This window comes from Peromyscus maniculatus, chromosome 22, assembly GCF_049852395.1.
Source record: "Peromyscus maniculatus bairdii isolate BWxNUB_F1_BW_parent chromosome 22, HU_Pman_BW_mat_3.1, whole genome shotgun sequence".
Classification (NCBI taxonomy): domain Eukaryota; kingdom Metazoa; phylum Chordata; class Mammalia; order Rodentia; family Cricetidae; genus Peromyscus; species Peromyscus maniculatus.
The window spans coordinates 23,037,212-23,171,664 of NC_134873.1; the positions used below are offsets into that span (position 1 = coordinate 23,037,212).

Here is a 134,453-nt window from a genome sequence, read left to right on the forward strand (position 1 = left end):
CTCTTGGCGGGAACGCCAGGGTCCCCACTCCTCTCCTTTTTTCTACCTTCTTTCTTCCAAGGGCTCCAGTCCCGAAGCCACCCTAGACTCTTCCCCAAAGAAGCAGATCTTGAACTCCTCTCGCCTGCTTGAGGGAGACCTGACAGCCTACACTTCCACAGAGGGACCTCCAACCCCTCGGCCCTCAGAAACCAAACCGACTGGCGCCACAGTCCAGGCTTAGCAAGTTCGGATGCGCTGACATCGGAGACGAAGTTTCTAACACCTGAAATGGGGTTCATGGGACCTTGGCTCACAACCCAATGGAGCAGAAGCTTGCCTCCCCCAGCTCATCTCAGAGCAGGAGCAGACAGGATGTGCTGGCATAGAAGATACGTAAAGTACCTTGAGTCGCTTGGTCAATGAAGCCAGTGATCGTGTCCGCGCGGCCGTGCCCCGAGGCTGCCGTGGCCGGAGCCCTCCCAGCCAGGCTCCTGTAAAGCGACATCATGAAGTGGTGTGGCACCACCGAGCCGTTCCTGAAGCCAGAGCCCGCAGCGCGGCGCAGAGCGCGGGGCCCGGGAACTGCGGTGGCCTGGAGAGCTGAAGGGCCCGGAGCCGGGACGAGGGTCCGCCCGCCGCCGCCGCCCCCGGGGCTCCAGGCTGGTCCTGCCCCCGCCGCTCGGAGCACCGCGGCAGCTTCCAGCCCGTCGCGGGGACGGCAGGCGCTCAGCAGCCAGAGACACAGCGCGGCGGCGGCGCTCAGGTCCATGGGCTCCGTGGGCCGTTCCGTCGCGCGACACGGGCTCCGTGGCTCCGGGAAGTCCCCCGACGCCTTTTGAACATAGTGTTTAATAATGGGGGAAGTGTGCGCAGCAAGCCGCTGCCCCCCTCCTCTCCCACCCCACCCCCGCCCAGCGCCCGGAGCAGCGCCCCCTGCTGAACGCTCGACCCGCAGCTCTGAGCCCCCCAACTCAGGCCTATCGCGGAATGCAGGGCAGGAGTCGCCTCCCCTCGCTGCAGCACGGTGTCCCGGTCCTTGCCAAGTGAGGGCCACCCGCCGGAGGCTCCCGCCACAGCTCTGTGCCCCGCCTCCCCACCCTAAGGCACTGCAACCCCCACTCCCCGCCCCAAGACCTGAGCGCTCCCCTTGGCTGGAGGATGGGGCGTCGCGCATACCCGCCCAGCTTCCTCCGCACTTCTCAACGGAGAAACACCGCCCTCCCCACTACTTTGCAAGTGCTAGGGTTGCCAGACCCAGGCCGAGGCAAGACTGGGTCCCTCCCACCCAACTTTCTCGCCTTGCGCCCCCTTGGTGGACGCTCACCAGGAAGCCACAAGGACCAGCTACATGGGGATGTTTACTGTGCACATTTGGTTGGTAGCGTCTCCAAACCGTTGCCCTTTGAGAATCACAGTGGGAGGCCAGAGCAAAGGAGAGGATCTGTGGCGAAGGACGAAGGACGAGTAGCTGTAGGGACAGGGAGGAAAGAGACAGATGGATTAGGGCCGACTGTCGGAAAGGAAAAGATCTGGGCGGGGATCTTGCGCCAAAGCAGAAGCCGAACTCTTAAAGGGCTTGATGAATTAGGAAGGCAGCTGGGCTTAGAGAGTAGCCAACTCCCACGCAGAGTAAGGGCTCAGTGTTCAAATGTGCAACCGTCGTGGTGACCTTCTCTCAACCGTCTGAGTAATGGGCGATCACATTTCTTCAAGGTCGGGAGGGCAAAAGGCAGCAGGCTGCTGGTATATTCGCATGTAGCTACAAGCCCGGAGGGTGAGCATCAGACCCCTGGGGTAGCGCTCTGGTGCCACTGTGGTTATAGCACCCTTCCAGCGCGGTGGAAAAGGCGTCCACCTCCGCACTGTCCGTAGGGGACTCCTGAGCTTGCAGACCCTGGGGCTCTTATTTGGCTAGCCCTGATTCTAAAGAGGGGACTGCCCTGAGGAGGGAGGTCGCCAGCCTGTGGCGATTCAGTTCAGAGAAAGCCCAGAGAGAGACTGTCCAGAAAATAGATGAGCAACTGTCATCAGGCTTTGTGAGCCTGGGCCACACCCCTCCACTTTCCTTTTTAAAAATTGCATTGGATACCAAACTGAACAACTAAATGGGGCCTGTGAGTCTGCAGGTCCAGGCGCTCTCTAAAAGCCGCTTCCAGATCAACTGTGGCCCAGGTGTGCTCCCATCCTGCCCCTGGATGGACTGGGACACACACACACACACACACACACACACACACACACACACACACACACACAGCTGCTTCTTCCCCATCCAGACCACCTGGGAGACAGGGGCAGAGCTTGGTCTGGGTTCTGGGGATGTTTGGGAGCTGGAAGGAAAGCCCTGACCAGGGTCAATACCTGCAGAGTTACATGGGAGGTGAATGAAGCCTGAGCTCAGCCCATAGCTGGCACCTGGACCATGGCTTGGGCTGCCTGCCTACTCAGGGCCTTCCTGCTTTTTCCCTGGGTGCCAGACAGCTGGGTTGACAACATGCCTTTGGTGCCTAGGTTGGAGAGCAGAGGAAAAAGCCATAATTACGGGCTTCCTTCTTTGGGTGCCCGGAGGAAGTAGCTCTGGTAGGACCGAGGGTTCCTACAGTAAATTCCTTCCCACCCTTGGACACAGTGGCCAGCCAGGGGACTCTCTGCTCAGAGGGACACTGGCTCCTGGTGCCTCGCTGCCCTTCTTTCCACAGTAGGCTCTCAGGTCCAGACTGCGTGTTTCACAAGTCAGTTCCATGTTGGAAAAACACTTAGAACTCTGGGCTGTCAGCGTCCTGGTTCCAGATCTGGCTTTGCCCATTATCCATCTTGGCAAGTCCCTCACTTGACTTGGCTTCAGTGTCTTCGATTGTATATAGAGGAAGGGATCTGGCACTATCTTGGCACAACATGACACCTCTGACCATAGGCCAACTTAGGCCTCTGGAAGCTGGGATAGATTGGTGATACTTCCTGCAGTGGGTTTGGGTAAGCCACAGCGATTCTTTGAGACTGGATGCCCTAGTCTCTGAATCTGTGACAGAGGTGGCTTGATCACTTTGTCCCCTTTCCCCCAAGATATTCTGACTGCTAACCGTGAATCTCAAAGAGAAGTAGGTTCTGTGAGCTCCCGTGAAGGCTTCGAAAGAGAATGGAAGGCATGGGAGGCTTAGCACACCCTACCAGCTGTAAGCAAAGCAGGGTATAACCTCTTCACTTGTACTTCTTGGTCCAGACCCGTTCATCCACCCATCTCTCGGCTCATTCCTTCTTGCAGCAACTTCTTATTGCTAGGCACCCTTCCGTGTGTTATGAATTCATCAACACTGCAAGACAGACTCATGGAGAGCCATGGTGGTCAGAAGACACAATGAACAGTATCACACCAGTGTCTAACATACATACTGTCAAGGATGCTCTGAGAACCGTGATGATGGGAGAGGTCTTTTTGATCAGCAGAGGACACACCAATGCAGAGCCCCAAAGGGGGAAAGCATGGGGGTGTTGGGAGCCTGCCTGGCTCCTTTCCTTTACTTCTGCTCTTAAATGATGCTAACGAGTTATCACCTATCTGTTGCTTTATATGCCCCATGCCATTTCCTCCCTACAGCTGCTCTATCCGGTAATAGGGATTAGTATATCACTTTCTAGAATGTTGAGTCACAAAAAAAAAAAAAAAAAAAAAAATGGTAACAATTTGCCCAGAGTCAGGTGGGAAGTAACAAAGTCTGGAGCTGTTCTACTGCCCTAAAGAGACGAGACTGTGAGGGGCTTGGGTCTGCTAACTCCCTCCATGACCTTCTCTGGCCGACTAGAAGCTTCTCAGCAGAGAAAGTGACTCTAAAGTCTAAAGATTATGAGAGAATCCCCCAGCGGACTCTCCTCTCAGCCTTGAGCTGGGAACTCACTGTGCTGAGAAACAGCCTGTAGAAGCAACAGCAGGGATCACCCCCCCTCCCCAACCCTGCTCTTTTGCCCAGGGCTTCCAAGGCCCGTGAATAAATTCCTATCTACAGTGAAAATGCAGAAGACAGAGAAAAAGGAGGTCAAGAAATTCTCCAGCCATTCAACCTTCGCTGTGTGTAGCTCAAGTACTGATATTGAGTAGATGGTGCCTCTTGGATGGTGCCCACAATCCCAAACCTAGCTCAGGCGTGCTTGTGGGGTTCACCTTGTGTGCAGGGAGTCTTTGGCAACTGTCTGGGCAGTAGTGAGCCAGAGATCCCAGCCAGAAGATGTTGGAGCTGCTCACTGCTGGCTAAGCACCCTGGAAGGAAATGCCTGTCCAGGGCTTTGCCACAGGACTCACAGGAAAGCGGCTGTAACATCCCAGTGGCAGACGGCAGAGTTCAGGGATGGCGGGGAGCAAACCAGACAGGAAGCCATCACTTTTGTTCCCTGTCTCTGTAGTGATTAGCCCTCAGCACAGTCAGGAGGGGTGGAGAGTCTGTGATATCACCCCCAAGTCCTCTCCCTGGGGATGGATTGCCGGTCTATCACCCTGGCAGAAAGGATTGGCTCACTCTGGGCCCCTGCCTCAGTCACAGGTCTTCACAGTAATGTAGACCACCTTTCCATGCCGGGCCTCAGTCTTAATAAATTGCTGCCCAAGCTGCATTGGCGGATCCCAGGCAGTCTTCTCAGAGCTGGGTGGAAAGCAGCTTTATAGACTGCACCCCTGAGGACCATGACTTTCAAAGTCACTTTTCCTGTAGAGAGTTTGCTAGGACCTGGGATCATGGTCTTTGAAATCTGGTCTTAGATCCTATCCCAAGAGCTGTTGTGGTGGCTTCTGGGTACTGGAACTTAAAGAAGCCCCAGCTGCAGGCAACAGGCATGGCCTTGACGGCCCTCCTGCCACACCCAGATGTCTAGTCCTCCTGTGTGCTGACAAAGGAACTAGGGTCCCTTAGGAGTGACCTGCTGTGCAGCCCACATTATCCACTAGAGGAAGCCAAGTCTGAAGCCAAGAGAGGTGACGCACAGCCTGTCACGTGGCGTCACAGCCATCTGGACCCACAAGCCCTTTCTGAGTCTAGCTGAACCTTTGCTCTTCACTGCAGCCGGAGACTCTCGTTTCTGCTCTGCTCAGGGCACCAGTGAATGACGTGAGACCTGAGATGAAGGCCCCTGTCCTGGCCACTGTAGGGGACTCTGGGTCCCTGCAGCCACCCAAACTTAAAGCACTCAATGTGTCCTCTGGAAAGCCCTGAATTCAAGCTCCCTCTTTGGCCTCTGACTCAAGTCCCTCACCCTTCCTGGCTTTGCCTCCGGCCAGCTACAGTGAGACTGACGATCCCATGTCAACCAAGAGACAGTGAAAGGTGGCAGAACCACAACAATGGGGTCAGGAGTGTGTCCTCTGTGCGGGCCTACCATGGCCTCTGACCTCTGATCCAGAGCAGAGAGAGGGAGTGTGTGTGTGTGTGTGTGTGTGTGTGTGTGTGTGTGTGTGTGTGTGTGGTGGGGGGTGGGTACTGGCTCAGGTCTCCCTCAGGGGAGATGGAGGGAGAGAATTGACGTCAATCTGCACAGGCATCTACTTGCCTCTTCCTCCTCTTCTGATGACATTGGCTCCTCTACTCAGCCCCCTCCAAGAAAGACCTGCTACAGCAGAAGTAAAGATTCCAGCAGGTTCAGGAGCAGCACCAGTGGATGCCCACAGCCTGGCTTCCTCAAACTGCAGGAATTTTCCATACTTAACCTATAACTAGGCTGCCCAGGTTGCCCCAAGCAACAGCTCAGGCATTCACATCAGGGTCCTCAAAGCCCTGGCCTCGGGCCTCTGGGCGTGGCCTGCTCCGTGGCCCAGACCACCAGACCACCCTATTGGGGGAGGGGAAGGGAGGGGAGATCATGGGAGAAGGTGGCTTCTTTCCCAGAGGCCTTTCCCAGGGGTGCATTTCAGGGCCTCCTATTTGGGACAAACTGCAGAGGACTGGTGGAGAGTGCCATCTGCTGGCAAGAGTATGTAAGAGTGCCTGGCTAGTCAAGCCAGAGGTTGTTAAGCTTCCCTTTTGAGAGGTGTCCTGGGAGAAGAGATGACCACATCCAGTGAGGCCAAGAGAAACAGTGCAGTGTGGGAGAGGACCTGGCCTTCAAACCACCATTACTGTGGACCTCCTCTGTGACCTTGTTAGAGTTGACCTCTATCCATAATCCAGGAGGCAAAGTGATTTTGACTTTCCAACCAGCCTGGGCTGCATAATGAGACACTCTCTCTCCAAACATGCAAAAACATCCTCTGCCTCTTTGAATGGCAATAGGGTGTGGCCTTGTTGCAGGAGGTGTGTCATGGAGGGTGGACTTTGAGGTTTCAAAAGCCCATGCCAGGCCCTGTCTCTCCCTCATCCTCTCCCTGTCGCCTGCAGATCAGGATGTGAAGCTCTCAGCTACTGCTCCAGCACCGGGCCTGTCTGCTTCCTGCCATGATGGCAATGAATGGACCCTCTAAAACTGTAAGTGAGCTCCCAGTTAAATGCGTTCTGCCATGAGTCACCTTTGTCACGGTGTCTCTCCACAGCAATAGAACGGTGACTAAGACAGCATCCGAAAATGAAACATCAACAAGGACTTTCGGAACCACAGCTGCCATTGTGTCATTATTTGGAAGGTCCATCCCTTCAACCTTGGTCAAAGAACCCAGGGTTTCTGTTCTAGATACACAAAGATGAAGGGAGCAGTGTGGTCAGTGTCTGTCAACTTGACGCAAACTGTAGTCACCTGGGAAGGGGGACCTCACCTGAGGAACTGCCTCCATAAACTTGGCTGGTAAGCATCTGAAGGATATTTTCTTCATTAATGATTGATATGGGGGGGGCAGCCTACTGTGGGCAGTGCTACCCCTGGAGAGGTGGACCTGAGTTATATAAGAAAGCAAGCTGGGCAATGCATGGGAAGCAAGCCAGTAAGCAGTGTTCGTCCATCATCTGCTTCAGTTCCTACCCCCAGGTTCCTACCTTGAGTTCCCTCGGCTTCCCTTGATGGTGGACTGTAACCTGTAAGGTAGAATCAGCCCTCTCCTCCCCAGTCGCTTTTAGTCTTGGTGCTTATCATAGCCACAGAGAAGCAAACTAATACAGGGACAAAGTTAATTGTGTCCTGGGAAGGTGGGGCTGGAAGACCCAGAGCAGGAATAGAGATACCAGAAAGTGGGATCCTAGTCTCAGAGGAAAACAGTCTCCTGATTCCTCCAACAGATCCATTAGATAGGCAAGCTGATTCGGGTAGCAAAGACCTCTGAGAAATCTGTCTGCAGAAGGCACTCCCTGAGTCTGCCCCACAGAGAATGATGTGCCTACAAAACTCATTTCTTATGATAGAAGCCCACATTTTTTTTTCTTCAGGAAAATCAAATGGCTATAGAAAATGTGAATAAATAAGCATATGTAAATAAGTAAATGACCATATTTAGAGGGAATGCCTGCATATGGACTTAACTTGGGTAGGAAATTCTTTTCAAAGTACAAATACATTGTTAAAGCCACCAAGAGTCATATTCACAACTGGAGTTTCATAAACCATCTTGAAACATGAACATAACATATTCTAAACACAGAATTGACTTTAACCAAATAGTCAAACTCAACATTGCCAGTCTCAGATGCCGCTTCCCATTGATCCATGGGCTGTCAGCTGATCTCACTGGCAATGGTGCTGATGGACATCTGTCCACCTCTCTGCTTCGATGTGGGAGTTCATAATCATTTCCTGAGTCATTTGACTAGCTCCGTGGTGTTTTCCTTCAATGGGATGTGCAGATACACCACTAAACAAAACCATATTTTAAAGCAGCTCTCAAAAGAGAGAGCTTGGTTCATTTTTTCTTTTCCCTTCAGGGTCATGGCCATAACTCAGACTCCAATGTGTCCAAAATTAATCAAGGTGTACATTAATCTCCAAATATACAATTCCAGCTTTGTGTTTCTTTCACATGATCAGCCAAAGCCAAGACATTGGAGTTTAGTCCTCAATTCTGTCTCATTGGTTCCCAAAGTATAGTTAGTTCATGGAGACTTGGGAGTTCCCAAATCCCTTTAAAGGACTGTTTCCATGACAATACCAAGATACCAGTTGTCTTTTTCTGTGGTGACATTTGTATTGATTGTAGAATAGATAGTATGTATCTTTAACTGAAAAACTAAAATCTGGAAAATGTGTGTCTGCCACTGTGAGCTTGGAAGGGCAGGCAGTAGTTATTAGCAGATGTGGCTGTATCTCATATTGTTAAACGAAATATTCTAATCTATATTTGGAATATCTAAATAACCCAGCGGACGAATGCTTTCAAAGAGACCAATGTATCATGTCACAAAATCATATGGGTAAAATATCTATGAACAAGACATTAAAGGACAATGGGTTTTCATGTAACAGCACAAAACAGTTTGCTAGTAAGTTGCCAGATCCCACACTGTAACTAACTCTTGGATATTGGCTGTAGAAGGGTTGCCATGAACCTCCGATTTACAATTAAAGTCACTACAGAGTTGGTTAATGTAGCTTCTCTTGGTCTCACAAATATCAACAATACATCCTGGCCTGTACATTTTCTGAAAGAAGGGGGAAATGACTCTAAGATATGTATCTCTAAGTATTAAATAAATGTCATGTATGCTCTTTATCATAATCATTGACACTATGGTGGTTTGAAGGAAAATGGCCTCCAAAGGGAGTGTCACTATTGGGAAGTGTGGCCTTGTTAGAATAGGTGTGGTCTTGTCAGAGGAAGTGCATCACTGTGGAGTCAGCTTTGAGGTCTCATTTATGCTTAAGATAATGCCCAGTGTCTTAGATCACCTCCAGTTGCCTGAAAGATGTAGGATTCTCAGCTACTTCTCTGGCACCGTGTCTGCCTGCAAACTGGCATGTCCCATCATGATGATAAAGAACTGGACCTCTGAACTATAAGTGAGAAACTACAATTAGACATTTTCCTTCTAAGAGTTGCTGTGGTCATGTTGTCTCTTCACAGCAATAGAAACCCTAAGACTAAAGTTGGTACCAGGGACTGGGGTATTGCTGTGATAGACTGAACCCTGTTTTGATTGGAGTAATAATGGACTTTGGGAGTTTAGGTTAGGAAAGAGGTGGAATGCTTTAAGTGCTGCTTAATGGGCCATATTAGAAAAAGAATGCAAGACAGTGGTGTTAAGAGTTATTTGAACTGTGGAGGTCTGGCTCAAGACATTTCAGAGCAGAATATTAATATGTGGTCTACAGATCATTTTTGTGATATTTTGGGGAAGAATGTGGCTGCTTTTTGCCCTTGTCCAGAAAGTCTGCCTGAGGCTAAAGTGAGGAGTTTTTGATTAATTCCCATGGCAGAGGAGATCTCAAAACAGCTTGGCACGAACTTTGTTGTGTGGTTATTAGTGATAACTCTGATAAAGATTTATAATGAAAAGAACAAACTAAACAAATAAAAAATGTACAGATAGAGAAAAGGGGCACTAGGAAGTGGAATAAAGCTAAGTCCTGTGTTGGAGGAAATAAACACATTAAGAATTGGAATAGCCAGAGTGGTGGCACATGCCTTTAATCCCAGCACTTGGAAGGCAGAGCCAGGCAGATCTCTGTGAGTTTGAGGCCAGCCTGGGCTACCAGGTGAGTTCCAGGAAAGGCGCAAAGCTACACAGAGAAACCCTGTCTCGAAAAACAAAACAAAAACAAAAAAGAACTAGAATAAAGGAAGTGGTAACTTCAGGGCAAGAAAGATCCCACCCAGCTAAGTTCCAACTTGTGAAAAGGAGTTAAAACATTAGAGCCAGGTGTGGTAGTATACACCTTTAATCCCAGCACTAGGGAGGCAAAGGCAGGCATATCTTACCCAGCTAAGTTTCTAGCTTGTGAAGGGAAATTAAAAGAAAAGCTTAGAGCTCGGTGTGGTGGGGCCCACCATTAATTCCAGCACTTGGAAGGCAGAGGCTTCTGGATATGTGAGCTTGAGGCCACACTGGTCTACAGAGCAAATTCCACAACAGCAAAGCGTGGGCAGTGAAGGACAGAAAGTATGTGAAAATGTAATTGAATGAGGGAACCATGTTCCAGCCCCAGCAAGCAGTAGAACTCGGTGGTTTCAGCCATGTGATTCTGCCTTTAGAGTCAAGGATAGAAGAAAGGCATTGTAGAGCTTCCCCAGAGACTAATAGAAGTTGCTGAGTCCAGGCATGTGTCAGGATGTCCCTAAATGGAGGATCAGAGAGGCCACTGTATGAAGCTGTGAAGTTGATGGTTGGATTTCCTTGGAGACTCCAAGATGTAGGAGATGCCAGAGTCAAGGGATACTTGCCAAGGAGGGCTGCTAATGGAGAGGAACCAACCCAAGAGAGAGAAGTGTATTGCAGTCAACAGAGCTGAAAGGAGTAGGAGATCTGAAGGATGTTTTGATGTCAGACATGAAGATGCAGAGTTTGGGAGTTTGCCCAGCTGGTTTTCAGTCTTGTTTTGGTCCAGCATTTCCTCACTATGCTCCCTTCCCTGTTTCGGAATGGTAGTGTATATCCTGTGCCATTGTAGGTTGGAAGTATGGGATCTGCATTTTCGTTTTGCAGGAGATTACAGTTAAGAGATTGCATGAATCTCAGAAGACTTTGAACTTTAGACTTTTAAATAATAATTTTTGAGATTGTTAGAGACTCTGGGGACTTTTGAAGTTGGACTGAACGCACTTTTGCATTATGATATGGTTACAAGCCTTTAGAGGCCAGGGAGTTGAATGTGGTGGTTTGAAAGAAAATGGCCCCCAAAGGAAGTGCCACTATTAGGAAGTATGGCCTTGTTGGAATAGGTGTGGTCTTGTTGGAGGAAATGTGTCACTGTGGGGGTGGCTTTGAGGTCTCATACATGCTCAAGATAATACCCAGTGTCTCAGACCACATCGTGTTGCCTGAAAGATGTAGGACTCGCAGCTGCTTCTCCAGCATGTCTTCCTGCACACTGCCACATCCCGCCACGATGGTAATGAACTGAATCTCTGGCCTGCTAGAGAGCCACCGCAATTAAATGTTTTCTTTGAAAGAATTGCCATGGTCTTGGTGTCTTTTCATAGCAATAGAAGCCCTAACACAATATGTAACAATATTTAACAGTATAGCACAGGCATTCTCCTATGGTTAGTATAATTACTGAAGTCAGAAAAGAAAATGAACACTACCATCTTTAACACCATCCAAACTGTCCCCCACATTTGTTTTATAATAAAAACATTCAATCCAGAGTCAGGGGTTGTGTTATTTTGTTATGCTCCTTTAGTCAGAATTGTCACAGCTTTAATATAAGTGTGAGGGAAATCAAAACAGAGGACGTGCCCGGCTGTCCAAGGCTTCAGTGGTTGAGTGCAGCGAACAGGGAAAGGCCCCAGACATGAGCTAACTTGAGCTGCCTCTGGAGCTTCTTTCATGGCTCAAGGGGTCACCATGGGCCTGGATCAAGAGTTCCAGTAATGCTTGTCACACAGCATCAGACAGCTTTATAAGAGGCACTAGGAAGACCACAGTGGCCATCACGTGGCTAACTGGAACACACAGGCAGAACCACTGAGAAACAGATCTCACCCACTAGTGACCAATTTTTGTCTCCAGTGCTTTCCTCCTCATCTTCCTCCTTCTACGTTGGAGACAAGGTCTTGCCACGTAGTTCAAGATGGTCTCAAAGTACCCAAATGGTACCCAGGGAGGCCAGAAGAAGGTGTCAGATCCTCTTCATGACAGACTGTCATGAGCTGACATGTGGGTGGTGGGGATTGGTTGTGAGTCCCTGGTCCTAGGAAGAGCAGCTAGTGCTCTTAACCACTGGGCCATCTTTCCAGCCTCTGTAATTCTTAAGGATTCAGTCTCCTGAAACCGTATTCTTTCTTCTTTCTAAAGTGCAATGACAAAGTACTGTTTCCCCTTAATAGTGAGTCTAGCTTAGGCCAACTGCTCACATTGTATCCTTGCCCACAGCACACAGACATGAGACCAGACACAGTAGGAACTGCAGGTAAAACATTTATTATAAATATCATTAGGTGATTAGATGGGGAACAGGAATGAGGCACCAGGGTCTTTTAAGTAGAGTTTGGAAGACACAGAGTAGTAATTTCTGGAAGCAATCAATGAATGCGGTTTTGTTCTGGTAGGTCTGATTTAACAGCACTTGTTTCTGTTCACTGATTTTCCACCACGGATTGGACCTGTCCTCTAACCAAGGTCCTCAGAGCACAAATCCTGGCTTCCCAGTCAGCTCACTAGAAGGCCTCAGTGTGCACACGCCAGTGAGGACTTGTGTGTAGCACCAACCCTTACTATGTAGCTAACGGTCTTCTCCATGGTCTAAAAGCCCTCCTTGTCCGGAGTTTGGCTTTTCCCCTCTGAGAAGTTAGAGCTCTGATGCAGAAGCCATACAAAGGACTAGAACTTTCTTCACGTACCACTGAGCGGGTGGCACATAACAACCAAATCTTCCATCAGCATCTTAGGTTTGTGAGAGGAAGGACCATCTCACTGCCCCTGAGGAATGATAGAGCTATGGGAGTTTTTCTCTAGAAGAAAATGGAATGTTTCCAACGTGAATCAGCTGTCACTACAGACAGTGGGGTTTACTGGACTCTGGGATCTTAGGATTGAGTCAATTAAGGGAAAGCAGCCTAGCTGGTCCTCCACTTCTCAGTCAAGAATACATTTTCAGAGGTGAAGTAATACAAAATTCAATGGATTACTTCTGTTCGTTTGCAAAAAAAATATTTTTTTCCAATTAATAAAGCTTAGGCAAATGGGGAACAAATTTATACTAATGTTTTACTCAACAATTTAAAAATCTTTCCAAAAAGTATGTTCTAGATTTTTCACAAGGGGAGAATCGTAGGGTAGCAAACGGCACTATGAAAGGCATCAGTTCACAGCTTCCTGTCCATGGAGCTTCACTGGAGGAATCACAGCGATGAGCCACTCCACGGCCATACACACCAGATGTGGACAGTCCATCCCTCCCTTCTTGTTCTAGAGGAGCCTGCAGGGACCTGGCATTTTAGGGCTCAGGTGGAGCCTGCTGGCCATCTGGCCATCCTGTGGCAGGTCAGAGTCAGGATCCTTCAGCAACTCTGTCTAGTTAGTTGATAATGTCGGGCAACCTTGATTCTTGGTTTACTGCAGCAGGAGCAGGAAGACATGCTGATGACCTCAGCCAAGACCCGTACAACGTCTGACTTGATTTCCCCCGTCCCTGAAGGGAAACCAAGCTCACTGTCAGCATCCCTGCTCATTCCTCCCTACAGCTGGAAGAGCAGGGGTACTCTTCTCAGTCTTACACATTTTAGACACCTGACTGCACACTTCACACTCATGGGTGGGTTTTCATTTTCTAGTCAGTGTTTCATAATTTCATCTAGGACAATCTATTCTAAAGTAAGGATTCACTTGAATCACCTATATTTAGGTTGTCTTGGGCTTGTCAGGATCCTTTGGGTAAACTGCACTGTACAGCTCTGTCAGGCTTCTTGTAAAAAGAAGAATCTTTGTGGAGATCACTGTGGAGATCCTGAGTCAGGGAATATGTGGAATGAGTCATCAACTGTGTTCACTTTAGTCTTAGCACAGGGAGCTGGTAGTCTGTAAGCAACAGGGTCTCATGTTTCCTTTTCAAGCGTTAAGATTAAACATTCACCAGTAATCAGAACACACCTACAGCTCCCACGTATCAGCTGTGGGTACGTCTTCCCAGGGCCAGTTTTTATATTTTGGGCAGTTTATGGTTCATCCAATCAGCAACTATGGCAGCCACCTCCTGGCTGAAACCAAGGACAAAAGCATGGGATATTCCTTTCTCACAGAGTCGGATGTCACCTTCTGGAAAATCTTTCTTCATGTCTTCATAGTACTTTACTGGACACCAGCCATCTGTCTTACCATAGTAAAACGTCAGCTGAAAGACAAGAAACAGCGTTTTATTGTCCCCTCCCAATGTCACCTGACCCCTGTGGACTGCAGTGCTTAGAAGGAGCACCTGTGCCCGACTCCACCCACTGGTCCTAAGGACCCTTCCAGAGCCCTTAGAGACCATGGGATTCATTAAGGGCTTGTGAGGGGAAGACACCCACCAGGAAACTCTGTGGGGCAGACTCCTCTAACCCACAGAGAGAAGGTCTGACAAGGTCATGTGCACTGAGGCTGGAGAGGACATGGGAGAGCAGAGGGGAGGGGAGGGGACAGTTAAGATGATACAGTCAGTGGCAGAGTGGTGGCCACACACGGACTGTTTTCACACAGCCCTCTGGTAGGCCCAGGTCTGTTCCCAGAGGCAGCGCGCACCTCTGGCCAAGGCAGGCTAAGCAGAAGTTGGGGCCAGAGCTAGGGTGGAAAGCTCCTTCCCAGAGAGCACCCCGCCCCCTTTGTAAGCCCCATAGTAGCCCGGCCCGAGGCAGAGGCAACACCACCTTGCCGCGCCACAGCTGCCCACCTTCTTCCAAAGGCTGCAGCCCACGTGCTCTGTTTGTGAACAACTGCAGGCCCCTGTGGACCCAGAGCGATATTCAGATTCTATCCGGAAGCAGCACATAACAGCTGTTTCCAAAAGCCTGGGCCAGAGATGGTCACGGCAGTTTAGAATTTCCCTCCAAAGTGAGTTTTCAATGAAAATGTCAAGTTTAGAACCAAACACTCATTCACTTATGTATGAGGAGACATGTATCTCCTGATGGTTTAGAACAAGGACAGAATAGGGGAACGCGGACCTTCTCATTATTCAGATACACCAGGTACGGAATGCGGACCTTCTCATTATTCAGATACACCAGGTACCTGGTCAGGCACAGCAGACCCCGCAGGGCGCCCACACAAATCTGGAGCAGCCACATGTACGGTTGACTTTCTTCCCTTGGCTTCCTCTAGTCCAGAGCTCACCTAACGCCCCTCCCTGCCTCTGTTCCCATTATATTCAACGGCTCCTCTATCTCCAACCTTTAACTTGAAATGGCCAAGTATCCAACTTCAGACGGCTTCTTCCTTTATATTACAGACTTCCGTAGGTGGCCACCATGCATGCTCACAGCTCCAACTCTAGGCCTGCCATGCCCAAACCAAAACTGAGCCCAGACTCCTCTTTTTAAGTTTCATAGCATACATCTGGGCATGTATTTGCTTGGATATTCCACATGTGTCTTACACACAAGTACCAACCACCTCCCACAACCTGGGGCTCTTCCCATCCTCCCTCACCACCAAATCTAGACCCAGGGCAACAGTCTCAGATTCCTTCACTCCATCTGCTAATACCCCACCTGCACTAAGGGCCACTGAGTCTTCCTCCTGAATCATTTCATCCCCAACCTCACTGCATTCATTGTTCTAAAACCTACAAACAGACATGCCACCTAAAATGTAACTGTTTCCCAATTTTCTTCCAACACTTCCCTGAAATTATCCCTCAAGTGGGGTGATCTCACCATATTTGTTAGGATAACTGATACATACAGGAATATCTGAATGGGCTGTTGGCGGCTGGTTCTCATTGGGCAGTGGCTATATCATGTCATCAAATATTTGTAATATCCTCTAGTTGAGTGTTTCACAGCCTAATGCAGTGACCTTTTAATACAGTCCCTCATGTGATGATGCCAACCATAAAATTATTTTCATTGCTACCATGGAACTGTAACTCCGCTACTTTTAAGAATCTTAATGTAAATGTCTGTGTTTTCCATTGGTCCTAGGCTACCCCTGTGCAAGGGTGGTTTCTGCCCCAAATGTGTTGTGACCCACAGGTAGAGAATGGCTGCTCCTGATGCTGTCCCTTGTTCATGACGTGATCAGTGCCTAAAACCACACATCATGTACCCAGCTACTTTCCCAAATGGGGCTTTTAACTTGGAGTCTACAGACCCACATTGATCCAGTGTTTGGGAGTATAAACTGGTCATTTACCCCTAATGATAATGTAATATTTCTTTCAATTATAAATACAGAAAATAAGCCACTATACTATTAATACATATTTGTTCAAATCATAGTAAACTCACTGTAGATGAGTAAAAACAGACTGACACTCATTACTGCAAACTCACAGTAGTAACTCTGTTATTATATCATTAATTATATTTACTTTTTAATTATATGTGTGTGCATGTGTCTGTCCGTGTGTCTATACACATAAGTGGAATTGCACATAGAAGCTTGAGGTATCAGAACCCCTGGACCTGGAGATACAGCGGTTGTGGGTTGCCTGATGTGGATGCATGAACTGAACCTGGGTCCTCTGCAAGAAAAGTACCCACTGCTAACCACTGAGCCATCTCTCCAGCACCTGTTATTACCTCTTCTTCTTCAATGTGTTAATAAAGGTGCCCGTGCACTGGATCACAAATTAATTTTAGAGTATGTTGTTGACTGTATTTCAATATAATCCATATCCTATAAAAGCTTCCTGACTGATCTGTCTTTCCACCCACCCAGCTAGCACCCATTCACTGATGGTTCACCAGAGACTCTGAATTGCGCTGGACCCTCAGATGAAAATAAGTCCTCTTCCGTGGGTGGGGCGAGAGGAAGGCTGTGCATTCACACTGTGTGTGACAAATGTGATATTCTAACTGTGAACAGGGAGCCACGGGAGCCACGGGATGCTGCAGCTGGGGAAACTTCCTGGAGATGACAGTGAGAGCCGGGTTCCAGGAAAAGTGGGAGTTAGCCCGGGGAAGGGACAGTGCAGCCTCTGATGTCAGCATCGCGCCACACTCCGTTGGAAGCAACTATGATGCGGTATTTTCATCGGAAAGGGAAGCAACTCTTTACTGTCGGAGACTGAAAACCAACACAGCTGTCCAGGACTGGGAATCCATTCTGAAGCTCCTGCAAGGAAGACAGCTGGCCTCGACTTTTCAGAGTTCAATTGGTCAATTTCCCTAAATATATTAAAACCTCTCTTTGTGTGAGCAATGGGAATCAACAGAAGAAAATCTAATTGTGACGTTAAAGCCGAAGCCAGCCGATCAAGTTAGAAGAAGGGTCCGGGAAGCTTTCCGCATGATGTGGTAGACACCGTTTTTTAGACTAGTTTTCACATGGATTCTTGGCTAGATGGTACAAAATACTCTTTATGTAGTGGTTTGAGTTGAATAGTAGAAAGTTTTTGCATCAATGATGGTTCAGAAACTTCACGCTGGGCAGCAGGAATAGGCACAAAGGTTCTGAGTACCTCTGGCTCGGCGGAAATGGGAGAGGGCATCCTTGAACACAGCATCCAAGGCAGAGCCATTTGCAGTCTCAGCAACTGGCTTTTGGCTTTGACTAAAACAGCAGTTCTCAACCTGGGGGTTGGGACACCTTTGGAGTCAAAGGACCCTTTCACAGAGGTCACCTAAGACCATCAGAAAACACAGATATTTATATAACACCTCATAACAGTGGCAGAATTACAGTCATGAAGTAGCAATGAAAATAATTTTGTGGTTGGGGTCCCCACAACATGAGGAACTTCACTAAAGGGTCACAGTGTTAGGGAGGCTGAGAGCCACTGGAAGAAACGATCTCTGGAATCAGGGAGACAATGCCCACCTTCCTAGAACAGTGAGTCCAGTTAACTCCCCTTATGTTCCTAAGCTGACGGGACATACTATGTTGAGTCACCTTTATCAAAATTAAGTTGTACCACGTTTCCTCCCGTTTTCATTTCATAACAGGAAGTTGCCATCCATTTCCTGTCTGTATTTGCTCAGGAATGCTGGGGTCCAGGGACCACCCTAGCTGAGTGGAGAGCTGCTCTTTGGCTGGTGAAGGCATTTCTTGACCTCACGGTAAGGGAGCTGCAGTGAGACAGTTATGGACCTGCACACCAGCAGGACCAGCGACACCGGACCAGACTTCTATTCTACCATGCACTTGATGTTGTTGCCTTAGAAACACACTTATTCCCTGGAGCCTGAGAACTTCTTCCTGAGCCTGTGTTAACGTCAGCCTTGAAATGTTGACCACCAGCACACTCCCAGGTTTCTCCCGAGAAAGTGTCAGGAAACATCCAGCCCTGGCAGTTGCCATGAGCAGACCTCTACCTGGGAATGGTTCACACGTGCATAAGGATTTAACTTAGCACAGGATAAGTTAGCCGCCTCTCTGACCTCTTTCTGAGCACAGTGGACATACAGGATCCAGAATGAGAATTATTTTACAGCAGCTGGCTTCCCCAGGTGGCAGGACCGCCTCTAACGTGACAGCCCACTCACTCCCCAAGTGTGAAGTTTGGAAGTGAGTGTCTGCCAATCTTACTGTAAAGCAGGAGGTGAATTGTTTTTACAAACTTCCAACCTGGAGAACTTAAATGCATTCTGGAAACAGACTCATTTATAATTTAACTACAAAATAAAATGCTATTTTCTGGTAATTTCATACCCTCAATGCTGGAAGTATTTCAGAGCCCTGGAGAGTAAGTAGGTCTTCCTTGTCCAACCTTATCCAATCAGCTAGGAACAGCTTCCTCTTGAGTCAACATTTCTATCTCTAGACAACTACTGCTTAGGAAATATGAAGACCACTAATATGATGATCATATGATGATGTAAATATGATGACATAAACCAACAGATAATAGCATTTTCCCAGGTACTGCTGGAGTGAATATTTTGAATACAATGAAATCTTTTCTAAGCAACAGATAAAATGCTTGCTTTCAGAAAACTGTGTTGGGGGTTAGAGAACTATGAATCACTACTGTGGACAGGCTTCAGTCTAATGTCTCACAGTTAAGAAGAGATCTTCACTGCAGTGCGCTACCTAGGATCTGACGTGCAGGCCCTATCAGAGTGAGTCATCCATCAGGGATTGCTGTGGATATCACTCTATATAAATAAAACTCTGATGGCCAGTGACCAGGCAGGAAGTATAGGCGGGACAAAGAGAGAGGAGAATTGGGGAAACAGGAAGAAGGAGGAGAGACACTGCAGCCACCGCCAGGAGAAGCAGCTTGTGAAGACGCTGGGAAGCCACCAGCCACGTGGCAAGGTATAGATTTATAAAAGTGGGTTAATTTAAGATAAAAGAACAGTTAGCAAGAAGCCTGCCACGGCCATACAGTTTATAAGTGATATAAGCGTCTGAGTGATTATTTTATATGTGGATTGTGGGACTGCGGGGCTTGGGGAACCTGGAGAGAAGCCCTCCGGCAACAAGGGATCATTCTACTGTCCCCAGCAGATGTCAGTGTTCCACACGAGCTGTAAAGTTCTAGGTCAATGTCGTCTCCAGAGGCATACAGCAAGGCACAGATGCACTTCAAGAAACTTCTAGTAACGGTGTTAAAGAGTCTGAAGGATTGAGTAAAATTACTGTAGATGTATTTTAAACATATTTACTACAATACATCTAAACTATTTCAACATGTAATCAATATATTAATGACATAATGTTTCTCTGCCTATGTTGAGGTTGAACTCGGTCCTGGACAATACCACTCAAATACCACTCAAACTCTCTACCACTATTCTGCATCCTGAGCACCAGGTACTAATGTCCTGAAAGTCAATGTGCACTTAACTTATGAAACATCTCAATTCACACTAACCACACATAGTACTTCTGGTGTGTGGGTGTGGGAGGTTAACAGTGCAGTTCTGGGCTGGGGTGAAGTTCAGCGCAGGTCATGTGCCTTCAGCATGTGCAAGGGCGCACGTCTGATGGAACTGAAGCAACTGAACAAAAACAGTGCAGACCTGGACTGGAGAGTTGGCTCAGATGTTTAGAGCACTGGCTGCACTTCCAGAGGTCACGGGTTCAATTCCCAGCACACACACAGCAGCTCACAACTATCTGTTACTCCATTTCCAGGGTATCTGCAACTCTCTCTACAGACATATGTGCAGGCAAAACACCAATGCACATAAAATAAGTAAATATCTAAAACGAACAAACAAAAACCAGCGCTGATCTACCCGCTGCAGGATGACACAGATAGATGAAGTCCCAGAAGTGCCACTGCTATCTACGTATTAGGACCTTAGGGCATATTCTAAATCATGGTGGCTTTACAGCTTCAGATAGTGGCACTTCCAAATGTAGTGTGAGTGAGTCTAGCATTTGCAGGTATCACACATGTCCTGATAGCTCAGAAAGCTGCTTTTTATGTGAGAACAAGACAGTCCTGTGTGTTGGAGAATGAGAAAGCCAGGTTTCCTGTTCATTAGGTCACATGCGAGGTTAGCTCCTCTCCACTGTTTGAATTGTTACACTTCAATAGAACTCATTTATTCTACAGTGCTATTGAGACTTCTCAGCTTAATACATTGTTAAAAGCATGGATTTTTTAAAATCAATTTAACAAAACAAGTGGCAAAATAAACGTCTGTAGCTGTCATCAGCTTTACTTTCTCCATGTAACTTTCAAGGGTAAGGGAACCTCGTCTAAATCCACAAAGGCTCAACGCCTTCAGTTCTTAGCCAGTTCTAGCCTCGTGCCCTCAGTCAGTGTTTCTACCCATCAATTGATGTGCCTGCAGCCTCAAAGTGCTTACCTTAGGTAAATGTTCCTTTATGATTTCATCATCTCTCTTCCGCACTTGTATCATTTCTTGGCTCCCGAGGTAGGCAGCATTAGCTTCATTAAAAAACAAAGAAACAAACAGTTAAACACTTAGAATATACAGAAGAAACACAAATATCAAATTAATTTCAACCAATTCATGCTTCCTTCCTCTAGAGGCCAAGTGCTATGTGATGTTAGGAATGGGGGTCTAAAAGATGTACATGAGCTCTCTGGCAGGCTGGCCAAGGCAAGGTGTGTTTACAGAGGACCTATCTCCAAGGTTTAGCTGATCCTGGGAGGGGCAGCCGACCCTGGCCAGCAAGGCCCCACGATGCCAATGCATCACAGGTCACAAGAGCATGACCAACACCCTTCGGGCAAGTGAGAAGAGCCCTTCCTGTATTCTCCCCCCACCCCATGACAGCCTGGGAACATCAAACGATAAAAGCAGAGAATTGTAAAATTCACTTCACTGGTTTCCCTTTTCTCAGAACCTCTGCTTTTCGCTGTCCAGCACCCAGTGTCTTAACAACTTCTGCTTTCACATTTCGTTTGTTTGTTTTTTTTTTCAGTTGTTTTAGGCCAGAGGGCAAATGAAGTCCATCTTACCCATCTCAGGAGTGGAGGAGCTAGGTGAGGTTATTGCCATTGGAAATGAAAATCCACTTGAGATTTTCCCAATGGAGGGGTTTGGAAACAAGCAATTGAAACACGTTGGCTGCCACTTTTACAACTCAGAAGGCTTCATTAAGAGATTACACTTTCTGTCCCTGGAAACATCTAGAAACATGATACCCCTCAGATTTCATAAGGAAGACTTTGTAACTCCGTATACAGATTAAATTCAGAAATCATTTTGACTAACACTGGCTAAAGTTTAGATACTTCTTGGCTACAAGATTTTATCAAAATACCAACTACAAGGCACCGAGTCACAATTTGGTGCTACAGAGAAGTAGAAATCAAGTCACACTTGTGAGACCTGGGAGGCCCCTCCTTGGCTGCCATGTAGTGGTTAGGCCCTCTTACAGCCCACATGAGAGCTTTATCAGTAAGCACCCAACATTTCCAGGTGGCCTTTCTACTGTACTCCCAGGCTGGAGTGTTATCCAATGGAGGGTATGGAATCAAAGCTCCTATTCCCAGAAATCCATACTCTGTAGGTCAGGGACAGACTCTTCAGTGAACAACACACCATTCCTCTGCAAGCCACCCCAACAAAGTCTCAAATCCCAGGTGTTTACTGTCTGGAAACTCCGACAGAGCATCCCAGCATCATCCCCTTCCTCCTCTTGACATCACCCAGGGCTATTAGGTACCAGACAAGAGACCACCCAGAGACTTCAGATATTATAATACGCAATCCTAGCTCTCCCCAGCCAGGTGCCCAGCCCGCCTCATCCCATCCTCCATGGAATCCACAACACAGGCTCTGGGTCATCTGTCCCTTCTGCCTCCTGACCTAAAAGGGTGCCTCCTTGTGTGGACCTGTCTGGTGTGGCATGTCCCCACCACTGGGAGCTGTAGGCAATCCCTTCTCCTCTCAAAGGCAGCTGTCTGCATGTCCATCCTCCTCCATATCTGATTGACACAACTCTAAAAGCATTCTGCATCAAGGAGGAGGAGACAGAGCCTCCGGGAAGGTGAGCGCAGGGGCTTTGGCAGAGCAGAGCAGTGGAGAGGAGAGAACTCCCAGGACTGAAAGCTCCAGAGACCGACAAGGGTCACCCTTGAGTTCTAGCTGAGCACTGACCAGCAGCACAGTCATGTGACAGACAGTCAGAATTCAGGGAATGAAACTTCAGAAGGGATTGCAGGAACAATCCTTGACCTGGATACTGTTTCTGCCAGAGCAGGGGAAAAACTCTTAATGAACAACACAGGACCTAGAGGACTCAGGGTGGCCTTTGGAAATGTCTAGTACAAGGACAGTGGAAATGAGAGCATTAAGGATGACACAGGAAAACATTGGTTTACTTAGGCTTTATTAAGGCCTAAATATAGGTGCACAAAGGTTCACAAGGAGAGCAATGCTCTATTTTCTTTGTTATGACCTCCTTCAGAAATGTCTTATCTTCAAGTGTCCAGGAGAAAGGCTGAAGGGTTCAGGGCAGCTGAGAGAGGGCGGATGGCCCAGGACCAATAGGGCACTGACATCATAGCACAGTGTCACTGGGTTTCCCAAGTGCTCAAAGCCTGCAACAAAGGCTGCATTCTGTACAAATGTGGCCTGTTCTGATGCCGTCCACATGGCCAGGCTCAGTCACCTCTGTTCTGTAACTCTGTGGCCTGTTCTGATGCCATCCACACACCAGGCTCAGTCACCTCTGTTCTCTACTTCCTGTTACCTGTTCCAATGCCATGCACACACCAGGCTCAGTCGCCTCTGTTCTGTAACTGACCTAGGTCTGACTTCCTCTAAGTATCACTCACGTCCTGTTCTTCTGACAGCAGACACTGGGACACACTCACACGGCCCCCACTGCCTCTCCGCTCCACTAGTAACTTACGGGCAGGGGCTGTGCCTCATCCATTACTCTATCCAGTGCTTTGCTTGCAGCAGGTATAAGAAAAGAGTTAAGTGACATAAATGGGAAGAGACTGAGGGAGATGGTGCTTGGCTAGGTGCTTTTGGAGGGGTGCGGAGGAGAAGCCTGCCTCTTTATCTAAAGTGGTCCCTGATCTGCCATCACGGTGGAGGCCAAGGATGGAGGCCGATGCACCCAGAGAAGCTAAGCAGGTCCACAGTGGGTGAAGAAGCACAGGTAAGAGGGGTCTAGGTGTTTCTGTGGACATCAGTATGAACTTGTAACTCCCAGGGATGAGGCAAAAGAAGAAAGACCACAATAAACTAATAATGCAAGGTTCTAAAGAGATCCACCAAAACCTTCTGAGCAGAATGTGGGGATGGACATCAGCTGTGCAGCTCTTTGCAGATGTGTGATCTGGTGCCACCAGTAGGGTTTACAATAATGTGTCCTGAAATTGTTTGGTTTTGCAATCACTCTGGAGGATAAAGATGGTTGGTTGGTCCTGAAGTGAAAGGAATTACTGAAAATGGACTTAGTTTAATCAGGGCAGGGGAACTGTGGAGGTAGAACATTTACTGTGTGTGGGCATATGCACTGTTCTGCCCAATGTGATCGTTCCAGCCCAGTGCAGTGGTACACAACTGCAATTCCAGTATATAGGAGGCTGGGGTAGAAGACTGAGAGTCTGGGGCTAGCCTCAAACACTTGATAGTCCCTGTTTCCCGAAACAGAACACACAAAGCCACTGCCAATCATTACCATCACCAACACTGTGACTGTTCTTCGTGGTCTCTTGTGACTGAGGTACTACTCTAGTTACCCCAAGCATCTTTTAAAAGGGCGAATAGATCCTTTATGTTCACATCACTCATGTCTACAGGAGGGAATTTCTGGTGTTTCTCACAAGACTCATTTGGGCAGAAGAGTTCCTATGCTAACCTCCTCGTTAGGAGAAGGGTTACTGTGGAGTTGTGAGCATTAATAGAAATCAAAGGGTAAAAACTTACATTTTAAACTCTCTTCACAATGTAAACCATCATCATCATGGGGACAGAGGGGCTCTGCTACAGACAGGTGCACTGTGGTAAGTTATCAAGAGGGCTAGCCTGATCAAACAGGTGTTCTTAGTCTGAGGCTATCACACTAGGACGGATCAGCCGTGGTCAAGGGGAGTGTTGTGAACTGGCTGAGTGAGGCATTAGGAAGGAGGTTAGCTCCATGAACTTCCGGTCTCAGGATCAGCCCTGGGTGGGGATGTGGCAGGTGCGATGTAATCATCCTGAACCCAACGGGAATGTACCCATTCCCTTTAATTCTTCTCCTGAAACTCAAAGTCAAAATCAATGACTTCAACTTCCTTACACGGAGGGATGCAGCTTCTAATCTACAGGAAGAGGACTGTGGGAGGCACCTTTCTTTCTAGGCAGGAGTCAGTCTTTTTTCCCGTTCTTGCCCTTCTCTCTGTCAGTGCTGGAGAGGAGGGTGTAGGAGCTGTCACGTGACCATGGGATTCTGACCCGGAGAAAAGCCCGCTGAGGACAGCAGAATGAGAACGCTGGAGTGTCCACATGCCTGACAGCGTGGGGATGGGGTGCTGCTTATTTCCACACGGTGGGTGCAGCTCTCTCTTGGTGCATGGGACAAACAGCTTCCTATCTGCTGTGGCCACGGGGATTGAACTTTCTGTTAACAGTAGTCCATCTCACTCCAACCTGTAAAAAACAAAGCTGGGACAAAGCTCTGAATTCCCTGGGTATTTTTGGTCAGAGCAAAGGGGATGTGGTGCTTAACTCTAGCAGGGGAGAAAGGACGCGCATTCTTCATCTAGATGCGCAGGAGGTTTCCCTGAATCAGGCACAAGCGCCATGGACTACAAAGAGCTCTTGTAGCTTTGATCAGAAAACCTAATTTAGCTGTCTTACTGGGAAGACCATGTCTCATGAAACGGAAGCCCATCCACTCCAGGGAAAATATGTAGTACCAAACATTCCAGAGTTGAAATTAATGGAGGAAATCCATGTATAGTCTTTAAGAACAACATCTGAGACAATCTAGTTACAATCTAATTGCCCCATGGATGCAGAGGTAATGCTTACACTGTATGCTAATTGAGTCAGGGCCGCTCTCTAGCTGGGAAGGGACATTTCTCTCCCTCCCACTGGAGAAGAACTCTAACGCCACAGAACTCGGCCTGCGAGAGGAAGGGTGGGGACGTGATGGAGCAGAGGTGCCGTCTTTGCCAACGGGTGGCAGCACCTGAAATGACTGAGTATTGGGTTCATGAAGTTTCTGAGCCTAAAACAACAAAATCGTGAGCATAAACTGAAGGGCACGGAAGGATGCCCTATCTGGACAGGGCAGGATTTACAGTCTCCCACTTGGACTAGCCAACTTCCTGCATTTGTCTCCATGAGATGTCTCCTGGAGCACAGACATTACATAATACACACACACACACACACACACACACACACACACACACACACACACACACCAGGGCGGCCTGCAGTCCAAGTGGCAAGTTAAAGGTCGTCCTCTGAAGGGCAACTGGACCATGGAGCAGGTCCACAGACGGAGGATGTAGCTGGACCAAAAGGAGCACTGGGAATGATTTCTGACTTGATCTTCTGTTAATTCTTCTTAACTACACCACTGAGGTGGCCCCTGGGAATACTGGTTACCAATATTCCAGGGCATGAGATGTGGCTGGACCCCCTAACCACCATTAGGCTGAGGACATCTCTTGAGAGCATCACCCTTTTAGGAAGTTGCCAAAGGTGTGGCCAGACAGGGGCAGCTTCTGTGATGATTGTTGCAAGATGAGGCAGTGGGTCTGGAGAGCCAGAGGAGAAAATACATGTGCTGCTTGCAATATCTGAGACATTGGTCAATGTTACTAGATTGAACTAAATAAATATCCAGGCAGAGATGAGCCAAGGACCAGAAAGGATGAGAAGCAGTTCTTGCTTCCTCTCCCTGTAACCAGTTACACAGACTGGGAAAACTGAGACCACTGAAGGACTCATTCCTTGATATTGTTAGTCCAGATCCAGAGCCAAGGAATCGGAAGACCAGATGAAGCAGGCAGGTCAGCAGCACGAGGGCCGTGTACACAAATACATCTGTCTGCGCGTTGGTCCTCTGAAGAGATGACGAATGTTCACTCTGGTTTTAAGGTCTATTTTGAAAATGGTGAGTCTACTATGGCTGTGGAGGAAAGCCTGCAACAATGTGCGTGGAAGGCTCTGGTTGGCCGTGTCAAGAACGGGAATGCGTACTGGGGTTAAACGGTCTTGCAGCTGAGGCTGCTGGAGGATGTGGCTAGCGGCCAATTTCTACAACTGCAATGGAGGTTCCTTCCTTACTGGTGACTGCAGGGCGGATGTTTCTCTAGGAAGGTATTTATAACTCACATGTAGAAAAGACTAAAAAGCATCTTTACATAAGCACTTGCTTAAACAAAAAATAAGTGATTGTATATGTATTGTCTATTCACTTGACATACAGCTATCATTTCATTATTATACTTAAAGATTAGATACATAATTGAAAAACAAAATGTCTTATGTTCCATATCCTGATCTGATGCCCTCTTCTGGTCAGCATGGTGCACAGACGTACGTGCAAGCAAAACACCCATACATATAAAAAAATAAATGAATAAAAACTTAAGTAATTTATAAATACTAACAAGTCATTATTATCCAAAAGTACAGATTAGAAAATCTAATCGCCGGCATATTCTCAAAGTATATACAGCAAAGATTACAGTACTAAAATATATTAGCATGATGATATTTCCTCTCTCATAACTTAAACTCTTCTAAATTGACTTAAAGATAAGCATCAAGATGTAACCTGTGCACTCTGTGGGGCCATTGTGACAGACACTGAACTACTGGCCACCTCTGGATGCCTGGGAGGACCCCACACATGCTGTGCACTATGCTTGGCACAGCTCACCATGCTGTAGCCACAGTGCAGAACCAGGAGCTGAAGGGAACATTAAAGCTGCATGAGGCAGTGCTGGGAAGATGGCTCAGAGGTTAAGAGCACTGGCTGTTGTTCTTCCAGAGGTCCTGAGTTCAATTCCCAGCAACCACATGGTGGCTCACAACCATCTACAATGAGATCTGATGCCCTCTTCTGGCCTGCAGGCCAAACACTCACTGTATACATAATAAATAAATAAATGTTTAAAAACAAAACAACAAAAAGCTCCCTGAGGCTTTTCTATCCGTATTTCACACAAACTCCCTTCACTCAGTCTCAAGTTCTATTCTTAGATTTGTTTGGGGTAGAAAAAGTCAAATAGATAACTGTCTGATATTTATCAACATTCCAAGATTATTCTGTCAACAGTCCCTTAGAGGAGAACAGACACACACCTTTGAAAAACATGCTTACAAGTCGGGTGGTGGTGGCACTCGCCTTTAATCCCAGCACTCGGGAGGCAGAGCCAGGCGGATCTCCATGAATTTGAGGCCAGCCTGGGCTACAGAGTTAGCTCCAGGAAAGGTACCAAAGCTACACAGAGAAACCCTGTCTCAACAAACAAACAAAAACCGCAAAACAAACAAACAAACAAACAAACAAACAAACAAAAACCATGCTTACCCAGGCAGAATGGCTGAAGAAGGTTCTTCAAAGGAATTTCGCCAGTAAAGCTCAGTCTTTCAAGGGCTTTTCTGGTTATGAAGGACCTTATTATTTCAGGACACGGTTTAAGTACTAAGTAGCTGGTAGCATAGAGCGCATACCGAAACCAGCACAAAAGCGGAGTGGCAATCCGGCCATTGGGTGTCTCCGCCATGCGCTCAATCGTGGGAAACAGCAGGAAGGTGTGGATGACCTACAAGAAAGAAACACACTTGGATGAGAGGTTTCTTACGGACTAGCCCACACATTGGCTGTTCTTCCTATACTCTTCTGGCAGTGAGCAGGCCTAGGACACCACTAGAGATGTGGCCAGACCCAACTAAAGCCAACTGTATTCTCACACCTTGACCAGTTTGGAGAGGACCTAAGCTCATTCCTGGAGGCACTGGGGCTAAGTGCCAGAAGGAGGAGGAATGACGGACACTTCCTAGATCATGATGGTAATTCACCATTCCCTTGAAGGATTACTGGAAGTAGGAACGAGACACTGACTTGACTTTGATGGTACCCAAGACAGCAGGGCCACCTGAAAGGCTCCATTGCTATCGGCATTTCTTTTATTGATTAGACTTGGAGATAGCTCCCTTTTGGAAAGCTCTTCAATTCCTAGTCCTAACAGCCAAGAATATTCATCAACAGAACCACGTATGTTCCCAACAATGGATTGGACCAGAAAAGTGGGTTTCTCTTAACTTCAATCTAACTTTATCTCAAGGAAAAAAAAAAACATCAAAACAGCTCAATCAGAAAAACAGGCAATATTACGAAATAGTTCTGTGCATGAAAATTAGTATCCCTAATACCATTTTAATGCAAACAGTGTTTACCACATGGTTATTATTGAAATATATGAAAATGATCTCTATATAAGATCAGAAAAGTCAAAATACTAATGATACTTATGCACAATCTATTAACATGAATAAAAATGAGGTACTTCAATAATATTAAAGGATCACAGAACAGGAAAATAGAACAGAAGCTATTGATTTAAGTTTTTGCACCAGTATTCTTATTTTATATGTATGCATATTTTGCTTCCATGTAGGTCTGGGCACCATGTGTACTCAGAAGCAAGAAGAGGATGTTGGATCCCCTGGGACTAGAATTACGGACAGTTGTGAGCTATTATGTGGGTGCTAGGGGAGAACTCAGCTCTCCTAAAGAGCAGGTAGTGTTCTTAACCACTGTGCAAGTCTCCAGCTCCATCCATTAATTCTTTAATAGATTTGAAATTTTAATTAGTGTGTGTGTGTGTGTGTGTGTGTGTGTGTGTGTGTGTGTGTGTGTGTATACACACATGCCATGGTGTACATCTGGGAATTAGAGACAATTTGTGAGAATCAGTTCACTCCTTCCACTGTGACCTCAGGATGTCCAGCTTGGCACCAGTCCTGGCCTTATGTGGAAACACTTTAAGGTAAATATAACACATGCACAGGGAGGCACGTCAGATATAAACGTGCAGCACAGCTGGTCACTGTAAAGCAAATAGGGAGGCTGGAAAGATGCAGAGAGCCCAGCCTGCCGTGGGTCTCCAGTCACAAGTCAACATCCGTCACCTCCCAATGGCAGCTCTTCCTCTGCCTCCCATCAGCGCTCACGATCCCTTCACAACCAAGATCCTCTGCATAATGAAGTGTGTGGTCCACAGCACACTCAAGTGTTCCTTCTTATTCAAGCTCACGTTTACAAACCATCCTTGCTGACCTCAGCTTCGCTAACGTTCCACCGCATGAACGTACACACGTCCTTCATCTTACCGATAGTTGTCTGAGTAGTGTGTGATCTTTGTTCAGATCTTACTTTCTGATCTGGTGTATTCTGACTGAAGAACACAACACCGTTCTTGCAAGGGCAGGTCCTGACGACTCTCCTCAGCTGTTTTTGTCTGAGAGTGGTTACTTTTCCTTAACCTTGGAAGGGTAATCTCACACGGTAGGGAATTACAGATTGGTGTTTTTATTTTTTCTTTCTTTTTTCCTCCTCGACACTAAATATGTCATGTCTTCTCTCTTCCTGTCTGTGTGGGTTCCATGAAGTTGGAAGAGATTCCTGCCTTCACTTCTCTGTAAGTAACACGACTGTTTTTTCTCCTTGTCTCTCTGGATTTCAGTATTTTGACTTTCTGTAGTTTGGAAACGCATGCCTAACTAGCGTGTTCAAGGGAGGTGTAAATCCAGTGTGGTGTCTTCTGAGGTCCCTGCCTCCCTTGTGGGGTGTCTGACATGAATTTAGTCGTTATCTTTTACAGTTACTTTCTGTTTCTTTCTCCCCAAGGTATTCCTGTTACTCTTGTTACATCTTTTGTAGAGTCCCAGTCTTCCCAAACTAACTTTTCCTGGTTCTCTTTGCATTGTGACTTAAAAGGTTTCTACTGAGATATCCTCAAGCTCAGAAATTCTTACTGTGCTCAAGTTACTCACAAACCTAACGAAGGCCATCTTCAACTCCGTTACAGTAGTTTTGATGGGCAGTATCCCCACAGCTCAAAGGAGTCCCCTCTCTGCTCATGTTGGCCACTTGTTCTATTTGAACTTTTAATGTGTTCGTCACAGCTGCTCAAAATTCCTGACCTGAAAATCCTCACATCCCTGCATACATGGGTCTATTGCTTACTCCATTTCTCAAGTTGTGCCTTTTTTACTCAGCATGTCTTGTAATATTTTTTTTTTTCTTGTTAGCTAGACACCCGGGGGAAATTAGCTGCTGCAGTGATGGTGTTAGAAACTCAGTATTCTTGTGTAGTTCACATGGAGCTTTGTCTCTCTATGTGTCAGAAGTACAAGCGGATAATTCTACAACATCTTCTGTGAGAGCCTGGTTGAGCCCTTGGGTGACAAATCTCAAAATTATATGGCTCCCACATGTCTGAGACCCCTTGGATATTTTAAACTTCACAGTGTTCTACTCCGAGCCTTCAGGAATTAGTCAAGCACTGTGCAGCTTTCCTACCACGGCACTGGCTCCCACCAGGGGGTCAACTTGTGACTCTCCACTCTGCTAAGCTGTCACACCTTGTACACCCCCATCTTTCCCTCTGATCTTTGGTGGCCCTCAGGCCTGCCTGGCTCTACAAGGGATCTGGGCATCTGAACTCGGCCCTCACGCACGCATGGCAAGGGCTCTGCCTGATGATTCATCTCCCCAGATCCCTCTCGATTTTTAGATAGCGGTTGTGTGAAATTGTTCCTGAAGAAAGAGAAACAGCATCTTCTCACCCATACAGGGTATCAAGTACAGAAACAAAGAAATGATCCACCCAAAGGGTTTACCTGCAGTTACTTTCAGGACTAGCAGCAACTTATGAGTGGCTACACTGTTATAAAAGCAAAAAACAAAAAAACAAGAAAAACCTCTCTTTCCCAGCAACTGTTAATTGTTACTCCCTGGGGAGGGGGTGGGGCTTTGTGAGCCCCTCCCCTGCCCAATGATGGAAAGTTAATGAGCTCAATTCTTTACAAATATCCTTCCAGTAATTACAGCTGCATACTGTTCAACAGGGCAATGGCCACATGGTGTCTACAGGACTGTGTGCCACAATAGTTATCTTGACACATCCTCAGTGACACAACTTTGTGGCTTTGAGGTGTAGGTCCCTGGTGATTAGTGATGCTGAACGCATTTTCAGAGATGTATTGCCAATGGTATTTCTCTTTTGAAGACATATCTAATCAGGTTTTTGATCTTTCCTAATTGAGTTTGGTTTTCTCTTTTCAAAAATTTTTTATATATTAACCTTTGTTTATCGTGTTTGTGGGGGGGGCATGCACACACAAAGTGCACACATGTACATTACAGCATCTGGGAGGGGGCTGGTTCTTTCCTTCCACCATGTGGGACTCAGGGATCCACCTCAGACTGTCAGGCTTGTGAGCCCATGCCGTTACCCAAGAAGCCACCGTGCCCACCTGGTCTCTTCTTTTCCAGTGACTGTTCTCTCACTGTGTGTGTGTGTGTGTGTGTGTGTGTGTGTGTGTGTGTGTGTGTGTGTGTGTGTGTTTAAGAAATTCATCTCTAACTCGAATTCAAGAATTTGTTTTTTCATTCAAACTGTTTCTTTATAATGAATTAGACATGCTGCTCCTTATCTTCTCTACAGTGTAGTCCCAAGCCTTTGGCTGTCTTACAGCAGTTGTGAGTCTGTTCTCTGATTTCAGATATCAATGAATGTTTGACCATTTCCTTCATGCATTTATGTCTCTTTCTGTGTGAAATCAACACAATTTCTCCTGTGTGTGTGGGGGTGAGTTTCCTGAGAGGTGGGTTTCTGTCTCTTTTAAATCTTCTGCTGTGGCCAGTTCCTTTCTCATGGTAACCTGTTGGATGACATTGCCCAACTGCCAAATTTGGTCAGGTGTGCCCTGGAATTCTCCCTTTGTGTCTCTCGCTAATATGGAACAGAGATATGAGAGTGAAAACTGAGGAAGTTTTTTCTTTCTAGTCATATCTTGTTTTTTCTTGCTCCTATCTCTCAGCTAAATATTCAGCTATTTCCTGTAGACGTTTTCTTCCACCACAATAGTTGAGATATTTTGTTTCATTTTGGTCACAACAAATGAACTTCTCTGGCTTTCCTCCTCTGTCCAGTATAAATGTATTGTTCCTAGAGTTCCTGTATGGTCTGGATGATGAGGAAAAATGCTTTGGGCGGAGGTGGGAGACAAGAGCTTTTTCAGACAACTTGAAATGCTGCTTTGGTAGCAATACATTGCAAATGCTTCCAAATGCTTCTTAAGCAAAATGCAGCATTTCAGCCACGATATAATCAGAGATTCTGAAACTCACAGAGACACTCCATTTTGTAAAATTTCTCATGTTATAATGCAAGGTTTTGCCATGTTACTTCAACACCAAGCAGCATGCTTTAGGAGTCTGAGGGGTGAAACTAATGAAAAATCTTTCAGGAATCGGAACGGTGTTATATTAACCAATGACTTTCCACCTCCCAATTCAGAGTTCCATTTTTTAGGTAATTCTAATGTCACGAGTCCTTTGATCCTGAAAGTGATAGAGATGCTGTGTTAGACTTAGGGAGACTTAACAGATTTCAAATGGGCGGCGGGTCTATGCAAAGCAGTCCCTCATAGTGGGACAGGAAGGGCTTCTCCTCTGTCCTGTGCAGGTTTCCCAGGTGGGGAGCTACTTCCCCTTCACATCCTGCAAGAAGAGCTCACCTCCAGGCCAAGGAGCAAGGTGCTTGGTAGCAGCTGAGGCAGGAACAGAGAGACGGAGAAACTGAAATCTCAGTTGCTAGGTCCTGGGGTGACAATCTGGTAAGGAAGCCAGGCTGGCCACAGCTATGGCCACACAGGCTCTTCTTGGACAGTCAGTGTTCTTCATAATCCTTGGGTGGACTTCTGTGAGCGGGTAAGGAAGGCTGGGCTGTCACTTTCTTTTCTCATCTGTGTCTAAGTTCCTTTGTATAAAAAGACTTTGCTGAGCTGCAAAGCATGGGCCCTTCCCCACTATCGAGAAGGGTTAGTAAAATAACATAATTGTGTATTCTCTGAATAGTCATTAGATCTCATCAGTGAAGTTAACTGGATCTTAATTTTTATTTTCTAGAAAATATGGACTATTGATTTATTCAATTTATTTAATAGTTCAAGTTTACTTCTTTATCCAAGATATTTCTTCTCGAATTTGCTTTCATATATTTCCCCCTGAGCTTGAGTCCATTTTATTTGAATCTCCAAATTCACTCGCATAAGGTTATTTATAACATCCTGCTTTATACTTCAATCTCTGCACTACTAGCAATGATGTCACTATTCCATTTCCTATATTGCCTATAGTGCCTGAAGGAGCACACTTTTGTAACTATAAAGCAAGTCACTTCATTTTTAGTTAACTTTTTCTCTTGGGGCTTATTTTGTATAGTATTACCCAGCTAAAACAGCTTTCTCTTGGCAAATATTTCAAGATAAGGCTTTTCCTATTCTTTTATTTTCTACAGTTCTATACAGGACATGGCTGGAATTTTCCTCTATTGAATCTCACAATTTAGTGAGAATACATTTTCATCTAAAGTTACTGTTAATATTTTATGTATGAACCCAAGGTACACAGATCCCTTCTTCCAGCCCACTTTTAGGCTATCTCCATTTCTTTATCTTTCTTATCACATTTTAATAGATAAAGGTAATATAAATCTATAAACACACCAGGCCACACCTAAAGAATGGAAAACAAAAACTACACAATCAGCCAACCATGCAGACAAATCATCTGAGAGAAATATAACATCCTTTCGTGATAAAATTTCACAGTGAGTTAGGTGCAGAAGGAATGTGTCTCACAACAATGGCCATACATGATATCCCTGGGGCTAACATCCTACTCCATGGCAGGGAGTTGGAAGCTTTCCCCACACGGAACAAGACAACACTACTGGAGATCCTTCCTAAGGCAATTAGGTTCAAGAAATAGAAGGTCTGTAAACAAGAAAGAAAGGAGTGAAACCACTGTGGACAGTAAGATGCATATGGAAAATCCTAAGGGCACACTGAAAATCTGTTTGAACGAAAAAATTAGTTTAGTAAAGTTGCAGGATAAGGACAAGAAAATGACACTTAAAATTGGCAATGTTTCCATATGGCAGCAACAAACTTCTCCCTAAAAGGTATCAGGAAAGCAATTCCATTTTTTAATTTAAGAATGAGTTTAGTCAGTAGGCCTGGAGACATGGCTCAGCAGTTTAAAGTATCTACTGCTCATCCAGAGGACCAGAGTTCAGATCCCAGCATCCATGTCAGGTGGCTCACATCCAACTTCAACTCCACCCTCCAGAGATCTGACACCCTCTTCTGGCCACTGCTGGTACTGCAATCATGTGTACTTCCTCTCCTATCCCCCATCACATAAACATAATCAAAAATAAAAATCTGTAAAAAGAATTAATATAACCAAAGATCTGTATACTCAGATGTATAAAATACTGAAGAAATTGAATATATGAATAATGAAATTGATCCCATGTTCATGAATTAGAAGTCTTCTATGTCCATACTACTTAGCATAATCTACAGATCAATGCAATTTCCACCGAAGTTACAAAGGTATTTTTCACAGTTATAAAACCTGAACTGTGCACAGATCTACAGAAGACTCCAAATATCCAAACCAATCTTTAAGAAAAAGAACAAAGCTGGAGGCATCACATCAACTGATATCAACATACACTACAAAGCTATAGTCATCTAACAGGATGGTAATGGCATAGAAGTTAATCAGGGCAATTAAACACAGTACGGCCAATAGACAATACACACTTGTATGAAAATGTCCTTATGCAATACAACATCACGTACAATGAACATATACAATGAAACTTAAAAACAAGGACCCTTTCTCACACTTGATTTTAAAAGACAGATGTCAAGAACACACACTTGTATGAAAATGGTTACAAATCATGCTTCTAACAAGGGATAAATATCCAAAGCAGATGAGGAATTCAACACCTCAATAACCAGAAAACAAGTAACTTGATTAAAAATTGAAAAAAGCAGGAGAGAGATTGTTTGGCAGTGAAAAAAATCCCTGCTGCTGTCCCAGAAGACCCGAGATTAACTTCCAGCACCCACATCAAGAAGCTCACAACTCCTGCAATTCCAGCTCCAGAGGATCTGACGCCCTCTCTGACCTCAGCAGGCACCTGTACTGACATTCACATAAGCACCAGACACATACACAGATAATTAAAACTACAACAAATCTTTAAAAAGTAAGGATGCAGAGGACCATCTCCCTGCATTCACACCTCCCTGCATACACACCATTGCTTTCTTTAGGAGAGAAAACCAAACCCTACCCCTCTTTATTCTGAACACGAACATAAGTAAATATGATAGCACACATCATAAACATTTCAAATGGTGTCATTGGAAATGAATATTTTTAGATCTCCTGATAAGTGTATAAGTAACCAGTGCAATCAATTAATGAAAACAACCTGTCTTCCTGAAAATCAGATAATTGAGTCTTGTTTGGAAACTCACTGTTCACTTTTGTTTCAAGTTCATTCATTTCAAAATCAGACGCCTATGTTTACCATGTTGTCCTCAGAGATGTAGAGACTATAAATGGTTAATTCAGTTTCTACCAAACTGAAAGTATCACCCAGATTCCACACTAGTTGTGTAATCCACAGTCCTTAAGGGACTTGGGGCTGATCAAATCAGCTGGCAGAAACAGGAAGCAATCATTATTTTTACAAATGATCCTTTACTGTGACCCACGTGAAAACAAAACTGCGTGCAAGGAAAGCCAAACACACACGAGCAACCACGGGCTGTATCTGGTTGATCTCTATCGAAACAAATTGAGAATAAAGTGCACTCTGAAATCATGGGAACGGACCACAACAATAAGGAAGTTCCGACATTTGTTCTGAACGCCTCATTGCCTCACAAGAACACAAGAAGACCAGAGACTGTTTGTCACAACCAACGCTCAGTGGATGGGACAGGCTCCTCTCCTGCCTGCGGAGAACAATTAACCACTGCTCAACTGAAATACACTCTCGCCAGACATCGTAAGATAATTTCAGTGAAATTCATAGTTGAAGTTTGGTAGGAAATATACCGTCGAGATATCTTTTATTCTTCATATAGAAACCTACTTACAAAAGAAATAATGCCCCAGGCCAAGGAAGTGGACCCAATTCTCTAACACAGCTGTGCTGAGCAGCTTTCCAGCTCTCTGATATGACCAGCCATCTTCTTACGTTTCTGCCTCCTTACAGAAAGCACGGCCACGCTGCCCAGCTCGTCTGCTCTACGAGAACGGTTTCACCTGAAACCTAGCAGAGTCAGCTTCAAGACTATTGTTTGCACATTTAATTGTGGTGTGTGTGTGTGTGTGTGTGTGTGTGTGTGTGTATTCACAGGTTTATGCGCATGTGCACACATGTGCAGGTCAGAGAACAATTCCTGGTAGTGCATTCTCTCCTACCACGTAGGTTCTGGGACTCAAACGTGGGTCATCCACGAGGCTTGGTGGCAAGTGCCTGTACCCACCAAGCCATCTCACTGGCCCAGAGATTTTTAAAATATATTTTTTTAATGTTGCACAGGGTTTCTCTATATAGCCCTGGATGGCCTGGAACTATGGAGCAGGCTGGCCTCTGACTCACAGCGATCACCCGGCCTCTGCCTCCCAGTGGTACAATTAAAGCATGTACCACCATGCCTACCTCTGAGTCAAGTTTTGATAATTAAGGCAAAATCAGGCTTTCTTAGACATTAGAAAAAAGTAAATATGCACATTAGGACTCTGCATACTGGCTACATTTGGGGGTTAGTGGCAGTATTTGGTGTTTATTTTTCTTGAATTTCCATTATTAGTCATTCTTCAGAAAAGATGTCAGGAAACATCAGAGCTGTGGCTAGGGGAAAGAGCATGATGCTCAGGGGCGGCTTTTGTGCAGCATTTCAGTAAGGATCATTTAGTTATTTTTCACAGTATCTGGAAATCAGACAGGAAATGGATGTAACATAGAAGTAGAGCAAATCTTAAAAGCCCTCCATACATTTCACCCTTTGGTTAGCTTATTACAGAGGCCTCCAGTGTCCCTGAAGAGCAACAGTGATGCTGTCATGTGGTGACGAAGGGAAACCATGACAGTAACACTTTGACACTGTCCGGAGGACACACCACACCCTTGCTACTTGTCCATCAGGTGGCCCGCGTGGCACGATAAGGGTGCGCGCTGTCCTGCTCCACGACGTGAACTGGGCAAACAACACACAGAGCCTTTCTTCCCCTGACTGCCCCCAGTTCTTTACAAACATGCAATACAAACCTTCCTTCCAAAGTCAAGCTGGGAACAGGCAAAGTGAAGATCTAGAAATCATCTAGTTCTGTTTGTTTCCTTCCCCATAACGTCATGTTTTCCTCTCCTCAGTGTCCTTTCAGAAACACAAGCATATTAGCTTTCTTGGTTTCCATACAGTTTACAAACTGCAGATGTCACTTTATTTCAATCAGAGAGCTTGCTTTTGAGACATCGTTGTCATTAAAATTTTATGTATCAGAAAGTCGGAAATACGGTACGTTAGGCAAGCACTTGGCCTAGGAGTGGGATCACCTGCCATTTTCTAGGCATTACAGAAGTGCGCTTCCTGAGCATTTTCTCATTTAATACACAAAACAGCCTTGTGAAGTAGGTGCCTTCATTTTCATAGACGAGAAGAACTGAGGTTTAGCTACAAAGTGATAAAGACGGTGCATAAACCCAAGCAGGCTGATTTGGGTGCTACCCACTAAAAATCACATCTACAAAAAATGTTTTGTAATAATTATTGTTTGGAAACATCAGTTTCCTCACGATGAAACAATTAGCACCATTATTCCCAGGCAATCTATACAAATCTTGAAGTCATTTAGCGTGAGAAAAAATTAACTCCACATCCTAAGGAGCCTGAGATCCTTCACCTCATGCTTTTTCTAATCTTTAATTATCCCAATGTAAAGGGAAAACAGGTCACTCCATGTGTTTAATCTACAGGCCAGAGTGGCTAATTTACAGGGAACACATGATACTCACAGAGAATCTGTGCGACTTATTACACAGACATTTGAATTGTGTTTCCTGATCACCCCGTCCTCCTACTGGTGAAGCTTTTATCTTTACAGCTCACATTTCTGTTCCTTGGGATGCAGGGTGCTCTTGGAAGGAATCCTCCTGATGCTTCCACTAAGAATCCCTGAGAAGATGGAACACCCCAGGCTCACTGCAGATCACACTTCCAGGCTGCTCTAAGCACGGAATCTATTAGGATGCACCTGCTGCTCTGAAGAGTGCTCTCCAGGCGGATCGGAATAGTGAGCGGTGACCACCATAACTCACCCTCATGTCCACAGCTACAAAATTCTCACTTTGACAACTATGGCCTCTGGCATGGTGAGCCTTTACATCCAGTGTTTGCTACAGGTCGTTAAGTCAGGACACCTCAACCACTGGGCAAAGAAACTGAGGCTGGCCTAAATTAGACTCCAGTCTTCAACAGGGAAGGTTTGGAATGAGAAGAGCCATGCATTGGGTCTACTGGCTGTTCATGGTTTCTTCCTTCATTCATAGAAAATGTATTGAGTATCCTTAATATGTTAGATGCTGTGCCAAGTGACATAGACAAGATTGACAAACAATATAGTCTCTGACTTCAGAGAAGTGCTGTGTGTGTGTGTGTGTGTGTGTGTGTGTGTGTGTGTGTGTCTGTGTCTGTGTCTGTGTCTGTGTGTGTGTCTGTGTGCATGATATTGTGCAACAGGTGTCTGCATTCTGGAAATAAAGAGCAGGACAAATCTGGGCCCCCAGAGTCTTGTCTACTGTGCCCCAATCCTTGTAAAAGGCCTCACAGAGAATTTTGAAAGCACTCACTGGACATCTCCATGAGCAATGCACTGAGAGCAGAGCAAAGGGTCACTCAAGAAACTCACTGCAGATTATTTCCCATTTAACTGTGAGAGACATCCAAAAACATTTCTGTACCGTACACAAAAATGCCATTTTAATGCCTGCACTGAGGTGAGGTAAAGGAATCCTTCACATCCTTTTGGCCAAATTAAAGAGACATGGAAGAGACCCACACAGAGGCAGGACCTCAGCACACAGTACAGGCAGCAAACTATTCTGCCATAAAAACTGTGCATGACTCCCAGCTCCCCAGAAGCCAAATGGAGGGGCATAGATCTTGTCTTTCCAGTTCCATTTCAACCAAGAGCAAACCAATCAGTCAGGGCAGCTACGACCCCACAAGATAGAGACTGCAACCTGGGAATAGAAGAGTTATCTCACAGGCTAAAGCTCATGCAGGAGTGACTGAGGGAGTGTCTATGCTCACACTAGTTGTGATGATGAAGCAAGAGATCTATCCTGTTCAGCTCAGGGGAAACTAAAGGCCCATCAGAGAGCCATTCTGTAATACCTTCTTCCTCACAGGTCTCTCTGAGGGAGATGTTTCCTTTCCTCACTGGCTCCCACACACCAGCTTCATGAGGCAGCTCTTACACCAGGGGTGCCTCATCTCCCAGGCCCACACCATAGAGGTTAGTTCCTTCCATGGCATCTGACCTTCTGAGTTCTTCGTCTCCGCATAGCTCACAGAAAGGACATCTGACTCCAGGAAGGTCCTCACGCCCCTGAAAGGACCACACAGCATCCCTGGTGGCCTGGGGGTGTCTACTTCTTAGTGCAAGAATGCTTGGTTTACAGAGACATGTCATCAGTTTACCGGTCAAAGGTGCCCATGGAATCAAAAACACTGTATGGGGGAACTGTACATGGTTACCAATCCAACTTTCCTCTAGGAACTGTGAAATTAAGACAATTCAGAGGCCCCAGAAAGCTGTTCAGGAAACATGGTTAATATTTCTAATTGAATTAATTCTCATGTTAAGTGAATACAAAGTTGTCCTTATTAAACACATTTTGCCACAGTTATCACAGCCAACTCCTTTTAGTGTGATTCTAAAAAACTCTTATGATATTCTCAGTTAAGCTCATCTATCTTTTTGAAGATACAAAGCACCTCCTTTGTCTTCAACACCACACAAGTTCTAGAAAACCTTCTTTGGATTGCAGTTTCCATGGGTAGAAAACAGTTACTACATGAAAAGTGCATTTGTTAAAGAAAAAAAAAAAAAGTACCCAGAGATCAAATGCCACTATTAAGTAGTGGTTTCCAGATTTTATTCTGAGGTAAAAATATTTCCTCTCCTCCTTTGAAAACTCCCTGTGTAACAATAATGAGACCATGGAACAAACAATTACAATCCAATGAATCAAAGACACATCTGTAACAATAAGCCATGACACATTTGTTCAGTCTCATGAGGGTAAATGCATCTGACATGCTCTCTCATACAGCATATTGTAATGTCTTTAAAAATTACCATTCATTAATGTACTTAAATTGGTGTGTGTAGTGGAAACTGTACACAATTAAATTCCAAATCACACCAAAGCAGAGACAACTACTTAAGAAACTAACAATCCGCATGGTTGGATTACAGACTTTGTGAATGTCTTATAGGTATGTGTGTATATGTGTGTTTGTGTGTGTGTCTGTGTGTGTGTGTATGTTCATGTGTGTGCACCATAAAGAACAATAACTTAGCATGCAAGAATTCACTCTGTTGCAATCAAGATGTCAGCTGGGACAGGGACCTCACATGAGGCTTGATGGGGAAAGGGTCAAGGATCACTAAAGCTGTCAACAGGAGTCAGTTCCTTGCAATGTAGGACCCATGGCTCTGGTTTCTCTTGGCTGTTGGCTCCAGGCTGCATTTAGCTTCTAGAAGCTGACGAACTCCCTTACACATGAGCAGGACAGCCTTAGCATGGCAGTTTGCTTTTCAAGGTAGCAAGAGGGACAGGCTTCAGCAAGACAGGCTAACACCTTAGGTATGGAAATCACACAACTCCTCCCACCTTTACTGTGCTTTCTTGGTAGGAGTTGTAAGCATGGAGACTACGTATGAACATGGGCATGAGAAGTGGACACATGATTACAGGAGGACACTCAGGGTCGGCCCACCACACGCATGCTCACTTTCTTCTTCCGTGTCACAGGATTTTGTACAAAAGTTTGTGCTGTGCAAATTAAAACTTTAGCGAGTCTGAGGCCACATTAATACTCAGTTCAGTCTTGTAGAAATTAAACTAGATTTGACACTTTACATATGGTGGTGGTTTGAAAGAAAATGGCCCCCAGAGGCCCACAGGGAGTGGCATTATTAGGAGGTGTGGCCTTGTTGGAGGAAGTGGGACACTGGGGTGGGCTTTGAGGTCTTAGATGCTCAAGCCACACCCAGCATGGCTCTCTCTTCCTGTTGCTTGAGGATCCAGATGAAGAACTATCAGCTATCTCTCCAGCACCACGTCTGCCTGCATGCTGCCATGCCTCCCACCAGGATGACAATGAACTAAACTTCTGAACTTGAAGCCAGCCCCAATTAAATGTTTTCCTTTATAAGAGTTGCCATGGTCACGGTGTCTCTTCATAGCAATAGAAAGCCTGACTAGGACACATATCCTCTGCTGATCTCCTCCTGACAACAGGGCCAATGTTTTCTTAGTCAGTGCAGGCGTCAGAGTCCTTACATGAAGAGAAGAAATCAGTTGTCCTCACAAACCACTGACAAAGTTAGCCAGCAGGAGCTGCTGACATAACTGTCACATGTGTACTTAAATTTAATTCAATTAATTTAATTTGATTTAATTTCTTGGGGGATATATGGAGATGTAAGGCCCTACCTTCCAACTTGTAGGTTCAGCTTCTGTTCTTGGGCCTGTGACAAAATTAGACCCGAGCTCTAAGCCCAACAGAAGAGCTAGTAGAGAACATATGTTTCCGGTTTTCTTATCATGGATGATATGTTTGCACTTGAGTATTTCCTGTATCTCTTGAAAATAGTTTCTTACACAGATTCCAAAGAAATGGATTAATAAATTAAAGGCTATGAGCATCCTTTACAGAAACTTTTCCCCCTAATAATATGAGATCATCACAGAAAAAAAGTGAAAACAAGGTAGTCGTCACTCCAGGGATAACAGCCATAGCCACCTGAGGTCTCTCTGTTCAGACTGTCAGAACTCTGTGCAGAAGACACATGTCCTGAACTCCGTAGCATGGCTGTCCATGTGATGACTGCACAGCTCATTCACCAGACACCGTGAGCACCGTCATTCTGTAGACACTAACTGGGTAAGCACCACGTCACACACTGCGGCAGGAATGTATCTTCATAGTCGTTAGAGTTCTCAGGTCCGTTATCCACTGCTATCCTTTGCAACTTTATCTGAGAGCTGGCTATTCTTTTCATGGATTTCTAGAAACCCTTTATAATATGTAGTGGGTATCTGTTCTATGACCCTGAAGCAATACCCTAAAGACATAGTAGGTAACTGCTCTACCTGCCTATGATCTTGAAGTCCATGTCCCTGGGGCATGGTCTCTCAGCTACCCTTAAGACTAGAGATGCACATACATAGCTTCTCTTCTCTCCCTCCTGGGCTTGGATTCAGGACTGATTCAGATGGCCAGAACCTTGTGAGACTTGGGCCCCAGCATTCCAGAACCTGTGACAATTCTGTTCTGTACAGTGAGTTTTTCTCCCCTAATAAATTCCTTTGCCCTCTAAGAAGAATCCGTGAATTTCTCGCTTTAATAATACCAGGTTAGTTACTAAGCTTGTTGGGTAAGAACGTGGTGGGTTCAAATCCCAGCACTGCTCCTCATTGGCTGCCTGGACCTGATTAATTATCAAGGTCCTTGCAAGTCTCCATTTCCTCCAGTGTGAACAGGATAATAAAAGCCTCTTCAGGTTGTTGAAAGGATTAAAGAGCCATCCTGATTATGATATAATGACCAATGAGACTTACTAAGCTTACTGTAAATAACCACAAGGGAATTGCATACCTGAAACAAAATTTTGTATTCTAAAGGTAAGAATGTTACAAGAGCTCAAATTTCTTTTATTTCTCCATGAATGAAAAACAAAAGAGGGTACTACATTATTTTCTCTGTGCTGAGATAAGGAATATGCTAGCCTGAGAGTAATTATTTGTGTGTGTATGTGTGCCCGCATGTGAGTGCACATGTATGTGTGCATGTACGCCACTGAGCTCGTGTGGAGGTCGGGGCACAACTTGTGGGAATCCTCTCCGTCTGTCACGTGGTTCCAGAGAGGAGGCTAAGATTGTCAGGCCTGGCAGCTTTTAGCCCCTGAGCCATCTCGCTGCCCAAGTCAGGTATCTTTAAAGTAACAAGCGAATTAGTAACTACGGCCGCCATCTCCAGGTAAAACACAGGCAGTTCTAACTGCATTTGCCCCTGGTGTTCCCACGTTGTTTAGGAAGCCACTTGAGGGGGTAGAAACACAGCCAGCTGTACACAGCCTGTGATGACCCTCGGGACGCTTCTTTACCTTTGCTTTTTAAATGTTTTTCCTGTCTTCCTGAAATTTGAAAATACCTTAACTTTTATAATTAGAAAATAAATTCCTTAAAGAAGGAATATGGTAAAAAGAAATTCTGGGTGAAATGAAAATCAACCCATAGACTATATCCATTTCTTAATACACATAAAGAAATAAATATAAGGATGAACCACCACGAAGACTGACATTTATTCAAGATACTCATGAAAACAATGATATCAAAATAACTACATATTAGTACCTACACTACTACAGATGTTGGATTTTCATAGATTCATTATGTAATTATTTTATTTCTGAAAATTTTAAGCATCTTAATTTTATAATAAGGATTTTTAAAAATTTGAAACAAATTCATAATAAAAATGTAAAATTATCAATGAAGAAAAGTTTTTCATTTCTTCATTGCCCTATGTAAAAGCATATACTGCTATTAGATAAGATGGTTTGCTGCTGAATATAACAGTTCTTTTTTAAATTTATTTTTTATTTTGTTTTGAAGCAGGGTCTCAATCTATAACTCAGGCTGCCTGGAACTCACTATGTAGCCACAAACTACAGTCATCCTCCGGCCTCAGTATACTAACATTCTCAAGCGTGGTAATGGAAGTCATCCATCTGTCATTTGTAAGACAATCACTGTTGTGTAAGGAAGGAAATTAGACATTGGCTAAGGGAATTTAAGGGCCTTACAGGAATATTCAGAACCAGATTTCCTGGACCACATCTGTAATCTCAGTATTCCAGGTGCTGAGGCAGGAGGATTGTTGTGAGTCTAAGGATAAGCTCAGGTACAAAGTGAGTTCTAAGCAGCCTGGACTTTAGATTAAGTCTCTGTCTTAAAACAAAAACAAGAACAAAAACATAAAAAAAACCATGCATATTCAGGAGAAAATCATCTCTGTGAAAGATATACAAAAGTAACATACAGGGAAAGGGAAATATAAACTTCTTTTGATAATTGCTAATTTTACCTTTTTTTTTTTTTTTTTTTTTTTTTTAGTTTTTTTGAGACAGGGTTTCTCTGTGTAGCTCCGGCTATCCTGCAACTCGTTCTGTAGGCCAGGCTAGGCTCGACCTCACAGTGATCCACCTGCCTCTGCCTCCTGAGTGATGCGGTTAACATTGTGGGCCACCATTGCCCAGTGCTAATTTTCCATTTTTCTTATGAAACATTTGAAAAATCTTAACAATAAATTTAAGGTATCTGATCTTTTCAGAAATTAAAAAAAAATAATAATAATTCCTCCTGGACCAGAAAGTGGCATCACAAAAAGTTAATGAAGACAAGATGTGCTCAGCCAGCAGCCACTTCACCTGTCTTATCCGTCCGTTCAAGCACACCTCACCGAGGGCTGGCAGGATGTGGGAGGCTCTCTACCCCTGACAGTGTAGACATGGATCTGCGAAGCTCAGGAAGCCCCAGGTGAAGAATATTCGATAAAGCACCGAGTGCTGACATGCATGAAGACCGTTCTATTATAACCGGTTTTCACTTCCTTTCAGCTTTCCAAAAAATTAGCCTTTTGTGGTGAAATTTTCCATGCTTAGTTTCAGCCCAAAGGTGATTATTTTGCAAAGTTTGAGAAAAATATATTAAATAGTTTTGAGTTATGAAAAGATGAAAAAAAGACCACATAAATTTTCCACTTTGAAAGCAGTTTCAGGATTTGCAAAAATATTCAGATAGCTAACAATGGCTGAAGTTGAAAAGTTGAAATCTTCCATGTGTCCAGTTTTCAACAAAGCAGTCTGAGTGATTCAGGGAAGACAGCATGTGCGTACACACATAAATGAACACATTCTGGATCGGACAGGATGGCTCATGAGAAAAGGCACCTGCTGCCAAGCTTGATGACCCCAGTTCTATCCTTGTGACCCACACAGTGTAAGAGTGTGCTGACCCCTACAAGCTGACCTCTGACCTACACACGTGTGTAGTGTTGGCATGTACAACCACACACATCTGCACACCCAGAAAAACACAGAATACATTAAAATGTAAAGAACATTTAAGAGACAAATATATACTAAGTCAGAGTCTAAGAAGTCGCTGGAACTTCCACAGAATAGATTCACCGTTCTCTAACATGGAAGTCTTTCACAAGTCCGAGTCGTCATGGCTGACTATCTGATCACTGTGTTTTCTCACCCCAGGGCAATAGTGGGTCCCAGGGACACAAGAGTCCAATGACTGCACTGCTCCTGTGGAATCCAGATCCTTCACTGTACTGACCCATAGGCCCCCATCTCAGCTCTACAAGTCTGATCCTGTTTGTAGTTCAATTTCTGCCCTTAGCCACATCTCAAGCCAACTTCTTTTACCTTCTGCCTCGACAACATCCACGCATGCTCTGATCCCTCCAAATTCTCCCCAAACTCCCTGCAGAGCAAACATTCACCCGCTTCCCATCACAACTCCCCTTACGCCCTTGAAGAACTCAAGTATTGAAGAAACAACAGCAAACATCTTTAATGAAGTAAAAGGAGCTGGAGAGATGGCTCAGTGGTTAGGAGTGCTAGCTGCTCCTGCAGAGGACCTGGACTGGATTTCCAGCAGGCAGGGCAGCTCACAAAGGACTGTAACTGGAGTCCCAGCAGAAACGGCGCCCTCCTCTGGTCTCCCCTGGCAATACATGCATGTGGTACACAGATGCACATGCAGGCAAAGCACCCGTGTGCATAAAGATAAAAATGGGAAAATTAAAAATAAATATATGTTTCCTCAACAAGTTCTTTATGTCCTGTATTGAATTTTTCTTCTCACTGGTTGGCTTCTAGGTGAATATCTATCACTCAACATTCTGCAGCTTCCTTCTCTTATTTCACTAACGATGCACTCTGCAGGGTAACCTCCAATGTTAACTCCAGCAATGTGACACTTTCCACCTCCTTATCTCCTTAAGCAGCCGTCAGTTTCCTTCAGCTACCCATTATTGTAGAGTGCCGCTCTGTCTCAGGACTCTGCAGGTGAGGAATTCCAACAGGGCTCAGCTGGATGGCTGTGCGGCTCCCGGATCAGCTGGGCCACTGATGCAGCAGCACTCAGTGCTCTGAAGGGCTGCTTTGCCAAGTGCCTGGGGACCCTCCCATGCGGCCAGCCAGGCAATGCCAGAGTAGCTAGACCTTGACTATGGCAGCTGCCCACTGAGATGGAGGAAACAGAAGGTCCCAGACCTCTGAGGTCTGGACTTGGAAGTACCGGAACCTCACACCCGAGTACTGCAGTGACTTGTGGTCAGATGCCCAGCCTCAATGCAAAGGGGAGGAAACGAACTCCATGTCTTGAGGGTGACTGACAGGGAGCCAGGGCTCTCCAGTCCTCCACATACTGCACCTTTGCTGACCTCCTTTCCCTTCTCACAGCTTCTGTGCTATACCAGTCTGGATGAATGATTCTCAAAACCTCTCCTTAACTCACAATTAGATATACATTCCAGACTGTAACCTGAGATAGCAGCACACACTTGTAAAATGAGAAACAAATGTCTCACGATAAATACCTACATTACAATAGAAATACACACTGTTCTAGTTTTTTCTAAGTGCTGTTTTGTCAGTCACAAATGATTTCTTCTTTCTGGAGAGCATTAGACATCCCAGACCATGGGCCAAACACTGGTCATGTGACTTGCCCTGGACTGTGAGGAGTAGGGTTACCTTCAGGAGTCTTTAAAATGCAGCTCACCCCTTTCTATCCTCTCCAGGAAGCCAGAATACGTCAGACAGGGTTACACGATGAGCTTGGATTCTGGAGGAAGACTGTCCAGAGAGAACTACACAGGGAGAGCCTATCCTCAGAGGAAATGCATTACAGGCAAGAAACAAGCCTTTTTCCTCAGGCTTGTGCCCTGTGCCTGGGCAGGTGTGGCACAGCCTGGAGTCTCACCCATCCACGCTGGCCACCTGCTGCAACATCACAGGTGCACCTGTGGACTGTGGGGATAGTCTGGGGCACAATTGTATTTTCTGCATCTTTCACTCTCTCTTCCTTCACACCAAATGAATCAATTCCTCCAGTATACATACATCTATGGACCCTTTATTGTAATCTCCACTGGGAATTATACCATGTGTACTGCATTTCGTGGTGCTCACTTGGACCATTTATTACCTGATTGTTTGCTTTTTAGTATACTTTGCTTTTTGTCATTTTCTTCACTGAGAAATGAGTTTACTGCATGTCTGACATGATCCATGATCCTTCAGTGGTTTCTAGCCAAGCTATATTTGTCTGCCTCCAACTATTAGCCCAGGATCTGACGGCTGACAATCTCTTTAGATTTATCACACGGCAACCCCAATGAACATGGTACCTGCTATTACTGTCTTCAGGGGCCCAGCGACAAAAGCCAATTCTTTCTTTTCCACGGTGCTTCACTCTATAGAATGCACAGTGACTCCCACTTCCTATCTACAGGAACATGTACTTCTAGAAGCCTGTGCAAATACCCCGGCTGTGAAGAAGTGCTCTGTTCAGAACCTCGGGCCAATGAAGCTGGTTTTGATCTTCTGAGCTGGAAGAAGGGTCTGCTCTCAACACATCCAGAACCTCTGGTTCTTCCCTACTTTACTTCTGCTTCTTAGCACTAGATGTGGGGACAGGGCTCTGGCCACAGCTGCTACGACAGGAGTCATCTCGTCTTCCCTCCCTGAGGCTATCATAACTCCTGAACAGACCGCAGCAGAGCTACAGGAGGTTCTCACCGCATGGCTGACTTATCGGGGCCGGGAAGGCACCGTATAGTACAGATCATCACAGGCTGTCTGGAGAGCTTCACAGCTGGCAGAATATCTGAGTTTATTTTCTTCTGTTATGAAGGAGATGCACTCCTGAATCGACAAGTTCAATCTTAACTAGTATCCTGTCTGCGAATGTTTTCAAGCTACTCAGTTGCAGACATACATTTTAAGTCTAAAATTCAGACTGTGTGATACACTCAAAGAAAGAAACAGGAGCCCAGTGTGGTGGCTCACCCTGTAATCACCCCTGGAGAGGATCAAGCAGGAGGACTGCCTGGGTTACCTAAGCCCAAGGCTAGCAAGCTAGACCCTGTCAGAACAAAAATCAAAATACCCTGAAAAGAAAGACAAACAGAAACAGAAAGAAAGAGGAGGAGGAGAAGGAGGAGGAGGAGGAGAAGGGGAAGGAGGAGGAGAAGGGGAAGGAGAAAAGGAGAAGGAGGAGGAGGAGGAGGAGGAGGAGGAGGAGGAGGAGGAGGAGGAGGAGGAGGAGGAGGAGGAGGAGGAGGAGAAGAAGAAGAAGAAGAAGAAGAAGAAGAAGAAGAAGAAGAAGAAGAAGAAGAAGAAGAAGAAGAAGAAGAAGAAGAAGAAGAAGAAGAAAGGCTGGGCTCTCACAGCACCCATACACTTCCTTTGGTCAGTTTTACTCCGGTGTCTTTAGGGAGACACTGTTTGTCTTTACACATGGCATAACATGGCTGTCAGTTTCTTCTGCCCACAGTAGAGAGCAGGAGCAATGGGTTTAGGGACAGAAACGGCTCCTAACTCTGGGGGGGGAGATGGAAAAACTATAACATAGACAGACAGGACACATTTCTAAAAACAATGAAAAATGTTCCTTAAACATGTTCAGGGTACAAGCAAAATCTCTGGACTACATTGTATCCCAGCAAAGCACCACCAGGATGACAGTTACTACTCCTGCTCTGAATCTACAAGGAAAAGTCGTCTCTGGTCCACAGACCCTGCTAAAGAAAACGAAGTAACCAACACATATGGACAAGGCTTTGCTGGGCCTGGACAAGCCTGCTCCGCACTACCAAGCTTAAGCTATCTGGAGGTAAAGGAAGACACTTATGTTCAGAAAAAGCAAGCTCTCTACTACTGTGCACCTTCCCTAGGGAATGCCAATACCACAAGACAAATCTGTGAAGGTCTGCTACCTCCCAGAGATGTTTTCACCAAATGTGAAGTTACTGAAATCACCTCACAATTCAGTCCACAGCCAGGTAGGTCCTCATCTTGACTTCCTGGAGATGGCCAGTGGGAAGGCACCTTCCTGACATGCAGAGGGCTGATGCTGAGAAAGCAGGTTCTGGATAACGGGGGAAAGACTGCTACTCCTCACTGCTAGAGCACCTGCAGGTCTGCACCCCCTTCAGCTGACATAAATGCAGGCATGCGCACTGTAGGCACACACCACAGTCTATCACCCAAAGGACCATCAGACACCTTCCCGGACCCTCCTTATAAACACAGCTAACACAGGTGCATCCCACTTCAAGATTCAGCTCCAGATGAGACAGAATCCTGATGAGGACCCTTTCTCTTCCTTCTGAATAGAAAACAAAGATGACTGTTAATTTAACTCAGCTCAGCTCAAAGACACTATGCGTCTAAAAACAATTTTGTTTATCATTCTAAGTCAGGGCAGCCACTACTTACCAGTCTTCCAATTAACTTGTTTAGAGAAAAAAAGATCCCTGTTCTGGATACTACTTTCCAAATATCCGACAAACTTCTATTTCTATATTTTTATACGTCAAACTTGATTGTAGAGAGAAACAAATAACAAATTTTAATGTCAGATTTTAAAAGGGGCAATTATGTTGTACTGAACAAAACTACAGGTCAGACAATATGTCTGCCATTATGCAATAAGTCTCTTCAAATGATTTAAGAACAAAGCTGTCAATAATTACACAAAGATACTGCAAAGGGCTGAGCCAAAGGAGACCAAACCCACCAGCCAGTAAACTGCAAATGTGCTCTCAAAATCTTATGGAAGTCAAAAATTCCAGTAAAAATAACAGAAGAGATGGAAACACAAGTTTCTTATTATCACACTTCATATGTTATAAAACAGAACAGCTAACTTAGTTTTGGCAAAGTGATTAGGGATTGCAACACTCTGGCTTCCACAGACTCCCTTGATTGTCAAATGCATCTCCAATGGAGCATGTCATGTTAACTCCGGGCATGCAGGCACTGTGCTGTCTTAGAGACACTGAAATTTCAACACTTCAGCATGGATCACACCACCAGATTAACAGGCCCAGGTGTTTAATGGTTGAGAGGCGGGATGCAGGGGTGGAGAATTTCAACAATGCAGATAATTGAAACCAGATAAACCTTTTAAGATTTACTTATTTGTATGAGTGTTTTGCCTGCATGTACATCCGTACACCAGGCACATGACTGGTGCCTGCAAAGGTCAGAAGAAGGTGTCAGATCCCCTGAATTTAGAGTTACAGATGGTTTGGAGCTATCATGTGGATTCTGGGAATTTGAACCCAAATCCTCTGCAAGAGCTACAAACATTCTTAACCGCTGAGCTTTCTCTCTAGCCTCAGATAAAGTAATTGAAATTGTACAGGTGACTTCTTTACCTCCCCAAATGTGCCTTGTATACAGAGTCACACATATTATTTTCTAGTATAGACACTCGTGTCCGTGTGTGCCTCCTTCTGCATGTATGTGGTATAGGTATGTGTTTCTATGGGCATGTATGTGTGTGCATGTGTAAGCATGTACATGAGGAGGGCAGAGGTTAATGCTGGTGTCTTTCTCAACTCTGCTCCATCTCAGGTTCGGAGACACTGTCACTGAGTTGGAGATCACTGATATGTTGAGGTTGGCAGACTAGCAAACTCCCGAGATCTACCTCCTCTGCTCCCATGGAACTGGGGTTCACACCTGGCTTTTATGCAGGTCCTGGATATTCAAACTCAGGTCCTCATGCCTTGGGTCAGGCACTTGACTCACAGGGCCAGCTCTCCAGCCCCATTAAAGAGGAGGAAATACAGTTTCTCAGCTCTCTGAAACTCTAATCATCATCTATCTTTACACGTGGATTATGTGATGCTCCTGTTTCTCCCCTTCCCCTCCGTCCATCCTTTCCCATCCCCCATCTTAATCCAAGTGTTCACAGGAGACTGCAGCCCTGGGAAAAAACATGACTAGTTCCTTGTGAAAAGCTCTGCAGTCTGGGACCTAGTGAAGCTGTGATCAGATATCTGACCAGAAACAGAGATACTAAATGTGCACCACTTTACACTACTAGTCTGGGGCAACTAGAAACTGAGATACTAAATGCACATCACTTTACACTACTAGTCTGGGGCAATTTCATACACAGCAGTAGGTAACCAATACAGTAGTTAGCCTAAAGATTGGGAGGAGTCTAGTGCTATTTCCATAACAACAATAATAGGTAGTACTTGCTTAGAACTATAAAATCCCAGGCAAGCTCTTAATATTTTGCATAATCCCTCACAAAATCCTTGAAGAACACATAATTCCTTTCAATTTATTGATGGGAAAACTGAGGCCAAAGACTCAATGACTTGCCCAAGTTCACACAAAAATATTTGAGGCTAAGGAACCATGGAGAGCCAGCGCTCACAGGGACCGTGTGGAAAGAAGCACTCACGTGTCCAATGAGCATTAGCAGATGGCAGCCGCATATAGTGTGAACAGAATTTCAAGGATAGGGAAGGGATTGTAAGTCACACCAAGGCTGACATCAAAAGTAAAGCTACTTTCTGAATAAAATGCCTTATCTAGGGAAAAAAATACAACTGAGGAAAAGTAAGAATTCAATAGAGTATAATCTTCAATTTATTAAGTCCACACTTAGACATAAAAATGTATTTTCTTATATCCAAAGGAGAAAATGAAAATCCACTTGGTACTAAAAACCGGAGACTACAGCTGCACTCTCTCCAAGTGCTGCTTTGAGCGCTGAATGAAGCAAGCTGGCAGGGAAGGAGGCAAATTCCTAGTGGGATCCAAGACCCCGCTGGAGATATTTTCTCACATGGGGTGAAAAAATGCAGGGACAGGGCCGCTGAGAAGGCATCCCTTCCTCTGGCTTAGCTGTCCCATCCCTGAGACTCCAGGCTCTGAGCTCAGAAACATGCCTTTCCCCTGGGGTGTCCTCAAGATGGCACAAAAATATCTTTATACCCATGCGTGCCAGATGAAGACATCATCATCTAGTAAACTGTACCCACTTGATGGGTCATTTCATGATCTGTGAGTTAAAGCGCACTTCTAAGGCTCTTAAAGAGTTCACTCCCTTTTGGGGCACTTTAAGTTGACCTCTGTGACTTCAGTGCCTCAATATATAGTATACGGTTGCACTTAAGAACCAGCTGTCTGAGGCTGTGGGTGTAGCTCAGTGGAAGAGGCTTGCCCATCATGCACTGGGCCCTGAATCCATCCCCAGCATCATAACAACAAGCATAAAGACAGACAAATAAACAAAGTATGTAGGTAGAGTTTTCCTGCCTTGCCCACAGTCAGAACAAATCTCTCTCACCTGCCAGTCCCACAGCTGCTCAGACCCAACCAAGTAAACACAGAGACTTATATTGCTTACAAACTGTATGGCTGTGGCAGGCTTCTTGCTAACTGTTCTTATAGCTTAAATTAATCCATTTCCATAAATCTATACCTTTCCACGTAGCTCATGGCTTACCGGCATCTTCACATTCTGCTTGTCCTGGAGGCGGCTGTCTCTCCTTCTGCCTTCCTGTTCTTTCTTTTCTCCTCTCTGTTAATCCCACCTATACTTCCTGCCTAGCCACAGGCCAATCAGTGTTTTATTTATTGACCAATCAGAGCAACACATTTGCCATACAGAACATCCCACAGCAAAAATATTTGTGACTGAAAGGATGCACACGTGTCTCAAAAGGACTAGCAAACTACAGAACAGAAAAGAATCTGAACTTACGATCACATCGCATGTTCCACAAAGATAGGCATTTGCCTGTCAATGATGATGAAGATAGCACATCATTTTGCTTCTTAAAAGAGATAGGAATAGTTTCTTACTTCAGTTTTTGGGACCATCTGCATGCAGTGCCTGTGGAGGCCGGAGAGGGCATAGGATCCCTGGAACTGTAGTTACAGACTGTTGAGAGCCACCATGTGGGTGCTGGGCATCACACTTGGATCCTCTAGAAGAGCAGTCAGTGGTCTTAACCACTGAGCCATCTCTCCAGCCCATGGATATTTTCAAAACTCTCTTTCAATAAAGACGGAGTCCTTTCCATGCCACTGTTAGTAACTGTTCTTAAATATTGTTTCATAAAAGAGAGCAAGTCAAACATAACACTACAACTCCAGAGAACCCTAGATTCAAAGACACTCATTTGGAAAAATCTCTATCTTTTCCACCATTTTTCACTGGGACATTATGGGAATTTCTTAAGCACAGGTCTTTGGAAATAGAGACAAAGATAAAGGCAGCCACCATGCATCCCTCCCTCTGCTCTATAAAAAAGCTAAGGGAATATGAGGGTTTGGCCAGTGCACAATCAGGCACCCACAGCCATCATCTAAGGCATACTTACAGGCAGCTCAGGAGCATGCTTCATGACCCGAAGAGAAATGTAGCTGCCTATGGAATGGCCAATGAGTATAATCTTCACATCCTTTGGCACATGAGCTCTCAGAAAGGCTATTTTGTGTTCTATTTGACCATTCAGACCATAGATGTCCTCAATTTCTTGAGCATTTGGCTCTAAAAGGGAAAGCATGAACATATTTTAATTAATAAGTAAACAACCTTATTAAAGTAGAAAAAGTATCTACAAAAACACCCTGACTCGAAGAAGTAACTTAGAGTTGAGCACTTACCATTTGTCCTAAGCCTGTAATACACTAGCTGCAGTATTAGACACTTAAATTACAGAAATCAGCCCTTACCGCACAACTGGAGAAGAAGCATTATCTGAAACATCACAACTCACAGACATTATGTAAAGACATGCTGTAGACCCATGAAGTAGGGGAACTGAGATCCAAATGCAGGTCTGTTCTCAAAGCCCAAGAACTTTCAACTATTCCATGAACCACTGTTAGTTTAGGCCAGCAGTTCTCAAGCTTGATCATGTCAGGAATACTCGAGAAGGTCTGGAAAAGATGGCTGGGCCCTGACACCAGAGTTTCTGACATAGTAAGTCTGGGCAGGGGTCCAAGAGTTTTCCTTTCTAAGTTTCCAGGAGATGCAGACATGCTGAGTCTGGGATTACACACTGGAACCCTGGGTTAAGCTGACTCATATTAGTGAACTAAGAGAATACATGCTACTGCTTGACTATGTTGAATAATCTGTGTGTATTTAAAGAACTGAAAGACTTAAGTAGAAACCTCAGTGTCAACTCATACAGTCATGACCTGAAATGGCCTTTTCTGTCCCAACTCTTTTTCTAGAGTCTTCAAGGCCTAACTAAAAACTGCACTTAGTTAAGCTCACGGACCCTGAAAGAGAAACATGGTACGTATTCACTTATAAGAGGACATTAGCTTTAAGTAAAGGACAATCATGCTACAATCCACAGACCCATAGAAGCTAAGTAACAAGGAGGGCTCTGGGGGGGGGGCGGCACATGGATCTCCCTGGGAAGGGGAAATAGAATAGATTTTGTGGGTGGACTTAGGGTGAGTGAGGATAAGAACAGAAGGGATCAGGTAAAGGGATGGAAGGAGAGAGTACTGGGAGAGGGACCTAGAATGGGGGGGGGGGGGGGGTGCAATTCAGGGGCAAGGTAGAAACCTAGTGCAATGGAAACTCCCAAAAATCTATTAGGATGACCCTGGCTAAGGCTCCTGGTAATGATCATGGTAGAAAGGCCGTGATTCTCTGCACTCAGAGAAGTACTGGACCTCTCTCCAACTTACCCAAGAGAAACGCTACAAGAACACTAGAAATACTACCTGAACACTGCTATAGATGTGTATGTTTAATGACATATTTGAATGTGGGCATACCAGTCTATATACACTTCTCTCTAGGTCCATATATGTCTGTTTAGCTACAGATCTAATATTAAATGTGTAAACTTAACTATGTATTTTCATTCGAACGGTATGTATAAAACTCCAATGACCATGAGACTAGAGGTAGAACCAGAGAGTTGTACTGTGTGCTGGGATGAGTGTGCAATGGTGACCCCTCACATCTCACACAGAATTTTCACATCTGCACAGTTCTTCCATCTTGCCTCACTGTTACTCCAAAATGACATCCTCATAACTTCAATCAAACACCTTACATGTAGAAGTAAAGAGGCTGAAATCAGAGCTTCATATTTGAAATCCCTTGAGCAAGGTGAGTATACCATATATTCCACAGGTGGACTTTAAAAAAAAAACTATGTTCATGTGACACATATATTATAATCAAAAAAATCTAAAAAGCCCTGAAAATTTTCCTCTAAATTCAAAGTAGAACCAGAGATGAAATACAAAAAAAATTGTATGTATTTTTTCATTTATAATATTTAAATGAGCCTGGCAATGCTAGCCATCATATAATAATAGAATTTGCACTATTAAATAAGTATGAATATTGAATTTTGTTTGACATGCAGTCCTCAGGTATCTTCATCTATTTTACTGGGGGAAAGTCACTTCTCTGTCACTCAAATGGGACAGAGAAAGCCCAGAGGTCTTTGTAAGTTCATGCTAACGATCTGAGAGGCAACTCGGTGAGAACTGTGGCCCCTAACTCTTTCTGTTTCCTTTCTTCAGAGATTCAAATGCCATTTCTTCCACAATTCTCCCTGGGTTTGCTATCTGAGATGAAGGGTCACTCTCAGAGTTCGGGACCATCTGCTCCCAGCTCTCTCAGTATTCTGTAAGCTCCTTGGATGGGAATACTGTTGAGATTCTGCCAGCTCTGAAAGAGTTTGACACACTGAAGAATGATAGACCAGCATCTATAACCATTAACAAACACTACTTTACTTAAAAGTAAATAAAAGCCTATGACTCCCAAGAATGTCTTATACAATAATTTAAATTGCCAGGTGGTGGTGATGCACGCCTTTAATCCCAGCACTCGGGAGGCAGAGCCAGGAGGATCCCTGTGAGTTCAAGGCCAGCCTGGTCTACAGAGCAAGATCCAGGATAGGCACCAAAACTACACAGAGAAACGTTCGGGGAAAAAAATTAATTATTATTCTCCAAACAGATGGTATAATCAAAAGTCATCAAATTATACTTTCCATTTAATGGGCATGAATTACCTGCTAAGGATTTCAACAGGATACATAGGGGGACAGGAGGGAAATTCAAGAATACCACAAAAGGCTGTAAATAGTAAACAAAAGGAAGAGGCATGAAGTGCAGTATTTGGAAACAGTAAAGAGTTTGAAGGCCATTACCAGCTACAGGGAGAAATGGAACAAAGTGGTTGGAAAAGTAAGTTGTCACGAATCGAGTAGGACATGGGGCATTACCCAGGGAACGCCGCCTGCACAGACAGAAGCTTATTGCTTGGCTGTGGGTCAGTGAAGGGAGCTGCCATGCCCACAGCCCCTAGCCATCAGGCTACTAAATGCACTTGGAAAGGAGCTGGGGCTTTCCGACATACCATCCAGATGCTAATGAACATGTGCGTCATCCTGAGCGCCTCTTATCTGAAATGCTTGTCACCAGAATCGTCTAGATTTCCGGTTCCTGTTTCTTTCAGATTTAGGGATCATTCATTGAGTTTACTGGCTGAGCCTCTGTCATTCAGAAATGTAAAATCTGAATGAGGCTCTCCAGTCCTCTTATCCGCCTTCGGACTGCAACAATGCGCTCAATTCCCAGATCCTTCTCCAGTTCTGCACTTCAACCTGGACACCCGCTCGCATTCCTAGTGGCTGTGAGCAGCAGCCTGACTGTCCCCATGTTTGGGCCAGTCTTCTCTCAGTTGTCTTCTGCCAGTCACTGTCCTGGAACGAGGGAACTCCTCCAGGCAGTCTCTATATATATGGTGGACTGCTGGGCGTGGCTTTCTCTCTTTACAACTGTATGGACTAAATTTATCACTAATTGAAAGACTATAAAAATCTTATGGTAATGTTTTCACCTGCTAAAGCTAAACCACTATAATTTCTAGCTTGTGTTTCACGTTTTGAACAAACGACTTGAAGTAGCTGATAATAAATTTGCCATCGAGTAAGCTGACTCTAGTAAGTCAAAGCCAGAAAACAATTTAAACTTCCAATCTGCTAAAATGTCTTTTCATTTGTCTTAACTCCTCCCTTTATGGTATCAGAGAACATCTGTTCTGTCATTATATCCACTTTACAATTCTGTCAATGTGCTATAGCAAAAATATCATTTCCAACCCTTCATAATTTTAATATATGCTAATATGAAGTAAAGCCTACTGCCAACCTTGGCTGGGCTGCTAGAGCTTTCTCTCAGTCATTATGTAGTTTTCAAACCACACTTTGCACGTCAGGCAACCTGTACTTAGAGTGATAATCTTGGATAGGGACGATGTACCTGTCCTGCCTGCACTAACACATCTTATGGCACACACTCATAAACATAACCTCTACTAGGTAATGTAGGTTGGTAAGGCCCATAGCTACACTCGGCCTCATGGAACTTTTGGTATACCTAGGGTACAGATGGAAATAGTCATCTCAGAAGGCGGAAATGGGCATCTCTATTTAATTCTCCTGCAGTACTACATATCATTGCCTAGTTTATCTATAAATCCTGGGTGATGATAAACCGCCCTTTTATCCCTCTACTCAGAGTCTGTTGGCCCTCTGGGCTAACCCTAGATGGCACTGTTCTCATTAGGTAGCAAAGAGCTCAGTTTAATTGCTATGTTATTAACAGATTAGTAAGTATAGAAGCAATCCAAACAATAAGCACTCAAGTCAAGTTATAAATAAGCAAATATCAATTTAAAACACAAATTACATACATTTCCTAGAAATTCTGATTCACAACATACACCTTTCACTGGTTTGGGGCCCTAGTGAGTGGTAGGGAAAAATCCATGGCCAGGCCCTGGAAGATGGGTTCCTAGGACCAGCATCATGAGCATGGCTAGAAACTCATTAGAAATACAGATTCTCAGGTGGTGTCCCACACCTACTGAGTCAGGGACTCGGGCAGCCACTTATTTTAATAAACCCCTTTGGTAATTTTGATGCATGCCAAGGTTTGAGAACCGAGGCCTTGGGTGATCCTTCACATCTGTTTTCAATTTCAAAGCTGCTGCTCACATTCTGTTTATTTGTTTCTGGTTTTAGTACAACTTTGGATGGCTACTGTGACAGTTACTGTTGCTATTAAGTAAGAATTCTCTCTATACCATATGCCTTTCTCTCCAAGATAAGGATGTAGGAATAAGACATGATAGCTGCGGATCACTCAGGCTGAACAAAGAAAAATGGATAATAATAATCTTCTTTAGGGATCCATTAGTCTCTTATATTTAAAGAGTTTCTTGAAGACAGCAGATAGTTGCACCTTGTTTTTATCTACTCTGAGAGACTATCTTTTAAAGTACTCCTATTCAAATTGATTACTAATACAAAAAAATGATATTATATTACTTTACAAGTACTTTTTAAATTAATTATGTATACATGTGAATGTCTATGTGTAGGTATGTGCATGTGAGTGCAGGTGTCTGGGGAGTCCAGAAAGGTGTATTGGGTTCCCTGGAGCTGGAGTTACAAGTGATTGTGAGCTGCCCAACTTGGGTCCTAATAAGAGCAGTAAGTGCTCTTATTTGTGGAGCCCCCTCTTCAGCTCCTCCAAGTGCTTTCTATTTGATACATTCCCCTTCCCCCTTCTTACTTCTACGTTTTCTAGTCTTAATTGAGGATATTCAATTGTCCTATTTTCTCTCTTTTTTCATTGTAGCTATATTTCTTTAAATTATTTTTTTGGTGGTTGCCCTAGAATTTGCAGTACTTAATCTAAGCCCAGTTTAGGGAACAGTGTTTCACTTTCCCTTTAGTTCAGGGATGTTACATCACAGTGTTCTCAACTGTTCTCCTTCAGCCCCTATGACACTGCCAACACTCATTCCACTTACACATTATCACCACTAATTAATGGGAGCAGTCATTAGGTCAATTTAGAATAAGAAACTTTTAAAACCCTTTACTTATTTCTTCTTCCTTGCTTTTCTTTTTTATATTTTTATTAATCTGTATGTGTGTATGTGCATGTGTATGTGTGTGTGTGCATGTATGTACCTGTGTATATGTGTTCATTTATGTGTGGTGTGTGTGTGTGTGTGTGTATATATATATATATATATGTATATATATATATATATATATATATATATATATATATGGGTGTGCATGGTGTGCATGAGTGTGTGTATGCATGTGTGTGCATGTGTATGTGTACATGCACGCATACAAGCACAGGTGCCCACAGAGACCAGAGAAGGTGTTGGATGCTGGGAAGTAGATGGTTGTGACCTACTGATTACGGGTGTTAGGAACTAAACTCTGGTCCTCTGAAGAGGAGCAAGTCCTCTTAACTGGTCAGCCATGTCTTTAACAAGGCCTTTCCTTTCTTGTTACAGATGTGAGTTTCTATCTTCACTGTCCTTCCCTTGGGAGGCAGAGCTAAAGCCTTGTATAGAAAGTCTTTACTTGTACTTTACTTTCCAAAGGTAATTGTATTAGACACAGAACTCTAGGTTGGTGATATTTGGTTTTAGTTTTGTTGTTGTTGTTGTTGTTGTTTTTTTTTTTTTTTTTTTTTTTTTTTTTTTTGGATTTTTCGAGACAGGGTTTCTCTGTGTAGCTTTGCGCCTTTCCTGGAGCTCACTTGGTAGCCCAGGCTGGCCTCGAACTCACAAAGATCCGCCTGGCTCTGCCTCCCGAGTGCTGGGATTAAAGGCGTGCGCCACCACGCCCGGCTTTGTTGTTGTTGTTGTTTTTGTTTTTTGAGACAGGGTTTGTCTGTGTAGTTTTGGTGCCTGTCCTGGATCTCGGTCTGTAGACCAGGCTGGCCTTGAACTCACAGAGATCCACCTGACTCTGTCTTTTAAAAAGAAGTATTTTACTTTATTCTTGTCTTCACATATGATAAGAAGGCTCTCAGAAATCTCATCGTTGTCTTGTTTCACGGGTTCTATTTGCCATTGGTTTCCTGTAATTTCAACATGTGATTTTGAGCACTGATCCTGCTCAGTGTCTCCCAGCTTCCTGAATCCAAGTTTGTCATGTGACGTAAGGACTTCCATTATTTTGGCTCTATTCTCTCCATCTCAGGTACTGTAATTATGCAGCTGTCACACCTTGGAAACTGCCATAGTCCTCGGACAGTCTCTTCTTTTTCCTCCTTGCGTTTCAGTTTGGAGAGTTTCGACTGACCTATTTCCAATCTCACAGACCCTTCCTCAGCTGCACGAGGTCGAACCGCAGGCCCAGTGGGTCACTCTTCACTCTGTTGCAGGATTTTCTGGTTTTTCCTCTTGATTCCTTCTGTAGAAGTCTCCATCGGCCACTGGGTTCCTACTCTTCTGCAATATGTTACAGTTTTCACCAGAGTTCACTATGTTGATTGTCATGTTTACTTTAAATGCTCTGATAGTCTGAAAACCAGCAAGAGGCACATCTGAGTTTGGTCATGATTCACTATTTGTTTAGTCTTATTGATTTTTTCTTGCCTTTTACAAAGCCTTGTAACTTTTTTGGCTAAAGTTGGGCATGATGTACCAGTTCTAGGGACGCAAGTATTGGATCCTTGCATGAAGCTTTGTATCACAGTGGCCAGGCCTGAGCTACAGCTAATATCTGTTAGAGGTTTTGATTTCCTCCAGGTCTTTGTTTCTTCCCCTTCTTGCCACTGGTTTGCCCTAACACCTCCTTAATAGGTCCTGTGTCTTGCAGTGCACACACCTTTGTTATATTCGAAGCCTCCTGAGATAGTGGTGAAATAGGAGAGGAAAGCATTCTACAACCTTATACTTAATATCAGTCTGGAGGGAGTGGGGCTTAGAGTCTGTGCCGTGATCATAAAAAAAAAAAAATACTTTTCAAATTACCTTCTTCTCTATTGAGGCAGGAAGACCAGGAAGCCCTCCCCTTGGGTTAGACAAGGTCTGGCAGTGTCTAGTCCCTTGGAGAGTGGGCCTTTGCTATTGAGACTTCTTTGGGAAGGCTGTAAAATGATTTCTTCTCTTCCCCCTCAGGAAGAGACTGGGGGATGTCCTCAGATACTCGCAGTGTTGGTTTTACTGCCAGGACAAAGCTCTCACAGACAATAACTCGTGTTTTCGGAGGTTTCCACCACAGCTGTCTAGCCCCATTGTTTTGGGGATTGGGGGAAAAGACCATCAAGGCAAGGGATGGCAAAGCAAGGTTTTCTGGCAACCAGGAAGTAAAAAGAGAGAACAGGACAGGGGAAAAAAAATATCCTCCAGCTTATGACCCCAATGACCAACTTACTCCAAAACGGTTTGCCATCTCCCAAGATCCCATTACTTTATGAATCCCTAAATGGAGTAATTCACTCATGAGGTCAGAGCCCTCCTGACATAATCACCTCCACAGGCCCTACCCTAACCTCTGAGAACTGTTGCACTGGAGACCAATCCCTCAGCAGAACATTCTGGGGACATTTAAAATCTAAACTAGAATTGGGCATGGTGGTACACTCCCACCACCCCACCACTAGAGAGGTAGAGGCAGAGGATTGGAAGTTTGAAGACAGCTTGAGCGATTTAGTGAGACCCTGTCTTAAAACATTAACAAAGAGAGCTGGAGAGATGGCTCAGAGGTTAAGAACACTTGTTGCTCTTGCAGAGGACCTGGGTTCAATTCCCCCAGTATCCACATGGTGGCTCACAACTACCTGTGACTCCAATTCCACCTCTTCTGACCTCCTCAGAGGCGTGTGTGTGCAGACATACACGCAGCCATTACTCACACACACAACATAAAACAAGTCTAAAAAAAACAAAAACAAACAAACAACAAAACCACAGTCACAGCCACAACACTGACAAAGAACAGAAATGGGAGTTCCTGGAGGTAAAGCTCAAGAGAGTGTGGGAAGCCCCTACCAGTTTCCATTTCACTCTCAAAACAGTCGGCATTTCCGCCTGTGGTCCGTAATTCATCGCCAACACCATCTGTGTTCTACTGCCTTAAGGCTTCCTAAAGTTCTCTCAAAGGAGCTGTTCTTTTTTTTTTTTTTTTTTTTTTTTTTTTTTTGGTTTTTTGAGACAGGGTTTCTCTGTGAAGCTTTGCGCCTTTCCTGGAGCTCACTTGGTAGCCCAGGCTGGCCTGGAACTCACAGAGATCCGCCTGGCTCTGCCTCCCGAGTGCTGGGATTAAAGGCGTGCGCCACTACCGCCCAAGGGAGCTGTTCTTTTACAGTGGTGCGCACATGGCATGGGTCCTGTTGTCCTGAGTGTCTGACTTGTCTAAGAAAAATCACTGGTTTTCAGTTTGTCCAGCATGTTTCCTGTTGTGAGGAGAGGAGCGGTAGACTCCGAGCCCTACTCCTCAGAGTTAAAACTGGAAGTCTACTACTTATTTTGGAAGAATTCTACAGTGGACCTTTTTCTTGGTGCATAATATTTGCCAACTACAATTTCTGAGCAGTAAGAAGCAGTACATAAACATGGAAAAGCACCTTCATGAAAAAAGTAAAATATACGGTTTTACAAAGGGCAAAAAATAAATAATAATAATAACAGGAACTCACTGAAGATACACCCACCAACTGACAGTTCTCACAGTTCTGCTGTGGGGAGACAGGAGCCTTATTGCCTGTTTCACTCCTGGTTCCTACAGGCCTCTCTCTCTGTTTTAAAGATACAGTAGCATTTACCTTTGTTTTCTTTATGATTGTATAGTCCCGATTCTTTTAGATATTAATATACAGGCTTAATTCAGTCTCGCCAAACTCCTGGGCTACTGTATTCATCATTAAAGTACTAGAGAATTGATTCTTTCAGTGATAATGTACCAATATTTACTTGTTTTGAAGAACAATTTTTGATCATAATTAAAAAAGCATCATAGGTTATAATATTCTTTTCCAATTTTAAATTATAAAACAGAAATTTTTAAACATTTTACTAAGCTTCTGTATTGTCTAAATTCTACCTAAGAGGCACATACAATTAATTTGAAAAATACAAAAATTGTTTTAAAGATGAATAAAATCATGTATTAGTCACTGGAATTAAGTGATAATGATCTATAAAATGTACAGTTATGAACAAGATAAATTGACATTATTTATTTACCTACAACACTTACCAAAAGCTGGATGAATGTACTAATCTTCAGAGAGTATGAAGAAGAGTTCACATACATAATCATAACCCCAATCATTTTAAAACAGACAACTACTATAGCTGATAAAATGGAGGTGGCCAGAGTACACAGTTAACAAGAAATATCATCAAAACCAGCCTTGACTATCATGTAGATCATTCACGGCATACAGGTTTGTATATTGAAATCTGTATACTAATATCTAAAAGAATCGGGACTATACAACCATAATGAAAACAAAGGCAAATGCTACTGTATCTTTAAAACAGACAGAGAGGCCTATAAGAACCAGGAATGACACAAGCAATAAGGCTCCTGTCCCCCCACAGCAGGAGACTTGAACTTGACATCTGTAGGGAATTTAAATTATGGACTTCCTCTCACTTATAAAAGCTTTAGGTAAGTAAACATGCTAGAATCCTTATGGGTAGAAAGCAGGTAGCTTGCAATGCTACAGTAACATTTCTTTCCCTCATAAACCATCTAGCACATTACCACACAGAAGCCCAGCTCTCCTTTCTCAAGCTAGCTCCACACAGCAGCAACAAACCTCCTGACCTCGCTTCCTTCTGTGCTACTCTGTCAGTTACATGTCTACACTCATGTTCCCCCCAACCCCCCACCCCAGACCCATCCATGCATCAAAACCTCCTTCTATGATCTAATGATCATACACCCCCTTTACCTACAGATATATTAGAGTGAATCCTTTGTGGGGGAGCACTCTTACAGGGCTACTGCCCTTAAGGGGATCTCAAGAGCTTGGTTCTCTTCCCACTATGATGAGGTGCATAGAGAATGCCTCCATGGAGCAGGCAGTGGAATCTCCTTCCCAGGTATCCATTACCTAGTGTCTTCACCTTGGACTAAGCTGCCTTGAGAAATTCCGACACATGGGCTGGGGATGTGGCTGGCAGTGGAGTATTTTCCCAGCACCACACAATTTCAGGTGTAATTCACAAGCCTATACCCTCCCCACCCAAAAGCAGAAAATTGTGAGAAATAAATTTATTTGTAAGTTATCTATTCAATGGTATTGTGCCACAGCAGCTCAAACTATGACATCCATTACTCCATCATGTCTCCTTTGACCTCTACTGTGGGTTTCATGTAACCAGCAGGGCATTCCGTCATGTCGTCATTCTTTGAACAAGAGGGAGAATGTACCTCTAAAGATCTTAGACTCTAAATGTCTTATACTTTTCCTCCAGCATTTCTTCTAGTAGCCTTTGGAAGTATGTTATCAATAAATATATGGCTTGTCACTAGTTAAGAAGTAAAGGTGATTCATACTTAAATTGTTGATCTGCTCAAATTCTTAAGAATATTATCTGTAAAACACAAACTATCGCTAAAATTATTAAAATGTGGCACCTGGGGTCTAAAAACCACAAACAGAGGTGATTGATCACTTGTGAAATGTGAATGCAAACAGGCTTTCTGGAAACAAGAAGACCCATTCACTGTCAATCAAAAAGGTGTTAAAAAGGACATACCATCTGGTGCTGTAAGAATCTTCTTATCTTTGGGAACCAAGGTAAATCCAGCATGAGAGATCATCCACACCGGAAAGCTGCCTTTCGTCAAAGAGTATAAGTTCTTTGCAAATGGCAAGTAAAAGGGAGAAAAGCCTGGGTTACCTAAGAAAAGAAAAGACTTTGGATTAGAAAGACAATGGGCCCATGAAAGATGATGTACAGGCTGAAAGAGATGGATGGCTCTGGGTTTTCTCACATCATTTTCTACAAATCCAGTAATATTCACACTTATGCTTAGGTATCATAAGAAATATCTTCAAACCACAAACCGAAGTATAGAAGTACTTTTTTAAATCATCCTTATATGTCTTCCCACTATTAACAGAATATAGTCCTAAACCACTAAGACTGTCTCTATGGCATTTCAAGATTTGACCACCTCAGTTATTAAGCTGTACAAAAACTAAAACTAAAACAAAACAAACAACAACAACAAATAAAACAACCAGGCCAATCAATGTTAGAATCTTAGAAAACTTTAAATGTTATCTTGCCATTTCAAGTATTTGTTGTATGTGTGTATGCATGTATGTGTGTGTATATGTACATGTATGTGTATGTGTGGGTATGTGTGGGTATGTATGTTGTATATGTGTGTATATGTGTGTATGTGTGTGTATGTGTATGTATGTATGTGTGTATATGTGTGTATGTGTGTGTATGAGTGTGTATATGTGTGTATGTGTGTGTGTATATGTGTGTGTGTGTATGTGTGTGTGTGTATGTGTGTGTGCGTGTCTGTGTGATCAACCATTGATGGACATATACACTACACATGATTTTTCTTGTGTGTATAAGATGGTATTTTTGACATGGATTTGGCATAGAGAAGCAGAATATTCAATACATACACCTACAGAGTAAAAAACAATGAAGTAGGGGGCTTTAGCTTGAATGTGGTCCCTCGTCAAATGCACCTCCAACTGGGCTACAAGCTTTATTTAGGTTTTGCTTTCATGGACTTGAGAAGTGGGCAGAGTCAGCCGCTAAGCAGCAGTGGAGGTCCCAGCTGTGCTGCTTAGCAGTCTTTTGCTCATGCAGACAAAAGACTAGAGATAAGCAATAAAGACAGATCCCAGATAGGAAAAAAAAACTCTAAACAGGTTACAGTGCGCTAAACAATATGCGTAGGCTTAAAAAAAGAGAAAGATATAGACAATTATAGAAAAAAAAAAGTTTAAAAATAATAAAATAAAAGTTTTTAAAGAGAGAAGTAAAGTAATATTAAAAAAAAGAATAAGCCACACAGAGATGGGAAATACACAGGGAGTCTGGATCCTGTATCTTGCTGTATCGACCTTGAAGTTTTTGATTGCTGATAAGCAAACAACAGCTGCTAAGAGACATGGGATTGAAAGAGGGACTGATGAAATAAATTAGCCTAGATATTTTAAGAATGACTTAACTTTAAAATGGAAGTAAAAAAATGTCTCGCTTTGGAGAAGTTTTGCTTTTGTTTTCACAGGAAATGAGAGGCTGTGGATTCCTTCAGGATGGATATGGATCAGGTTTGATCAGGGAAGAGCTCCTGAAATTTGACAGGTCATTCTATCAACAAAGGTTACTGCTGGTCTTCCCAGGACTTGGCCATTTTTTCAATTTTCTCAGGGACCCCTAAAGATGCCTTTGCCCACAGACAACAGGAAGCAGTCTAGAGAACAACGCCCACATTCCCAAGTGGTGGGGTGTGGATGGATGGTGGTTATTTGGTGGGTTATGAATGTTTGTTATCACTAAGGGGAACATAATTATACAGGACATAATTAAAAAGACAACTATTAATCTCAGATAGTTTGCTTTTGCATGGATTTTTGTACATCGATACAAATTTAAAGTTATTTTTGTTACAATGTATGTATGTTTCTACTCTTGTTTCGGGTAGTGTGCTTATGCAGTTCATTTAAAAATGTAATGTATAAATAAGAAATGAGGTTAGTAGTTAATCTATAATAATAAAACTTAATAAGTCACATTAGTTATGTTTTCAAGGTGAAACAGGTATGTTTTAGATAGATGATTTTCAAACACTTCAAAGACCTACAGAATACAGCATTTAAGATGTTTAATAACCTAAGGTCTTTTTCATGACAATCAGACACATCTGCTCCTGGAAGCACCAATTTATTTCATAAAAGGATAATGGGCATCAAAGAAACTCCATATGGAGTTTGCTTTCAATATGGCAAGGCTGGCCATTTAGGAAAAAAAACTGCTCTTGCCTTAACTGCTGACAATATGCTGTATAGACTGGACAAGCAGGGACATATGAAAAAGACTGTTGAACTTTGCCAAAACAAGGCAGGACAGTCCTTCGAGATTCCTGCTTCACAGAAGAGTCTGCCAGACATTCTGCAGGACACAGAGGTAAATGACTGATGAATTTTGCCAATACAAGGTAGGTCAGTCCTTCAAATTTCCTACTTCCCTGAAAAGTCTACCAGATAGTCTAGGCCTGAAGGCTGAAGATGGATGCCCCAACGTCGCACAGGAACTTTGAGTGACTGTCCAGGTAGCCAGATGTCTCTATTGTTAGGTAATATTACATCTTTCTGGGGTCTTTGATGGAGTTAAAAACTAAATAGAGTTCTTGTTTTCCTTAGTTATGATAGAAAGTAAATTAGTTATAAAACTTTGGAATCACTAAGATAGATAATGGAGTATTTTCTCTGAACTTGCTAAATACAAATGGACTAAATATTGTAAATGCAATTCTTTTTTTTTTGTTTTGTTTTGTTTTGTTTTGTTTTTGTTTTTGTTTTTCGAGACAGGGTTTCTCTGTGTAGCTTTGCGCCTTTTCCTGGAACTCACTTGGTAGTCCAGGTTGGCCTCAAACTCACAGAGATCCGCCTGGCTCTGCCTCCCGAGTGCTGGGATTAAAGGCGTGCGCCACCACCCCCAGCCTGTAAATGCAATTCTTACTTGATAACTGTTTTGTTATTGTTGTTGTATATAGTTTTATATGTATATAGTTTTAACTATGTTAAAGTTGAAACCTTTCATTTTTACTTAGACAAAAAGGGGGAAATGTTGTGGAATATTATTTTAAGATGTGTTACATTCATTTACGCTGTGGAATATTTGTTTAATAATGCAAAGATGTGTTGCATTCTTTTATGTTGCATTTGTTTAACTCTATAAAGCTGTGTTACTTTTCCTGTCTAAAACACCTGGTCTGATAAAGAGCTGAACAGCCAATAGCTAGGGAGGAGAGAGAAACAGGCAGAGCTGGCAGGCAGAGAGAATAAATGAGAGAGAACAGAGAAGAAGGTAAGAGGACACCAGGGGCCAGCCACCCAGCCACACAACCAGTCACACAGTAAGAAGGAAAGAAAGGAATAGAGAATAGAGAAAGAACAAATCCCAGAGGCAAAAGGTAGACAGGATAATTTAAGTTAATAAAAGCTGGCTAGAAACAAGCCAAGCTAAGGCTGGGCATTCACAAGTAACAATAAGTCTCCATGTATTTATTTAGGATTTGGGTGGTGGCCCTCAAAGAGCAAAGAGGAAAAAAAAAAAAAACTAGATTTCAATCGTTATTTTCTACATTAAAAGAATAATTAGAAAACATTATGACTTGGGTAATTACACAAAATAGGCAACTTTCTATGGAGATAGAAAATATCGCTGCTTTTTCCAGAAGAATTAGGTAATCTCAGTAGGCCTACTGTGAACTAAGAAGGTCAAGCTTAAAGACTGGAGAGCTCACAAACAAATCCAGACCTACGTGGCTTCACTGGTAAATCCTGCCAAACACTCAAGGGAAAAAAACACTATCAGTTTATACGTGTTTTCAAGAAAACATGCAAAGAAGAAATAGTTACCAAGCCACTCTGTGAGGTCCACATTACCCTCATACCAAAGCCAGATGCTACTTCTAGAAAAGCAAAACTATATGTCAGTATCACTGTGAACGTACATGAAAAAATGTGAACTAAAAGGTTGGCAAATTAAATCTATCAAAATGTTTTAAAAAATGTACATTGTGACTGAGTAGAGTTGACCAAAGGTTGACAGGATTTAACATTTTAAAATTGATTTTATCTGTCATATTTATAAACTGAAATGTTCACACACTCATCTTGATACAGAAAAAGTGGAACTTACCTCTTGTCTGAAATATATTTAGTAATATAGATATAATTTTAAACATACATTCACACAAAATACTGAATCAGAATTCCTAAATTCTATATATAGTCTTTGTACCTAGTAAAGCTAGTCTCTTTCCATTCATGTCTTTTTTTTTTTTTTTTTTTTTGAGACAGGGTTTCTCTGTGTAGTTTTGGTGCCCGTCCTGGATCTCGCTCTGTAGACCAGGCTGGCCTCGAACTCACAGAGATCCGTCCGCCTGGCTCTGCCTCCCGAGTGCTGGGATTAAAGGTGTGTGTCGCCGCCACCTGGCTAATGTCTATTTTTCTGTGTGCATATTGTCTTTTCCCCTTTGAGATAGAGTCTCTCATACTCTAGCACATCCTGGCCTGTACTATGGAACCTGGGATGTCCTCAACTCAAAGCAACCCTTGTCCCTCAGCTGCCAAATGGTGGGAGTCCAGTCACATGCCACCATGTCCAGACTATTTCTCCAACTAATCTCTCTATTTCCACATGCAGTAAGGTTTTCCCCATCTTAGCTGATGTGGTTCTGGAGTACAGTGCCATCCTCTTCACACTGCTCCCTATGTTGGAGGACTGGGCTGGTCTGACTTCTTTACCCATTTTATTAGCAATCAGGTCTTGACAATGAAGGCTCCATCCAACCCCAAATGGACAGGTTTGGAGAGCAATCAGACAGTGTAACCCACAGAGGCTGCTGAAAGTGGCATGCCTGGAGAAAACACAAACTCTGGATGCCTTCATCCCTAAGTGTGCGCTCTAATTTTCCTGACAGTTTGTATAGATGACGCCCCAAATAAAGGGTACCAGAACCCTACCAACTAACAAGCAGAACCAGCCTGGGCCTCTCGGGAAACTGAGGAAAACGGTGGGGGCCGCAGAGCAACAGAGCAAGCATAAAGGACACATCTGGAAGTCTCAAGGTGCCCCAAGAAAAGAGCTCACAGAACAAGGAATGGGTTGCACCTCCCTCCATCTGTAGCAACCCTACTAACTGCTCCCCCCACCTCCTCACCACACAGGAGACCCTGGGGTTCTCCGCCTTTCAAACCTCTTCAGTAGAGGCCTCACTCCTGATTCTCTAACATTTCACACACCTCATTGGTGGCAAAATATTTTTTCAGCATACTCGGAAGAAATGAATGAATAAAGTGAATAGTGGCGGGTGAGGGGTTCAGTGGGCTGTCTTCCTTCATCAACTGTTCACATTACTCACTCCGCCCACTCCGCCCTATCAACTTCTCAGTCACTCACATATCCCCTGACAAACTGGATCCTTAGCTGACAGTCCTCTTGTTATGCACATCTTAAGAGATTTCAAAACCCAGCTGAATTGCGTCACCACCTCTGCCCCACAATTCAGCACAGTTATCAAATCCAAAGAACTTATCTACATTACGTTTAAGCAACAAATGCCCATAACACGACCTGGCGTGCAGGCCATGGTTGCCCGGAGGGCCTTTTCTGGTGACTGTGCCACCGCCAGATTTTCTGGATCAGAAGTCGGTGATTGGACAGAGGAACACTGTGTTCTCAGGCGCTATCCCTCATGGAGACAGTAAGTGTAAGAACTTCAAGCTTAGGTCCTTTCACCAGTCAGAAACAACTAACACCCAGAGCACCCCAACTCTGAGGACCCTTCTCCAGATGAATCTTGGGTCCTTGTACACCTCACTTACAATAATACATCTGCTAGTCTATCATGAAGCTGCTGACGAATTCGTAAACTTCTTCTTGGAAGCTCATTCCTTTCATTCAGCAGACCTGCTCTTCTATCTACTGTCCCCTCACCCTCTACGAACATCACTCTCAGAAAACGACTTTGACCCCTAACAGCAGACGGCCATGGGGGTGGGGCAGAGATTATTTCACTCTCCTCTTAAATCCTTTCATACCTGTCCACTTTAGTTGCCAAACTTACTTACTTACTTCTTCCTTCCTTCCTTCCTTCCTTCCTTCCTTCCTTCCTTCCTTCCTTCCTTCCTTCCTCCCTTCCTTCCTTCCTGTTGCAGGACTACACCTTGCCTCCAGTCCAGGATTACTAGTCTAGTTATTTTCTATACCCCATCACCACCAAATCTCAGCTACACAGAGTAGCACCCACTCTGCCTACAACTTCAAAGTCTCATTCAACTACCAGCAGAGTATGTCTATTTTTTCATTTTAACACACGCTCCCAGACCAATTTTCAAGAAGAATGTTAAAGCCCAGAAGATTATAAATTTGTTTCCGGAGAAGGTTAAGCCAAAGAGAGATACCAGCTGAGCGTGAAGTCCCGAACAGAAGAGTACGCCCAGCTGAGCGTGAAGTCCACACTGAGTAGAGGAAGTCCAGCTGAACACTGGATTTCTCAGGTCCTTTCCCTGCTGAGCTCTGAACATCAGCAGACAGGCTCCTACTCTTTACAGGGGAACATGGAAGAAGATTCCTTCCCAGAAAACAGAATAATTGAAGGAAGAGCTACAGATCCTGAAAACCACAGACTCTTAATGAAATGCTCGGTTATACTCAATACCCCACAGTGAGGCTTGCCCAGGGAGCCCAATCATTCTTCTTAGCCCAGGTCTGTTGTGAGCTAAGCATAGGTTGTCATGGATATTGGAAATCACTACATTTCCTAGTCCTAGGAAAACGGCAGTAGCTGATCAATCTAGGCATATGGACAAACCCTACCTCTGTGTGTAATAGTGCCAATCAGTTTTCCCCATCTTCATCTTGAAAATGGGTGGGGAGTAAAATCTTGGAGGGGAAAAAAAAAATCTACCAGCGAAAACAAGCAGAAAAAGGAATAGAGTGAAAACCTAACAAATGCAAAAAGCCAAAGGAAACGATACTGTCCCCATGAACCAGGAGACCATATGAAGAGGAGGAAAGGAGCTTAGAATCCATGTCTATGAAGCTAGGCGTGGAGCTAGATGTGTAGCACTCGGGAGGATTGTGAGTTTGAAGCCATCATAAGTTACACACCAAACCAAAGGCTTTTAGTGGTAGTGCTTGACAATCATACAAGGTCTTAGGCATAAGAGTTTTTGTATTAAAAGGGCCCCCTAAAACCAAAATGCAATGTACGAAATGCCAGCCATACTTCACTGGAAAATTCCAAACTCTCAGAACAAAATGAAAAAGTCTCAAAGATGTGAACTGCGAGGAAACCTCACATATTAAAGATAAGAGATCAGAATGACACCAGAATTTCTTATAAGCAACTCCAAACCCCGGTGGGGGGTGGAGGGAGGACGGTGGTGGAACACACCTTTAATCCCAGCACTTGGTAGGCAGAAGCAGGAGGATCCCTGTGAGTTCTGGGACAGCCAGGGCTACACAGTGAAATCCCATCTCGAAAAACCAAAATTAATTAATTAATAATTTTTAAAAAAGGGCGGGTAGGGGATTATTGGCTCTGAATTCCAGGGAAAAATTATTTCCAAGCTGCAAGTCTAAAAGGGTGTCTCTTTTTCTTCCGTTTTCAGTGGTGGGATCAAACCCAAGAACTTGCACATACTCAGCACACCAGGCCACACCCCCAGTCTTACAAAACCTTCTGATAGGCTGCATTATTTACAAGGTCGCTCCTCCTGCACTTGTCATGGGATCTAGGAAACAGGATCTAAGCTGGCAGATAGGAAGAGGAATTCGAAGGAGCGCAGTCGAGGAGGAGGAGCCTGGAGCACAGACAGTGCAGACCGGACGCGAAGGACCGCACACTCGGGACCACAGCCCCTAGAGCAAGAAACCATCCCTCCAATGTGGCCCAGGGACTGCTTTTCACTTGTAGAGACGTGTTAGGTTAAATAAGTGACTGTGGCAGAGAGAAACTAAGAGGAAGGACAGACAGACATGACCTCAGTGAAAGGAAGCAATGATGAAAAGGGAGGGAAATGCAGTCGAAATACACTGCAGGCTGCAAAGATACAATACAGTGACTACGCAGTACTACTTCATGCCATCGCAAACGCACTAAACACAGATCTGATTAAAAACTGAAAAATACAACGGGTCGGGAAGGAGGGATGTCTGACTGTGTACAGAAGAGGGAAAATGTACTCTTTATCTGGGTGGAAGTGAGCAGATGACATCTAATAGAACAATAAATAGAAATTAAGTATTTAATTTAGAAATGTGGGCCAACACCTAGCACAAGTTGGCTACCACAAATTGGACTCCGTTATTAAAAAAGGGGAAGGGGGACCTGAAGTTAGGAGGGCATGGGGAGGTGAGAAATAGTTCTGGGAGCTGTTGGAGGAGGATATGATCAAAATGCATTGTATAAAATTCTCAAAGAATTAATAAAAATATTATGTTTTTTAAAAGTAATGTGGGGTCAGTGAGATGTCTCAGTGGGTAGAATTGCTTGCATTAAGCCTGACAACCTGAGTTTAATTCCTGGGACCCATGTAATAGAAGGAAAGAGATGACTCTTCCAAGCTGTCCTCTGACCTCCACATGTGTGATATTAGTACTGAAGTCCACCCCACCCTGTTGCAGGATCTGTGTACACTATGTGAAGGTGTGTTGCTGTGATTGGTGTAATAAAAAGCTGAATGGCCAATAGCTAGGCAGGAGGTATAGGTGGGATTTCCAGGGAGAAAAAGGAAGAGGAGGAGGAATCTAGGTGTACAGGAGACTCCAGGAGACACGGAGAGGACACAGGAGGTGCAAGATGGAAGGGAGGTAATGCCATGTGATGGAACACAGATTACTATAAATTACTGTAAGTTAGAAGAGCTAGTTAGGAACAAGCCTAAGCTAAGCCTGGGCTTTCATAATTAATAAGAAGTCTCCGGGTCATTATTTGGGAGCTGGCTGGCAGGACAGAAAAAGACTCGTTATACCTGCCCCCCCTACCCCCCAAAATGTAACACAAGAACAAAAGGAAATGTGAACTAAATGCCAAGAGCACACCAATGTTAGAAGAGTTACTGGGGAATTGTTAGAGCTAAAATAGCTAATTTTAAAGATCAGTTAAATGAGGTTTCTTTTCTCTCTTAATAAATAACAAAATAAGCCGGGCGGTGGTGGCGCATGCCTTTAATTCCAGCACTCAGGAGGCAGAGGCAGGCAGATCTTTGTGAGTTCAAGGCCAGCCTGGTCTACAGAGCAAGTTCCAGGAAAGGCGCAAAGCTACAAAGAGAAACCCTGTCTCAAAAAAACAAAAAACAAAACAAACAAACAATAAATAACAAAATAAATATTGCGAAAGCAAATGAAGGAAAGGCAAAAGGTACCCTGGATAGGAAAACAGTGAGCAAGGATGAGTCCTAGATGTGAAGGTGTTCTGCAAACAGGAAAACAGAGAAAAAGTCCACGGAGGCAGAGGACAGACAGGCTCAGCTGCGGAAGAACCTGCTTTATGTAAAGATAACGTTGCAGACCAGAAGGGCAAAGACAGAACCACCCATCTAAAGAATGGTGCGAGCCACTTAATGGCCACCTAAGGAGAGAGCAAGAAACAGACGTCGTCCAGCCTGAAGGATTCTCAACGGAACAGTGAAAACACACGGCACGCAGAGCTGTTTTTATAATCTTAAAGGAAAAGACAGTTTTGATTAGTTTCATGATGGTGAAACGTTTCTGTCCAACCCAATAAGTGCAGAAATAAAGCCAAAGACACGCCAACAGGGAGTCTCGCCATGCGTGCCAGGCAGAACACAATTTGAAAGTTCATTGCCTGCGACCAAAGAGGTATCTCTGACAGCGACAGAGAAAAGTCACAAATGGCCAGGAAGAAAATCCCAGAATAAAAACTCCCTATTAAACAGATACTCATCTTAAAATAAGGTGGGGGGGGACACATTGTTAAAAATTTAAACTTTGATACAGCTGTAAGTATAAAAACATTTACGAAGCCGGGCGGTGGTGGTGCACGCCTTTAATCCCAGCACTCGGGAGGTAGAGGCAGGCGAATCTCTGTGAGTTCGAGGGCAGCCTGGTCTCCAAAGCAAGTTCCAGGAAAGGCGCAAAGCTACACAGAGAAACCCTGTCTCGAAAAAAAAAAACATTTACGAGGGAAATTGCAAAACTGTGCATGTGGAACCTTCTGCGTAAGACAAAGCCTCTCTGTATAACAGGTCATATGAAGGATATCAATGTAAAGGAAACTAAAACACGCTCTCAGGGTAGTAACTCTGCTTGTTATGAGTCGTCATTTACTTCCCTCCGGTTCTCCACAGTTTACCAACAGTCATTCTGAAATCACGGGTTGTGAGGATCTGTGACTTCTCGACTTACCTGGAATAATGAAGATAAGCAGTTTTGGCCTGGTGACACTTTGTGTGTCGAAGAGGTTAGTCCAGGGCCCACATTTTAATATCTGGGTTTCAACTCCACCACAGAGAAAGAATTCCTCATGCACAGGGATTTCCTCCTGAACTTCCGAGGCCATCTCTAAATAAAAGGGAGGGGCGGTGAGAAACAAAATAAAGATGAGCAAAAGGCAGGAAGAGCCCGCGGTGCCAAGCTGCAGTCTCAGGCCTCAGCAGGGGGAGGGATGAGTTCAAGGTTAGCATCTCTAGCTACACAGAGTTTGAGGCTAGAGTGGATTACAGGAGACCCTGCCTCACCCTCCCTCGTCCCCCACATAGGCAGTAAAAATAGACAACCTGAACCAAAGACAGCACTAAAGAATAAAAAGAGGACATTTCAAAACCACCCAGAAGAGAAGCCACGGGGCATGTCAAAGATACAGACTATTCAGCTGTCTGCATTAAAGACTGAAAGGCAAATTCAATCACCATCAGGGGGTTTCCTGAGCATCAGCAGTCACGTGGTCAGGAACGGGAAAGAGACAAGCAGGAATCACAGTCAGGTGAGCCTTTCCCCCTGTGGCTGTCTCCAGCTGGAAGCCACAGTGCCCTTGGATCACTCCCCCCTCCCCTGATAGCTCAGTGCCTCACCTGGGACGGGCCCTCTACCTTCACCTGGCAATGGCTGGGGGGAGGCTCATCTTTCCCAGGACGGGGAGCCACTGGGCTCCTCTCTGCTCATTCTAGCCACCCTCTTCCGTCCAAATTCTGTTTAAGCACACTGTTTTGTGTGACTATGCCATTGAATTATAAAAGAGGGAGGCAGAGACTACCCAGGACACGAGGCAGCGGCATGCATGATTGTCTGAATAACCTCATACGAACAAACTGGTGACCCTGAAATATTTAAGTAAATGACACCCCCTCCCCCCATCCCTGCCTTTGCCTTCCTTGTGCTGGGCACCAGGTCTCAAGATTTCAAAACTCTGTCCTCCCGGCCCCTTCATGCCAGCCTGCCCCCCCCCCCAGGGTACCCTGTCCTTTCCTTCCTGTCCACTTGCTTTCTGCCATCACTGCTTACCATTTTATCCTCAAGGAGCTCTGGAGCGCTTTCCTGCTGTGGTCAGTGACTGAATTCCTGCCCCTCACCTCCCACTTCTAGCCCCACTGGCATCACTGCTCACCATTTTATCCTCAAGGACCTCTGGAGCGCTTTCCTGCTGTGGTCAGTGACTGAATTCCTGCCCCTCACCTCCCAGTTCTAGCCCCACTGGCATCACTGCATTCACAGCTCTGGCCCTGGTCTCTGAAATGGTTTGCTTTCCTCAGGGGAGGCCATGCTGAGTTCTTGCTGGGGGTGGCTGGAGAGTGGCAGCTGGAGCTTCCCCAGCTTGCACTCCCCCCCACACCCCACCCCCACCCACGGTGCTGTTCAGGCTGCGAGACACCCCACCTGCAGCTGCTTTCCAACTGGCGAGGATTTTGTCACCAAACGACACGGAGCAAAAACTGGAGCTGCTTTTCACTGGCAGAACTGAGAACTCCGGGCATAGAGTGGTTAGGGGCCAAAGATGCAGCTAAACAGCTAGTTGCCACAATAAAGCATCCAGTCCAAAAGGTCAAGGATGCCCAGAATGGAAAACACTGTGCTAGGGCTGGGTGTCTCCAGAGTGCCACTTACACCAGCAGTGGGCAAGGTCTCAATGCCTGTGCCCAGACAGACCATCTTAATGAAGACAAGTGCAATGAGGGTTAGGAGTCAGTGGAACGGGACATTCCGCACATCTGGAAAACTACCTGACAGCATGGACCATAAGACAAGTGCAATGATGGTTAGGAGTCAGTGGAACGGGACACTCCGCACATCTGGAAAACTATCTGACAGCATGGGCCAATACTTACAAAAGGCAACCACTTTGCCTCATTTTGAGGAATTAATTCTAAATGAACAAAAATATGTCCGTAAGACTGATTGATGCAAGGAGTGCTGTTGATCACAGTCAAAGCGCTGAAGAGCCAAGTGGTCATTATGGAGTCACGCAAACTGGGACAGAGGACCGTACAGTCAGTTCAGGAGGACTCGATACTAGGGAGTGACAAACTACAGTTCTGGTCACACACGCCCCACCGAGACAGCTTGGCTAATCTCCTTTAGCTTTCCCCTTCCCCCTAAAATTCCTATGATTTCACTTCTCTAAGGATCTGCTGTCCCTTCATCCCCTTTCTCTGTGTTTACATTCCTTTTACTGTTGTTTTTGTGAATTTAGGCAGGAAGAAGAAATAAACACAAGTGTTTAAATTTTCGTGTTTAACCAAAAGTCTTGATTGATTTTTCTTAAGCAAGAATGCTTAGGAAAATGAAAAACCTTTAAGGTGTGGGAACCACTCTTGATACAAACTATGTCGACTAAATAAGTGCCTGTCACCTTTTTATACAGACCGATTTTAATTCACTAGTAAATGCCACTGTAGGCTCCTCTCCAGAACTATCGGGACACAGTAAGCGCATTTGTGAAGGGGTTCTGACATTTCCAATGCATCAGAGACAAAATTAGATGGAGATTAATACAAAATGTTAAATTAGGACACTGACTGTGAAGCCACTGGCCACACTTAACATTTCACCAGAGGAAATCCAGTCACTAAACACACCTGACTCTTAACTATCAATCCCAAGTAATGACACCTTGGGGCTTTGAGTAACCTCAAGATTTATGTGAGTTCAAGTAGATATGAAACTCAAGCACAGTCCATAAAAACCGGAAAACAAAACCACAACTGCAATTCTAAAGCACTTCAAGAACTAGAACTGGTCGGAGAAGTGTGGCGTTCACACGCCTGTCCCCAAGGCACCTTCCACTCCCCTCACTGATGCGTCTGAGTCTCACCAAGCAGTGAGGAAGGAAAGAAGATCTTACCTGACAACCCGCGGTAATTCAGTTCTGCAGGGACAGATTAACAAAAGACAGTGTGACGACAATTATATGTTGTGGAAGGGCGACAGTTCCACCCTCAGCCTTGCCTGCAGCCTATGAGCAGGCCTGGATTAAATCAATTTGACAAGCACCAAGAGTCAGGCTGGATGACAACCAAGTGTGATGGGGACTTGTGCAATTTACAAAAACCTGTTCTTCTAAGTACAGGTGTTCATCTGTATTAATAATTTTTTAATTTTATGTAGCAACATATTTTATTCAATTTAACCTTATGCAAAACTAGGCAATATAGTTTTGCATAAATAGGTAAAACAGAGAACCAGCATTTTATCAGTATAAATCTTAGAAGATGAAAACTACACTTTCATTATACTTATTATAATATTTATAATGCAAATATATACACTATTTCTATTGCATGAAGCCAATGAGAACAGTAAAGCTGAAATGCTGAACAAAAGTATTCAAAGTAGGTTTGTATGTGTATCTTATTCGGCTTCATATCCAAATGTCTGCTGGGTATTTTAGCTACTCAGAATCCCTGCAATCATGTAGGAACTGGCAATGATAACACCTAAAAAGCTTGGGGTAGACTGTCCCGAGAGCTTTCAATCACCTTCAACATGAAACAGACAGCAGGGGAGGTTTTCAGATTTCCCCTTTTTCCTTGCTACGGTGTGTGTCCTCCTTGCGCATGTGTGGAGGTCAGAGATCAACTTTAGGTACCTTTGTCTACTGCTCTCAGGGACCTTCATTTTCTCAGACAGGGTCTCACTGAAGTGACTGGCTGCATCCTATCGGACCACTATGGATGAAAGCTGGATATCAACAACCAGAGAAACAAGAGAAAACTTACAAACTCACGGAACTGAACAACGCTTTACTGAATGAAAAATGAGACAAGGCAGAAGTAAAGAAAGAAAGGAATGTTTTTCAATGAAAATGAATGCACAGCATACACGAATTTATGGGGCACAGTGAAAGCTGCACTAAAAGGGAAGTTCATAGCACTAAGTGCCTACATTAAAAAAAAAAGTGGCTCTTGTATAATATTAGAGGAACCAGCCTCAATATTATACATCACAGGGGCTCAGGAGAGAGAACTACTAACGGCGAGGACTATTTTCAGGAAATAGAATCTCAGCACACTGGGTTCTATAGTCCACTTGCTTTAATTCCTCTGGCATAACATCCTTTATACACAGCTTCAGTTCTGTTCTCATGTCTAGCTCTTTTCTTGCCTAATTTCTCTCTATATTTGTCTACTGTCCCCTCTAGGTTCTATCTTAATTCCTTCATCTAGTTCTGTCCCTTCTAGGTTCTCATCTATCTAGTTCTTTCCTCTATCAGCTCCTCTCACATCTCCTCTCTCATCTGGCTCTTCCTCATCTTGTTCTTCCCCATCTGGCTCTTCCTCATCTTCCATCTCGTTCCTCTAGTCCTCTCTTTTAGCCCTTCAATCTAGTTCTTCCCCATCTCATTTTGTTCCTCTCAAGTTCTTAACCATCTAGTTCTTCCATTCTCTTTTCTCTTCTCTCCCTTGTGCCCCGGAAGTCCCGGTATATAAAGGGAGGGTCCGAGCTAAATTGTGTAAAGCTATTACTTAACGTCCACCTCTCCTAGGTGGTGTCCCCTTGTGGAATTTACCATAAGTCAGGAGACTTGCATGTGGGCTGTTATCACTGTTAGTCCTTGGAAGTTGGGCACCCACCTGGGTGGTGTTTCCTTTAGTCCTTGAAAGTGGCTAAGGAAGATAATCTGATTCCAGAGAAAGCCTTTCCTGAGGCTGTTCTCCAAATACCTGGAATATATATGTCCAGAGAGTGATCAGTCCACACTGTTAGCCCTTCTTAAGGAAAAGTCAATTGGAAAAACTATGAAGGCACACATGATTTTCATAACAGAATACAGCTGATATATAACAAACCAGGTAACACCAAAAACTCCTTGGGATTTGGCTTCCTCTGGAGGAATTCCCTGATCCCTCCAGGTGGTGACTTTGCCATAACCAGCTGAGTTCTTATGATATATTCCTGCAGCCCTCAGCAAGTGGCAATCACAGACGATTTTAGCACAGAATTCTACCACAGTTTCAAAGAAGAGTTAATGCCAATACTCCTCAATTTTTTTTTTTTTTTTTTTTTTTTTTTTTTTTTTTTTTTTTTTTTGGTTTTTTTTCGAGACAGGGTTTCTCTGTGTAGCTTTGCGCCTTTCCTGGAACTCACTTGGTAGCCCAGGCTGGCCTCGAACTCACAAAGATCCGCCTGCCTCTGCCTCCCGAGTGCTGGGATTAAAGGCGTGCGCCACCAACGCCCGGCTAATACTCCTCAATTTATTCCACGAACTACAAACAGAAGGAACACAGAAGGCCTCATTTTATGAGGCCACAGTTACCTTGATACCCAAACCACATAAAGACTCAACAAAGAAAGAATTACAGGCCAATCTCCCTTATGAACACAGATGCAAAAATACTCAATAAAATACTTATAAACCAAATCAAAGATCACATCAAAAGGATTATCCACCATGATCAAGTACGCTTCATCCCAGAAATGCAAGAATGGTTCAATATATGAAAATCAGTAAATACAACCCACCACATAAACAACTGAAAGGAAAAAAAAAAACATGATCATCTCAATAGATGCAGAAAAGGCCTTTGACAAAATTCAACACCCATTCATGACAAAAGTCCCGGAGACATTAGGGATACAAGTGATATATTTAAACATAATAAAGGCAATTTACAGCAAGCCTATAGCCAACATCAAATTAAACAGAGAGAAACTCAAAACAATTCCACTAAACTCAGGAATAAAACAAGATTATCCACTCTCTCCATATCTATTTAATAGAATACTTGAACTTTTAGATGAGCAGTAACAACTGAAGGAGATCAAGAGGATACAAATTAGAAAGGAAGGAATCAAAAGTATCGTTATTTGCAGATGTGATTCCAAAGATTCAATTAGGGAACTCCTACAACTGATAAACTCTTTCAGCAAAGTGGCTGGATATAAGATTAACTCAAAAAAAAAAAAAATTAGCCCTCCTATATACAAATGCAGACTGAGAAAAAAATTAGGGAAATAACATCTTTCACAATAGCCTCAAGTAATATAAAATATCTTAGGGTAACTCTAACCAAGCAAGTGAAAGACTTGTATGATTAAAAACTTCAAGTCTTGCTGGGCATGGTGGAGCACACCTTTAATTCTAGCACTTGAGAGGCTGGGACAGATGGATCTATCTGAGTTTGAAGCCAATCTGACCTACAAATCGAGTTCCAAGACATCCAGGGCTACAAAGAGAAACCCTGAAAACAAAACAAACAAACAAACAAACAACAACAACAAAAAAAAAAAACCAAAGTCTTTGAAGAAAGAAATTGAGAAGATATTAGAAGATGGAAATATCTCCCATGCTCATGGATCGGTAGGATTAACATAGTATAAATGGCCACCATACCACAAGCAATCTACGGGTTCAATGCAATCCCCATCAAAATTCCAACACAATTCTTTACAGATCTTGAAAAAAATCACTATTAATTTCATATAGAACACAAAAACAACCAATACAATCCTGAACAATAAAGGAACTGTTGGAGGTATCGCTATCTCTGATTTCAAACTGTAGCACAGAGCTATAGTAATTAAAAAAAAAACAAAAAAACGCATGGGATGAGCATGTGGAATCAAACTGAAGACCCAGACATGAATCCTCACACCTACAGTCACATGATTTTTGATAAAGAAATGGTACTGGTCAAACTGGATGTCTGCATGTAGAAGACAATAAAAAGGGAAAATGGGGGAGGGGGATCCAGCTATTTAGGGACAGAAGTAAGGAAAAGATGGTTTTTCAAACAAACAACATACGCCAACTAGATATCAATATGGAAAATGAATGAACCATAACACAGAGTGCCACATATAGCTCAAGATCATAAGACAACAATAAAGCTTCCAGGGAGACTCGTGTGTCCATTACAACATATCTCCTGACCTTTGGACAGTCAAAGGTTACTTAAGCAAGTTATAGTACACCTTAACCATAAAGGATAAGAGTTTTAAAATGCATCCTTTAGATTAAGAACTACAGATATCAATAGACACTGACAGTGAGAGTATACTCAGGAAATAGAATAGGAAAAGATACACACGTGTGTACAGTTTTCTGGTTATAAGACTGTTGTTAGGATATTCTCCAGAAACAGGTTTGAATTTCGAACGCTACTCATGTGTCATTACACATTTGTGTGTGTGTGTGTGTGTGTGTGTGTGTGTGTGTGTGTGTGTGTGTGTGTGTGTTGTGGACAGGTTTACAGTGATCTCCCACTCTGTGATTTTCTTTTCATTCTCTTAATCTCCCAGTACACTATCTATCTGAACATATAATTACTTTTTTGTGGGGACAGGAGTTGAATCCAGGACACTGCATATGTTAGGTGTTTGATCTATCACTGAGAGTACATCTTCAGTCCATATTTTTTATAAAACCTGTGTGTAGTAGCTATACATACAAAATAGATTTCCTCAACATGCACATATTCAGAAAATGCAGAGAACATCTACTAAATCAGTAAGATGGAGACAATCCAATTGAAATACAGGCAAAATATCTGAAGGGTGCTTTATAAAAGAGAATGGCCCAAAACAGATGGTTAATAACCATAAAGGCTTTCTAGAAGACTCAAAGATTACCAATAGGGAAAGTATTGTTTGAGTATGTTGGTGCATGCCCAGAATCCCAGAATTTGAAAAGCTGAGGCAGGAATGTTGTGAGACTGAGACCAGTCAGAGCTACATAACATAAAATTGTCTAAAAAACAAACAAACACCCCACACTGCCTTCAAAAAACAAACAAAAAACAAAAAACAAAAACTCAAGTATTGTGGCTCATGCCTATTCTCCTACCACTAGGAGGTAGAGGTAAGATCAGGAGTTCAAGGTCAGCCTGGATTACATAAGAACCTGTCTCCAAAAAAAAAAAAACCTACAAAAAAAAAAAAAAAAAAAAACTCCACAAAGTATAATGCTGGTCACAAGAGACATATTTGCAAATACACACACAAACACACACACACACACACACACACACACACACACACACACACACACACATTTAGATCAGGGTTGGGATTCTCCTACTCCAGACTATGAAGGCCTTGAATATCAGGTTAATGAGTTAGGGGAAACCAGTAATTCCAGACCAAGAGACATGCACTGACAGTTGTTACAGTTTAAAAAATAAAAACTTCCCAGGAAATACAGGGTACCCCATTTATTCTTGCTACATAGCACACCATCCTAACACTTAATGCCTTTAGACAACATGTTATATCCTCACAAATTATGTGGGTTAGAAACTTTAAAAGGGTACAGCGAAGTCAGTCTTTAGTAGGTTAACTAAGAAAACTCATCAGCTGGCTTTGACTTGTTCACTGGGACAGGAGTCATCAAGGAAGTAACTTTATTGCTAAGCTTGACAATGGGAACTCCAAAACAAAAACAGGCTGTTGTTTTGAAGACCTGAGTACATCATCCCTATGCTTTCTACGTGCTCCATTTTAATAGGGTATTTGCAGTGCAGGTAAGCTGATTTTCAAACCCAAGTGTCTCCTGAGGATGAGATTAAAGTTGTCTCACCTCTTAGAACCTCACCACATCAGTCATGCAGCATTAGTTCACAACACACTGAAAAAAATTTTGAACCTTTAAGACACAAGTATACCACACCACATTTCAGAAAGTGATCTGACATTTTGCCAATGATGACCTTAGCAGTCTCTCCTACCTTCTAACACCCCAACTTCTTCCTCAAAGTAGTTTGGGAAAATGTTGAAGACATCAGGAACATAATAGTTTCCAAAATGAGAAAAGACTTGATTAAAATATTCTTACCTGAAAAAAGCAAACCATCACAAAAATGTGAGTGCATGCTAAAGTTTAGAAGCTACAAAAGAATGCTATAGGAGGGATTTAAAAATAACAATTAACTTACGTAGTGAGATCAACTGCAGAGTGGAATGGACAAGAACCAGATCAGAGAACTTAGATAGATTCACAGAATTTACAAACTTGAATTAGTGGGAAACAGTCTAAAAACTCAGCAGTGGCCCAGGAACTGCTACTACAACGATAACCTAAAACTCATACAATCAGAGTTCCAGAGGAGACAATGTGGGCCTAAAAGAGACATTCAAGGAAACAGTATCTGGGAACTTCCCAAATTTGAGAAGGACATAAATCTACAGATTCAAGAAGCTGAGCCAACCTCAAGCTGGAGAAATCTACAGAAATACAAGGCATGCCAAAGATGCATTTTGAAATACTAAAAACAAAGAAAAAAATCTTAAGATCAATCGGAGAGCAACAACATATTATCTGTGATGGTGAAAGTAATTCTCGCTGGGCGGTGGTGGCGCACGCCTTTAATCCCAGCACTCGGGAGGCAGAGGCAGGCTGATCTCTGTGAGTTCGAGGTACACAAGAGAAACCCTGTCTCGAAAAACCAAAAAAAAAAAAAAAAAAAAAAAAAAACTAAAAGGGCAGAGAAGGATGGGTGGGTTCAAATGGCAGACTCTAAGTTCTCCCACTGGTTGGCATACAGGACAGAGAGCAGACGATCAGTAATAACCTGAAAGGGATGAAATGAATTAGTGAGTCATGAAAGAAGTGTCTCAACCTGTACTCGGAGCTGCGAGGGGAGGGGAAAAAACCCGTCAAAGGTGAAAGTTTGCAACTTGGGCAGGAAGAGTTAATGAAAAGCAGTGTGGACCTGAGATGCGTGGGCAGCCCCAGAGCAGACTCTGACTCATTTCTAGCGGGCTGGCTAACAAGGCTCAGGCTCATCCTTTCTCAGGGAACCTGTGGCGACCTTGCCGCAGGTGGGATGCTCGCTGTACCAAAGGGTTCCCCTCTGCCCAGCTCAGCGGCTCTGCACCCGGGGTGATGGCAGCCCCGTTATCCTGGCACCGCCCCGCGCAGCACGCCTCCCCTTCCTCAGGCAAAACCACCCACAGTGCGGTCCGCGGCAGCTCACCTGTCCACCTGCAAGGTGTACCGGGTTGCACTCAGAAGTCCTGGCAAAGCTTCACCAGAATCGGAAGTCCCCGCCCGGTCGTGACGCCATAGCGCCGCGCCGCGCCGCTCCCGGAAGCAGGCACCCTCAGAATGCTTTCTTAGCGAGCATCACGAGTGTGAGAGTTTTGATGGCAGCTTGGTAGGTATGCGGTCCCTAGCCAGCGAGATCGCTGGGAGCACATAGAGAGTTTCCCTTATTTCATCCGAATTTTACACGCTTTTCTGTTCTTCGTGGGTTTTGATTATTTCGTTTTTCCTCTTCTCCCACGTCCTTGCATTTGTTCTCTGCATCTGCCCCCCCCCCATTTCCTTTCTTCCATCACCAGTTGCTTTTCTTCCCTTCGTCATGAACACAGGAAAGTTGACTCGCAGTTAACTCAGCTTTAGTATTCCGCGTCACATACTTTGCACTCTGGGACAATGCGACTGTCCCAGAGGTACATTCAGCTGACTGCAAACTCCAAGATCGGATCCTCAGCCCTTGGTACATTGGAGGCGATCAGTGTGTTTCTGTCCTAAAAAGTACTGTAGCATATATGGCATTCTTATATCCAGAAGCAGCAGCATGGAACTTAGAAAACTCACAGTAATTGTCACCCACACATAGAAACGAAGCTTGGCTCTTGTATTCAACACCTCAGTGATGGTGCGACCATCCAGCCAGCTGTGGAATGCAGACCGCTAGACTTCTTCATTACTCTTCCTTGTCAGTTCTACTGTCCGTATCCAATAGGTAACATTTAATGACTATAGAAAAAGCCATTCACTGTGCTAAGAGTTTTTCATGAACTAATTTTAAATCCTCATGGCAGTTCAGTGAGGTCAGCATTAAAAGTGATTATTAAAGTCTGGAGACATAAATACATAGAATAAGTGACTATGACATTATGTGATATGTTCAAAGTGGTGTCCCACATGCACACAGGTTTATGTGTTTAAATTTCCCACCACTAATGCTATAAAACTATGTTTATATGATTCCACAATTGACCTACCTCTCCAACAACAGTATACATCCCGATGTCAATGCAAAATGGAAGCGGAATCTTCAAAACAACTGGAAGCTGAGGTACAGGACTCTCTCCACCTCCTGACTTCAAATCTCTCTGTTCCATCCTTCTTTCATCCACAGGCTGTGTGACAGAATGCAGTAACACAGTAATGTAACATCTCTTTAAATTCATGCACACCCATCTGTAATGCATTACCTCAGCTGATTTATGTTTCTGATGTCACTGAACCTATGCCAGAAATAACTAAAGGTTCAGTCTTTAAGTAACAACAATCTTTCCAGACCTGATCATCCCACAATGTACAATGAGGTATGGAGAAACTAAGTAACTTCTCAAAGTCATTTGGGAGAGGTAGGCTCAGATTACTGGCAGCAACTTCTCAACTGTTCCTCATGTCTTCGCTGGACCTTCTGCTTTGGGGATATACATGCTTTAACTAATTAAGTTGTCATATTTTTGCACACAATGTTCCCTTTGCTACATGACAGACTATAACTGATGTGATTTATTTAAGTAGCTGAGTGTCTCTCAAACCTGAAGAATTAATTTGGCATGTGTTAGGTAATCTGTAATTGTGGAGCTATTATGTATTGAGGTTTGGAAATAAAATACTCCTCCCTCCCCCATAACCAAGTGTTGAAAACTTGGTTTTGTTATACAGGATTGTTCAGAGGAGGAGCACCTGAGAGGTGATTTGACCATTGATAATGCCATGTCTGAATGGGCTGTTAGAAACTGAGGGCTGGTTGAGGGAGGCAGATCGTTGAAGGACAGTGCCTTTGATGGGTTTCTTCTCTTATCTCTGTGTCCTTCCTGCACAGCTTTACAATCCCACACACTCCCCACCATGGTGCTGTACCTCGCCGCAGGCAGAAGCCCTGGACTGAAATCTCTCAATTGGTAAGCCATAATAAGTTTGTTGTTTTTTGTTTGTTTTGAGGCAGGGTCTGTCTACATATCACTGGCTGTCCTACAACTCACTATGCACACCAGTTGGCCCCAACTCAGGGGTCTACCTGCCTCTGCCTCTCAAGTGCTGGGATTAAAGGCATGCCCCATCATGCCCAGCCAAAATAAGTATTTCATCCTTTAAATTTCTTTCAGGTGTTTTGTCACAGTGATGAAAAGTGACTGACACAATATGTGTACCTCTTTCTTTTTTCTATGCTTTTTGTTCACATCAGTTTCCAGTTCCTATTAACATGAGATTTCTCTGTAAATCATCCTTTTACAATCTTTAAATGTTAAAATCCATGTGCATTATTCACTTATTTGAAGGTTTGGAGAATTTTGAAATGACTTTCTATGCGTTATCTTTATTTGTACTTCTTGAATTTTAGTGTAAGAATTCCCTGGTTTGTTATGACAAATGATTATGTAGTAGTTCTCAGATGGAGCCTAGAATTTACATTTTTTCTTTTTTCTTTTTCTTTTTTCTTCTTCTTTTTTCTTTTTCTTTCTTTCTTTTTTCTTTTTTCTTTTCTTTTTTTTTTTTTTTTTTTTTTTGGTTTTTTGAGACAGGGTTTCTCTGTGTAGCTTTGCGCCTTTCCTGGAACTCGCTTTGGAGACCAGGCTGGCCTTGAACTCACAGAGATCCGCCTGCCTCTGTCTCCCGAGTGCTGGGATTAAAGGCGTGGACCACCATCGCCCGGCTAGAATTTGCATTTTAAACAAGTTGCCGAATGCTGCTACTTCTGGTGAGTGTTAGGTGACATTTTGAGTGACTCTTCTCTCTATAATAATAATAGAGAAAATCCTTAGGGGTAAGGTGATAAATAATCTTCATTTATATTAGTAGACATATGAAAATACTGGTAAATATTATGTCTTGTAATGTATGTCCTACACCAGATGTTTCAGAATATTTCTGGGGAAATCGATCTGTACAGCATCATTTATCACAATATGTTAGATACTGTTCTGAGTGCCAGGAACAAGAGAGAAAGCTCTTTGTTCTCTTGTGAGCAAACAGGTAAACATGTGATGACATAAGAAAAATTAGGTGTGACCACTAGGAAAGCATGGAATCTCCGTCCTGATGATCTAGTGAACGATATTTCCAGATTCCTTCTCCTCCTCCTCAGTCTCCTTGTATCTGCAGTACTCTCCTTGGCCCCCTTCTTTTCTGTCTAAAATCTCTCCATAGGTGATTTCATCCAGTTGCATATATTTAAATGTTGTGTATAAGCAGATAAATCTCCAGTCCACACTGACAACCCAGAACTTTCCAATGAGCTCCAAGCCTGTTGGTAAATCGGCCCATCAACTATCTCCATTTGAAAGACAAATGGGCATGATAAAGTTAGTGTAGTCCACCCACAACTGTTCGTTGGAACTCCAATGGTCAGCTATAGATGGACCCCAATATAAAATAACGAGAGGACCTGAAAACAGTTTGGAGCTGAGACAGTTTTTTCGTATCTTGACTTTAAATCACTTTGGACATCGATTTTATCATTCTTTGATCCAAAGTCAGATGGATGAAGCGGGGAAGGGGTGAATGATGTGGGAGAATCTCTGACCAAGGCGTTACAGGAAAGATGAAAAGTGACTTTTGAGCTGAACAGTGCATTGCTTGTATGAGGGTCCCTGAAACTTCATACTTGGCATGATGATGGTAACATTCAAGATAACCTCTTTGCCAACAGCCTGTGTTCATGACAGTTGCTTCTGCCTATCATCTACCTGCTTTCCTGTGAAGGACACATACTATGAAAAAGAAGTAACCCTTGTTGTGTGTTTCAACATTCTTGTTGGTTATTGGAATACAGTGTGCCCTGTCCAGGTTGTTGCAGAGGGATAGCCGCAGTGAGGTTGTCTTTCTATTTGATTTTAATTCCAAATACCCAAGGGAGGAATTTGAATTAGCCCAGCTTAGTCTGGTGTCCAACCATTTTCCAGTCACCAATGACAAGTGCTAATGGCCATGTTGTTCCTCTGCCAGCAAAAGTGATTGATCACAGTGAGTGGAGCAGACTTCCATAAAGGAATCCATTAGAAGCCTAGGTGGCCATAAAATGAGGTCACTGTATAGTGACTTTAGTGACATGCTTTCACCTTGTGCATAAAAACACTAGAATCGCATTGTCTTTTCATACTTTATTGACTACTTATTACATCCCAAGCACTCCTCAAGGCCAGGTCTGCAAGGGAATCCAAAGAAAAAGCTCTGCATAGTATAGATACACAATAAACAAATTGAACAGATTAATATATAATGATAGTGTAAGAAAGAAAAAGTATTTTTCAAAAATATCTTTGTAGAGAAAGAAAGAAGACATAGAGTTGGATAGGTAGGGAGGATCAGGGAGGAGGTGGGGGAGGGGAACCATGATCAGAATATATTGTATGAAAAATATTATTTTCAACAAAAAGATTTACGATATATATATGTATATATACATATATATATTCTTTGAAATTTTTCTCATTTTTAGATCCAGGTCACTATGCATCAATAAGATATAAATAATTAACTTAAAATGCCTTTTGTAGAGATATTGGATTATTTAACTTTTCATATAGTAACCTTGTTTTCTTTTTCTTAACTTAATCTTTTTGTTTTTCTGAGTGTTTCATACATGAATGTTGTGTTTACATCATTTCTACTCCTCTCTATTGCTCCAGCTCCTCCATGCCCTTCTCAAGTTTATGATCTCTTCTGCAATTATTTCTAACCCTCCCACACACACACACACACAAAAAAACCTCCTGAGAAAATTTAGTGTTTCAGTTATGTGTACATGTCTAAGGCTGACCACTTGGAACTGGATAACCCATCAGGGGACTTGTCCCTGGATAAAACTACTTTCCTCCTCTCACTAACCATTGGTATTTATAGCCCTTTATCTAGCAGTGAGGTCTGGTGAAATTTCCCTTGTTCATCCCAACATGTTGAATGGTGCTGTAATCACGGAGGGCTTGTGTAGGAGCCATAGTGTTGAGATTTCCTGACTGCAGCTCCTGTCATATCAGGAAACATTACCTAGCAACAGTTATCCTGGTCTTCTTTCTCTTACAGTATCTCCACCCCCTCTTCCATAATGTTCCTGTGCATCTTTGGTGAGGTGTGAGAGAGCTACATTTATCTGTGGGTATAAGATTATGTATTTATGATACAGTTAGAAATTATATTAGTTCAGGAAAATGGAGGTAGTGGCTTTTTCTGTAGGGTCCATGACCTCTTCACCCATGAGATGTTGTCTATGATTACAGTATCAGGCATGAGTTTCCTCCAACTGTGCAAGCCTTAAGCCCAGTTAGACAGTGGTTGTTTACTTCCAAGATAATAGTGCTACTATTATACCATTGGGGATTGTGATGATTTGAAAAAAAATGGCCCGTATAGGCTCACAGGGAGTGGCACTCGTAGGAGGTGTGACCTTTTTGGAGTAGGCGTGGCTTTGTTGGAGGAAGTGAGTCACTGGGCAGGCTGTGAGGTCTCAGAAGCTCAAACCAGGCCCAGTGGCTCACAGTTCACTTCCTGCTGCCTGCTGATCCAGATGTAGAACTCTCAGCTCCTCTCCAGCACCATGTCTGCCTGCATACTCACATGCTTCCTGCCATGTCAACAATGGACTAAACCTCTGAACTGTAAGCCAGCCCCAAGTAGATGTTTTCCTTTGTAAGAGCTTCCATGGTCATGGTGTCTCTTGACAGCAATAAAACCATAACTAAGACAGGGATATATTGCTGGACCAACCATTGTTACAAAAGGAGAAAACAAAGGGGTGAATGGAGACTGGGGAGAGGGGAGGAGAGTAATCCAAAAGAAGAAGAAGGAAGTAAATAAATATCACACTAATGATGTTTCACAAAACCATAGGGAAACATGCTTACAAATTCACCTAAAAATACATATGCATTATATATAAAGGTACTGTATATATACACACAGAGAGAGTTTAAGTATAGTTGCACTGTATGGGTTAACTCCAGGAGCAATAGACCATCTTAGAAGAAATTCTGAGTGCTAGGCATGGGAAACATCCTTTGGTCAAGGATGCTGGAGTCTAAGCAACTCCCCAAACAGTATAGGTTATTGCCATTTTCCTTGATTGCCCTCCAGAACTTGAAGGTAGACCCTCTTGCTGAAGACAACACATACTTTGGACACAGGCCTTATAGGAATCACGCTGGAGCTGGCCTGAAAGTATTGTCCTCAGGGGCAAGCTCTCCATACCAGAAGGTGCTATACAGGCTGCCAACAGAGAAAAGTACAAGTCTGCTATTTTAATCTTTAGCAGGTATATGAAAAAACAGAGATAATAGTTACAGACTGCCAACTACATTAATAAAACTAAAGTGTTCTGTATGATAGTTAATAATATAGAAGGCAGTCAGATAGACAGTGTCTGTCATCTGTAAAATTTGGAGATTCTCCCTAAAGAGCTGTTCTTATTGCATTGCTTTTTACAAAGGCATTTAAAGGAACTGAACAAAAATCTGACAAATAGCAACATTTAAATGTGTCTGCCATAAAAATTATACAACATATACACATATTAACCTATGTATGTACATGTGTGAGTATATTTTAGAGAGACAATAAAATAGTATTTTAACACCTTCAACGTAATTCACCACATATAATCTCACTGTGACTCCAAATATTTTTGTCTTACTCCATGCTGTGTCCATTAGTCCGTTTCAATGAGTCCACACCATAAAGAAGCTTTTAGTGGCAGGGCAGGTTGGAGTGAGGATAAGAAAAACATGAACACTGTAGTTCAGATATCTCCATAAACTCAAACAGGTCAGCTACAGATGAACTCCACCTTACAGCACAGTGTGTTCCCATTTTATTGAAGTTCTCAGAAGCTCACTGCACCATTCAGTGAGGTTTTTGTGGGCTAGTAACAGTACTCAGGACTTTTACAAATCATTCCTTTTCATTTTTTAATGGAGACTTCATATTCTTCAGTAAAATAAAGATCAGGGTTTTCACAGATCCAAATACTTTTCCATGCAATTCTTCTTTCCAAAGGTGGGAAACGCAACAATGGTTCTTTGGAGCTGCTACAGTCCTAACCTTGGGAATTGCTCTATGCTCGATTTCATGGAGCTCTATTTCTTCTCCCCCTCCTCCCCCTCCCCCTCCTCCCCCTCCTCCTCCTCCTCCTTCTCCTCCTCCTCCCCCTCCTCCTTGAAAGGACATTTTCAGTGTGCTGAAGATTGTGATAGGGAGAAAATTATCTTGGGTTCTTCAGATGGGACCAGAGAAATCACAAATGTCGAAGAGGGAGGAGGAGGAGGAGGAGGGCCAGAGTCACAGAAGACACTGGGACATCGGAAGCAGTGGAGGGAGACGGGGTGTGACAGTTGAAGCAATGACGTGATAGAGAGTCTGCACTGTTGCCTTGGAGAGAGAAGACGGGAGCCTCAAAGCAAGGGATGCAGGAATTGCTGGGGGAAAGAAAAAATATTCAGAGGAAGCATAGGCCGGTCAACACCTCGATTTCAGCCCATCGAAACAAACTTTGACGTTCTGACTCCCAGAACAGATGTTGTTTTAAGGGACTGAATGTGTTTCAGAAGTCACAACAGACCGATAGATCAACGGAACAGATGTCCTGACAATTTCTGCTTTAAACATAAGTGGATGGTACTGGTTGGATAGGTGTCAGGCTTCTGAGTGTTACTTGTTACTGTCCTTGGCATTTTGTGGTTTCTCTACTACACCTTTGCCTTCTTAGCTTTGGAAACCTTTAAATGTCTCATGCTTGCTTACCTTTTCACAGACCAGCTCCAGCCAAAGAGCTGTGGTCATGTTGTTAATACAGACTTCAAATCCATTCCAGCATCCCATTTCATTTACGGTTGTCTATGGAATTCTTACCTGAAATTGAAAAGGTGAAACCAAGTTTGAAAAGAATTGGTGAATTCTGATATCTTTAAAGTCTCCAGACTTCTGGTGTGGAGCCTTTCCTATCTAGTATTTCAGGAAGACTAGGAATGCATGTGCTGTGTCTCCCCTCCCCTCCCCTCACTTAGTCTCCCTTCCCTCCCCTTCCTTTCCTTGTCTTCCTCCCTCTCTTTTCTTCCCCCTTTACTTTCCTTCTCTTTCTTTTCAATTTTCCCCTCTGGATGTTGAAACTGAGATATCAATCTCAAAGTATGTTGAAAGCAGGAAGATGTGTTAATTTTTTGGCAGTTCACACCTGATATTCTGTGTTTGGAGAATGTCCCATGTGGTGAGTCCTATTATATTCTAAGCCCTGTGCTAGTCCTGTTTTTGAAAGCCTCCTTCTGGTCAAAGAGATGCAATTATTCTGTGTGAAAGTATGCTGATGCTGCCAATGACCTTGTGGACAGGTTGGACAGTGTGCTCTTAAGAAGAAAGAGAAGTTCAGAAAACTATGGATTAGATAAGGAGAATTGTGACGGAAGACAGTTTTTGAGTCTTGCCTTGAAAGATAACGTTTGTGTGAAGGTAACTGAAAGCTGCATTGTAGTCAAGGTGATTAATTCAGCAAAATATATAAAATGATTTAATATGGCATGATCCATTAATCTAGCATAAGACACCTGGTAACCATGCTTTTGGCCAAAATATCCTGTTATACAGCCTTGGAGAGTAACATAAACTCTGACTCTCTGAACTTTAGTCAAAATAGAAACAAACCACAAGTTGGAATCTTTCTGGGCTCCCACAGAGTGATTTATCTAGGACAGTTCTGAAGATCTGCTGGGTGAATGTTGCAGGTTCGTGGCTAGTGGCTCAGTCCTGTTGCCCAGGGATGGATCCTCAGGGCTCTTGTCTGTGTCTAGGTTCTTATTTCTTCCCATCACCGCACCTTTCTTCCATAAAAATGGCCTGCATTGGAGCTGATTAGTAGTTTGACAATTTGATGGTCTCTTTTCTTTTTGTTCCATTTATCGTTTCCCATCTAAGTTTACATCATTCCTTTAAAAATGCCGTGGGTATTTGTGTATCAATTTGTAATCCTCCCTGTTAATACAGAAGAGGCACTCACACATCTCGCAGTAAGACTGTCTCCGCCTTGTGTTAGGAGACTTCACCCAGACTGTGCCCTTAAGATTCTTAGCTGCTCCATCCCTTCACCATTGTTTCTTTGTCTTCAAGCTTGCAGAATGCTGTACAAAGCTTACCTCTATCCCCTTACTCCAGATTTTCCTTTTACATATGTTTCCTGGGGCTGCTGTACCAAATCATCACAACCCTGGGTGACTTAAATCAACAGATTATTTAACAATTCTGGAGATGAGTCAAGGCATCCATTAGACTTTGCCTCCCTTTTTATAATGGACTCTAATTCTTTTAGCTCTGTTTGCATGTAAACATGTTGTGTGTTAGAGATGCACATGTACATGTGGTTTGTCCACTTTTGTTCATGTTCCTGGAGGCTGAAGGACTACATTGGGTGTCCTCCTCCATCACTCTCCACCCTATTCCTTTGAGGCAGTGTCTCTCCCTGAACCCAGAGCTTGCAGTGTTTGGATAAACAACAAGTAGGAAGCCCCGTGATCGTTCTGTCTCTGCTTCTTACAGCACTGGGTTTACAGGTGCTCACGATGCCATTCCTAACTTGTATAAAGGGATCCCAGATCAGGTCCTCACAGTTGTGAGGCCAGCATTCTTAGCCACAGAGCCATATCACCAGACACATCTTTTAGAGGCTATGGAGGAGACCTTATAAAAGCTTTCCTTAGCCTCCCACATCACATCATCTCAGTTTACAGACTCGCCACTCCAGTCTCTGTCTCTTTCATCCTGTGGCTGCCCTCTTGTATAATAGCAGTGTGATCGTCAACTTCACAAGGGACCCTCCCACAATGGTTTTTTATCCTACCATGTACATTCCAGTTTGGGTGATAGAGCCAACAGTGTCCCTAGAGCACTTTCATAATTCCAGGCACAGGTTAGGAGTTGTTGTATTTTAAATGTGGTGCATGAAGGAGTCACACCATAAAACAGAGCCCACGTAAGAGGTTTACTTAGAGGAGGGGAGAGAGAAGGGGCAGAGAAGAGGGCAGGGAACAGTCCCTGGGGACAAGAAATGGAAAGAGAAAGGAGATGGGAGGTGGACAAGGCCCGACTTTTATAAAGAAATGTGAATGCACACAGGAGGTACTCTTAGTGGCTGCACCTGAGGTCTATCCTGTCAGGACCCTGAGTACTAAGGCATTGCTCAGCTTTACAGTGGTTTAATTATTATCTATTTCTTTCAACTAATAAGCATTTTATCTATAAAATGATTCAAACATCCTAGTCCTTATCCAAATTCCTCCTGAAGGAATTCCACCCCTTGGTGATTACCATGGTGGTTGTAAAATAACCCTCAACTGCCCTGACAGTTCCCAGTAGGTCCCTGACATACTACTGGAAGCAAAAGACCTCCTTCTCCTTTGTCTCTTTGCTTATGAATCCCAACAGATGCAGGGCATGGGGGCCAGACTTTTTGTTGCCTTGACAAAAATGTCAGGCAGAGCAAACTTAAGAGAAAAACTTGAGTTCAGCATTGGCTTTCAGAGGTTGCAGTCTATAGTTGGCTGACTCCATTGCTTCAGGGCCCGTGGTGAGGCCGAGAGTCATGGGAGGAGGGCATGGCAAAGCAAAGTGGCTTACTTCATGGTGGGAAAGGAGACAGAAGAGGAAAGGATGAGAGGAGGAAGAGAGGGAAGAAGAGAGACACCAGGACAGGCGTATCTCTCAAAGGTCTGTCCTGACTATACACTTCCTCCAGGCAGACACCACCTCTTAATAGCCCATTCAAAATGAACCCATCAATGGAGAAACCCACTGTGAAGTTAATGCCAGAAAACCTCAAAGCCTGCCCCCACACAGACACACTTCCTCCAACAAAACCACGCCTCCTAACAGTGCCACTCCCTGTAAGATTATGGGGGCCAGTGACATTCAAACTACCACACTGTCTCAGAAAAAAAAAAAAAAAACCTGAGAATGTTCATGGAACTTTTATCAGATTAAATGATCTCTACTGCCAAAAATAGCTACAGAGCATGGAGAACTGTGTTTAGTTCCGCTCACCCTCATGAACAGCTGGGCCCAGGAGCATACACTTATAATCCCAGTCTGGGGTGGGGAGCGGCTCTCTGGCCAGCCAGAATAACTTAACCAGTGAGCCACAGGCTCTATTGAGACATCGTGTCTCCAAAAACAACATGGGTGCTAACAAGATGGCTCATTTGGCAAAACATGTGATACGAGCATTAGGACCAGAATTTGAATCCCTGGTGCCCACATAAGTGCCAGTTGGGCATGGCATCCCACCCATAAATTAGGGTTTGTGAGGCAGGGACAGGGGATCCCAGGGTAAGCTGTCTGGCAAGACTAACTGGATTAGGAAGTTCTGGGATCAGAGAGAGACCCTGCCAGAATATATAAGGTGGAGAGTTAATGAGGAAGACATCGGACTTCAAACCTGGCTTCTACATACACTCACACATGTATCCACACATGTGCTCACATACTTAAAAATGCAAAGAAGTATATGCATACGTATCATAGTCACATAGACATGGGAAAAACACAACACCAAAATAGACAGTTCCTGAGGAATTATGCCCGAGGCTGTCCCCTGACCCGCATACACACATGCACCTACACGCATAGGACCTCCAAACACACACAAATACAAACAAAAAATAAAAACAGGGACAATGTTCCTATAAAATAATCCTAAAATTCAGACTGTAAATATGTTCTTCAATTTTTCTCTTAACTCACTGGCTCCCAGAGGCTGTGTGGCCTTTGTAACTAGCACTCTGTAAGAGTGTGCTTGCTTAATACATATTTGTGAGCAGAAATAATAGTCAGACAGTAGGAAACAATGTATAAAGACACATTGGCAAATCTTCTTGATCTGAAATGGTTTAGATGATGGTCAGTTACCATAAATGTATAATTTGAGTAGATTTCAATGTGGAGTAATGGCCGTTAAGTCTTTGGTCCTCTGGTGGGAAAGTTGTCATCTTTGGAGCTGGTTATAAACATTGTAGAAGGTATAGGCAGTGGTGCTAGGTTATTTTGAAATTGCATCTAGCAGTGTGAACTAGCTGAAGGCCAAGGTTATGACTCACGATCAAAATAAACCGGGCATACTGGAACCCAGGCTGTCTGATAGGAGACATCTATGGAAATGTTGAAACTTCCTGTTGTGAACTCTGCCTTGTGCTGGGTTTTAGATTACTTTCCTGGATATGCCTCCTGCCTCCAACTCACAATGTCATATGGGGCAGGTGTCTCAGAGAAACACTATCTTTTAAAGGCCTGGTAAGGACTCTGAACATAAACGGAATAAGTCAACTTAATAATGTTTTCTGGAATTATATTCAAATTCAAATCTCCTGGCTCATCATCGATACTATTGCTCATTAAAACATCAGGAGAAAAATAAACCGAAAGCATAAGAAAATAAAAAGTGAAAAAAGTTAAAATTTATATGCTATTATAAATGATAGAATCAAGACTATTTTTAAAATTAATATGAAGAACAATTTTCTTGTGAGTGGGTAAATGGTTTGAATTTTTAGGTTTGGATATGAGGAAAACATTAGCATTATGAAATAATGATAAACTCGTATGGGAGCAAATACTAAACGTCAATGATTCACTCCCATTTGCAGCAAGTCACGAGTCATTCTAGATTCTTCTGGAAGTTTTCTGTTGGAGATTTCTTCCTTTCTGATTCCACACAGATTCACGGTAGTGCTCTCAGTAACCAATGCAAGTTTCTGTTTTCTGAGAATCCTCTCTTCCAAGTGTCAGTCTGTGCATTAGGAGAGAGGGGAAGCTTAGAATGATGGAAGGCATAGGTTGAACTCAGAAGGCATGATGTTGTTGAACATTGTTACTGGAAAATTGCCGAATGCAGAGTCTGGTCCAACAGCATCATCCCCTGTAGGGAAGAAGTCAAGTCCAAGCCCAGATCTAACACTGCCTTATGCAGCAAGCCTGAGAGGGGACAAGCAACAGAGCTTCCCAGGGCTCCGAATGGCTGTCCTTTTCATGGCTATTCTTCTATCTATTGCAAGGCATGCTTGTTCTGTGCCTCTTGAAGTACAGGATGAAATCTCCTATTTTCCTTATCTGCTAAGAAGTTAGAAATTCAATCTCTACCTTACTTGGACCTTTACAAAATGCATAAAGTACACTCGTGAAAGTCTGTTCAACACATCAGCAATTGCATCCATCTTTTAAGAAGTAGCTTTTTGTATAGTGATGACTCTTGAATCTTCTATGTTTGAGACACGGTCTCACTTTAGTTTCAAACCTGTGCCCATTGCCTGCTTTGGCCTCTTGAGTACTGGGATTCAGGTGTGTCACCATACCTATCTTATGACACTTGAATCTTAATAAGAGAGTTGGCTCCTTTTCTAACACATGATTGGAAGATTACTTAAAGCCATAGAGTTGTTTCCATATCCCACTTGAGCTTGCTAGCATGATATTCTGTCTAAGCTGACATAATAGTGAAAATGTAAATTACACGGTATAATCTTGAAAACAGATAATGTGTCAAGTTGAGAGCCTTCCTCCAAGTTCTTCCACATCAGGAGAGTTTGCGTTTTTCCTGGGTCTGAGGATGAAACCAGGGCCAAGGTTGACTGTTGGGTCAACTTCTTGTGTAAATCTGGTCAGATGGAAGAAATTTTATTTGTGTTGACTCAAGTGCACATTAGACATACTATCTGGGCTACTTTCCCTAAGAGGAAATTAAATACAACATGTTGAAAGTAGAGGCAAGTTATTGAGGAGGCATAGGAACTGTGGCCACTGTCAAAGTTGAGTCTGCTTTAAACTTTGTTAACTGTTTAGATGGCACCATTTTATTCCCTTAAGGTAGAAACTTCTAGTCAGTCAGATACCAGGGAAGATAGTGGATGCTGAGAAAAGATTTGATTTCTTATGTGTCCACTCTGGTGAAGTGGTCTATCTATAAATTCACTCATTCTATTACTAAAAGAATATTGATGAGTATCTGCCCTTTACCAGGCCCATGCTAGGCTTGCAAAATAAATAGAAATAATGTAAGGCACAGTGAGTTGCCTGCCCAAACATACTGTTGAGTAGTGAGCACCAATGCTTCTCAGGGTCCATCTTTGTCTCTGTCTTCTGCACATTTTTCTTGGAAGAGCACACTCACTTTTGTGGCTTCACTTGCGCTGTAAACACTGGTGACTTCACTTCTACCCCAGATACTGACTTGCTCTCCAGGTATGTACATCTTATGCCATTTAGCTGTCTCCCACCGGATGCCTCTCACGTGCTTCCATGCAACATATCAAGATCTTCCTCATGATATCCCTCTAATAGTAATTTTCCTTTCCATATTCACATAGATGTTATTTCTACTTGGACCCCAAGTCCTGAAACCATCAGCTATAAGGGGTGTTTGGTCAGTGCTTACCCTTGACTTTGAACTGTGAGAATATTTTGGCATACGTTGTCTGTTATTTGTTTCTTCTTCTTTCTTCTCCTCCTCCTTCTGCTTTGTTTATATCATCATCATCATTATCATCATATCTTTGCTCTCACTTCTCAGTGTGCAACCTGATTTCAGCCTGTTAAGTTTGAATACTATGAAGTTCTCCAACTCTCTCTCCTGTTAGCATCCTTTTCTCACTTTTTCTTTTGATACCTTACTTTCCTCATTCTTTTAGTACACTGTCAGGAATTGGATGGCTTTTTTCCCCTGCATAATAGTCTCAGTGTGCCATTAGAAGTTTTACACACCATGCTGAGTCGCCTTCCATGCCCCGAAGTGCAGATCCAGCAATCCATCTTTTTATAATGGGCCCCATCTTCTTCTGTTATGATTTTTTTGCTTGAGTTGTTGATCTCTTTGGAGGGCCATGCTCCTGTTCTGTATTTTTGAAGTCCCCAAAGGCTCAGCATCATAGCTTAGCCTCCCTTCCTCCCACATCTCTTTGGACTGTGATAATAGTTCCCTCTCCTCTACTTCCAGAGGGCTTTCTTTGCGGTGTGGTGATGACAATCATCCAGATGAATGAACATGAGGAGGAGGCAGGCTGTGTCTACAGCCAATCTTTCTTGTTATGCACATAATTTCAAATAGGGCAATTGCTTATCATAAGCTCTATGACCTTGGCTTAGATCCTGAATCTGTGGGTAGAGTACACCCTGAACTAATTACCAAGATAGCTTTGTTTTTTGCTCTAGTTAAAAAAGGAGAAGTTATTCAGAGTATATACATGTCTCATGTAAGTAAAATCAAACCACTTTTTGTGCTCAGCATGTTGATGTCACTGGAGGAGCTTAAAAGGAAGGGACAAGGGGCAGCTAATTGGGCTAAGAATGTTTAAAGAATGGAACAACTGTAGCAATGATAACATCTCGAAGCAGCTCCCTAAATACCTTCATGCCATTCGTGGGGAGCACACTGGGTAATGGTCTGCTTTGTCATTGTTGTTATAAATGACAATAATTTGGAAATGATCCTTGTATAAAACAGAACATTCTGGAGATGGATTAGCATTTCTAGGTCAGATGAGGTTTAACTCAGCACACCATTGTAACAAGCAAGTGTTTCTCACTTGAGCATGCGATTTCATTATAAAATCAGGTGACAGCTGCTCTGTGCAGAGTCTCTACTACTGTACTCCCCAGACCTGCTCAGGTAGCTTCTCCCTCCCACTGTACTTCCATAGTCTTCTGGGCTTTTATTAATTGCCATATGTTTCAGATTACACTTACCTTTGTTTCTGGAACAGACCGTGTATTCCTTAAAGATCTTCAGACCATTTCATAAATGTTTTTATATCTTTTGCTCAACAATGAAATGTAAAGAGTTTTTTTTGTCTTTTTATGATCACCTTTGCTTAATAAGCAGAATTCAGGCAAAGATGAGAGCTGTCTGTTCTGAAGTACCCCCATTCCAGAAAGGATGAGAGGAGTAGACATCACATGAATGAAAATTGACAGTGCTTCCTAATGGGGCAGGCATCTACTGAGGATCCTTCTGAGCTACGACAGGGTCACTGTTTAAAGGCAGCTTTTTCTGTGAGGGTATGCAGTGACATTAGCTTTATGGGTCTTTCATGAGTGACCGTTTCTGAGAATGGGGTTAAGGGAAAATTGGAAGAAATAAATTCATGGCTCAGACATTGCATGGGGTAAGTTTGACCAAGCAGCCAGGGGTAAGACAGCCTTTGGTCCTCTGAAGAGGGAGCAGAGAGGGGAGGAGAAAAAGGTAAGAAAGACTAGGAGGCCCAGATTATACTTCCCTTTGCTTGGCATCAGAAGCATACTTCATATCCTGTAACTGTACCTTTCTCTTCAGTGATGGACACAACAGAGTTGACTTCACAAATACTTACCTACATATCGTTGCTGAACAATGAATTCACTAATCTTATTTATCTCAAAATATCCAAATGGAAGAGAGAATCACAGTCAGATATATAGAAATGGATCAAATAATAGACTACATAAGTATATTAATACATAGAAAGATGGATACATAGAAAGATAGATATAGATTATATATATGTATATATATATATATAAAACTCAGGAGCATATTCTAGAGATTGTGTACAGACAGCATACAAGTTTATTTCGAGAAAACAACTTATTTGTTTATTTTTTTATTAAGAAAATTTTTTCATTCATTTACACAATGATTTAAGACCCCCCTCTTCCTTCCTCCTCCCCCCCCCAGCCTCCGTGTTCCAACCCACTCCCCACTCCCACCCACAAGAAGGCAAGGCCTCCCATGGGGAGGCACATCCAGTAGAGGCAAGCCCAAGCCCCTCCCCCTGCCTGGAGGCTGCAGGAGTTGTCCATCATAGGTAGTGGGCTCCAAAAAGCCTGCTCATGCACCAGGGATGGATTCTGATCCTACCACCAGAACAAGCTACACAATTGTCTCACCATGCAGAGGGCCTAGCCCAGTCCCATGCAGGCTCCACAGCCTTTGATCCAACTTTCATGCGTTCCCACTAGTTTGGTGTGGTCAACTCTGCAGGGTTTCCCCATCATGATCCTGATGCACTTGCTCATAGAATCCCTCTTCTCTCTCTTCGACTGGACTCCTGGAGCTTTGCCTGGTGTTTGGCTGTGGATCTCTGCATCTGCTTCCATCAGTCACTGGAAAAAAGCTCTGTACTGACAGTTAGGGTACTCACCAATCTGGTCACTGGGGTAAGCCAGTTCAGTTCAGGTACCCTCTCCACTATTTCTAGTAGTCCAAGCTGGAGCCATCCCTGAGGATTCCTGGGAACTTCCCTAGCACCCGCTTGCTCTCTATCCCCGTGAGGTCTCCCTCTACCATGGTATCTCTTTCATTGCTTTCCCACTCCATCCCTGTTCCAGCTCAACCATCCTGTTCCCTTAGGTTCTCATCCCCCATCCCTTACCTTCCATTGCCCTCCCTTCATCCCCAGTTTACTCATGGAGATCTCATCTATTTCCCCTTCCCAGGGCTGTCCATACATCCCTTTTGGGTCTTCCTTGTTAGCTTCTCTGGAGTTGTGGGTTGTAGTCTGGTTATCCTCTGGTTTACTGGAGAGACATATGGACTTCAGAGTTACAGAGACTGCCTTGGTTCTTTGACAGCAGTGCTGTGGTGCATGCATGTCCTGGAGGGTTGCAATGTCCTACAAATACTGTCGTCAAATCAAAAGCACTCTAAACTGGATGTAGTGGTGCATGTCTATACCTCGGCTCTCAGACAGGCGAGACAGGAGGATGAACAGTTCAGGAGCAGTAAGATTTACACAGTGGGAGCCTCCCCACCACATGCCAGCCCCAAGCATTTCAAGCCAAGTGGTGAGTTAAGGCAGGGTGAGTTTAAATGCTCATTAAAGATGGCATGGTGTTCATTGCTCATGAACTGGTGACATATCTCATGTCCCATGTAGAGTTCATACTTTTTTGGTTCTCCCATCCATCCCTACCTATTCTGGCACACGTGTGATATACATTGCCTGTTTATTACAAGATTCGTATTTCTGTGCTTCACCTATCCTACTTTGTGTGTTCCTCTAGTTTTTATTATTATTATTGTAGGGTTTAATAATCTTTTCAACAATCACAAACATTCACTTGTTTCCCTGAGTCAGTTTGCACAATATTTGAGAAGCAACCCAGGAGGCCTCTGAACGTAATCCAAAGGCTCCTTTCTTAAACTGTGATTTCTCTCTCAGTCTTGGACTAAGTCATGGTTTGGACCCCCACAGATCACAACCAGGGAAGCCAGCACTATTCTTTTCCATCAAAGCCAGGTTGAATCCACATGGTGAACAGCCGAGACAGTTTACACATGTGACAGCAAGACGGGGAGCTCTTTGGAGGCCATTCTGGCCCCAAACTCAGTGGAAAGCATGGTTGTTTAGACACTATCACCACAGTGAATGATGTTAGATTCTTACTGAATATACCTGTACTTTTGGGGGGCAAGGGGAAAGTAGTACAGATGAATTCTGCACAAAAAAACATTATCACAACTGAAATAAAAATTGGAAATAAATCTTGTCCTTTTGCATTCAATACTCCCCATATAATTAATGGGCAAAAGCAAAACCTTAACTTGTCCTCATAAAATGAAAATAGTCATTGTGAAAACTTTATTCCTCTCATTTAATAAGAATCGTTAGGCTTTTGTTTTACATGGGAAAGGGGGATCAAAGGCATTAAAGACCAATAATTCAAAGTCAATGTTTTACTGAGTTTTCATAATTAAAATAGATCAAGGACTTTTTAAAGTTCAGAAACAGAAAGTGAACATATTTAAGAAGACACAGCATGAAAGAGAGGAAAAGTCAAATAACCACAAGTCTTTACCTAAAATAACAGAGCTCCTCCCCTCCCCCACCACTGTGCTTGATAGAAAAGCAGAGATGAATCGTTTTCATTAGCTAAGCATATTCTAATGTTCTGTCGGCTCAGTGGAAATCTTGTTACAGTACTCAGTGGAATGTGACTCTGCATATAAATATCTAACTACAGAATTTTAACCAAGATCCAAATCAAACAAAATTAGTTCATTTCATCTTTCAGTAAGACATTGTTCAACTAACACACAGGTGTACTCTTTGGAAAGATGCCAACCAGAAAATACTTGAAACCAGGTATAGAGAAATTACCAGAATTTGCTAAAGAGCATAGGTTAGATTTTTCAATTACTTCAAGAGCAATTTATTCAAATAGCCAGGAGGGGTTTTCATCTCAACTGAAAATGTTTGGGTAGGTTCCATTTTCCCTTCCCTTACTCGTGTGTGTGTGTATGTGTGTGTGTGTGTGTGTAAATCTTTTGTGTTTTATTTCCTCTCCCAAAATACCATATTACTTTTTTGGGTTATGCCAAAAAACACAAAGTTCCTTTGAGCTGAAATATGGGCAAAGAAAAACACTCCCTTGCTCTCCAGATACTCTCCACTCCTCTGTCCACAGCTCCAAGGATAAACGATACTCTTGTTGCTTTGTTCTGCACATCAAGATGAAACTCTCGGAAGATTAGATTTTCTTGCAGGCTTCCAGTAATAATACTCGGTCATACAGGGAATAGATGCAGCAATGGTTTCAGATAATAACAATGTGTGGACTTGGGCGTTTGTCGTCATCCAGTGTTGTAACTGTTTAGTCCTTGTCAGAACGCCATGTAGTTGAAGTCAGCAAGCAGGTCATCATTCTTGATCTGTAGTCTTGACCTCCAACCATGAGAGTGTCCTTGTCTTTACCACTTGGATCCAGCTGTGATGGATGGATTGGGAAACATGCTCCCCCTACTTTTTCATTTTGTCTCACAAGAACCTTGAAATTGCTGGGCGGTGGTGGTGCACGCCTTTAATCCCAGCACTCAGGAGGCAGAGGCAGGCGGATCTTTGTGAGTTCAAGGCCAACCTGGCCGACAGAGTGAGTTCCAGGACAGGCTCCAAAGCTACACAGAGAAACCCTGTCTCGAAAAACCAAAAAGAAAAAGAACCTTGTAATTGAAGAAAGATGCTTCTAGGTTTTACTTTTTTAAAAATACAATACAATCAGTTCAGTTGTCTTACCTTTACAAAAATATCTGGAAATGTAACTGTCTTCCTTTAATTCTGGGGCACAAGATCTGGGAGCATTCTTATTGGTTGCTGCAGAAAGTCTTTTTGGTTAAAAAAAAAAAATCATTTGGGAAACAACAGGGTCTTGGCTGCTCCTCCCCAATCATCACCTCATGCTGGATTCAGGCTGAACCAGTAACAGCCCGGAATGGGAAGTGAAGCATTCGCTGGAGAGTCATCAGAATTCCTTGTCTTTCCTCTGGTCTTGTTGAATTTGATTGTATCAAAGTTCTGGGAATGTCCATGAGTCCTGGCATTCACATGCTTTGTAGATTGTCAGAGGGTGGGCCGGGAGGTGGGCATCTTTCTTATTCACAAGTGTGTGACTCTGATTGGATGTTTAGACTCTTTCTACTCACTGTTCAGACATAAACTGGTAAAGTACAGAAGACAACCCCAAACAAAGGTATTATCAAGCCGAGAGCCGTGGTCTAGACCAAGGTTACCATTTGTGAAACCATCTGGAATTTGTGGACTACTTCCCCACACCAAGGAAGAAAGGACACACTCTACCCCTTTCTTCCTCTTGCCTGCTGTGGATGATAGCATCAAATCCAGAATTGCGTGGATCTCACAATAGTGTTTGTGAATCTCACGTATCTCTTGCATCTCCTGTAGTCTGAAGCAACCCCTAAGTCCCCTGGTGTTTGACTTGTAGTGTAGAGACACTTTTGAAGACTCTGAGTCACGTGTTTTGCAGAATATTTTTCAATTTGAAGGGGTCTGATTGTTTTCTTATTAGATGCACATATATATGTTTGATAAGAACACTCAATTCTCAGTGGCATGTTCCTCTCAAGGCATCTCTTCAGTACAGAATGATGACTTGATCCACAACGGAGTCACATGATTTAGGTGACACACAGATGGATTTCTAGGGTATGTTGAAGAACATGCCATCAGATTTCATCCACACACACTCTTACCTGTGCACCCTGTATTTGCTGAACACGTGTGCATTCTTTTAGCGGAGGGAATGAATGACTCAGTCCCCGCCCTCAGCCCTCCTGCATCTGGTCTGTCTCCTCTTGGATGTGAAAGCTCAGAAGAGCAGTCAGGTACAAAGAAGACACAGGATGTAGAAAGAGGCTAAGCGAGCAAGGCTAGGAACTCCCCAGCAGAACTCCCCCTTGCCAGTCTGACCCGTGACCACCCGTCTCTAGAACAGCTTCCTGTAGACTCTAAGAGACAGCATTGGGGGTTTCCTAAGAGTGGCAGTTGCTGCTTGCCACGCTGAGGGTCAACAACAACGACAAACCCTCAAGCCAAAAAAGCAAGCAGAGACAAGAGGGCAGAAGTTTGCATGTGGTTCAGACCCTTCCTTCTATCACAGAATTCACCTGGAAATTGTCACTGAGGTGAATCTTGAGCCTGGTGCCCCAGTCCCCAACTCCTACCTCCCCATGCCTGCCTCTGCCCCAGTTAAGTGGCAGAGAAAGAGTTGTTTCAGATGATCATCAGCTGGTGTAGGCATGCAGCTGGTGTAGGCATGGCTCTAGGCTAGACGTTAGCATCTGTTCTCATTTAGGAGCCACCTGGGAACTGAGCAAGACCAGGTATAAAAATAAACAGTGGGAGGAGAACACATGTAGCCTCTCGGCCAGTTTCTCACGCTCGGTGTCCTTAGGGCATCTGGCTTTGGAGAGTTACCCTTGAGCCTTCACATGACACACACTTGCGTTTCACCCGTCATGTGCTTTTAGTACTCATCCGAACCCTACAACACCCCGAAGTAGACAGGGTAAGATCCAGAGGGTAGTGAATGATGTCAGTGGTAATAGGGGGTTATCCCCTGTCCACTGTGGGAAATAGGAAGGATAAGTCAAGCAGTCACATCCCTAAGAATGTGAGCCAGGCCCATGACTGCCAGACATAAGAAGAGAAGAGGGGCACCGGGGTGGGACCTGGCTCCTTTTCAAGGTTAAGTCCATTTGTAAGACATGGTACCTTACAAGTGACCCAGGGCTCTGGGATACCAGCTATACTCAGGGTTGGATGGACTTAAACTTTGTGCCTCTTTTTCAAGGTGGTGAACCCATGAAGACATAGACAACACTATATGTGTGCGCTCAAGTTGCAGCCTGGCATGTGGCAGTCTGTGCCGGTGCCAAATGAGTGTCTGGGTGAATGTGAGTGTAAATATACTTCCCAATCTGTAAGTGAGTTGTGTGGCATTTCCCAAGTTCTATATTGTTCTGTAGAGGCTCTGTTCAACATCAGCAACCATTCTTCCCTCTCTAAGGTAAAGCCTAAACTCTTTTTCCAGGAGGCCACTTAGTTCCTAACCTGTGCCCCACTGACAGTTCCAACAGAATACCAGGTACCAGGATCAACTGCTGGTTTGCAGCCTGATGACTGTGTGTGTGTGTGTGTGTGTGTGTGTTACACTGTTTTTGTTTTATTATTATCTCTTTCTGTTCTCTGCCCTTTTAACCTCTTTCAATTGTACTTAGAACCAGCACAGCTATTATAATATGAAACATTGGAGCAAGTGTCTGACAAATATCTGTGTAGTGAAGGAATGATGGTGTATACTTTATGGATAGAGGTACAGAAGTGTGTCACTCCAGTAGACACATCTTAGATGTCCTGGCCATTGCTTCATCTTCAGACTGACCCATTGCTCACATCCATCCATCTATCTATCTATCTATCTATCTATCTATCTATCTATCTATCTATCTAGAGACTTGACCTTAAAACATGAATTACAGAGCAGGAGAGATGGCTCAGAGGTTAGAAGTTCTGGCTGCTCTTCCAGAGGTCCTGAGTTCAATTCCCAGCACCCACATGGTGGCTCACAACCATCTGTAATGAGATCTGGCACCCTCTTCTGTGTACATAATAAATAAATAAATAAATAAATAAATAAATAAATAAATAAATAAATAAATAAATAAAAACTGTAAAAAAAAAAAAAGGAGTACATATAAATCATATAAAGCTCTCCTGATGAGGGCAGAAAGGCTCTTAAGTGTGTCCTTGTTGCTTTCTCACAGGTTGTGACTCCCATCTGTGCCCCATACAGATAGAGGTAAGTGATCGCATTGGTCCAGACAGGGAGCAGCTGTGGACCATTACTGGGGTCTCTGCCACCTCAGACCAAGACTGGTATCAATGAACATGATACCTGTTGAAGCTTCATGTGATGCCCTGACAGCATGGCAAGGGTCATAGAGAACACGGTGTTGCTATAGTTCTGTGAAGGGGGTTTCCTGGGGGAGAAGGGCAGGGGCTTCCTTTACTCATACAGAACAGGCAGAACTTGGGTCAGTTTGGCATAGAGAAGAACAGGTCCAGGTAAGGTATCCCCTAAGCTGTCCCTGTCTCACATACAGGCTTCTCAATCCTTGGAGGCTCTGACTTGCCCAGTGTTCAAATAACCTGTGTACAAAGTGCCCTGCCTCACTCAAGATTTCACAGCTGCTGGGGCTGGAAAGATGGCTGAGTGGATAAGCGCTCAGACCACTCAGTGACCTGAGTTCACTTCCAGGCACCCTTGTGGGTCTGCTCACCACCATCTACAACTCCTTCTCCAGGGAGATCTGGTGTCTCTGATCTCCATGGGAACCTGCGATCAGATGCGTGCACGCGCGTGTGCGCGCGCGCGCACTTGCACACACACCCACACAAAAATACACATAATTATATACATAATTATAATAAACTTTAAAAAATATTTTCTAGCCAACAGGTTGTAGGAGCTGAGACCCTAGTTCAGGCCACTGCTCTGAAGAAATGGCTTTGTCCAATTCTTTCCACTACACCATGCTGCCTCCTGGAGGCCACAGTGGGCAAACCTAGCCAGAGTGGAAGGATGGGAAAGGGAATCACATAAAGGGCAATTGAGAAACCCTCCACCCCAATACACACACACACACACACACACACACACACCACATAGGCAGAAGTAAAAGGATGTGGTTGGTCATAGTGAGGCTTGTAAAAGACTGAAAGCTGTAACTGTCAGGTTTTCGGAGGCAAAAACTACACAGACAGTATTTTGGAGAAGAAAAGCCCATATACTGGTGTCTATGAAGGATGCACTCTGCCACGACTTCTCGCCACCTGGTGCTCTGTGCCTAACACAGTAACTCTTCTGCATGTGTGCCTGCTCTTAAGCCTTGAGAATCACTGTTTCCAGTTTCCATCATGCCCAGTCTCTGAGATTTATTCCAAAATACCAACTGCTTCTACCTCCTGAGCATGCATTTAACTCTCTCTTGCCAGCCCATCCTGGAGGGCTGGTCGTAAATCTGTTGGTTCTGTAAGCATCATTACTGCAGCAAACTCTCACAGAATGCAGTTTCTTAGTGGTCAGACTATCAGGAAGTCCCATTTGAGGGGACTTTGTTTTTCAAACTAGGCATGCCAGTGAAAGTGTTGGATAGAGACATGCATGCATTTCCCGAGCAGAGTAGATTCAAAGACAGCTGTGTAATTCCTGACACCAAGAAACTACAAAATGGGGCCACTACCCTTTGTGGCCCATCTCGCCTGATATGACTACAGTGATGACTTTTCTTCTGCTATCATTAGAAAACCTTTGAGGTTTAGGTATTGGCAACTACCAAATATGTGGCTTATTAGTCACTGAGCTCTAACCCTGCAGAGTACCCCAAATGGAAATTACAGCATCAACATGCAAGACAATGGACAGACCCAGGAGAGCGTATTGCATTCCTCACACATTCTGATAAAGGGATTTGTGCACACAAGTGAGGTGGATTTCCTTCCTAGGTATGGCTTTGGGAACATTCCTCTTCTCTGGGATGGGAATGTGACCCCCTGACTGGGCGTCCATTAGAGCCACAGGGTGTGGCTGCACCTGCAAGGTCTTGCTCCCTCACACAGGGACTGGAATCCCACCTCTGCAAATCCACCCAGTTCAGGCTCTGCAGAACATCTGGGCTTCCTTGTACTGGCCATCACTGTACACCTGCATGTGATTAGGACTCGGCAGACACCCACAGCCTCACCGAAGTCAGCTCTGGTGACATATCCCTGTGGAAAAGCCTCTCCCCAGATCGCTGATCCTTCTGACCACATAAGTGCAGGTTCCAAGGATACGTGAGCTCCGCACATCTGTGACCACAGCAGTCCCCGTCCTCAGTGGAGCAGCAGCAAGGACACCTTCACCCCAGCCTGCTAGGAAATGAGCAACACCAAGGGCAGACTGTGCATAGCAGAGCCAGGGAGGGAACAGAAGTTTGGCCTCCTCAGTGTCAGCCACGGAAGAGCCTTTTAGACCTGTTCACAACTGTGTTTGGGAAGTTGGATACAACTTCAGATCCCCTGACACTCTCCCCACAAATGCCCCTTCTCCTGTGAATGTGTAAGCCCTGCACAGCATCCTGGATAGCCATGTGGACAAGGAAGAACAGTGGAATTTTAACCTAGGAACATGATGAACAGCGCATGACCAGACTTACACCTTTCCATGGAAGGGTCATAGAGCTTCCACATTTATTGTATCTGCCAGAGTATTTAGTGGAGAAGATAGATTTTTCTCCCAAGGAAAGAAATTTTCATTCAATAATGAAATTAAGAGCACAGAGAGAATCTCAAGATGTGTCTTTGATAGAAGGGAAACGTGGCCACAGAGACTTTCATTAACATACTCCAGGAACACTGCATCCCCTGGGCAGGTGCTGCAATCACGGACACAAAGTGGGTCACACTGCAGGGGCTTCATATCCCCAAAGGTCATATTTGTCACCCATCCTTCAAGAGGGCTGGCTCCTGTCACAACTGCATCTCTCAATAATCAGAAATAACAAATGCAGCAGCCTACTTCCCATGGAGGAAGAAGTGGATCAGAGCATACTACAGGACTGTTGGGAGAGGAGCTGAAGCCGCCAAGGAGGTGCTCTCTGGAGGACCAAGCTAGAAAGGCCTTTCAGACTTGCTCTAAGGCTAGATTCTCTTATATACATCATTGGTCTCAGAAGAAGAAGCCGCTCCATGGTCTTTATGCCTTGAGCCTTCAGAGGCTGGACCATGCAGCCTCCAGAGCAGAGGACCCATGCTTTCTGCAGTGAGATGGGTCCTCCTTGGCAGCCTGGGGTGCAAAAGCCAAATATTTACTCCTTACAACTATATTTTCTGTGACTCTTCACTCCTTAGAAGTTTAACTGCTCATGTCTTGGAGAGAAAAACCTTTTCCTTAACATTGTGGCCTCTTCTCCCCCAAGCCCAGGCCGACTCAGTGACCTTATGTAGTACATGGCTGTGCATAGGATCTTCTGCAATTTCATAGTGGTCACAAGGACCCAGGGCATAGCAGCCCTGTGCTTGGGGCTCCTGACCAATGTTGAGACTATGGTACTTTAGTAGGAGACCAGGCTCAGCACACACTAGCAGGGCCAGGCCTATCATGTAGCTACCCATTTTGATACACTCATTCTGATGCACAAGGCCTTGCCTTCTGCTCTCCAAAGCAGAGAAAACTGTAATAACACACAAGGCTAAACTACCTTGATAGAGGTCAAAACCTTCATCCCCAAACACCAGTCAAGAACATCTTTATGAATAAAATATTAAATCGACTATCTGTACAAAATATTAAAGTGGTGAATGATTAGCATACAAGCTGTTTAACAAATATATACTGCTATTTGCTGGTGGAGAAAATTAGTTTGCTGTTTTACAGGTCATTTACAACCTACTTAAATTTCAGAAGACATATACACACAGAGTCATGCCTGCCCTCTAAGGGTTCTCTGCTAGCTGGCCTGGTCACAACAGCATTGCACAATTGCTGTGGGATGTTGTTCTGTATGCTGTGAATATGTGTTGCTCTGATTGGTTGATAAATAAAATGCTGATTGGCCCATAGCCAGGCAGGACGTATAGGCGGGGCAAGCAAACAAGGAGAATTCTGGGAAAAGGAAGGGCTGAGTCAGGAGTTGTCAGCCAGACACAGAGGAAGCAAGACGACAAGGCAGAACTGAGAAAAGGTACCAAGCTATGTGGCTAAACACAGATAAGAATTATGGGTTAATTTAAGTGTAAAAGCTAGTCAGTAATAAGCCTGAGCTAATGGCCGAGCAGTTATATTTAATATAAGCTTCTGGTTGACTATTCTATAAGCAGGCCATGGAATTGCAGGGGCTTGGCAGGACCGGAGAAACCTTCCTCCGACTACACACAGTGTCATCCAGGGCTGCCCAAGTGGCCAGGCTGGGCAACAGGCAGATGCTCGACTACAGCCTGCAGTCCTTGGAGCTCTGTTCTGGCCAAATCCGAGCTGGAAGACTGCCAACAAGGAGATCGCAGTTTTCAAAACCTCTCCTGCCCCATCTTATTAGGAGCCAAGCTGAGGAACAGTGGGTGTCATTGCAAAATGAAAGTGACTTCCCCGAAACTAATTAATTCTGTCTTTAGCTGCTGAGGGAACAGCATGGCCTTGAGCCTTGGTGGCATTACCACTGCTTCGGGTTTTGCCATTTCCTTAAAGCAACAGTATCAGAATCAGGTTAAAATTACTTTTTAAGCCGCATTCCACTGCCCACCCAGGGCCTACTTACACAGCATCATGCCATAAGCAGGTTCAAGATTCAGCAACTACCTTCACAGTGAGAGGACTCGAAAGATCTGCCTCTTTATTTATACATAAAACAACACAAAACAATCACAAACTTTTCAGGATCACTTACATCATCTGCTAAAGGGGCAAGTCACAGGTAGTGTGTTAAATCTTGTTTTTGTTTTTAATGCATGAACTATTCATTTGGAGCGGAAAATTTGCAGCTAAAAGACCTGATCATTACTCTTTATCAAAGAACCAAAGACAAAATCTGTTTGTCCCACCATGTAAAGTGAAATGCAAAAATAAAATTACACTAAGGGTGCTCATGTTTAGTCTGTGATTTATCTGAGGTGGAGAATGCCGGATTATTTCTCTTTCCCAGCCAGTGACAGGAGATCTCAAAGGATGGACAGCCACCCTGAAATCAAACACCTCCGTAGAGCAAAAATTCTGGAGATGGGAGACAGGCTTGCACCCTGCTCATCCCAACTTCCTCTTGCACTGCAGGTCCAGGCTGTGCCCTTAGATCTGACAAAGGCATCTGTGTGTGGCTTCACCTCCTATCATAGTCACACTGTCAAAAAGTTCCCAACAAGCGCAGTGAGAGGCACACTTGGGCCAGCACGGATGTGACAGCAAAGCATAGACACACACGGCCTTTCGGAGGGGGCTGTGCCCACCTGGCCAGTGGGCTTGGATCCTCCCCTGGAGCTGCCCCAGGACACACAAGCCCTGAGAGCCTCCTTTGCAGCCTCTTGGGAAACCCCCTTGGCACACTCCAGCTGCCTCTGCCACCCATGTACAGCCATTGCTCTAACTTCCTCCTGCTACCAACCTTCTAGATGCTTCTAAACCTGGCCGATCCTATTCCGCACTCCTTTCCGCCATTTCACACACCGCCAAGAGAAAAGTATTCTTTCTGCTTCCCGGATCATTCCTAGTTGGAATTGATTTTTTTTTTTTTTAAGTCAGTATTGACATTTGCAGCACAACATACTTCTTTTGGATAAAGCTTCCTTTTCAAAACTGAGACAGCACCACATCGGGCTTGTTTAGAGGATCGGTGCTTTTTCCCCCAGTGGTTCCTTACTTTTTGAAGATTCCCAATGCACATGTCCAGAGAATCTGGGTATTACAGCCCTGCAGGGGGACTCAGTGTCCATTGCCAGAAATCCAGCCACCCAGCCTCCAACTAAATGGAGAATCCAATGCTAACCGGTTTCTACTTGGACTTCGTGCCAATTACCGAAACATAAACACACACCCTTCTAAAAGAGACAGCAGTTTGTATCGATGTTATATAAACATGACTGTGACATCCAATCATTGCATCCGCACAAGGCTTTCCGTGCCTGCTGTCCATGGTAAACGTGTGCGCAAGTGAAGGAGTGTGTAAATGTGAGTGTGAACTGTGTGCTCTCCTCTGCGCAGGCGGAGGCCATATTCTACCGTCCCTCCGGCCTGGTGACAGGCCAGGATGAGGCTGCTCTTCAACTGAGGTCCTTGGGGACCAAGGTCCTCCACAGAAGGAATGCTACCTGCAGCCGCAGGCCTCCACCGTATGTCTTCGTACTGCTTGTAGATCACGCCTATTGGCGCGATGATCCAGACTCCCCAGTCCAGCTCCTTCAAAGTTTATGTGCAGAGACTTGTGGCTGCCTGGACACCAACCCTGCGCTGTCCCCGCCTCCACTGCTGCCCTTCGCTCTCCGGATCCCCGCCAGCGCCATCTGCCGCCGCCTGCGTCCCGCCCGGGGATGCTCTCTAAAACCCAGTGCCTGATCCCAGAGCGCGGAGACCTGGCTGGGCCCGGATCTCCCGGAACAGACTCTCTTTCCTCTGTGTACGGGAGGAGATCACCAACAGCGCGCGCTCCTCGGCAGCGGGGCCATCGCCGCCGCCCGGCCACCCGAAGCCCAGTCGCCACAGGGACAGCGGGCTGCTCCCGGAGCCGGCCACCGCGCGCAGCACCAGGCAGAACTTGCGGGAGGCGCGCGGCTCGCGACGGTGGCTCTGCACCGCGTCGGTCCTGTCGAATGCTTCCCAGCGCGCGGCTTCTAGTGGCTCGGCAGCCCGCGAGTGCAGTAGGTGAGGTATGCGGGTGGCGTCGGGACAGGTGGACAGCAGCAGCAGCAGCGGAGGAATGGTCGCAGCTCCGCACTCAGCTCGGGGAAGCTAGTTCCTCCGTGGGAAGGACAGAAACGGAAAGCGTTGAACGAGAGTGGAGCCAGTACGCGCAGCCATGGGGACAGCTTGCTTTGGCTTTTCTGTGCTTGACACAAAACATCCCAGGAAGGCCCATAGGAGCAGGCAGTGGTTCCCACATCTGGGCTTCAGAACGAGTGCTGCCAATTCTTTCTTGTCTCCCATACCTAATGCTTTGGTTCTTCGGCCTTCACTACGACCATAGTTGTACACCTAATCGCTGAGCTGTGGGGACCAAGAACGCACCACCGCACCCCAGGACCGAAACCTTTAAGGCATCTTCAATTCTGCCTGCTCCAGCGCCTTGCCTTTGCCTAAAGAGTAGGGCAGACTTCTGGTCAGAGGTGACCAGAAAGCCAAGAGGGCACAAAATAAGGCACGCACTTTCTCGGGTACTTGTTCTGTATGGCATTTGCTCCTTATTGCTGGGCTGAGCACCCCCAGAGAGCTGCGAGACCCCTGGCTGTGCAAAACGAAAAGTTCTCATTTCCTAAAAAACATTTTCCCCTTTGGTTCCTTCTCTTCTCCCAACCCAGCCTACTAGACACCCTCACTAACCTCGGTTTCCGGTGCAAATTGGGCCGGGAGAAGAGTCCAGAAACGGAACACGGCTTCACCACGACAGAGACCTCCTCTCCTCCAGGTCACCTTTTCCCGTCAGCAGAATGGAAATGAAGGCCCAGGTTAGCAATCGGTTCTCCCAAGTCCGCAGGAAGCTTTCCTTGTTTCCTGGCTGCTCCTGGTGCTCCAGCAGCCACCAGACCGGAAGGGAAAAGGCAGTGGGATGCAAAGAACCTTCCAGGAAAGATTAGCGGCGGCGATGACTGCCATGATGAGCTCTGCTGAGTCTTTCGCTCTAGTGTGATTTATTCCCGGCTTGGGGTTTTATTTCTGGTCATGGGCCCTTCTTCTTTAGGGGTGAACTTGGGCAAAAAAAAAAAAAAAAGTTTAAATTCCACTAAAGAGCAGATAAGGCGTTGCCTTTGAAGGGGGTCATATGGTTTCGTTTTGCCCCATCGGAGAGACCGTGCAGACTCCCCCCACCTTCGAGATTCGTTCACCAACCGTGGACGCCAGGCCTTCCGCCTTCGTGCCTTAAGTCTACACTCTGGGTGTGTTGCTCAAGCAGCCCTGTTCTAAACTGAAGATGGTGGTCGCAAGCTAAACAGAGGTGCTGGGCTGTGTCCCCAGCCCCGTCCCACCTCCTCCACCACCACCCCAACCTCCCCAACCCCACCCTCACCCCCGCACTTGCGTTCCCCCAAAGAGCTTTCTCTGCAGCCTCTACCTCACCCCCACTTCTCCAGGGAGGGAGGGAGGAAAGGCTGCGGGCCTCTGGGTCTTGCTGATCAAGCCGAGCTCCCTCCATCAGAAAGATTTAGTTGGTTCTACAATACAGTACACCAAGCCAGCCCTCACCAAGTCTGATGATCCTGCTATTTTAGGGCCCTTCCCATGCTCTGATCTCCTGTACCCTATGCAGAGGCAGGTCTGGAGTTTCCCCTGATTTTGTGTACCGGGATTGGAGCTTCCCATGAGTCAGTGCGGAGTGCTGTGACACAGACCTTCTGAAGACAGGCCCAGGGTTCCTATGTACCGAAAAGAAAGCTGTGCTAAGGCTCACGCCTTTAATCCCAGCACTCGGGAGGCAGAACCAGGTGGATCTCTGTGAGTTCGAGGCCAGCCTGGGCTACCAAGTGAGTCCCGGGAAAGGCGCAAAGCTACACAGAGAAACCCTGTCTCGAAAAATAAAAAAAAAGACTATATGTGTTTCTGAGATGGGTGATTGCTGCAAGGTGGCCCCTGCCCGTTTTTCCACGCTGCTATCAACAGCCTGCAGACTGTTGGTGGCTGCCCAACTTTATTTTTCCAGCCTATTTGCCTTCCTTTCCCTCCTGATCTCCAAGCTAGATCTTTGGCTGGGCAGAATTAAGGCCAAAATTGCTTGCATTTCCGCCTGAAATTAGTTAAATTTTCCCTATCTGTCTGCTTTAATGGCTTCAATGGAGATTAATAAAAGCCAGATGACACACAGCAACTACCCGGCAAACCCACCCACACCCTACCTTTGGAGGGTCCAGCACAGGGTAAGATGGGACGCTTGAGCTCCAGGCATCCCTGTCCTCCCCACACAACTGAAGTCCTGGACTCTGGCAGCTGGGGCCTGGCTGCCACAGAACACAGGCGCCCACACTTCCCACACAGAAGCCACTGTCCACCCCATGCAGCCTGCTGAGAGGGGCCCTCCTGATACAGAGAGAGGCCATTTGCTTTAATCGGATACCTGTTTCTCTGCCCTGATTCTTAAAATGTGCATCCTCCCCTAGAGACATGGGGGCTACCATCACTGCTAGTCCCTCTTGGCGGGAACTCCAGGGTCCCCATTTTTGTCCTTTTCTCCAAGGACTCCAGTGACCCTTCCCCCCAAAGAAGCAGATCTTGAACTCCTCTCGCCTGCTTGAGGGAGACCTGACAGCCTACACTTCCACAGAGGGACCTCCAACCCCTCGGCCCTCAGAAACCAAGCCGACTGGCGCCACAGTCCAGGCTTAGCAAGTTCAGATGCGCTGACTTCAGAGACGAAGTTTCTAACACCTGAAGATGGGGTTCATGGGACCTTGACTCACAACCCAATGGAGCAGAAGCTTGCCTCCCCCAGCTCGTCTCAGAGCAGAAACAGACGGGCTGGGCTGGCACAGAAGACCCATAAAATACCTTGAATCGCTTGGTCTATGAAGCCGGTGATCGAGTCCGCGCAGCCGTGCCCCGAGGCTGCCGTGGCCGGAGCCCTCCCAGCCAGGCTCCGGTAAAGCGACATCATGAAGTGGTGTGGCACCACCGAGCCGTTCCTGCGACAGCTTGGTGAGCTGAACTGCGCGCTCAGCAGCCAGAGACACAGCGCGGCGGCGGCGCTCAGGTCCATGGGCTCCGTGGGCCGTTCGGTCGCGCGACGCGGGCTCCGTGGCTCCGGGAAGTCCCGCGACGCCTTTTGAACACAGTGTTTAATAATGGGGGAAGTGTGCGCAGCAAGCCGCTGCCCCACTCCTCTCCCACCCCACCCCCGCCCAGCGCCCCCTGCTGAACTCTCGACCCGCAGCTCTAAGGCCGGCTACTCAAGCCTGTCGCGCAATGCAGGGCAGGAGCCGCCTCCCCTTGCTGCAGCACGGTGTCCCTGTCCTTGCTAGGTGAGAGACATTCCCACCACAAAGCGGTGTCCACCCTAAGGCACTGCAACCCCCACTCCACGCCCTAAGACCTGAGCGCTCTCCTTGGCTGGAGGATGGGGCGTCGGGCATACCCGCCCAGCTTCCTTCGCACTTCTCTACAGAGAAACACCCCCTCCCCGCTACTTTGCAAGTGCTAGGGTTGCCAGACCCAGGCCGAGGCAAGACTGGGTCCCTTCCACCCAGCTTTCTCGCCTTGCGGCCCCTTGGTGGACTCTCACCAGGAAGTCACAGGGAGCAGCTACATGGGGATGTTTACTGTGCACATTTGGTTGGTATCTATGTACCGAAAAGAAAGTTGTCTGTGCGTGGTAGCGGGTGTGTTTCTGAGGATCGCAGCGGGAGACCAGAGCAAGGGAGAGGATCTATGGGGAAGGATGAGTGGCTGGGTTTGGGGGGACAGGGAAGAAAGAGATAGATGGATTCGGACTGACTGTCAGAAATAAAAGATCTGGGCGGGGATCTTGCGCCAAACTCTCCAAGGGCTCAATTAATTAGGAAGGCAGCTGGACTTAGAGTAGCCAACTCCCACGCAGAGTAAGGGCTCAGTGTTCAAATGTGCAACCGTCGTGGTGACCTTCTCTCAACCGTCCTGGCGTGGGGGGGCTCGCGGGGAGGTGCGGGCGAACACATTTCTTCAAGGTCGGGAGGGCAAAAGGCAGCAGGCTGCTGGTATATTCACATGTAGCTACAAGCCCGGAGGGTGAGCAGCAGACCCTGGGGTAGCGCTCTGGTGCCACTGTGGTTATAGCACCCTTAGAGCGCGGTGGAAAAGGCGTCCACCTCCGCCCTATCCGTAGGGGACACCTGAGCTTGCAGACCCTGGGGCTCTTATTTGGCTAGCCCTGGTTCTAAAGAGGGGACTGCGCTGAGGAGGGAGGTCGCCAGCCTGTGGCGATTCAGTTCAGAGAAAGCCCAGAGAGAGAATGTCTAGAAAATAGACAATCAACTGTCAGGCGGCTTTGAGGGTCTGGGCCACACCCCTCCCCTTTACTATAAATTGCATTGGAGGACTGAAGAGATGGCTCAGAGGTTAAGAGCTCTGGCTGCTCTTCCAGCGGTCCTGAGTTCAATTCCCAGCAACCACATGGTGGCTTACACCCATCCATAATGAGATCTGGTGCCCTCTTCTGGCCTGCAGGCATACATACAGGCAGAACACTGTATGCATAATAAATAAATCTTATTTTAAAAAATTACGTTGGATACCAAACTGAACATCTAAACCGGGCCTGTGAGTCAGTTCCTCCTCCATCCGGACCACCTGGGAGACAGGGGCAGAGCTTGGTCTGGGGTCTGGGGATGTTTGGGAGCTGGAAGGAAAGCCCTGACCAGGGTCAATACCTGCAGAGTTACATGGGAGGTGAACGAAGCCTGAGCTCAGCCCATAGCTGGCACCTGGACCATGGCTTGGGCTGCCTGCCTATACTCAGGGCCTTCCTGCTTTTTCCCTGGGTGCCAGACAGCTGGGTTGACAACATGCCTTTGGTGCCCAGGTTGGGGAGCAGAGGAAAAAGCCATAATTATGGGTTTCCTTCTTTGGGTGCCGGAGGAAGTAGCTCTGGTAGGACCAAGGGTTCCTACAGTAAATTCCTTCCCACCCTTGGACACAGTGGCCAGCCAGGGGACTCTCTGCTCAGAGGGACACTGGCTCCTGGTGCCTCGCTGCCCTTCTTTCCACAGTAGGCTCTCAGGTCCAGACTGAGTGTTTCACAAGTCGGTTCCATGTTAGAAAACACAGATTCCTGGGCTGTCACCGTCCTGGTTCTAGATCTGGCTTTGCCCACTGACAAGAACCCTGAATTCAAGCCACCCCTTTGGCCTCTGGCTGCAAGTCCCTCACCCTTCCTGGCTTTGCCTCCTGCCAGCTACAGTGAGATTGACAATCACATGTTAGTGGGGGACAAGTGAAAGGTTGTGGAACCACGACAGTGGGTCAGAAGTGTGTCCTCTGTGCGGGCCTACCATGACCTCTGACCTATGGTCCAGAGCAGAGAGAGAGTGTGTGTGTATCCTATGTGCGGGCTCACAGTTATGCCCAGATTGTGGGGACCCCCAAAAGACCACCACAGAGACCAAATCCTCATGTAAAAGCGAAGAGCCTTTATTATCTTCAAGCTCTGAGCTTGGTCTCTCTGTCTGTCCAGCTCAGCAGTGAGAGCAGAGAGTCCTGAGCCCAGGTGGGGCAGAGTTTTTTAGTCATAGCAGAGGTTGGGGTGAGGGGATTTCCATGGTTCAGGACCCTGATTGGCTGACGTTTGTCTAGGGGTATCTGTAAAACAAAAACAGGTGTATGCAAGACTCTGGGACATCCAGCCACCTTATCTAGTGATTGGAATGTTTGGGATGTCAGGTACTTCCTCATCCCTGGGTGGATCCCTGGGTGGTGTCAGCTTATGGCTTTTCATGGATCTGGGTGTTGCCTGCCAGTAAGCCTGTCCCAGAAGCTGTGTCTGGGCCCCTAAGCCTGTCACGGCTGCTGTGTGGTCAAGCTGTTTTGAAGCCCCTCCACACCCACCATGGCCCCTGACCTCTGATCCAGAGCAGGTGTGTGTGTGTGTGTGTGTGTGTGTGTGTGTGTGTGTGTGTGTGTGTGTGTGTGTGTCTGGGGGTGGTGGTGGTACTGGCTTAGGTCCCCCTCAGGGGAGTTGGAGGGAGAGAATTGACATCAATCTGCAGAGGGATCTACTTGCCTCCTCTTCTTCTGATGACTTTGGCTCCTCTACTCAGCCCCCTCCCAGAAAGACCTGCTACAGCAGAAGTAAAGATTCCAGCAGGTTCAGGAGCAGTACCAGTGGATGCCCACAGCCTGGCTTCCTCAAGCTGCAGGAATTTCTCATGCTTAACCTATAACTAGGCTGCCCAGGTTGCCCCAAGCCACAGCTCTGGCCTTCACACTGGGGTCCTCAAAGTCCTAGCCTCGGGCCTCTGGGTGTGGCCTGCTCTGTGGCCCAGACCCCCCTGTGGGGTAGGGGAAGGGAGGGGAGATCATGGGAGAAGGTGGCTTCTTTCCCAGAGGCCTTCCCAAGGGTGCATTTCAGGGCCTCCTATTTGGGACAAACTGTGGAGGCCTGATGGAGAGTGCCATCTGCTGGCAAGAGTATGTAAGAGTGCCTGGCTAATTAAGCCAGAAGTTGCTAAACTTCCCTTTTGAGAGGTGTCCTGGGAGAAGAGATGACCACATCCAGTGAGGCCAAGAGAAACAGTGCAGTGTGGGAGAGGACCTGGCCTTCAAACCACCATTACTGTGGACTTCCTTTGTGACCTTGATAGAGTTGACCTCTATCCATAATCCCAGCATTCAGGAGGCAAAGTGATTTATTTTGACTTTCCAAATCAGCCTGAGCTGCATAATGAGACACACTCTCTCTCCAAACATGCAAAAACATCCTCTGCCACTTGGAATGGCAATAGGGTGTGGCCTTGTTGCAAGTGTGTCATGGAGGGTGGACTTTGAGGTTTCAAAAGCCCATGCCAGGCCCTGTCTCTCTCCCTCACCCTCTCCCTCTGCCTGCAGATCAGGATGTGAGGCTCTCAGCTACTGCTCCAGCACCGGGCCTGTCTGCTTCCTGCCATGATGGCAATGAACGGACCCTCTAAAACTGTAAGCGAGCTCCCAGTTAAATGCGTCCTGTCATGAGTCACCTGCTGTGGGATGGTCTGTATGTCAAATAAAACACTGATTGGCCAGTGGCTAGGCAGGAAGTAGGTGGGACAAGGAGAAAGGAGAATTCTGGGAAGCGGAAGGCTGAGGCAGAGAGACACTGCCAGCTGCCGCCATGACCAGCAGCATGTGAAGACGCCGGTAAGCCACCAGCCACGTGGCAAGGTATAGATTTATGGAAATGGATTAATTTAAGCTATAAGAACAGTTAGCAAGAAGCCTGCCACGGCCATACAGTTTGTAAGCAATATAAGTCTCTGTGTTTACTTGGTTGGGTCTGAGCGGCTGTGGGACTGGCAGGTGACAAAGATTTGTCCTGACTGTGGGCAAGGCAGGAAAACTCTAGCTACAGTCACCTTTGTCACGGTGTCTCTCCACAGCAATAGAACGGTGACTAAGACAGCATCCGAAATGAAACATCAACAAGGACTTTCGGAACCACAGCTGCCATTGTGTCATTATTTGGAAGGTCAAAGGACCCAGGGTTTCCGTTCTAGATACACAAAGATGAAGGGAGCAGTGTGGTTAGTGTCTGTCAACTTGACACAAACCGTAGTCACCTGGGAAGGGGGACCTCCCCTGAGGAACTGCCTCCATAAACTTGGATGGTAAAGCCAGGCAGTGGTGGTGCAGAGCAGGCAGATCTCTGTGAGCTGAGGCCAGTCTGGTCTGCAAAGTGAGTTCCAGGATAGCCAAGACTACACAGAGAAACCCTGTCTCAGGAAAAAAACATAGTAAAGAAGATTGATTTTTATGTGGGTGTGTGCACATGCTGGTATCTGCAGAGGCCAGAAGAGGGCATCGGATCCTCTGGAGCTAGCGTCCTGGGCAGTTGTAAGCAACCTGATGTGGGTGGTTGGAATAGAACTCAGGTCCTCTGGAAGAGCAGCAGAGACTTCCCTGTGTATTCCAGAAGTAAGTCCCATGGCCCCTTTGAGCCACAAGGAAATGTGATTTTTTTTTCCTCTTCTAGCCCTCATGGTCAAAGCAGAAGCAAGCCTGTTGGTGGAGGGTTTTTGATCCACAGCGCCTGCCATACATTTCATCTCACACAGTCGCTGTGATCAGTGTCAGCATTGCTGTGGTTCTGTTACACCCATTTTTTTCAAGGAGAAAACCAGAACAAGAGCATTTGCTTTTCACCACTCAGGTCTGGTACCACCCGCTCCTGGAAGAGTTCCTCATACACCCCTCCTGACCCAGGTTGTTACTCATGCGCTCTCCATCTCCAGGGTGTCCTTATGCCCCCAGAGCCTGAAGCCTTATTGAAATCTCCAACTATCTCCAAGTGGTCAGTGAACACCACTGGACAAAGCTGAATCCCCTTCTGCAGCCCCAGGCCTGAGCAATGCTGGTGAGCATTGGCTGGATGACTAGCTAGATGGTGGTCCCTCCCACGTCACCACATGGAGATGAGCAGACCCCTGGAGCATTAAAACTAAGGGACAGGGAAAAAGAACAGGTCCTCAGACAACCCACCCCACTAGAATCAAAGGGGATGCTAGGACATGGCAGGCCAGAGTCCAGACATCCCCCTGCTGATCGGACAATCCACACAACACTGGAGGTCTGACTCCCTCTGGGAGAAGTGCACATGGAGTGGTCCTCCCAGGCAGAGGCTGGAGGGAGGAATGTCTTGTGCAACATGGTCTTTGTTACCACTGCCTCAGCCATGGAACTGAGCCGGAAGCACACAATATCAGATTTAGATCCCACACATTCCAAGCATTGCACACAATTAAGCACAGGAGCCTGTGGGACCCATGGAAGCAGAAAATGGAATTGCTATCAAGCAAGTGGGTCACCTTCACAGGAATCCTGTGGTGCCCTTGGCAGGCACCAGGGGTGCTGAGATTCCTGAAGTGCACAATCATGGGGAAGTCCATCTCATTAGCTCACAAGGTATTGGTAGCAGGAAGGTTAGCAGCCTGGGGTCTCATGGGGAGTCCTCACTATGGTCTCTGCTTTCCTAGACTATAAGTGGAAGTTTCTGTCCTGCCAGCATCTCTGAAATACCCAGCAGCCACTTCCCAAATTACCACACAGAGACTTATATTAATTATAAATGCCCATCTGGTACCTCAGGCTTATTACTAACTAGCTCTTACACTTAAATTAATCCATAATTCTCTTTTTTAAAGATTTATTTATTCATTATGTATACAGTGTTCTGCCTGCATGTATGTCTGCAGGCTAGAAGAGGGCACCAGATCTCATTACAGATCAGATGGTTGTGGTTGCTGGGAATTGAACTCAGGACCTTTGGAAGAACAGTCAGTGCTCTTAACCTCTAAGCCATCTCTCCAGCCCCATAATTCATATCTATGTTTAACCACATGGCTTGGTATCTTTTCTCAGTACAGCGTTCTCATCTTGCTTCCTCTGCATATGGCTGGCAACTCTCTGTCTCCACCCTTCTTCCTCCCAGAATTCTCTCTGTGTCAGGCTGTCTCACCCAATCTCTTCCTGCCCAGCTATAGGCCAACCAGGTTTTTATTAACAGTGAGAGCAATACACTTTTACAGTGTACAAAGATTGTTCCACAGCATTTCCCCCTTTTTGTCTAATTAAAAAGGAAGGAATTTTTAATTTTAATGTAGTAAGATTATATACAACAAAATATTATCAAGTAAGAATTATAGTTATAATATCTAGTCTATTTGTATTTGGCAAAAATTAGAAAAAATACTCTATTTTCTATTTTATTTTTGTGACTCTAAAGTTTTACATCTAATTTACCTTTTCATCATAATTAAGGAAAACTATATGTTTTATCTCTTTATTTTTTTTCTATTATCAGCTTGATACAGTACAAATTCTTATCCTAATAGTGAAATGTTTCCTAGGGTCCCCCCTGCTATGTAGCCTCCCTGGATCTGTGGGTTGCAGTCTGATTGTTCTTTACTTTATATCTAGTATCCACTTATGAGTGAGTATATACCATGTTTGTCCTTCTGGGTTTGGGTTACCTCACTCAGGATGATGTTTTCTAATTCCATCCATTTGCCTGCAAATTTCATGCTGTCATTGTTTTCTCTGCTGAGTAGTACTCCATTGTGTATATGTACCACATTTTCTTAATCCATTCTTCAGTTGACAGGCATCTAAGTTGTTTCCAGGTCCTGGCTATTATGAATAATGCTGCTATGAACATAGTTCAGCCTGTATCTTTGTGGTATGATTGAGCATTCCTTGGGTATATGCCCAAGAGTGGTATGGCTGGGTCTTGAGGGAGATCGATTCCCAATTTTCTGAGAAATCGGTATACTGATATCCACAGTGGTTGTACAAGTTTGCACTCCCACCAACAGTGAAGGAGTGTTCCCTTTGCTCTGCATCCTCTCCAACATTGACTATCATTAGTGTTTTTGATCATAGCCATTCTGACAGGTGTAAGGTGGTATCTCAGAGATGTTTTGATTTGCATTTCTCTGATGACTAAGGATGTTGAACATTTCCTTAAATGTCTTTCAGCCATTTGTGATTCTTCTTTTGAGAATTCTCTGTTTAGCTCTTTAGCCCATTTTTTAATTGGATTGTTCAGTATTTTGATGTCTAGTTTCTTGAGTTCTTTATATATTTTAGAGATCAGTGAAAACTATAATTATAACTATCTAGTCTTCAACCTCATCAAAGACCCCAGAAGAATGAAAGGTTACCTAATGACAGGGACGTCTGGCTACCACAACAGTCACACTAGGTTCCTCTGAACCATTGGGGCATCCAAGTAGAATATCTGACAGGGAATTTTGAAGGACTGTCCTACCTTGTTTTGGAAAAGTTCGACAGTCACCTTTCTTGTATCCTGCTGGTCCAGTTTGAACAATATACTGTCTACAATTGAGGCAAGGGCAGCTTTTCTGCCCTTGTGGCTAGCTTTTGCCATAAAAAACCACTCCACATGGAGTTTCTTTGATGCCCATCATCTCTGAAGTAGATTGATGCTGTCAGAAGCAGACATGTCTCACTGTCATGAAATGCCTTAGGTTATTAAACATATTAAATGCCATATTCTGTAGGTCTTTAAAGTGTTTGAGGACTATCTATTTATTTGAAATATATCTCTGTATGACCTTGAAAAAATTTCTAACATGACTATAATTTTGACTATTATAGATGACTGTTAATCTATATTTCTTAATTATATATTACATTTTTGACTTATTTATTTATTTATTTATTTATTTATTTATTTATTTATTTATTATGTATACCATGTACTGCCTGCTCACCAGAAGAGGGCACCAGATCTCATTACAGATAGTTGTGAGCCACCATGCTGTTGCTGGGAATTGAACTCAGGACCTCTGGAAGAACAGCCAGTGTTCTTAACCTCTGAGCTATCTCTCCAGCCCATATATATTTCATTTTTAAATGAGTTGCATAAACATAATACCTTAAACAAGACTAGAAATGTACATACAGTATAACAGAATTAACTTTAAATTTGTATCAATAAATCAAAATCCATACCAATGTAAAATATGTAAGATTAATATGTAACAACTTAAATATGTTATTAATAGTTGTTGTTTTTATTAAAGTAGAATCAGTAATCTACCCTTTTATCCTGTAGTTTATATATCCCCCTTTTGTTTTTATAATAAGATCCCTGAATCTAATCTCCTTTGCTCAGCTTTTTTTCTGACCATTACCAATAACAACTTGTAACCAACAACTAAACAATGACAAATAACCATAGTTTATTTTTGGGAATGTGGGCATAGTTCTCTAAACTACTTCCTTTTGATTTTGTGTGCTGGTGATATTATTTGGGACTCTGAGAAAATTTAGGATAGTTTTTAAGTCTTGGATGTAGTATTTTGTGAGGCTGAATCATCTTAGCAGCTTTGAAGCTGTTTTGAATGCTAGATCATGTGGGCCATTGTTTTCATTGGTGTGTGGTTCCCTTGCTCTGAAAATATATAAATTTTTAAAAGTAACATACATGTCTGTATTAATACAAATATAAATTGTGCATTGTACATAATCCAGTCAAAGATAATTCTTTGTTTTATGTCTTAGCAGGTAAAATATATGTTACATCTTGTAGTCACTTTAGGTTTATTTTCCCATGTCGGTAGTCAAGATTTCAGGGGGTCTTCCTGGATCAAACCTGGTTTTCCTTAACCCCAATATGTATCCGTAACCTCTCATTTCCTGTGGAAACAAAAACACAACCTCTCCCAAAGTGACATACCTTTTGACCTAAATTTTGGAGTCAAGATATTTTAAAATATATAGAGTGATTTAATCCAGCAATTTTTATAATCAAATGTCTCATAGCAGTCAAAAATTTTAAAAGACAGCACAATAACATACAGTTATTATGTATATCCAGACTCTCTGTATATTTTCCATCTTTATGTGGCTTTTTTTATATTGCCACATAAATATAAATATTTAATACTTTTATATTACTTTATTCCCTCTTTAAGAGCTTTACTGTATTATTTTAAAACTATATAGTCTTTTTATGACTGTCTTTACCTTCTCCTTTCTCTCCCAAGCCTATGTATATTTTTAAACACACTCTAAACCGTTTAGAGATTTTTATTTTATTTTTATATTTTCATCTGAATCTGTCTTTACTACCTATCTCTATCCTTTTCTGACCACATGAGCCTTTAAGCTGCTAAGCAGATGTGTCTAGGATGCCCGCTTCTTGGGTCCTTGAGAGGCTAGTCTTATGGTGGAGGTGTGTTTACTGCCAGCTCTGGGAATCATATTTACTGCCTCAACTCTGGGAAGTTTTTGGGTTCACGCTGCCACCGAGTAGTGTGCCACCCACTGCTCATAAACTCCATCTGAGTGTTTGGTAGCGAGCAGGGCAGTGTTTGTCACTATCACTGGGTCAGGAAGCCATGTCTTGAAGGAGCTGTGCCTCTGCTCACTGCTTAGCAAACAGAGCCTACCCAAGAAAAAGAGGCTACCAAGAAACCCAGTTTAACTCTGTTTTCATGTGTTTAGAATCCTTTTTTAAAGCTTTTTCAGGCTTTATGAGGAAATTCTTGCCGAACGTTTGGGTGCCATATGTAAACAGTCATTTCTGCCCCACCTGCCTGTTCCCACATTGGCAGCTGCTTCCCAGATAATTGACTCAGAGGCTTGAAATTACTTATAAATGCTTTGCCAGTAGCTCAGGCTTATTACTAATTAGCTATTACACTTAAATTAACCCATAATTCTTTTCTATATTTAGCCACATGGCTTGGTACCTTTTCTCAGTGCTACATTCTCGTCTTGCTTCCCCTGCATCTGGCTGGCCACTCCCTATCTCCTCCCAGAATTCTTTCTGTGTCAGGTTGCCTCACCCAATCTCTTCCTGCCCAGCTATTGGCTTTTTATTAACCATGAGAGCAATGCACATTTACAGTGTACAACAGTGGTTCCACAGCACCATTGTTCCAGGGGGTCTCATGGGAGAGGGTGTCACCTGGACCCTTATTCTTAATAGTCTCCTTTCCACCCAGGATCCCACATCTGACTCTTAAGTCCCCAGGTCCTGACCATAGATTCAGTGACCTCCACATCCCAGCTCCCGAAGTCTCTCTTGTCCAAAACAGACTCATCATTTTACCACCTTTGGGCTCTTCCAAGTGTCCCGCCACAAAATAGAACAACATCCAGCTACTCGCAAGAATCAAACCACAGCAGCATCTTTTTCATGTTTATTTTTATTCTTTTGTTTTTCAAGACAGGGTTTCTCTGTGTAGCCTTGGCTGTCCTGGAACTCCCTCTGTAGACCTGGCTGGCCTCGAACTCACAGGGATCTACCTGCCTCTGCCTCCCAAGTGCTGGTACTAAAGGTGTGCACCACCAGCACCTTTAAGAACAAAGACTTTATCTTTATTCTTTTATTTTGAGAAGATAAGGTCTCATGTACCCCCAGGCTGACTTGGCCTCGAACTCACTGTGGAGTGGAGGATGACCTCGCTCTGCTGGTTCTCCTTCCTTCAGCCCTCCTTACCACCATGGATTTACATGGTACTGGGCGTGAAACTCCGGCCCTCGTGTATGGCAGGCAAGCGCTCTAAGAACAGAGCCACATCTCAGCCCAGTGCAGCACCTTGGCTCCTCTGCTCATGTGCCCATAAACCCCCATCTCCTGGGGTTCTCACACCTGCCCCCCTAGTCTGCCCTTCAGCAGCCTTCACCGTTTTCCCCATTCTGGAGTGCTCTGCAAGTCTGTGCATCTTCAAACTACTGCCCACAGCTCAGCTGCCCAGGACATTGCTTTGTTCACAGTTCTCTGGTGGCCAGGGTTGGTCTCCAGGGCAGTGCAAAGTCCTGAGCTCCAAATCCTGAGTACTTCATTCCCTGACTCCTCCTTCCCTCCTCTGCTCAGGCCCTCCTGAGCCCCTCCTTGTCTCTGGAGCTTCCACACGATATTCCTCCCACTCTGGTTCACCACCTCTTGTTTCTCTGGGACCCTGCTCCTTGACAATGGGTAGAAAGAAACACATATTCATATTGTGCATGTGGAATCCTGGGTGGAAAGGAGATTATTAAGGTTAAGGGTCCAGGTGACACCCACTCCCATGAGAGCCCTGGAGAGCTATCACGAGAGGGTGTAGGAAAGCAGAGATCATAGTGGGGACTCCCCATGAGACCCCAGGCTGCTAACCTGCCTGCCACCGATACCTTGTGAGCTAATGAGATGGACTTCCCCATGACTGTGCACTATAGGAATCTCAGCACCCCTGGTGTCTGCCAAGGATTCCTGTGAAAGTGACCCACTTGCTTGATAGCAATTCCATTTTCTGCTTCCGAGGGTCCTACGGGCTCCCGTGCATAATTGTGTGCAATGCTTGGAATGTGTGGGTTCTAAATCTGATACTGTGCCTCCTGCTCAGTTCCCTGGCTGAGGCACTGGTAACAAAGACCATGTTGCACAAGATGCTCCTCCTTCCAGCCTCATCCCGGGGAGGACCACTCCCTGTGTGCTATGTATATGTTTCTCAGCACCACTAGACAAAACTGAATCTCCTTCTGCAGCCCCAAGCCTGAGCTGTGCTGGTGAGCATCCGCTAGATGAATAGCAAGATGGTGGTCCCTTTCTGCAATGGGCAGAAAGAAGAAGAAAGGGGATGGGAGGGGAGGGTGGGAAAAGGAGAGGAGAGTTTAAGATAGGACTGGCGGGGGAAGTGCATTAAAATCTCTGCCTGTGAGTTGGCTCAGTGAGTGGGTGAAAGCACTTTCTTTTTTTTTTTTTTTTTTTTTCTTTTTTTTTTTTTTCGAGACAGGGTTTCTCTGCGTAGTTTTGCGCCTTTCCTGGAGCTCACTTGGTAGCCCAGGCTGGCCTCGAACTCACAGCGATCCGCCTGCCTCTGCCTCCCTAGTGCTGGGATTAAAGGCGTGCGCCACCACCGCCCAGCGAAAGCACTTTCTATGCGGGCTTGGTGACCTAAGTTCAACCCTCACCCTAGAATCCACAGGGAAGGAGAAAACCAACTCCTGAAAGTTGTCCTCGACCTCACAAGTGCAGTGTTAATTAAACGAGAGAGGGGAAGAGAGAGGGGAAGAGAGAGAGAGAGAGAGAGAGAGAGAGAGAGAGAGAGAGAGAGAGAGAGAGAGAGAGAGAGAGAGAGAGAGAGAGAGAGAGAGAGAGAGAGAGAGAGAGAGAGAGAGAGAGGTTTGAGGACTAGTGGCTGCAGTCCTATCGCGTTAGAGGGCTAAGCGTGTACTGGCATTAAATGACATCAGGTTCCAGGTTTATGAGGTGACTATGGGGGAATTTGGGGAGGGCTGAGAAACAAAGCCCCTCCCCGCGCCACTACCCCGAGGCCACGGAGTCCGCGAGGTGCAAGGCGCGCCACCAGGGGGCAGGCCAGAGCCGAGGAGGCGGTGCCGAGCCCGAGTTGGGAGGGGCCGGGACGCAGCGACGCCGTGTCCCGTGACCGTCTTCCACCCGCCCGCGGCCGACATGCAGTCCCCAGCCGTGCTTGTCACCTCCAGGTGAGCCAGCCCTCCGACCCTCGCGTCCCGGGTACCCTTGCAGCCTGGCGGTTCATTCCGCTGCACCCCACTGTCCCGCAGGTGTGGTGACGCGCTATCTAGCGCCCCCAGTTTCACAGACGAGGAAACCGAGGCCCCCTAGAGGATAAAGCACTCATCCAAGACCCTAGGAAGGCCTGGGACTGGTCCGATCGCGCTCCCTGCCCTTGTGTACTTTGGGGTCATTTCTTCCGCCTTCCTCCCACCTCGCCCCCCAGCCTTCCAGCGCTAGCTCTGTGTGTACCTGCCCGATGCTAAGCACCAGAGACGAGATGAATCAAACAAGCTGGTCCTGCGGGGGGATACCCGCACCAGGGTGGCTGGTGCTGCGGGAGGGAGGGGGGCAGTAAGTTCCAGATACCCTGGGAGCACCAGGTAGAGCTGAGTGAGAGCCTGGCTGTTGGCGCTGGAGAGAATTCAGGAGCTTCCGCAAAGGGGTCAGCAGCAGTGTGCACCCACCCAGAACCACACCTAAGAGACCCAGGCGGGATAGAACTTGGAAAGTCCGGGAGGGGACTGGTCCTACTCTTTTCTCTGCTGCTTTTTAAGTAACTCTAAAATGGCGAACTTCAAAGGATGTTCGTATACTCTGCCTTTCCGCTCCCTACACGAACTCGAGCCAAGATACCCAGCTTATTGTGTAAATGGACACATTACCCAACACGGGTTCAGCTGTACTCCCAGCTCCCTGTCTAAAAAAAAAAAATATGATTCTGTACATAACCCCTGGTGTAGGGAGCTGCTTGCTCTCCTTGGTTTGGTGAATGAGGCTACAGACTCACACAATCAGCATTAGAACAGATGTCTCTATCGCCCTGTGTGGTGGTGGTGGTGGTGTTTCCTTTCTCCGAGCCTCAGTTTCCCTTTCTGTAGATGGAGGTTCCATATAGACAGGTGGAAGCAAGCATGCGAGCCGTAAATGTCCCTGTGGGCCACACCAAGCAGACCCATGACTGTGAACTTGGTGCTGGTGCTTAGGAAGGGCAGTGGCGACTTCCCTCGGTGACAGCATGCACATGGGTGTGACTGAGTGCTGCTCATGGTGAGGGCAGAGGGGTCGTGGCCTGTCCATTCTGATAGTCACAGCAGACACAGGGAGCTTGCCTGTGAGAAATGTTGACCCCTTAGCAAGCACCGAGGTAGCCTTGGACCCAGGGTCAGCTGATATTTCCAGCTTCTTCCTGGAAATATTCCTCTCCCAGGCTTCATACATGCATCCAGCCAGCAGGTGTTTTCTCAGGGGCCTCTTCTGTGCCAGATACTGATCCGGGTTTTAGGATAGAATGGCAAGGCTGTGTTGGGAATGATTGGGATGTGGGAAAAGGCAAGCTATGTCAAGGATGGTAAATGCTGAGAAAAGGTGGGAGGTCTGGGTAGACACGAGTCTTACATGATGTGGTCAAGGGACCATCTTTCTGAGAGACGGCGGGTGAACAGGCTCTTGGGAAGTCGTCCCCCGAGGGAGAGAACTATAGAAAGAAAAATCTTGACATGTGTGCTCAGCAGAGAAGACAGCAAGAGCCACGGTGAAGAGGCCAGTGTACTGAAGTAGGGGGAGCATTGGGAGCGAGGTGGCCCTGGAGAGCCCGCAACAGAGTAAGACCAGAGTGTGGTGAAAAGCATAGACAGAGCGGACATATGACTAGGAGCAGGGAGACCCTTACGCTGCTGCACCCATGTCCTGCAGGCACTGGCTGGAATCCTTGTGGTCTATTTAGGCTCTCTGTTTTCTGAATGATGAGCTCTGAGGCCTGTGAATGGTGAAGTTGCTGCGGGGGTGGGGGGGGGTGGGGTGGGGGGGTGGAGATTCACTGCAGGGGCTCACTGCTTCCTGGGATGGGGACACAGGAGACAGGAATCAGCATTTGTTCAGATGGGTTCTTTTGTTTTGTTTGTTTGTTTGTTTGTTTTGAGACAGGGTTTCTCTGTGTAGCTTTACGCCTTTCCTGGAACTCACTCTGTAGACCAGGCTGGCCTCGAACTCACAGAGACCCGCCTGCCTCTGCCTCCCAAGTGCGGGGATTAAAGGCGTTTGCCACCACCGTCCGGCTCAGATGGGTTCATTTTAAAATGTGATTGACAGTCAAACGGAGATGCTAGGTAAGTTGAGAGGTGGGATGGCCTGGAGGGAAGAGTCTGGATCACAGGTAGGAATTGGGGCGCCATTAGCCTGGGATGTCATGGAAGGCCTTGAGTCTGGGTGAGGCCCATGGAGGGCAGTGTGAGCCAGATCACGGGTGAGCCGTGGGAATGAAATTAACAGGATCCTGAGGGACCTGTAGCCACATCGCGATTGAGCAGCGTGTTTTAGGACACGGGTGAGCAGACGATGACCGTGAGCCATATCCTGCCAACTACTCGCTTTTGTGATTCCGAAAGTGGGTACCTTTCGGCGGGCCCTGCCAAGGTATGCCTGCCCCTAAGCAAACATGCCACCCGAGACAGAGTTAGTGCAAGAGGTGGGGGGGAGGGGAGAAGAGTGAAAAGGTGAAAGTCTCTTGGAGTGGGAACATGAGGGAGGTGGGCAGACCGACACAGAGAGAACAGGCAAGAGACAAAAGGCGAGAGAGCGAGCCGTGCCTGGCAGACACTTTATAAAGGACTGCGCATGTCGCATAGGTAGAAAGGCACCTGGCGACAGGTGATGACGTAACTGCCCTGGGGGGCGGGAACTAACAATTCCAGTTGTACAAAGGACACACACCCGGACGGGGCAGATGTTGCCTGTGGCTGCTTCCCCTTTGCGTCCGAAGGCAGAGCTGAGGGGATGCAAAGGAAGTGTGCAAAGCCTGGGATGGTTGAGGTCTGCTCTTCCCACCCTCAGGCTTCTGATTCAGTGACCCAAGTGTGTCATGCTTACCAGTTCCCTGGTGACGCTTATGGCGTCCAGAGACCGCATCTTGAGAACTCTACGTCTGGATGAGGTCGTGTTCCCAGGCTTACTGCTCTTGTCTGAAGTTAGTGGTCAGGAGTTTCAGGGAGGGCCGGGGAAGCAGAAGGGTGCCAATCGGGCAGAGCTGCCTGGGCACAGGGGCAAAGGAAGCGATGAGTTGCCTAAGTGGGTTTTTTCTAATCCAGCCCAGCCCTAGGCATGAAGAAGACGTAGAGATCCTGTTGTACAGTCAATACCACAGGGGTAGGCTATGGAGTTCAGTTCCTCCTGTGGTTGACTATGGAACACCTCCAGGGAGCAGGGTCCATGGGAGGTTCCAGTAGGGACTTG

The 134,453-nt window shown here is 44.8% G+C and overlaps 4 protein-coding genes across 7 annotated transcripts in view; 2 read left to right on the forward strand and 2 right to left on the reverse strand.

Moving 5' to 3' along the window:
• Gdf7 (growth differentiation factor 7) overlaps nucleotides 1–879 on the reverse strand; it is a 5,940-nt gene extending 5,061 nt beyond the window's left edge. Inside the window, exon 1 of the mRNA XM_076559703.1 lies at nucleotides 385–879. Within this exon, the coding sequence (XP_076415818.1) occupies nucleotides 385–751 (367 nt within the window). The 5' untranslated portion in view covers nucleotides 752–879. The remainder of the gene's footprint in view (nucleotides 1–384) is intronic.
• An 11,065-nt stretch (nucleotides 880–11,944) lies between these two features.
• Ldah (lipid droplet associated hydrolase) lies at nucleotides 11,945–85,605 on the reverse strand. Of its 4 annotated transcripts, XM_042266822.2 has the most exons (8): nucleotides 85,503–85,529; nucleotides 84,255–84,361; nucleotides 75,502–75,657; nucleotides 65,119–65,262; nucleotides 53,915–54,084; nucleotides 27,600–27,834; nucleotides 20,441–20,523; nucleotides 11,945–13,869 (listed from the first exon to the last, which is right to left on the reverse strand). In XM_042266822.2, the coding sequence occupies exons 3-8, from the start codon at nucleotides 75,653–75,655 to the stop codon at nucleotides 13,678–13,680; spliced, it is 978 nt and encodes a 325-aa protein (XP_042122756.1). In that variant the 5' UTR covers nucleotides 75,656–75,657; nucleotides 84,255–84,361; nucleotides 85,503–85,529; the 3' UTR covers nucleotides 11,945–13,677. The 4 variants fall into 4 exon arrangements, 3 of the variants coding, with proteins under 3 accessions (XP_042122756.1, XP_006981498.1, XP_076415517.1); XM_006981436.4 differs by lacking the exon at nucleotides 84,255–84,361 and having other exon boundaries at nucleotides 85,503–85,605; XM_076559402.1 differs by lacking the exons at nucleotides 84,255–84,361; nucleotides 85,503–85,529 and adding an exon at nucleotides 78,434–78,538.
• Nucleotides 80,981–108,753, forward strand: LOC143270115 (uncharacterized). The gene is made up of 5 exons (XM_076558941.1): nucleotides 80,981–80,988; nucleotides 85,323–85,682; nucleotides 86,553–86,612; nucleotides 87,378–87,456; nucleotides 108,609–108,753. Exons 1-5 carry the CDS (start codon nucleotides 80,981–80,983, stop codon nucleotides 108,639–108,641), a joined length of 540 nt encoding a protein of 179 aa, XP_076415056.1. The 3' UTR covers nucleotides 108,642–108,753.
• A 22,268-nt stretch (nucleotides 108,754–131,021) lies between these two features.
• The window catches only part of Hs1bp3 (HCLS1 binding protein 3), a 20,209-nt gene continuing 16,777 nt past the window's right edge, over nucleotides 131,022–134,453 (forward strand). The window contains exon 1 of the mRNA XM_076559645.1: nucleotides 131,022–131,191. The gene's annotated coding sequence lies outside the window, so the exon portion shown is untranslated. The remainder of the gene's footprint in view (nucleotides 131,192–134,453) is intronic.

What these genes read in the sequence shown, in the direction of transcription:
- Ldah (XM_006981436.4), bottom strand. Translation starts at nt 75,655, where the DNA reads ATGGCCTCGGAAGTTCAGGAGGAAATCCCTGTGCATGAGGAATTCTTT. An exon ending in AGCATGCTCCTGAGCTGCCT is followed by an intron (nt 27,835 to 53,914) that starts GTAAGTATGCCT and finishes TCTTTCTTGTAG; the next exon opens with GTCATCCACACCTTCCTGCT. An exon ending in TCTTCAGCCATTCTGCCTGG is followed by an intron (nt 20,524 to 27,599) that starts GTAAGCATGGTT and finishes TTTTTAATGAAG; the next exon opens with CTAATGCTGCCTACCTCGGG.
- LOC143270115 (XM_076558941.1), top strand. An exon ending in AGAGTTTTGATGGCAGCTTG is followed by an intron (nt 85,683 to 86,552) that starts GTAGGTATGCGG and finishes CTCCAACAACAG; the next exon opens with TATACATCCCGATGTCAATG. An exon ending in CAAAACAACTGGAAGCTGAG is followed by an intron (nt 86,613 to 87,377) that starts GTACAGGACTCT and finishes CTTCCTGCACAG; the next exon opens with CTTTACAATCCCACACACTC.